General features: G+C 39.4%; 8 protein-coding genes, 1 long non-coding RNA gene and 2 pseudogenes across 16 annotated transcripts; 5 read left to right on the forward strand and 6 right to left on the reverse strand.

Annotated features, from left to right (window-relative positions):
- Positions 1-5,710: 5,710 nt before the first annotated feature.
- Positions 5,711-9,822, reverse strand: LOC104598075 (phosphate transporter PHO1 homolog 3-like). Its single transcript, XM_010259974.3, has 12 exons — positions 9,036-9,822; positions 8,576-8,912; positions 8,422-8,470; positions 8,257-8,328; positions 7,938-8,067; positions 7,674-7,794; positions 7,202-7,460; positions 6,993-7,097; positions 6,695-6,889; positions 6,325-6,603; positions 6,093-6,229; positions 5,711-5,962 (listed from the first exon to the last, which is right to left on the reverse strand). The coding sequence occupies exons 1-12, from the start codon at positions 9,619-9,621 to the stop codon at positions 5,848-5,850; spliced, it is 2,385 nt and encodes a 794-aa protein (XP_010258276.1). The 5' UTR covers positions 9,622-9,822; the 3' UTR covers positions 5,711-5,847.
- Positions 9,823-29,821: 19,999 nt separating this feature from the next.
- On the reverse strand, positions 29,822-37,869 carry LOC104598073 (phosphate transporter PHO1 homolog 3-like). Of its 2 annotated transcripts, none has more exons than XM_010259972.3 (13): positions 37,226-37,869; positions 33,854-34,199; positions 33,571-33,619; positions 33,247-33,318; positions 32,621-32,750; positions 32,354-32,474; positions 31,869-32,127; positions 31,363-31,467; positions 31,237-31,281; positions 30,702-30,851; positions 30,340-30,618; positions 30,149-30,214; positions 29,822-30,002 (listed from the first exon to the last, which is right to left on the reverse strand). In XM_010259972.3, the coding sequence occupies exons 1-13, from the start codon at positions 37,809-37,811 to the stop codon at positions 29,979-29,981; spliced, it is 2,232 nt and encodes a 743-aa protein (XP_010258274.1). In that variant the 5' UTR covers positions 37,812-37,869; the 3' UTR covers positions 29,822-29,978. The 2 variants fall into 2 exon arrangements, with proteins under 2 accessions (XP_010258274.1, XP_010258273.1); XM_010259971.3 differs by having other exon boundaries at positions 30,149-30,252.
- Positions 37,870-46,804: 8,935 nt separating this feature from the next.
- LSMT-L (Rubisco methyltransferase family protein) lies at positions 46,805-51,306 on the forward strand. 2 transcript variants are annotated; one of them, XM_010259969.3, is made up of 6 exons: positions 46,806-47,380; positions 47,564-47,592; positions 48,295-48,497; positions 49,095-49,217; positions 49,762-50,166; positions 50,982-51,306. In XM_010259969.3, the coding sequence occupies exons 1-6, from the start codon at positions 46,896-46,898 to the stop codon at positions 51,195-51,197; spliced, it is 1,461 nt and encodes a 486-aa protein (XP_010258271.1). In that variant the 5' UTR covers positions 46,806-46,895; the 3' UTR covers positions 51,198-51,306. The 2 variants fall into 2 exon arrangements, with proteins under 2 accessions (XP_010258272.1, XP_010258271.1); XM_010259970.3 differs by lacking the exon at positions 49,095-49,217 and having other exon boundaries at positions 46,805-47,380.
- A 2,596-nt stretch (positions 51,307-53,902) lies between these two features.
- On the reverse strand, positions 53,903-57,496 carry LOC104598071 (protein GAMETE EXPRESSED 1). The gene is made up of 7 exons (XM_010259968.3): positions 57,332-57,496; positions 56,085-56,647; positions 55,211-55,798; positions 54,990-55,116; positions 54,714-54,900; positions 54,470-54,626; positions 53,903-54,328 (listed from the first exon to the last, which is right to left on the reverse strand). The coding sequence occupies exons 2-7, from the start codon at positions 56,552-56,554 to the stop codon at positions 54,064-54,066; spliced, it is 1,794 nt and encodes a 597-aa protein (XP_010258270.1). The 5' UTR covers positions 56,555-56,647; positions 57,332-57,496; the 3' UTR covers positions 53,903-54,063.
- A 1,403-nt stretch (positions 57,497-58,899) lies between these two features.
- On the forward strand, positions 58,900-59,705 carry LOC104598196 (putative inorganic phosphate transporter 1-7; annotated as a pseudogene).
- A 4,053-nt stretch (positions 59,706-63,758) lies between these two features.
- LOC104598070 (NEP1-interacting protein-like 2) lies at positions 63,759-74,605 on the reverse strand. Its single transcript, XM_010259967.3, has 5 exons — positions 74,218-74,605; positions 66,628-66,806; positions 66,345-66,428; positions 64,269-64,433; positions 63,759-64,159 (listed from the first exon to the last, which is right to left on the reverse strand). The coding sequence occupies exons 1-5, from the start codon at positions 74,453-74,455 to the stop codon at positions 64,037-64,039; spliced, it is 789 nt and encodes a 262-aa protein (XP_010258269.1). The 5' UTR covers positions 74,456-74,605; the 3' UTR covers positions 63,759-64,036.
- Positions 74,606-78,537: 3,932 nt separating this feature from the next.
- Positions 78,538-84,225, forward strand: LOC104598069 (emp24/gp25L/p24 family/GOLD family protein). Its single transcript, XM_010259966.3, has 4 exons — positions 78,538-78,987; positions 79,080-79,289; positions 83,673-83,749; positions 83,905-84,225. The coding sequence occupies exons 1-4, from the start codon at positions 78,784-78,786 to the stop codon at positions 84,047-84,049; spliced, it is 636 nt and encodes a 211-aa protein (XP_010258268.1). The 5' UTR covers positions 78,538-78,783; the 3' UTR covers positions 84,050-84,225.
- A 4,896-nt stretch (positions 84,226-89,121) lies between these two features.
- On the forward strand, positions 89,122-90,955 carry LOC104598068 (pentatricopeptide repeat-containing protein At5g66520 pseudogene; annotated as a pseudogene). Its single transcript, XR_016085442.1, has one exon. The product of XR_016085442.1 is annotated as a pentatricopeptide repeat-containing protein At5g66520 pseudogene (transcript).
- A 116-nt stretch (positions 90,956-91,071) lies between these two features.
- Positions 91,072-95,337, reverse strand: LOC104598067 (uncharacterized protein At5g39570-like). Its single transcript, XM_010259964.3, has 2 exons — positions 93,638-95,337; positions 91,072-91,429 (listed from the first exon to the last, which is right to left on the reverse strand). The coding sequence occupies exons 1-2, from the start codon at positions 94,253-94,255 to the stop codon at positions 91,349-91,351; spliced, it is 699 nt and encodes a 232-aa protein (XP_010258266.1). The 5' UTR covers positions 94,256-95,337; the 3' UTR covers positions 91,072-91,348.
- LOC148792058 (uncharacterized) lies at positions 94,951-101,704 on the forward strand. Of its 2 annotated transcripts, XR_016085444.1 has the most exons (4): positions 94,951-95,090; positions 95,209-95,320; positions 97,390-97,556; positions 101,567-101,704. It is a non-coding gene; the product is annotated as an uncharacterized LOC148792058 (long non-coding RNA). The 2 variants fall into 2 exon arrangements; XR_016085443.1 differs by lacking the exon at positions 101,567-101,704 and having other exon boundaries at positions 97,390-99,069.
- Positions 99,070-114,440, reverse strand: VIK (VH1-interacting kinase). Of its 4 annotated transcripts, none has more exons than XM_010259960.3 (12): positions 113,875-114,440; positions 111,178-111,252; positions 110,233-110,349; positions 107,174-107,268; positions 106,281-106,401; positions 106,100-106,179; positions 102,823-102,882; positions 102,033-102,154; positions 101,825-101,910; positions 101,599-101,714; positions 100,321-100,457; positions 99,070-99,319 (listed from the first exon to the last, which is right to left on the reverse strand). In XM_010259960.3, exons 1-11 carry the CDS (start codon positions 114,211-114,213, stop codon positions 100,331-100,333), a joined length of 1,338 nt encoding a protein of 445 aa, XP_010258262.1. In that variant the 5' UTR covers positions 114,214-114,440; the 3' UTR covers positions 99,070-99,319; positions 100,321-100,330. The 4 variants fall into 4 exon arrangements, with proteins under 4 accessions (XP_010258262.1, XP_010258263.1, XP_010258265.1 ...); XM_010259961.3 differs by having other exon boundaries at positions 99,070-99,325; XM_010259963.3 differs by having other exon boundaries at positions 99,070-99,342.
- Positions 114,441-133,688: the final 19,248 nt, after the last annotated feature.

Consider the following 133,688-nt stretch of genomic DNA (forward strand, 5'->3'; position numbering starts at 1 on the left):
CACATCAGTCGCACACCCGCAAGCAAACGGTCAGACAGAAGTAATGAACAGAGCCATCCTCCGCGGATTGAAAGCACGACTGGACCGAACTAAAGGGTTGTGGGCGAACGAGCTACTAAGTGTTCTATGGGCTCACCGAACTACAAAAAAAACTGCCACGGGAGAGACCCCCTTTAACCTCACCTACGGCACCGAAGCGGTAATCTCGGCGGAAATGAAAATACCTACATTGTGACTAGAAGCATATGACGATCAGACAAACGGAGACGAGTTACGCACCAACCTTGACCTACTGGATGAGGTAAGAGACCTCGGTACTACAATGCCAGAGTAAAGAAGAGGAGCTTCCGTGTCGGCGACCTGGTTCTCCGTAAGATCATGGTACCCGAACTCGACGTGGGCAAACTCGGACCAAATTGGGAAGGGCCCTACAGAGTAAAAAAAGCACTCGGGGGGGGGGGGGGGGGGGGGGGGGGGGGGGGGGGGGGGGGGGGGGGGGGGGGGGGGGGGGGGGGGGGCATACGAGCTCGAAACCTTAGAGGGTAAGCAAGTACCCCGAGCATGGAACATCGTCAACTTAAGGTGATACTACCTATAGACCACCAAGCGAGGTGGATACCGAGCTAACGAAAGTTCCTCGGCACAGACAATCTAAGAAAAGTGAGCCAAAAGCAAAGCAGAGACAAGCTAATAGAGACATCGACGTCAGCATCTCAGAGTATTAAACACCAAAACAGGCCGCGCGAATGTAGTAACCCGGGCAGGAAACAAACCGGACGTATGGTCAGCTCAGAAAATACGTTCAGTTCGGGAGAAAGAACAACCAACACTTAACCAAAAGAAGTCATTCCATTTTAAATAAGGGAGTGTACATTTCAAAAAAAAAAAATTACACGCCCAGAGCTACTTCTTCATTATCGGAAGGCACTTCAACGATACCCGAAGGCCCTACCTCGCCCTCGGAATATGGCTCACCATCAGCAGCATTGGCCATCTCCTGAGTTATGCGCAAAGTGGATATAGCACTGATGTCGAGCTCGGGGTATGTATTCCGGATCATCCACCGGCTTAGTTTAAAACCCCTCCTGTACGAATCCACCATCAGATCATCAAAGCGCGGTGAAGTGATGTACTCATCGACGGCCTTCTTCTTGGCATCTTCGATACCTTGAGAAAAGATCTGTGTCCTCTCCCTAATGTCCTCCTGAAGGTACTCAACCTGATGCTACAGATCCAGCCTCAGGTCCGCCATGTGCTTCACCACTACTCCCATGGCCTCGGCGTCTCTCTGAGACCTCGCCTACTGGATCTGTGCAACGCGAGCAGCCTCCTCGGCAGCACGAGCAGCCGCCTCAGCAGCTTGCGAAGTCGTCTCGGCAGCACGAAGAGCCTCTTCGGCAGCTCGCGCCTGCCTCGAGCTCCTTTCCACCTGAGCCGCCAAGGCGTGGATAAAAGAGTTCACCTACCAAAAAGAACAAGTGATCAAAAGAACCCATAAGCCACCATGGCATGAGTGACAGCATGAGTGACATGAGTGACAGCACGACAGGCCACCTGGTGCAGAGGGAGATCAGTCCACACCGCGACCTCCTCGGGGAAAATGGCCTCTTTACTCTTCTAAAAAGTGTGGGTCGGCAACAGTACACTCCTGAAATCCCCTAGGGGCCCCGAGCCTAAGGGCCCAGCTCGCGTATGAGCAGACCCAGAGTAAGCAGGAGCACCAGAGTAGGTAGGAGCACCCGTGTAAGTAGTCTCAGCATAAGGGACCCCTGCCGCCTCTTGCATTGGAGGAGCCATCTCGGGCTCCCTGGGCAGATCCTCTGACGGGTAGTCTAGCACCTCAGGCTCCGCATCCCGGGGCAGCTCGGCGCGAGTTCGCTTGGCGACTCGCTTCCTCCTCTTCATGCCTTGGAACAAGTGCCCACCACGGGTCCTTTCTGAGTCCATCACACCTGCGAAAAAGAGTTCGGCATCAGTAAAAAACAAGAGAGACAAAGCAAAACAGAACCTCTAAGTGAGGAACCTACCCGAACTCAGGTCGGCCGCATTGAGCTTGGCCTCCGTCAGATACTGTTGACACTTTAGCCCAAGCCGTGCCCATTGCCGGAGGCCTTTCACCGTCTCTTTGTCAAGCGTAACACCGGAGTTAGGAGCGGCCATCCCCCACCTGGTCTGAAACGGCCACCCCAGTACACTTCGCACCCCGAAGTACTCCCGCTTCTACGTCGGGACCTTGTTGGGAAGTTCATGTAAAAGCTTAAAACCTGGGTGAGAAGACAGGTAATACGTCCACCTACGCCCGGGAAGGGGACCCGCTTGCTTATTAAGCATTAAGATGGAAGAGAAAATCTCCAAGTCTAAAGGAAAGCCCTCTTCGCAAAATAAGGAGATTGTCCCCACCAAATTTCGAATGGAGTTCGGGTGAAGCTGGTCGACCGTCACGCCGAAGTGGTTCAAGACTTCGACAAGGCGGGGATGGAAAGGCAGTCGCAGCCCCGCGGCGAGCTGCTCCCGGAATATCACGATCTCATCAGGACCATGTTCTCAAGGAAAGCTACCCGAAGGTATGAAATAAGCGTACTCCCCAGGCAAATTATAATAGGTAATAAGGGATTGGAGCCCCTCAGGCGTCATGGTCGAAGGGCCAAACTTGTCTAACATCCGACCCCGACGAGAGGTGGACGCCAAACTACCCGAGGCGCCTCGGCCTATGAGTTTGAACTCTTCCTCGAGCTCTAGCTCCGGCTCGCTAGAACTATCAGGGGATGCAACCCTATCAAGGGATGCAACTCGGTTCGTGGAACCTGCATCGGACCCACTTGAAGGTCCGTCTGAGCTATCCGAGCTAGACATCGAGGAGTAAGGTGGATTCTAGGAAGTTACTCACCCGGAAAAAGGCTGAAGCAGACTACGGGAACTCGAACGAGCGAAAACCTTGAACGCGAACTGAAAGTCTGGACACGAGCTGAAACTCGGACGCGAGCTCGAGAGAAGCACAGAAGTGACAGCGACTGGGGTCCCCCCACTATTTATACCCACAGTGACCAAGAAGCAACGGCTCAGATCAAAACCAATCCGACGGCCCGCAGTCACACGTCTGCAAAAACCAAGACGTGATTGACGCACGTCTTTCCAAAACTGACGAAACGTCGGCACACGTCTTTTTGAAACTGACGGAACGCCGGCGCACATCTTTTGAAACTGACAGAACCAGCGCACGTCCCCTCGCATTAAAAGCAGCAGCGGCACGTTTTTTCAAAATTTGAAAAGACCCGCTGCAACGTCTCCCAACGGCGTGCTTTTTTGAAATTTGAGATAGGCATGCGCCGCCACGTCTGTCAGCGTTTTTTAGATAGGTTGGCGCGTTTTTTGCCTCTTTGGTGCTCGAAGAAACCCAAGGAACCCTAACAACGCATCTCGCGCTATCAGTCAACCAAGATTCGAAGTACGGGACAAATCCACCTACCACCTTGCGAACTCCCCGCGCCAGGGCAGGACCCTTAGCATGAGGAGTGGGGGGCAATTGATGAAGGAAGATTTGGCCCGACCTCGTCATCACTCAACACGTGGCAAAGGCAAACAGCTCGGAACAACAACGCACCCAAGGCGCGAGCACCAAAGGGAGGAACCAGCAGTCCGAACTCCCTACTAGGAGCCCGAGCTCCCTACTAAGAACTCGAACTCCCTACTAGGAGCCCAAGCTCCCTACAAGGAGCCCGAACTCCCTACTAGGAGCCCGAGCTCCCTACAAGGAGCCCGAACTCTCCCTTAGGCCCCGAGCCTCACAAGGCAGTGACCCAAACTGGCCCGCCTCATGGCAGTTCGGGACACTCCCCTATCCGAACTCAAGACTTCATCTCGCTCACCACTCTAGCACTTCACCTCCAGGACGCTAGACTGAATAAACGCACCATACCTGACACCGAGGATGTCCGTATCCAAGGGCGACGCACTTGACTGACTTGGGATCTAATGCTTGACAGCCGCACTTCAAACGGCCACCTGCCACCGCCACCTACCACCGTCGTCACCAGCCGCAGAGACGGCTCCGACAAAGGGAGCAGTGGTGGTTCTGCCCAGCCAGAGGAGATGACATCCGAACTGGCAAGAGTTCAGAAATAATCATACCCGATCTGACAGAAGCTTAGAAGTGAGTGTGCGAGGTGGTTATAAAAGGCTCCCTACCCCCCAAGAACAAGGTATGCAAACTTTGCGTCATCTGGTTTTATCTTTCCTTTGAAGAATTCTAACTTGAACTTCGGAGCATTCATACCGGGTTCCCCCTGGAGCTTCCTCATCTTCTCCGTTTCAGGTTCCCTGTAGTTCCGTTCAGAGGCAAGGTCGTTGACAGCTAGGACCAGCCGGATTGCCCACCATCACATATAAATCAAAATGTTTTCGTTCTTTATTGTTTATTTGATGAACGGTGAAACCAAATAATGGTTTCATATACAATAAATGCCAATACCTATATGGTGCTGATGTGACGATCTTTTCCCAATTAACGCCCATGGAACCAAACATAACCAAGATATTCAATTCTGCTTACGATGACCAAAGTACATTCGTTGAATGACCCGATCATCTTCATTCAATAATGGCATAACCTTTTTTTTCTTTTTTAATCAATAATGAAATAACATTACTAACAGTTCTTTTGAGAAGAAGAATCCATCCTGCAATACTTTTTTTTTTTATTTGGTATTTTGGTGAAGGGTTCAATTACGATATGGAAAAGATATGATATCTGAAAAATATCTAACCAGTTAACTAGAATCATAAATGTGATGGCCAATTAGGTGTTATTTATCAAAATTCATGGGTGGGTTTTGATTGGTCAAAACTCTTCCGATTTCATGTCTTTCCTGCATCATAGATTTTCCTTTTAGGCTCTGTTTGGTTTGAAGGAAAAGAAAGAAAAAATTAGGAAAACCCATACAAGGTTCCTATAGGTTTCTTAAACTTTCCTTTTCTTTCAAACCAAACACAGTCTTAGTGAAACACCCGAATCCTCCACAGGGGCTGTTTGAATAGTGTAGCACTACACTAATAACTAGTGATATAATGCGAACCTTCCTGAGCCAGCATTACCCACATTTTTATGCCGCTCACACTATAGCAGGCCATGCCGGCATGGTCCACACAGGTTGGGGGTGGAGCCCAGCACAAGCCTGGGCCCGTGGCCCATAGGCCTTAGGCTGGCTGGTCTGTATTATTTCATTTTCTTTCTTTCTTTTAGTTTCATTACAAAAAATCAAAAATTCTAAAAATTCTAAAAATAATGAAAATTTGAAGGAAAAATGGCATATTCAATTATTGCAATAAAAAGTTGAAAAAAAAATTCATCTTAAAAAATTATTTTATATAAATAATCAATTCATACAATAAATGTTATAATAAAATGATTAAATGATATGTTGGGTTGGGCTGTGGATTGTGCCAGCACGAGCTACACACGCTGCAGGCTAACACAACCCATGGGCCAAAAATCCTCAGCACAGCCCGGCCCCAGGGGTTGTGTGATTGTGTCATGGGGCTTGACCTGTTTAACACCTTTATTATAACACCCTCCCCAAAGTCATTGATTGCAGAAATCGAATCCACGTCTCTGCTGAAACAAACCAACTGCTGCAATAGATTAAGAGCAGCCAGTACCTACATCCATTCAAAAACCTTTTTGTTTTTTTTGCTGCAATTGAGAAACAATGCATTTGAACTCGCTGCAATTCAATATATTAGTTGTATTTGATAATTTTTACAAAAATTTGGCAGATAGAAATTGTTGTAGTGTGAAGTAAGTACATATCGTTTCCTTATTCTGCCATTCTCATTCATGCAAATGCATGCTTACTCGTCTTTCTCTTCCTCGTCATCATCATCATTTTCATCGTAGTTGAAAGGGAGAGGTACTGACTTGAATGCACGGTATTTTCCCACATTATTCAAATGTTCATTCTCCAACCTGATCAACCAATAGTCGGATTCTCATCAGCAATTTAAAACAAACTACTAACTACTTCAACACTTCCAAAAAAATAAAAATAAAACAGGAGCATTTAGACAATTGAACAACAAGACAGCCTTCATGGTACCTGAAGAAATTCCAAATGCCACGACGAATGATCTCCAGGCTTGCGACTATTGCAATCAAAGCTTCTCTGTGTAGGAATGACACCTTAAAGTCCAACACCGTTTGCAACCATGCAAATCTCAGCAAGATATTCAGTATCTGCAATGAAACTTCTTAAGATTAATTGGGTTCTTGGAAAAATAACAGTGAAACAAACTAATTAATTCTCACCACCAAACTTCTTTCTTACTCACCATGGCTACGAAGTATACGCTTTTTTGTTTGATCAGGAGCTTGTCTCTCAACCAACGATTCTTAGATTGGCGCTGTAGAAGCCCCCAATCGACAACAAGGTCCCAGTATGTGCTAGTGATTGCTGCAATGGCCGACGTGATCCCGGCCATCACCCTCCAACCCTTTCCCTTGTCTAGACCGTAAGCTGTCCTCATAACAACGGCCACGATTGTTGAGAAGTATTTCAGCCCGTTGTATCCCTGCATTGGGTCCCTTTCTTCGTACAAACGTCGAAGACACTACAGCACACAAGAAACTATGCTGAGCTCAAACATATTAAGATGGACTACAGAGCTTGAGTACTGTATGGAAAGGAGAGTCTGAACCTACTTGAAGGAAGCGGGACCAATAAGGTATCACTGCTATAATGAAATAGAAAGTGTTGTACACTCCACTTGTTTTACAAGTGTTGATTCTGTGTTTGTAGTCTCCCCAACCATAGTAGCAGATATAGAACTCCAGGCTTCTAATGGCTTGGACCTGGCTGGTTAGCTGATCTGCCAAGAAAAAATCCGGGAGGCTAACCTGTAGAAGAATTAAAGGAGGTTAAATTAATATTCAATGGATTCATCACGGAACAATTCCCATATGATTCTGTGTCCAAATTAACTCTCTCTTGATCATGTACCTTGTACAGAGGAGCACAAAGACAATGGAATGCACATTGTAGGAGGAAGTAGCGACTTGAGCGATATATGATGTTGAAGGGGCAAAATAAGATCACAATTATGAGCTACACACAGAAAGATTCACTAGTTAATATATATATATATATACATATGCTTTTTATGAGTTAGAGATGCAGAGAAAATTCTGGGTGGGTCTAAGAAATCGTACAGTGAGTAATCCCAGAGGGAGCAGTTCAGTGAAAGCCTTGTAGTCTTTAGTTTTTGGATCCATCTCCATGTCCAGGTTTGAGAGAACACTGCCGAGTGCTAGTGCCCCAAGAACCGTGCTGACTAGGGAAACTTCACGGAAGCCCAACTCTGTTCCTGGCTTGAATCCAAATATAAATGGATAATTCACACGGTAGCGTCTCCAGAAGTAGATATTGACAGCATACATTATCATGTGCAGGACAATGAATCCAAACAAGCTGCAAGAAAGGTGGAAAAAAATTGAGATGAGATGAGATGAGAAGCTTGCCCCTTTGTGAAAAAAAGGGATGTGCCCGAATCAATGATCAGTACAGTAGATCATCTCGTGAACCAAGCGTGGTGCAGAATTACTGCCTGCAATATTTCTGCACCATGACACTGGAAACTCCCCAAAATGAGTTACTGAACATTTTGAAGTATTTCTGACTTACCTGTAAAGTGGAAACAAATTTTCCATGTACTGTGTACTCCCATCCTTGTCTAGAATCTTTCGAGCACGGATAATTAAAATAAGAGCCACCAGTAGAGCTGCTGTGCAACCAGCAAAAAAACCTAAGAAATAACCAGAAACAGAGAATTCAGAAATAACCAAAGATCAGGATGGCAAATAAATTCTTCCTCTCTCTCTCTCTCTCTCTCAATTGTAGGTTTTAACTGTATTTGGATCCTAATTGGTACAAGGCAACAAATCTTACCCATGGAAAATGTAACTCTATGCCTTTCTTTCTTTGCTTTTGGTCTTAAGAAGCGTATTCCTTTTGTACGGTTTGAGTTGGAGAAGTGCTTGATGAATGTGGCCTCAACCCTCTCCATGACCCTAGTAACCTACAGGGCCAAAGAAAAAGCAAGATTAAGTCCAGTTTGATGGAAAATTAGGTAATCAGACAATGTAAACGTCAACAAGGCCCTGTTCTTAAAACATGAAGCTGCTTGAAAAGTATATCATTAGGTAACAAATGCAAGTGCAGAAACCATTCTAATACTCAGATAGATTGCATTATACTTAAGCCTCACCTCATCGGAGCTGCCGAAATAGGACGTGTCCACCATGTTCAGGTAAGCTTTTGATGCACCACGTGAAGTAATCTGCAACAATTGGGAAATGGGAGTGAAACAGAGGTTCTTAACCAGAAGTTAACAGAAAGCAATAAAATTTTGGCAGTAGAGTGGGAATGTGACCTTGTCATATTTCTTCATTATCTTCGAGAATGCCAAGAGATTCATAAAGCTGGTTCATTCATTAAAAATGATGATCATCACTTAAATGGTTAAAAGGTAAGAGGAAAACACTTAAATGGAATTATATATCATATATCCATCTATTATTCGCTACCTGTAGCTTTTTAGAAGCCGAAGCTTCTGATAGAATTCGGCAAACGCTCGCTTCAGTTGTTGTTCAATTTTCTTCAGATTCTCTTTACTGAAACTCAAATCTGTGTTTTTGGAAACCTTGAGGAAGCCTTTTATGGTGGAGCGCGGGGTCTCGAGTGTGTTGTTTATGTTTACACGGTTAAGAACATCTAATGGAGCTGGTCTACTGGCTTTCTTTTTGTTGGGTTTCACTTCATGTACAGTATTATTGATGGTTCTGATTTCATTGTACCCACCGGAATCGTCTGAACCCTCTCTGTTGCTCAGCTCGACTTCTTGTATTGCACCCATGTGCTTTGCTGCAGATTGAACATCAGATGACAAAGTTAATCTTAAAAAACTTTTAGCAATTGATAAACGGGTCAGATTTGGGGTCATCTAGTTAGACCGACCAATGGGAATTGAAACAGGGAGGCACTTACTGCTGGCTCTAGCGCCAGATGGGGTGGAGGCCGTCACCGCCGCCGCAGAGGTAGCAATATCAGAAGCAAGACGAGCCATCTCGGCTGACCCATCGAGCATCCCCGCCGGGGGATTTTCCACCTTAATCCGGAATCCTATCAGTGCATCCATCTGTTTGTTCAGCATGTCCGCCTCCTTCATCACCTCCTCCACTCTGGACTTGTAAAACTTGTTTACCTTGTTCAGTTCGTCGTCAAGCCTTTTGAAGTAGACGAGCTCGTACTCTCCACCTTCATCGGTGGACATGAGAAAATTAGACTTATAATAGCCGTCTGATCCCTCCTGAACCGATTTCACAAGTATCACTTGATCTTCAACGTCCCTGTGGATGGGGCTCTTGAGGTTGTTGTACCTTTGCGTTAGGCCGCTGAAGGCTCTGTACATTGTCGACATACGGTTTAATCCAGGCCGGGCGCTTGCCGGAGGCCTAGTTCTTTCCTTGAAACGTTGAATATCTTTTAGTAAAGTCTTGAGATAATCGTAGTCCATGTAGGCCTCCTGCCACTCTGGGACCATTTGGGAGGCAAACTCCTTCCCGAACTTCATCTTTTTCCTGTTTCTGCTGCGAAAGAACCAATGTTTCTATGAACTATTTGACGGATGGATGGATGGAATGCAAAAGAAAAGAAATTGAAGACACTTATTCAATAGGCTAACTTCATCGACTTTCTGCTCTGCTACTCTCACAGGTGGGCGATCGAGGGTAAGAGAGGATAAACATGAACACGTAAAACTGCTATGAGAGAAGGGTATTGTTGGAGAAGGATATATAATAAAATGGGAGGCGTCGAGAAGCAGGGTTTTGAGCTGATCAGCTCTCCTTTTCATGGTTGAAAAAGTTGGGTGGCTCAACCTGAACGAAGACCTGGTCATGTATGTTGACAAAACAGCACGGAGGTTCAACTTCAAGCGGCAGATGACGTTAATGCAATGACTTCCGTATTATTGAACCAAATTAGCCTAACCGATGGAGTGATGTTTCAACTGCAACTCATTCAATTCCATCGTCTGTAGGGCGCTGAAATCAGTTCGTTCGACGATCCGGATGAAATTGGATTGGTCGAGTAAAAATGTTAAATTTAATTAGCACTTTTATTTTATGCTGCCTCTTTTTTTAAATTTAAATTAATAATAAAATATATGCACCATTTAACGATTTGGTTTATATTAATGTGGATACAGGGCATACGTGAACTAGAAATGAACACGTAACCACAAGATACTTCTGAGCTTTATAGACTATAGAGCTACTAGCAATTGCTTGCATTTTTTGACTTCTTCACGATAAAAGCTGTTTCTTCGCTCACATGGAAATTACAGATCCGGCCATCCATCTGATAGAAGATCAGCCCATTTGTACAATGACCATGGACAGATATAACGCACCTTGACCTTTTCTGTAAAAATTTATTTGTAGAAGAAATTCCTTTTATGTTTGCCATGTGGCCACTGTTTGAGAACGCAATTGGCCCAAGTTAGCCTGAACCCAACCCAAAACAAAAGCTTGGCTAACATTAGGGTGGAGGCCTTGGGTATTGTGACCCCACCCAAGCGCAATATTAACTTTTACTGTTTACACACTACAGTACCTTATCCTTGTCACTGTTTTCAAAACCGGACCGGACCGGAAAAATCGGGAATTGGTCATCTGATCGGTTCCGTTTTCTTCTAAAACCATTTATTTTATCAAAATCGTTGATTTTGGTCAGCAAACCGCTGAACTGGCCAGTTAATCGTTCGAACCGTTCGAATGGTTTTGACCGTTTTCCAATTTTTTAATTTTTTTTATTTTTTTATCAAAATGGACCAACCATTTGAATCGAACGATCGAACCATTCGAACCAATAACCGAACCCCTGAACGATTCGGTCACTGGTTCATTTTTAAAAACCATGATCCTTGTAATCTATACGGGCTTTCACATATATAATTATCAGAACGATAGAATTGAGACTAATTAGGGGATGCTTGGGATCGGTGCATTTCAGGACCCTTCTGTTTCACAAGTGGGCTCTCATTTATAAGTGATTAGTTTCATATTTTTTTGAGAAATACAAAAAAAAAAGGAATGCAAGTTGATTAATCAAAGTGATTTACATAATTGTATGACATCTCAAAAAGTAATCAATTTATTCAAATTTCATTAATATACCATGTCGTCGGGGTGATGAGGATTATTTAGGCGATTCAGAAACCAAAAATTTGGTGTTTCAACAAACCTCCTGTCCTAAATCACAAAATTAATTATTACTAAAACGTTATTTTAAAATACAAAACTACCAAATATTGTTTTTTTCCCGATTCCATTTATTTGCTGATATAATATAACACACGTAATACATCACATCAGCAAAAACGAAATGATCATGAAATGCACCGGTCCCAAACATCCCCTTAATAAAAAGGGATCCTTTTTTCTTTTCTTAGTAGGCCCGGGCCTATTCCTAAGGTAAGTTATCAGAAGTATCTTGTTTCATTGAGCCCATCCTTACGGATTTAGTCGTTTCTCGAGGGGATGAACCTGCATGGTCGCCAACGTCGGTCCTTGTCAGCAAGGTCAATTGCACCTCTAAATAGTAAAAGGGACAAAATTGTACTGCAATAATCAAAGCTCAAAAGCATTCCAGCACACGACAAAATGAATTCGAATTGAATGGTCAAAGCATGACAATTTACTTAGTGCTGCCGCGTGAGGAAATGGTAGCAATATAGACTATTCGACCTTCTATTGGTCAGGTCAGTGGAGTTCACTCTCTGGCCTCAGCAGCCTCTGGCCTCAGCAGCCTCTGGCCTCAGCAGCCTTTGTTTGAACGCAACCATTATACCGCTTTGTCGTTGGCCCGGCAAAAGCCATCACACACCGTCTGTGCGGGCCCGGCTGTTAATTTACAATATGGACAAAGCAATAAATCATTCATTTCAACCATTAGTCTTATCATTGTTTAATACATAGAAAAGGTCACTTACTAAAACACTTATAGATTTACTAAAATTTATCTATTTTACTAAAATACTACTTATAATTTACTATAGATTTAATCAATTCTTCCATTAGATACTGCAAAATGATAGTATTGTCCTTAATGTTTATTTAAATAAATTTTATCAAAAGAAAATAAAAATAAAAAATATCATTTTTGCTCTTAATAATACACAGGCAATCATTATTGGCTATATTTGGTCAAATTTGTTTTCTGTACAAAAAAGTAATAAAGGTATTTTTGGAATAAACAATCATAACTCTAATGGCAAAACAAACACTCCTTAATGAAATGTTGATTAAGTAAATAAGTTGTAAAATATATGAGATATTTTATTAAAATGAAAACTATAAGATAGGTTTAAGTAAATATGTAAAACTCTAAGGTGTGTTCTACTAAATGACCCTAATAGAAACACATAAGAGTAGGAGTATCAATGGACCGGTTTTGGGTTGGATCCGTCCAAATCAAAATCCATTTGGATGGATTGGACGGACCAATAAGACATATTGAATTTGGACGGACTGGACAGACCAATATGATATAATGGATTGGACTTGGTCCGTCCATAATGAATTTATATTGGATTGAGCCAATATCTAGTCCATTGATAGAAAATAAGAACATAGGTGTCAATGGACCATGTTTGAGCTAAAACCAATCTAAATTAATAGGAATTTGAACAAATTGGACAGTCTCTGGACTAGTCCAAAATGGTCCAAAATATTCATTGGACTGGATTAGACCAGGTCCATTCGTAATGGACTCACATTGGATTGGATCGGATTGAACCAAATCCAGTCCAATTGATACCCCTACAGAAGAGTATACAACTATTTTATATTTTCAAATTTATAAATAATTAATAATTATTCATATTTTATATACTACTTCTAATAATTTTTTTATAATACAAAAATAACAATAATTAATTTCAATTAGGTTTATTCATTAAATTGATGAAACCGACCAACCCGATCAACTTGACCTAACCATATTGGATCAGTTTTGCTTTGTCCATTCTTAAATCGGACAAAATCGGATGACTTGACCATTGATATATATTAATATTTTATATTTTAAATATAAAAAAGTGGGAAATTTCCCATACTTCTTAGTCTAAAATGTTTTATATCATAAATTTATTTTTTAACAATTGTGCTATAACTTTTAAAATTTAAATTTAACTTTCAAGTTTAAATCTTTTGAACCAACTGACCAAACCAAAAAATCAACCCAAACTGATACAACTTGAGTGGATCTGTTTTCACAAATGGTCAATCGATTTCAACTGATCAGGTCAATTTGGTTGGCAAAACAACCTACAGCCGAACCAAACCAATTCATGAACACTCATAATTTCAGATAAATTAATAGTATCATCTTTGATAAATAACAACATTTTCATCTCCAATCATTGTTGAAAATTTATAGCGAAAATACACAATTGTTGAAAAATATATTAATAATGAAAAAAATACAATAAGTACTAAAAATATATTAAATTAGTCAATAAATAGTATAAACTCAAATAATAGTATAATCTATAAAAAATATTAATCAATAATCTATATAAAAAATACAATAAATACAATAAGTACAATAAACAAAATTTAAAAATTTCAATAATAATAATTTAATCTCCAATAGTTATTGAAAGTTTTTTGATAAATAACAAAACAAAAATAAATTCATACATAATTATACTGAAAATACATTTATCACAAAAAACAATAAATATTAATATTAGAATATATAATCATCTAATAAATAAATATTAAGAGTTTAAAATTATTAATAAATAATAATTTTTGTGAAAGTTATTTTCTCGAATTATTAATTGATATAAGTGAAATTAGTTACTTAAAATATTATGTAAAAATATTAAATTATTATTAAAGTTATTTAATTATTAATTTTGTAAAATATTAAATTATTATTAAAGTTATTTAATTATTAATTTTGTAAAATATTAAATTATTATTATTTTCAATATTATGTTATAATTGTATTTCTATTTTTCATATTGTCTTTAATTTATTACATAAATTCTTTATTTTAACTAATTTAAAATCTAGTTATGTTAAATATTTTTTATTTAAAATATTTAGTTACTTAACTACTAAAATAATATGTAAAGTATTTAAATTTTAAAATATTAATTATTTATAAATTCAATAATCCATAAAATTATAATTTATACTATTATTACATAATTTTATTATTAATTTTGTAAGATATTGAATTCTTGTTAATTTCAATATTATGCTATAATTATTTTTCTACTTTTAAGAATTTTTTTTTTTAATTTATTACATAATTTCGTTATTTTAACTATTTAAAATCTAGTTATGTTAAATATTTAGTTATTTAAATATTTAAATAATATGTAAAATATTTAAAATTTGTTGTTATTTACTGAATTTAATAATGCATTAAATTATAATTTCTAATATTAATACGTAATTTCATTTTTTATTTTATAAGATATTAAATTATTATTAATTTCAATACTATGTTATAATTATTTTTCTACTTTGATGATTTTTTTTGAATTTATTACATATTTCGCTATTTTAACTATTTAAAATCTGGTTATATTAAATATTTATTTAATATGTAAAATATTTAAAGTTTTTTGTTATTTGAATTTTATTTATTTAAAGCTATTACATATTACTAAATATTTTGTTATATAGTTATTTATATATTTATAATATTTGTTTATTTATTGAAATATTTAAATAAGATTTTATTTTTTAATGTTAAGTTTTTATTATTTGAATAAAATTTAAATTGATAATCCGGAAAAACAGAATTTAAATTGTTAGTATATAATTTTGTGATATATTTTGTAAAAATATATTTTTTTTTGTGTTTTTAATAACTCTTTTAAAGTTATTATATGATTTTATTAGAATATTTAAATAATTCTTAAATTTTTTAATCCAAACTTTCTTTAGATAGATATAGATAAAAAGTTGAGGAGAGGATAAATAGGAATTAGAGATAATTTTGGAGAAAGTGGGGGAGTTAGTTTAGGAAAAATTTTAGGGGGAGATTATTTAGGTTATTGGGAAAGTGCATCTCATTGGTTGTTTCGAAAATGACATTGAATAAAAAAATTAAAAAAAAAAGAAAAAAAGAGAAAATTTCTTGACCGCTTTGTTTTAATATATTATATATATATATATATATATATATATATATATATATATTATCTTAATCCCATCAATGTTTCAATATGAATTCGGTGGATAAAATTCAAATCTAATCTATTTGAAAGTTTTGATTGACTCCCCATATAGCATTTCCTCTCCTATTAAGCAAAATTCTGCTTACATAGTATCCAACCATACATTGGGAATTTCTCTACATTTATGTTAAATTTATGGGGAAATGTTTTCAATATACAGCAAGATTCCCATGCTTTCAAGTTCAAATCAGCCCCTCACAATGTCACACACCACATCCCCACCATGTATGGGGAACATCTACCGATGATAATACCAGAAATGATGATGTAATCATTGGGAGATGTTCCCAATACAAGGTGGGGATGTGGTGTGGGATGTTGTGGGGGGATGGTTCGGTCTCCATGCTTTTCCATTGTGTGTAAAGTTTTCGCTTTGTAGAGAATCCCATCACCCCTACATCAACTCCATAGCACATTACAGTGGCACATTGGAAACTAGAAGTGTCAATTGGACCAATTTGGTCCAACCCGATCCAGTCCAATGTGAGTCCATTTATAAATGGACTAGACCCAATCCAATCCAAACCGAATAAAATATCAAAAATTATATAAAAGCACTTTTACAAAAATACTTTGATAAAAATATTTTCATAAAATTTATTGAAAGTACTTTAGAAAAGTGTTTTTGTAAAAGCACTTTTCAAAAAGTACTTCCATAGACATTTATAAAAGTACTTTTGTAGAAGTGCTTTTGTAAAAGTACTTTCATAAAAAGTGCTTTTGTAAAAGTAGTTTTATAAAAGTACTTTTGTAGAAGTGTTTTTATAAAAGTACTTTCGTAGAAGTGTTTTTATAAAAGTACTTCAGAAAAGTTTTTTTTTTTTTTGAAAAGTACTTCATAGACTTATAAAAGTATTTTTGTAGAAGTACTTTTGTAAAAGTACTTCCATAGAAGTGTTTTTATAAAAGTGTTTTCATAAAAGTACTTTTGTAAAAGTGCTTTCGTAAAGTTCTTTCATAAAAGTGATTTTCTAAAAGTGCTTCCATAAAAGTGCTTTCACAAAAGTGTTTTTATAAAAGTACTTCTATAAAAGTGCCTTCATAAAAGCACTTCTATAAAGTTTTTTTGTAAAAGTGCTTTCGTGTAAAAGTACTTTTGTAAAAGTGCTCTTATTAAAGTGATTTTATAAAACTACTTCTATAAAAGTTCTTTTGTAAAAGTGCTTTCATAAAAGTACTTTTCATAAAAGTACTTTTCATAAAAGTACTTTTCATAAAAGTACTTTTCATAAAAGTACTTTTATAAAAGTGCTTTTATAAAAATGTTTTCGTAAAAGTGCTTTCATAAAAGTACTTGCATAGAAGTGATTTTATGTTGTTTTCAGTTTTGATTGATTTCAAATTGGACAAAGGTTTGGCCTCATGATTGGATTATTGGAAATTTGGTTTAGGTCTAATTCAAACCAATAAGAATATGGAACCATTTTATTTTGGATTGACCCAATCCAATAATTATAATGGACCATCCAAATCTGATTTAATAAGGTTTGGATCGGATTAGATCCAAACCAAAACCAATTGATTGACACCCCTACCGGAAATATGTCCTATGTTGTCATTCATGGGAGATGTTCCCAATATGTAACTGCAACATGCGATGAGTTCGTGTGGGGAGAATCTGCATTCTCTATTTGCAGCCATATCAGCATAGATTCCACCATTTCAAATCAAGATCCGCAAGGATGATAAGCAACAAGATTCCCTACAGGCAAAACACTATACACACTCTGAAAACATGGAAATCCAACCACACATTGAGAACATCTCTCCCTATGAAGTTAGCAAACATGTACGAGAGATATTTCTAATGTGTAGCTAAATGTTATGTGTAGAGAGTTTTTACTCCCAAGAGATCAGACTCAAACAACAGGAGTTCGGATATACTCATCACACTATATCCTAGCCACACATTAAGAACATCGCCAATACTCGTAATTATCATTTATGAGGAAATGTTCCTAATACACGATGGGATGTAACTGTGAATTCAGTGTGAGGAGCATATCCTAATTCAAAAAATATACTTTAGACAGAATTCGAAATGTAAACAGATGCAAATATAAGGGGTTAATGAGATATTATATCTTTTTTTTGGAAGAAAGACGGTTCAGCCGAGGGGTCAGGATTTACTGGCACAGAATACTTTTGAAATAGGTATTAGCTCGAAATTGATGCCAATTTACGAGCAGACGATGGTGCATAGAATGTGAATTATTATCATTTTAAATGTTTGTAGATCTGCAGTAGAAATCAAAAATCTGAATTGGACTTATCCGTATTTCTCCTTAATTTTTTTTAGCCAGGCAAATTATTTGCATTTAATGGGTGTGTTAGGGGCGGTGTAACCGATAATGACACCCACTTATTCAATTATCCAACATCTCACATAGCATCCATGTGATGTGACTATGTGAGGCGTTATTATCAGTACATCTAATCTAATTAATTCCTTTTTTAATTCCAACCTCGCCATTTTTAATCTGGACTGCTTTTAGCCTCGCCATTTTTTAATTCCTTTAACAGAAAGCGGAAACAAGTCACATCTATCTAATTAATTAAAATGAGAAAGAAGTGATAATGGGCTTGACTATGACTGTAACGAACAGGAATTCAAATCTGCGCCCCACCTGCTCTCGCCCCACAAATGCCCCATACGCCCGTAGTGCGCCATCTGTTCCTTCACACGGCTTCCTCTTGTAGCGCGTGCGGGGTTAACGGGACGTCCGTTAGCCCCTCCCGTTACCCCTCAAAAACTCTCCTTCTCTAGCACCGGCTATCTACAACGACAACCGGCGGTATTCTCCAACTCACCTTTTTTACATATTTCTTATTTTTTCTTCTGATATTTTCGTTGTAGATCGCCGGTGCCGGAGAAGGAGAAGAGAACTCTGGCGACAAGTGGGACCCAGCAATCAAATCTCTCTGTTTTCTCTTTTTTATGCGTTAAATGCCACCAGCACAGCACACACACAGGCCAGAGCTGCGCCGTCGTCGTCGTAGAAGTTTGGTTCTCTCTCTCTCTCTGGGAAACTTGAAACGCTGAGACTCTTGACTTTTCAATATTATCCTCTGCAGAATCGAACACCAAATGAAGCTCTTTCTACTCTTCTTTCTCATTCTGCAGCTCCACGCCCTTAATCTTACCTTTTCTCTATCTCCCGACGGTTTCTCCCTTCTCGCTTTAGTCTGTCGTTAATCAAACGTCGCATGCCTCCGCCTTTTCCAACTGGAACGAACAGGACACTGACCCATGCAACTGGTCCGGAATTTCTTGTATCAACGTTACTGGATTCTCCGGTCCTCGTGTCGTCGGAATCTCCCTCTCCGGACTGAATCTCCAAGGGTACATTCCGTCTGAGCTCGGTACTCTCGTCTTTCTTCGACGTCTCAACCTCCACGGAAACAGGTTTTACGGTTCTATACCCCTTCAGCTCTTCAACGCTACGTCCCTCCGCAGCATCTTTCTTTACGGTAATAACCTCTCTGGTCCGCTTCCCCCTTCGACTTGCAATCTTCCTCGGCTTCAGAACCTCGATCTTTCTCAAAATTCGCTTTCAGGATCCATTCCCAGAGACCTGAGTAAATGCCGTCAGTTGCAGCGGCTTGTTCTGGCCAGGAACAAGTTTTCTGGAGAGATTCCTGATGGAATTTGGCCCAAGCCGGAGAACTTGGTTAAGCTCGATCCGTCATTGAACGAATTCAATGGAACTATCCCGGCGGAGACAACTTAGTAAGGGAGCCTCACTAGTAGTCGGGAGTTCGGGGCCTTGAGAACCTTGCCATAAAGGCATCTCGGCACCTAATTCAGTTCGGGGCCAAAGAATCGAGTTTCCGGTTTGGGATCAAATAACCGGAGCACCACGTAATCTAACTCCATAAACTTTCCCAACGGATTCCGAATCTCCTGGAATCACGACAACTAATAACAGAGCTCATCCTCACTCCGCCCGAATCGAAAGAAAGTGATAAACCTTATCAACTGGTGCATTGTTTTCCTCTGGAAAACGGAATGGATCTTACGGATCTTATCTATGCAGCTCGGAGATCCCGGAGCCTTTTCGTAAGATTCACGACTACTCAACTATATAATGGCATCAATCCTCAAGGCAAAAGTATGCGCGATTCTTTGCTCACTAGCACTCTAGCATTCAAACATTTAGCTCGCATCCATAATATAGTACTGACTTAAGCATCGGAGCGACCTCACCGGGCTAGCCACCCCAGGTTCTCTAATCATTTATCTTGCAGTTTGGTTTAGCTCACCACACGACTAGTGTCCAAATCATCTTCCAGCTAGGAGTATCCAGATCATGCTCCATCAATTGGCACCGTCTATGGGAACCGGTCAAAATGTCATCCCAATCTCAGTTGCAGTTCTAGCTTCCGATTTATCTCAATGGATCCTTCCAACAACACCGGGAAAAGCATCGAGATGAATGTCACCGAGGGGCAAGATCAGTAATCAACCTTCCCCCAAGGTCCTACGATATGCATCGGCCAATTTACAATTCCCCTTACAGCTTCAGGGGTCTTGTCACTGTCCGTACCATAGGGCACTACACAAGTGAGCGTCCCGCTTCCCTCGGTGGGCGTAACTTTCTCTAAGAAATCCGTGGTCCCCCTTGGAATCGAGCACTCCCAATTTCATGACCTCGTTCAGTGCATCCGGACGATACAAATCCAGATGCAGCAAGTCCAACAGTTTCAACAATATCAATAGTACTACCTGTACCAGCAATATTAGCAACAGTTCCCACCACTGCAGTCGAACCAACAGCTAATTCCACCCCAGCACCCAGGGTTGCGCCAGGGCTAGAACCAGAATCGGCCTGGAATTAGCCAGAATGTCCACCGATCCCCCCATCGGGGTGAGGGGACCTCGTAGGTGCCGGTTCTTCCCAGGGGTCAGGCTTCACCTCGTGGAAGGAGAGATGATCATCACATTCTTCTAGTCTCACAAGGAAATTTTAGAAATAGGCCTGAGGATAGTCAGCTCGACAGGGCCAATCCGCCGCAACACTCCCAGCAAGAAAACAACGGATCATGAGGAGATAACAACCAGCCCGGAGCTCGACGTGCGAACTCGAGGCAGGACCCCTCGGTGCCTTGTGATAGTCAGTGTGAACTCCATGACCAGGAGAACTCGGCAAGAAGGAACTAGGATCCACCTCGCGACAATGTCCGTAATGATGCCGAGATACTAGATCAGATCGAGGTCAGCAACACCAACGTTGAGCCGGGGAAGAAGCAGCAACGGCGACGCCGTGAGACACGTTGCTCCTCGACCAAAAACAATCTACCAACGAAGCCAAGCCAACAAGCAGAGTGAACTAAAGAAAAGGAAGAAGTGAGCTCGACGGCGACAAAGACTACGCCTCCCTTGCTTTACCGATCATCTGCTCTGTCTCCCGAGCTCCTAGCAACCCGATGTCTAAAGACTTCAAGGTACCCCCATTAGATAAGTATGACGGGTCATTTGACTCCAATGATCACGTGGATTTCTTTCAGTCTCAGATGCACCTAGCTGGGGCTAACAAATCTTGCATGTGTGTGGCCTTCTCCATCACGTTCAAGGGAGTAGTTCGAACCTGGTATCGAAACCTCGCGTCGGGCTCCATCAAAATCTAGGCACAATTTGTCGATCTGTTCATTGCGCATTTCATTACTAGCAAGAAATGTCCGAAGTCGCAAGAAAGCCTTCTAAACGTGGTTCAGAGGGAAAGAGAACCAATCAGAAGCTACATAAAACGCTTCAACGATACTTGCCTCCAGATACTAGACCTCGATCCAGCGGTGCGGCTCACTGTGGCAAAGAAAAGAATCACCCATAAAGAGTTCAAGTGGCACGTAGTAGCCAACAAACCAAAAGATATCACCGAATTCCTATGGTAGACCAGTTCGTCGGGATCGAGGAGGAGATTAACTAGAAGACTGACAATCCATCGACGGAAAAGGGGAAGAAAGAGAATGAAGGGACGAGCAACGGTGGGCAGAAAAGAAAGAAGAGCAAGTCCCCGAGTAGGGGAAGAAGCAAGTCAAGAAGTCGATCCCCTTCGCGTGGGCACAAGTCAGGTCGGTGTTCCAGGACCCACCCCGTGGAGAGAACAAACTATACACCTTTGAATGCTAAGTGAGGAGAGATCTTAATGGCTATTAAGGATGCCTCCGTCAAATGGCCTCCTAGGCTGAGGGGAGACCCGACAACAAGAAACCCAAATTTCTATTGCCATTTCCACCGAGATCATGGACACAGTACGGAAAATTGTAGGAATCTCCGCGATGAGATCGAGGAACTTATCCATCATGGGTACCTGAAGAATTACATTCTGCAAGAAGAGAGGGGGCAGGCAGACCGACAGACAGACCAACAGGGGGACCAGAGGAGGAATGCCCCCAAGACTAGCAGGCAGAATGAGCAGCCACCTCGACACCTACCAGAGGAGAGGCCAGTTCGCGGAGTGATCAATATGATCGCAGGTGGGTCCATCATTGCGGGATGTACATCAGCAGCTGGGAGGACCTCAGTTCGCAAATTGGAGAACGAAAGCGTAAACCCGCCAAAGCAACCTCGGCTCGAAGAACCGATCTACTTTACAGAGGATGACGCGCGCGGGATCCAATACCCGCATGATGATGCTTTAGTAGTGAAGCTAAGGATCAATGACTTCGACGTGAAACGCATCTTAGCATACTCATGCAGTTCAAAAGACATACTCTTTAAGGAGACCTTCGGTAAATTATAGTTACAACAGAGCGACCTGAAACTGGAAGATACACCCTTGATAGGGTTTTGCGGCGAGGCAGGCATGTGGTCGAGTCACAGTACCCGTGGAGGCAGGCATGTGGCCGAACATCGTACGATTTGAGCACACATTCTTGGTGGTTACGACTCCCTCCCCCTATAATGCGATAGTAGGTCGGCCTATCATGCACGCTTTGCATGCGATAGTGTCCACTTACTACCTAGCGATGAAGTTCCCAACTGACTACAGAGTGGAGGTCGTGTGAGGTGACCAGCTCAGATCCCGCAAGTGTTACATGGCCGCTTTGAAAGGAAAGACAAAGCTAGTAGAGGACGTCGAACTTAAGCAACCAACGGAGTATACCAACGAGCGAGCTGCCCTGAAAGAAGAAACAATCCACATACCAGTCTCTATCGCCGAACTGGCCAGAACTCTTCAGATCGGTGCCTCGATCAATGAACCACATACCAGTCCATTACCCGAGATGGGTGGCCAACCCAGTTCTGGTGAAGAAGGCCAATGGCAAGTGGCGCATGTGCGTCGACTACACCGACCTGAACAGAGTCTGCCTAAAAGACTGCTTTCCGCTACCCAAGATTGACCGCTTAGTGGACGCGACCTCAGGGCACGAGTTGCTGAGTTTTCTGGACGCCTATTCCAGTTACAACCAGATTAGGATGGATCCTGTTGACGAAGACAAGACCGCTTTCATAACTGAGCTCGGGCTATATTGTTACAAGGTCATGCCCTTTGGATTGAAAAATGCTAGGTAAACATTCCAACGCCTTGTAAACAAAGTTTTTTCAGCCGTTGATCAGCAATAAAGTAGAATGTTACGTTGATGACATGGTCGTGAAGACCCGGTTTTCGAACTCTTTGTTGAATGATTTAAATGATGTTTTTTAAATTTTAAGAAAATATAATATGAAATTGAATCCGAATAAATGCGTCTTCGGAGTCACTTCAGGTAAATTCCTAGGCTATATAGTCAGTCGATGTGGCATCGAGACCAACCTAGAAAAAATAAAGGCAATCCTAGATATGAACCCTGGAAAATAAAGAAGTCCAGAGGCTAATTGGCCGAATAGCTGCCCTAAGCCGCTTCATGTCTAAATCGGTAGACCGATGCATACCCTTCTTTAAAGCTATAAAAAAGAGCAAGAACTTCGAATGGACTGAAGAGTGTCAGCTTGCCTTTGACGAGCTGAAAAGATACCTAAGTACCGCACTAGTTTTAACTCGACCTGAAGAAGGGGACATGTTAAAACTATACCTCTCTGTGAGCGACTAAGTAGTTAGTTCGGTACTGATCAAAGAAGTAGATCTGGTCCAACGACCCATCTACTGTGTTAGTAAAGCTTTGCAGGATGCAGAGACTAGGTATCCGGAGATCAAAAAACTAGCATACGCGCTGCTCATAGCAGCCCAAAAACTACGCCCATATTTCCAGGCCCACACTATCGTTGTTCTCACCAACAGACCCCTAAGGCAGATTTTTCTTAAGCCTGAGGTTTCTGGAAGATTAACGAAGTGGTCCATTGAGCTGAGCGAATACGATATCTAGTTGGAGCCACGACCAGCAATCAAAGCCCAGGTCTTGGCAGACTTCGTAGTAGAGTGCACGTTCGGCGCAACGACCCCCGAATTGACCGAGCTTACTCCACGTTGACAGCTCATCCAACCAGCGGGGAAGCAGTGCAGGACTGATACTGTATGACCGAGCTTTCTGGTTCGGATCCGAGGCGTCGAACAACGAGGCAAAGTATGAAGCGCTGATTGCCGGGCTGAACCTAGTAAGGGAAATGAAAGCAAAGCACCTCATCGTATGCAGCGATTCACAACTAGTGGTCAACCAAGTCACTAGCGATCACAAAGCCCGCGACCCAACTATGGTAGCTTACTTGGCCAAAGTTAGAGAGATCCTTTATAACTTCATCTCCTGCTCTATCAGGCAAATTCTGAGGCCCGAGAACACTGAGGTTGATCCCTTATCACGTCTAGCAAGCACGAGTGACAATACTATGTGAACTGTGTACATAGAGGACTTACCTCGGCTCAACATTCCCGCTTGCGAATTATCTGCTCCATGGGACCCTACCTGCAGAATGCAATGCGGCTCGGATGGTAGAGCATCAGTCATCCAAGTACGTCCTCATAGATAGACGATTGTACAGGAGATCCTTCATGCACCCCTACCTGCACTGCCTACGACCCTCAAAAGCTGAGCTCGTACTTCACGACACCCATGAAGGCTTGTGCGGTGGACACTTGGGGGGCAGAGCCCTCGCATAGAAAGTGTTAAGGCAGGGCTATTATTGGCCCACAATGAAGGCGGATGCACTTGAGCTCGTCAAGAAGTGCGATAGATGTCAGAGGCATGCCAATATCCACCACCGACCTGCTGCTGATTTGAAATACCTTACCGGCCCGTGGCCCTTCGTGCAGTGGGGAACCGACATTCTCGGTCCTTTCCCGCCAACAACAGGGCAGAGGAGGTTCTTGGTTGTAGCAGTAGATTATTTTACAAAGTGGGTGGAAGCAGAACCCCTGGTAACCATCACATCTCGTAACATACAGAATTTCTTCTAGAGAATCATAGTATGCCGCTTCAGACTACCCCGAGTGCTGATATCCGACAATGGGAAGCAGTTCGAAGATATTAAGTTTCAAAACTGGTGTGCCGAGATGGGGATTCAGCAAAACTTCACCTCGGTGGCACACTCTCAAGCGAACGGATAAGCAGAAGTAACTAACAAGGCGTACTCACCGAAAGACGAAAGAGGAAGCGAACTACCCCGGATACAAGACTTGAGCTGAAGAATGGATGCGTGACCTCAACTCTCGAATGTACTTTGAAGGATGAAGGAAAGGGAACCTGAGTCCCCCTATTTATAGCCACCATATCTGGGAACTGATGGTTCAGATCGATGTGATCCTACGACTCTCGTGAAAACCGGCAGCACTCCCCTCGAGGAAAGATTTTGGTTGAGCGCAGTTTTTGGTGTCCGCGGAGTTTACAAACCGCATCGAGTCCACACGTCCTCGACACGCGACTTGGTTTTTTCCACTGAGCCACATGAGTTACATCAGTCCGACCATAAGAGGTGAACCAAGAAGAAATCGGGCCAACCTCCTTGCGCTGACCGTGAACTCCCCGCATCAGGGTTACGACCCCTGGCACAGGGAGTGGGGGGCAATTGATGAGGGGTGATTTGGCCTGACCTAGCGACCAAGGTACACGTGGACACGATCAACCACTAGGGTCACAACTCAGCAAGGGAGCCTCGCCAGTAGCTCGGGAGTTTGGGGCCTTGAGCACCTCGCTATAAAGGCACCTCGTCACCTAATTTAGTTCGGGGCCAAAGATCCGAGTTTCCAGTTCGGGATCAAAGAGCCGGAGCACCACGTAATCAACTCCAGAAACTTTCCCAACGGATTCCGAATCTCCTGGGATCACGACAACTAATAACAGAGTTCATCCTCACTCCGCTCGAATCGAAGGGAAGTGATAAACCTTATCAACTGGCGCATTGTTCTCCTTCGGAAACGGAACAGATCTTACGGATCTTATCTATGCAGCCCAGAGATCCCAGAGCCTTTTTGAAAGATTCACGACTACTCAACTATATAAGGGCATCAATCCTCAGGGCGAAGGTACACACTATTCTTTGCTCACTAGCACTCTAGCATTCAAACATTCAACTCGCATCCATAATATAGTACTGATTTAAGCATCGGAGTGACCTCGCCGGGCCAGCCACCCCGGGTTCTCTGATCTTTTATCTTGCAGCTTAGTCTAGCTCACCACGCGACTAGTGTCCTGATCATCTTCCAGCTAGGAGTATCCGGATCGCACTCCATCATTGGTGACTTAAAATCGCTCTCTAGAACTCTAAACCTGTCCTTCAATAATTTCTCCGACGAGATCCCGGCATCACTTGGGAGATTGCCGATGATGGTGAGCTTCAATCTGAGGCATAACAACCTTACCGGAAAAATCCCTCATATTGGAATTTTTGCAAATCAAGGCCCGACCGCATTCCTCGACAATCCCTCCTTGTGTGGATTTCCTCTCCGAAAACCTTGCAGCGGGAATCCCCAAAAGAACACCTCAGTGAACCAGAATCAAACAGCGGTATATGCTGCCAATCCAAAAAAAAGGATTGAAAGCAAGTTGGGGGGGGGGGGGGGGACAGATGGCACACTACGGGCGTGTGGGACATTTGTGGGGCGAGAGCGGATGGGGCGCAGATTTGAACTCAATGAACAGGGGAAGATATTTTTATTTTTCCTTCTTTATCGATACAGATCATACATTTTTGAGACCTAATTTTAATGGACTGGAACCCAACTTGCTTTTAAGTAGTGACATCCCTTTTCATGTTTTCTAATAGACTACCCACCACAGGTCCACAATAATTCCAATCAAAAGGTTTTCTTAGATAGGCCAATTGGTTATAAGTAAATTATGAAACCTTTTCTAAAGTTTTGGATCATTGCTAAAATTTTGTAGTTTTGTAATTGCAATCGTTTTTCTTAAATTTTTTGATACAGTTTCAAGTAGATCCTTTTTGTTAGAATTTTATAAAAAGAGGAATAAAAATGTCTAAAATATCTATGTAATAACTATTGAGGCTAGTTTTTATTTAAAAAATAATAAACTTTATGAAAACATAGAGAGAGAAAATTTAAAGTTGCAACTTTAGCTTTGAGCCATTGATTTAAAGGTAAATTTAGAAAATAAATCAATTTCAGAAAAGAGATTGGAAGGGTTTGAAGTAAAAATTCATGTGTAGAGAAAACTTGAAAAATAAACATTTTGGTCAAATAATTATATGAATATTTTGAGCATTTTCATTTAGAGGATTCTACCAAAAGGAATCTATTTGCAACTATGCCAAAAAGTTCAAGGGAGATTTCAGCAATTCACCCATTAGTTATTAGACTTGATATTCAACCATGAGGTATATATATCCTATAGAATGTCGTATTTCATTAGACCTTTGAGGATAAGCAATAGAATAGTGATGAGGGTAGATTTGACCCTCCACTAACATCATGACACATTGCATTTCGGAACAGCTAGATGACATCCCGACACCACATAGGCGATGACTTGCCTTAGCCAAAATGATGGAGTCCCATTTGGTGACCTACCTCCGCCGACTTGGCAACCTACCTCCATCGCCGACCTGGCGACCTGCCTCCATCGTTGACCTAACGACCTGCCTCAACCGTCAACCTGGCGAATTGCCTCCGCCGACTTGTTGACTTGCCTCTACCGTCAACCTGGCGACCTACCTCCATTGACCCAGTGGAAACCTAGCTAACGATCTCGTCCACAACTCAGGGTGGCTAGCAACACCTCGTCTAGGGCCGACCTGTGGTACCTCGTTAGTATCGACCAAAGTGAGCTCGACGAGAGGAGCGACCTCCCTTGAGGGCTTGCTGACCTGATTGAGGTTTAGGTGGCGACCTACGAGACATGCTCGCCAACCAATTTTGCATGCATCACGCCACTCTCGGGTCTCTCGGAAGTTGGTTCCCACATCGAATGTTTCAGAGGAAATCGAATAAGGCACACAGACTAGCCTACGTGCATGACTACCTCCGGGGACTTTGGACTAGTTAGGCACGTCACCCGGAGATCTAGGACGCGATGCATGAAGCCCACGCCAAACAACGCCTATATATAGGCCTCACCTCCAACCTCACAAGGTACATGCGCAATTTAGCTCTCACAGCTCTCTTATTTCTTTCGCTTTTAGCTCTCTCAAAAAATCTCGGATTCGTTGACTTAAGCATCGGAGTGCCCACCCTGGGTAAAGAAACCCGGGCACTCTGACACTGTTTCCTTGCAGGTCGCCCTAGTAAACTATACAACTTGTCATTGTTCAGTTAGGCGTCAGAGCCACTTTCCAGTTAAGAACTGTTCAGCTAAGAGTCCGAGCCACCTTCTAACTAGGAACTATTCAGCTAAGTGTCAGAGCCACCTTCCGGCTAGAAACTCTTCAGCCAGGCATCCGACTTACCTGCCAGTAGGGAGCTGCTGAAACACGCATCAAATTGTATGGAAATTGAGTGAGAGAGTGCTGTGACATAGCTTCCATTTCTATTTACATTTGAGCATTTTTACAGAATTAAGTTGTTTTACGGTATTGTTACCTCAAGCTACACCTGGGACTGTAAATGTTGCACTTGTGGCTTTGTTATGACCACTCTTATTTTCACAAAACAATGATGAACCCAGATACAGTAATGACAAAGTGAAACATTACAAAGCTGTAAGTACAACATTTACAGCCAAGGAAACACTTTTACAATATTACTACTAGTACTGTAAAACATGTTTCCGTATCATAGAATATGGGAATTAGGGAGGCACAGTATTGTAAACTTGCATAATGGATGAATGCCTTTGCTAATAAACATTTACAACCAACCTGCAGTTTGCTTAGCTGCTCTGCCAAGAATAAATCTGGGAGGATAACCAGTCAATGGAGATGCAGCGAAAATTCTGGCGGATAGTCTAAGAATCATACAGGTGACTAATCCCATAAGAAGAAATTTAGTCAAAGCCATATATGGTTTTCAGTTTTGTGGTCCATCTCCATTGTCCAGGTTTGAAAAGAATAGACATAGTAGAATACTCCTCAAAATATCTCTCTTGTCATTTACGGTGAGATGTTCCCAAATCCCAAATGCACAGTGTGTGGCAAGAGTTTATGGGTAGGAGATCCAGAGTTGAGACACATCCAGCCCACATGAATTTCTTTTTTTCCATCTCAAAATTGGATTACAAAGCCCAAAAATGAGAGGTAAAATTGAAAAGACTTCGAAGCCCAAAAAACCCACCCAGGCCAAAGTAAATCTGTCAAAGCCCACACACGTTCAAGGCCATTCCGATTTGTGTCGGGTTTAATTTAGGGTGGGCTTGGGTTGGTATATAATATATGATGGACGGATGAGATGCGACGCGGGAAGCTTGGGATACATTCTTTTTTCAGATAATTATATTAATTTAATATAAGCAAAAAATTGTTTTTAAATTTTTACTAGGTCGTGAAAGAAAAGGGAAATTAAAGAAAAAATATGAAAACTAGTTTAACAATGCCATGAGCCCATGACCCATTGCAATTTCAAAATAATCCATCACACTGAGGACTGCCATGAGCCCATGAGCCATTGACCCCTCCAGGTTCCACCATTGCACCTTACTTTCTCTGTGTATTATTTTATTATTCTTTTTTGCCACGTGGCTATTGTGACAAAAGTAAACAGAACCGTTTTAATTTGGGATATAAGTCTATAACATATTATCATCAACCAGCATGCCCTTTCTGTCCTTGGTATTGGTAGCTAGCCCCATTTCTATGGATAAGACTATTTGTCTATTTGATGGAAACATCTCAGAAGTCTCTTTAAGTTTAAGTTTGTTCCATTCAACCAGAGAGCCCACATGGTCGCCAACGTTGATTTCCAATTCCAATTTGACACCTTTCGAGAAATGAAAAAGCAAACTAGTCTAGTAGGAAATTAATATATAATATCATGAGCGGTCAAAATCGTTCCAGCAGAAAAAGCAAAATGAACCGGTCAAAATTTGGGTTTTTATTTGCTCTTCCGTTCCGCGTTTGAGAATGAATAGGCATTCGTTGGGGTTTGAACGTCCAGTTCAGAGAAAAGTATTATATTATAGTCTATAGACATGAGCCCCCCCAATGACCAAACTATGCTAAGAGCCTATAATATTTAAATACAAAACCTTTGTCAGGGTTTTCTTCTTTTTTAAAGAAAATATTTACATATTCTGCAAAATATCCAGACACAGAATCTGGAATACCGAATGCCTTTCAATATTGTAATTAATGGTCATAGCTGAAAGGAAGTGGCACTGACTTGAATGCACGAAATTTCCCAACATTATTTAGGTGCTCGTTTTCCAATCTGTGTCAATTAATCATCCAACTTTCATTAGTGAAATGTGGGCTTATGAAAAGCAGAAAAGGAAATACTGAAATGTGTTGCTCGGATCTTATTGATATATGATGTTACCTCTGCCAACCAGTTTGTAGAAATGAGATGTAACATACCTGAAGAAATTCCATATCCCACGGCGAAGGATCTCCAAGCAAGCAACAATGGCTGTAACAGCAGTTCTGTGTAGGAAGAACACTTCATAAAAACCCAACACTGACTGCATCCATTAATTAAGAAGAGAAAAATGTCAAAAGAAATAGTCATGGAAATCTTGGTACTGCTGCTTTGACAAATCTTTGATTACCATGGCTACAAAATAGACAGCTTTATGAGGTACAAGGAGCTTGTCCCTCAGCCAACGATTTCTTGAATTCCTTTGCAGAAGGCCCCAATCAATCACAATGTCCCAGTATGTAGTGGCAATTGTAGCAATGGCTGAACTGGCTGCAGCCATGATCTTTAGAGTCGATCCCTTGTTCAAATCATAAGCTATTCTCATGGCAACTGCAATGATCGTTGACAAGCTTTTCAATGCATTATATCCATGCATTGCATCTTTCTCCTCAACCCAGCGTCGAAGGCACTAAAAAGGTACAACTTTATTAGCCGAAGCATAATATACAGAGTTACAGACATTTTATGAGAATGTAAGACAGAGGGAGCTACCTGAAGGAAGCGAATCCAGAAGGGGATTACTGCTACAATGAAAGAGAAGGTGTTGAAAATATCGCTGCGATTGCACTTGTTCATTCTCTTTGTGAAGTCTCCCCAACCATAGTAACAGATGTAGAATTGCAAGCTTCTGAGGGCCTGAACCTGAAATGACATAACCATGAATGCTTGTTAGCTATCACAAAGTACTGAATATGTACAATTATATACTGCTACTTCATACATGTGCCAAACAAAAACCAATACTACTGAAAAATGTTTTTAAACCAACAAAAGAATAGAGATAATAAATTAAGGCATTCTCTAGATAACTGCAGACAAAAAGAACTACTGTGGGAATCACACGTGTTTCTAATGGAGATATGTGTCCATGCTCCGGATGCATTTACATATAAATGCAGTCCAGGTTTATACTTCAAACATCTTGGAGTGGCAGAGTATCCATGGTTTTAAAACATTCTAGGAAGCTCTGTTCTAATTCTAATTACTGTATGTCTGAGTTTCAGGAATCAAGATGTTGATGTTGAACCTGGCTAGTAAACTGATCTGCCAAGAAAAAATCTGGGAGTGTAACCTGCAAAAGAAATGAAAATTAAAATTAAAATCTCAGTATTGATTTCTCTATCCAGGTCCATCAATTCCTTTTTCTTGTTACCTTGTAGAGAGGAGCGCAAATGCAATGTAATGCACATCGGAGAAGAAAGATGCGACTTGAACGATATATTATGTTGAAAGGACAAAACATTATAAGAATCACAACCTGCAAAAAATAAATACCAGTAGTGATTGTTAGGCAAATGCAATCCCATCTCATCTAACTAGAAAAGACACTAGGCTTCAGAGTTTCCATATAATTACCACTAAATACAACCCTGATTATGTCCTTCATGCATCTTCTTCTGTATATTAGTTCATGAAGCACATATTCAGGAAAGATTTGTTTCAACAGGTATGGAAAAAAACTATGCAAGTAGTTCATATTAGCAGACAATTTTAAGAGTCATCTTGTTTTATTTCCCTTATAAATATGTGGGCATATGACATGGCAGGTAGATCTAGTAAGAAAAATACAATTGTTGACACTAAGGACTACAAATTGTCACAGGCTTAATCCATATATCAACAGGAGAGTGAGAAGCTTAGCTTCCATAAGAAACATACAGCGACTAGGCCCAAGGGAACTAATTCAGTTAATGCCTTGAAGCTCTGTGTTTTTGGGTCCATTTCCATGTCTAAGTTGGAGATGACACCGGCTAATGAAAGTACGGCAAGGCCCGCACTGAGAAAGAAGACCTCTCTGTAGCCTAACTCTGTTCCTTGCTTAAAGCCAAATATAAATGGATAATTGACACGATAACGCCTCCAAAAGAATATATTAGCAGAGTACATAATCATATGTAGAACAATGAATCCGAACAAACTGCAACAAAATAAGATTATTTATTAAATTGAGAAATGAATTAGCTGGAAACACTAGAAAGGGTAAGAAGATACAATGAAAGAGACTTTATTCTACCTTCCGATAATGAAGCAATTAAGCTTAAATTGCTTTTTAATCCATAAGTTAAATTTAAGTTTGAAGCAGTAGAAAAATGGTAGAATTTTGCTACAGTGAAATGAATTTTATGTAAACTCTTTAGACCTACCTGTAAAGTGGAAACATGTTTTCCATGTATTGACCGCGCCCGGGACTCTTAAAGATATTTCTTGCATGTATGAGCACGGTTATAGCCACTATGAGAGCCACTGAGCAACCAGAAAAGAAGCCTGCAAAACAATAAACAGATCAACAAATTTATTTTTATTAGACCATTGAGATGGAAATGAAATATCAACTGATCATCTTTGCTTAGATGCATACATCATATTTTACTATCTTATAAAAAGAGGTTACTCGTTCTATTTGGTCTTACCCAAGGAAAATGTTATTCTATGCCTTTCTCTCTTTGCTTGTGGCCTTAAAATTTTCATTCCTTTTCTACGATTTCCATTTGAAAAATGCTTGATGAAGGTAGTTTCCACCCTCTCCATGACCCTGCTGATCTGCAAAAGTATATGGTAGGAAAGTTAATGAAAATACAGAATATCATCAAAGCAATGAAATTCAGATATGTACATCATTTGGTTCATTGTATTAACTGATATAGAGGGTCTTTGGAGGAGATGTGTTTCAAATCAGGAATGCACCTCCCTGATCCTGCATCATTTCTTTCAAAAATATATTTGATCGAAACAAGCTGATTGCAGAAATGTTTCACTTTACAATGTGCCACATCATAATGGTGATTCAAGGATTATCTTTCTTCCTGAAATTCTAGGCAACTCATTGCAGAAATGTTTCTGCCTGAATTAACATCACCTCCAGAATGTATTCCCATTCTGCATGAAAATGGTGATAATGTGAAACCCATTAATCCCAAACACCACCATAAACATACCTTATTGGTAAGCTGAAATGCATTTATTTAAATAGTATCTAAAACAAGATTAACTGTGCATGTTATGCTCCCAAAATTCATAAGGAGTGCATAAGCCTAACCTCATCAGAGCTTCCAATGTAAGAATCATCTACCATCTTTAAGTAAGTCTTCGATGCATTCCTTGAAGTAATCTGCAATATGACAATAATCAGTAGAAAACAATGAAAATCTCTCATTCCTGATAACTATTACTAACCACATCTGTGAAAGTCAAACACAAGTTCATCTAAGCCTGCCCATGTATAAGTAATTAAATTGACTATATATTTTATGAACTGAGATCAATGAATGTAAATCTGAACAAGCATAAGATGAAACAGCCAGTCTCCTGGAATAAGTTAAGTAAATTGAAAAGAACAGTAGTTAGTTTTCAAGAATCTGACCTTGTCATACTTCTTCGTGATCTTGGAGAATGCCAAGAGATTAAGAAAGCTGAAATATCAATGAGTGAAGAGGTCATGCACACGCAAAAGAAAGAAATTAGCCTATTCCAGTTCATAGATATAAAAAAAAAACTTCTGAAGGCATGTATCTTCTTGGATCAAAAGAACCCTTGATAATTGATATCATAGTCTTGATCATTACAATCAGAGCATGACATTTGTTTACGGTTTTTTGTTATCATTCCTTGGGAGGAAATATAATAAGCAAAGAAAATACTGTTACCTGTAGCTTTTTAGAAGTCGAAGCTTTTGGTAGAATTCACTAAACGCTGCTTTCATTTGTTCTTCTACATTCCTCAGCTCCTTCCTGCTAAATGTCAAGTCAGTCTTGGAATCCATGAGGAAGCCTTTCAAAGTCGACCGCGGAGTTTCAGGCATGATATTGATCTTCACATTCTTCAAGACCTCTACAGGGGGTGCTTTATAGTTATAAGTTATATTCTTCTTTCCTCCACCGATGTTCTTGTGGTTGTTCTCTTGTGCTTCTTCAGTGGCTCTAACGTGCAGATTTTCCAGACGCTGTTCACCCTTCAATTCAATTTCTTGTATAACAGCCATGGGGGCTGGACCTTCACAAAGCAAAGAAAAAAATCCCAAGGGTACGTATATGGGTCATCACCACTTTCAGTAATTAACATGGTAGAGATGATGAAGAGGCCAATTCAAATCATCCATCAGAAATGCAGCCCTGTGGATCGGTTGGGTGTTGGGTCGCAAGTCGCAAAGTCTTAAAGCTTTCATTTACCACATGAAATCCCAGTGTCCTCAAGACAATCTGGAGACCCCTCAAACGCCGGTGTTTGGTGTAAAACACTGGCGTGTTCACGTTTCATTGGGCGGCATGCGACCACTGTCCCAATGAAATACAAACACACCAATATTTAAGAGAAAAAAAATTATATCAGTTCATGTATTTTGTTCTTTCATCTGATGTGTTGAATTTTATTGTGTCGTATGCAACCACAGTCGCAGCAGGTTTGTTCTTTATGAAGAAACGGTTTGATTCACATGGATTTTAATTGTTAAATCCATGTCATTGGAAAGCATAAAACTTTTTAAAAACAAGGAGACATGGCCCTATGGCCCCTATCATTTACTGTGAATTCGACCTCTCTAAGAGTACTTGGAATGATAATTCATTAAGCGCTCGTGACCTTTGTAACTTTGTTGGCAAGCCAATCAGTGGCTTGGTTGCCTTTTCTCCAAATCTCAGTTTGGAAGGAGTATAAATGCAAAACCTTGTATTTTGTATTATTTTGTATGAATTTATACTGTGCATTTTCTCCAAATCTATTATGACTACTATATAACCTCTCTCCTCTTTTAATTTTTGGGTAATAGTATATAAGGGCAACTTTTGTGGTTTAATATCAATAAAAGTAATATATTTAAAAAAATTTAAAAAATAGGTTAACTTTTTAAAAATAATATCAACAAAGGGCAAAAACACTATTCATCTTCTTCTTGCCATTTGTTCACCAGAGCCACCGTCCGCCACCGTCTGCCACCGCACGCCGCCGCCTCCGCCCACCCCTACCTCTGCCTCCAACAATGTTGCTAGAGGTGGACGGAGGCGGCGCTGGTGGTTTCTCTGTCCAACGCCGCCACCTCCGCCTCTGCACCGGACGGCGGCTCGGCGGCTCTAATGAACAAATGGCAAGAAGAAGAAAATGAACAGTGTTTTTGCCTTTTATTGATATTATTTTTAAAAAGTTAACCTATTTTTGAAATTTTTTTAAATATATTACTTTTATTGATATTAAACCTCAAAAGTTGCTCTTATATGCTAGAAACCCTTAATTTTTTGCACTCCTCTACCTCTTCAAGGGTTTTGCATCTATACCCATGTAATTGGTGGCTTTGGTCATGCTTGGTTAGATGTAATCACCCCACCACTTTTCCTATGACATGGCTTTAGCTCTGTGCAAAAACCATGAAATCAAAGCCTCCAATGTATGTATTGACATGGCAATGGCGATGGGGTTGCAGACCACCCCCCCCCCCCCCCCCCACCACAAGTTTTTTGTTAAAATCATTAGATTGTGTTTGGTTTGAAGGAAAAAGTAGGGAAACCTATACAAAGTTTCCCTTTCCTCTCCATATAGTTAGTGGGTGGAGGTAGTAGCAAATATGTAATAAAGTGGGTCCTTGGCCCTCCAAAACAAGCAAGAAATTCCCATTAAAATGTTAAGAAGTGCTCTCTAACTCTCTAACTAATTCAGATCTCTTGCCCACAAGAATCCTACCCGCCTAGCGCTACAGCTGTACATTGGAAACATCTCCCCATGAATGGTAACATGCAAACATGGGAGATGCTCTCAATGTACAGCTGTAATGAGGCATGGGTAGACGTGAATAGGGTTCTTGTGAGTAGGAGATCTGAACTCCTCTCTAATACCCCTTCACTTAATTCCCAAAATTAAAAAAAAAAAATTGTTTATTTTCTTTAAGAAAAAGCTACAATAGATTCAAACCCTCCCACCCTATTTTTCTCTAAACCCTACTTCCTATACTTCCAATCTCATTTTCTTGTTTTTGCCAAAAAGACAGACCAAGGTTAAAATAATCTCATGAGTATCCTCCCTCACTCATTTGCTCCCTATCTATCTATCTACTTGTATTGTTTATGTTACAAATCTCTATAATATAATGTACTTAATAAAATTCTTGGCTTTTGGCCATGATTCATAGTTTTAGGCTTTTGGCCCTGAAATAATGTTGTAGTAAAAGTTAACTCTCACTTCCCACCAAAGGCAAATGCTACTTGATCAATCAATCACTACTGTCCGTTGTACCCAATATTTTGAGTCTTGACCCCATGTTTCTGGACCTATGCACGAAGCCCACTATAAAAAATAAGAAAAATATCTTCTTTATGGCCCATCAGGCCAACTACTGATGATGTCTTGAGTGGACCATAGCATTACCATGGTCTAGGGCCCAACAACTTGACCCGTGTGACTGTGTCCCACGTTCTATACCCACTGGATACCACCATGGTGAAATGAAGTCCATGGGCCATATTGGTTGGACCACAAATGAACTCTAATAATAACACGTTGTTAGCCGTGAATTATGCAGAAGGTGGAAGAAAATCGAGAGAAAACTCTTCCAAATTCTTGGCTTTGGAAGCAGTGCAAAAATATCAGATGGTTGGAAGTTGGAAGTCTATCTACTTCATTTCATTTTGATTCCTTCTCTAGGCCGCCCGCGATTCTCCTGTTAACACCACCCACTGCGCTCTGCCCGGCTGCCCCACCTAGAGGCTAGAACGCCGGCGGACGTTCATCAGTTGGAGGATCTCTGGATAGAGTTATGTATTCTCCGAGCTCCTGCTGTGTTCACTTGTCACTAGTTCCCCGGTCACGGATGGTCACCCCAGTTCAAGTCCTTTCATACTCTTACGCATGCACCAAAAAGACGCAGACGCCCTTGGCGTGTATTGTACGTCTATGATCGATCATTGGTCATTGATGGTTAGTCATCGTATCGTACATATGTAATCCCTACTGTACGCTTATACTGCCAAATTAATCTGGAAAATTTCAAAAAAGAAATCAAATTAAGAAGAGGAAAGAATGGAAGAAACACGTACGAGTAGCTCTGGAATTCATCCGAGCAGAAGCCCTTCTCTCCGCCGAAGACGTATCCCAGTTCAATATCGAATCAACAGATTCATCATCAAAGGAAAGACCTGGATTCTCCATCATGATCCGGAGGGCAATCAAAGTATCCATTTGTTCATTCAATCCCTCGACCTCCTTCATCACCTCCTCCACTTTGACCTTGTAAAACTTAATCACCTTGTTGAACTGCTCATCAAGTCTCCTGAAGAAGACGAGCTCGAAGTCACCTCCTTCGTCCGACGCCATGAGGAATAAGGTCTCGTAGCGCTCATCTGACCCCTCCCCATGCACTGCATTCACCAGTATCACTTGATCATCCTGATCATCGCCGGAAGCGCCAGACTTGTAATGGCGAGTTAACCCACTGAATGCCCTGTACAAGGACCCTCTTCGCTTCAGAGCACCCTTCTCTTTCTCCCCCGTATGCGTAGTCTCCCGTCGTTGCTGTCTGAAACGGAGAATATCCTTCAGTATGGTCTTGAGATAATTATAATCCATGTAAGCTTCCTGCCATTCCAGCACCATCTGCGATACAAACTCCCTTCCAAACTTCATCCTTTTTCCTATTTCTCCTCCCCACCCCACTTACTCAGAACACATATATAGATGGTAAATTTCTTAAACTATCCTTATTTTGAAAATTGACCAATGCTACCTTACTGTTTTTAACAATTGATTAATGTTTCGCAATCATTAATGTCTGTCAATATAAATATGAAAAAGACTGTTTTACCCTCCATGATAGATTCCAAGTATCATCATATTCTCTCTCCCCGTCTTTTTCTTATTTGTCTGTAAGCTTGATCGAGTTGAGACTGTTGATTTTCACTATACTGGGATTCAGATTGACCATAAGTTCCCCTTTCTTATCGATCTACCCTTATTGTTACTATTTTAGTTTTGGCATCCAAGATCTTTAATCATCACTCGGGAGAACTTGATCGATGGTTTTACCAATTAAATGTTTTCTTTTTTCATTTAGTCAATTGCAGAGATGGTGTTTTAGGAATGGAGGTGAGAAGGGTATTTTCTGGATTTTCAATAAATATATTAGTCACATGATATCACATGTAATGAAAATTTGAGGAATATTAACAATAAGTATAGAATTAGTCAATTGTTAAAAACAGTAAAAATAACGTTACTCAATTTTCAAACAATAAAGATACACTTAGTCAGTTAATTAAATCATAAAGATAGTTTAAAAAATTTACCGAGATGAGCCTTGGATTAATAATTATATATGAAGGTCTCCACTCCAATCTCCAATCTCCCACTTCTCATTTCAGTAGATTATTTGTACATCAGACATACATTAATATAATATAATAAAGGGGTTTTTATAGTTGAATCCAACATTGATATAAATTGGTTGCTTGGAGCCTTGAACCAACATTGATTTGTTTACCCAATGGCCAATCTCAACGAAAGAATAAAAAAAAAAGGAAAAGAGAAAAATAGACAAAGGAAAGAGGCGTACAGCACAGCACAGGGACAGCTGTGTCCTGTGTGTACGATTTCAAATTTCAAGTGAGTAGGAAATTGGAATGGTATAATCCAGGTATGGAATTGACACCTGATCCTGATGGGACGCCGCTTATTGAATCAAAAAATTTTTTTTTTCCGTTAATTATGGCTGGGAGTTACATCATTGCTTTGCCTTAAGAGTTTAGATGGCCCATCCATTGAAATCAAGCTGCTCACCATCTAATAATATCAACAAAAAAAAAAAAAGATACAGGTTAAAAGTCACTCACAAAGTCACCAGTCACTCTTCAGTGCATTCCACAACAATTAAAGCGGAACTTTAATTTGCTCATCCAGTAATCACTTGACACGGTCTCTCTTTAAAAGGAGAAACAGTCAAAAGAAAATAGGGCCCGGCTTTTGATATCACCTCATCAAGTCAAGCCTTATTATTAGAACCAGTATGAAGATAATACCCACTTCCACTTTCTTTTGATGGGTGAAGAAATAATACAATACACTACTCTACGATCAGCTGAAACCGGATTATTATTATAAATAATAATTCCTCCAATTTTTTTTTTTTTATTGGGTGAAAAAAAAAACAAAGAAGAAAAAAGTCAGATCAGCTGGTATGATACTCAACTCCCCATATTTTTAACCAATCAAAAGTGACTTGTTGATATATTAGTTAGTTCGCTTTAACATTGATGTGGAATCAATTTCTACGATCATCGATTTAGAGAGAAAAAACGGTTATTATTGGTAATGCATGGCACCAAATATTAAAAAAAAAAAAAAAGCTCACCATGTTTTTTCCCTTACATTACCGAGTTTTCAGTATTTGTCGGTTCATCCAACGTATAACCATAGCCTTGAGCTAAAGTTAAGGATAATTAATCATAACAGACGTTCAGGCCATGACCCATGAGATGAGGCCAACTGGCCAATGAACTGCCCAGCCCAAACTATAAGCCTAAGCAAGAGCCGGGTTGGATTGAGCTAGACATACGAAGGTTCAGTGGGTCCCAGACTAACCATGTTGGATATGTAGAGTTGTTTTCCGACATAAAAGTTAAACTGCTGTAACCTAATATTTGGGAGAAAGTCAAATGCAAGACAGCTAGATATAGGTGTTTTTTTTGGGATATTGTAACGAATTCTCTGTTTCAATGAGGTTATATTTTGATTTATAAGAGAAACAAAAAGGTTGAGGAAAATTTTATAATAAATTTCTCATAAACTTTTTCTCCACTCTCTCTAGAGGTGGCAATTTTCCCCGTCCCCGATGGGGTTGGATATCAGGGACACTTTGGCGGGGTTGGGGTTGGGGTCGGGGATGGGGCGGTCCCTGAATCCCTGATCGGGTTCGGGGACGGGAATGGAGAATGCAATCCCTGCCCTGACCCGCCCCCAATTAATATTATAATTATAAATTATATATTATATTATATAGTTTTAATAATTATTAATTTATTCGTAAAACAGTAAAACATAAACATTCGAAGAAAACCCTTCGACTAAAATTTTAAAAATCGACCAATCTTTGACAGAGAGAAGAGACAAGAGAGGCGACTGAACTAGTAAACCCTAACTTTGTCTTTATCGCCGATTAGCCGATCGTCGACCGCCATCACTGACTGTCACCACTGCCCACTTGCCCGTCGGACATCGAACAGAGGAGAGGAAGAGATACTCAAGTCTCGAGTCTCGACAGAGGCCAGAGAACTAAGAGAAGAGATACTCAAAGAACAAAGATCTTCCTTCAACCTTTGTCATTGTCGCCAACCACCATCACTGTCACCCTTCGGACTCTCTCTCATCGTTGACGTAAACTCTCGCAACAGTCCTCTCTCTTGGGGGGTGATTTGGGGGTTGGAGTCGGGAATGGGGAATGTAATCCCCGCCCCGTTGCCATTCCTAACTCTCTCTTGTTTTCTATAAAATAAACACAACCAAGGGATTTTCATGCAAAACTAAAATGGGAAGGATACAAGGGAGGTTTGTAAAAAAGTGGGACCAACGGAGATGGCATGACTAATTTTGTCTTTTACTCTTTTCATGGGTGCTACAAAGAGTTGCACGAAAGTATCCTCAAAAAAGTAGAAGATAGTAGGAAGGGGTAGATGGGCCCACCGCCCACCTTTACCAATGAACAATGAATCCTGAAACTTCGACGATGTTACACATAATATTGCATTTCTCTCTCTCTCTTTTTTTTTTTTTGTTTAGGATGTGTTTGATTGTAATGCAAATTTTATTTGTATTAGTACAAATTTATGGGAATGTAAATGAAAAAAAAGGAAGTAAATTTTAGTTTAATTTTACTTTAGATTTTACTTCATTCTATTTTAAGTCTTATTTTTACTGCAACCAAATAAAATAAGATAAAATTTAAAACAAATATAAATCAAAACTTGCACCCAAATCAGTTGCACTATCATAGTTTTGCATCAATGCAAATGAATTTGCACTGTAACTAAACACAACCTTAAGCTCAGTTTGGAAAAAGTACAAATACAAATATATACAGTACAATTATTTACAAAATAATACAAGATGAAAAGTTTTGCGCTATACATATTTGTATTTGTACTCCTTCCAAACTGAGCCATACTTTGTATTTTGTGGTTTTTTATATGTATTTATACAGTATATATTTGTATTTTCCAAACTGAGGCTTAGGTTTTGTTTGAAAGGAATACAATGTAACGTTTTTACCAATTAATAACGTTATTGTGGTGCATCGTGTAACGTGAAAATGTTACATTAATTGTGGTGCATCGTGTACGTTACATTAATTGTGATGCATCGTGTACGTTACATTAATTGTGGTGCATCGTGTAATGTGAAAACGTTATATAATTGTGGTGCAAATGATAGCAGTAATGCGAAATTAAGTTTCGGTTTCTTTTTCTAAAACTGTTTTGATGGTAGACAACTATATAAGCCCATTATTTTTGTCCTCTCACTACTCTCTTTTGCTCACACATCATCTAAAATTGAGAGAAAAAGTGAGAGAAAAGTTATCTTGCTGAGTTGGGGCATCAAGGTGATCGGATGTGGCTTCAGCTTTGAGACAAAAATTATCTTGCCAAGCAACAAAGACAATGGCTGGAGGTAAGTCAAATTTTGTTTTGCATATTTATAAACATGTCTTGGGTTTATTGTATTTACTTATATATAAATGCAAATGTATAGAGTGCAAAACCTTATATTTTGTATTATCTTGTATGTATTTACACTTTACATATTTGCATTTATACATTTTCCAAACTGAGCCTTATTCTCAATTCTCCATGTTCCCCTAATTACGTAGGGTGGCAATTCATGTTGTGATGTTTGTATTCGTGTATTCGTGTCTTATTTGAAATAGGTTATTTAGACATATGGATTGATTTAAATATGATATGATTAATCAATCATGTTAAATTTTTAAAAATGAATACGACATGTTTATCATACGAGTAACATTACATGACACACATAAATTGAATTAATATGATTAACATGTTTAATTCTATACCAAATGACACATATAACCCAAATTAACACGAAACCAATATGATTAATCTTTTTAAATTAAATAATAAATAAACTTAAATAGTAAAATAATCATTCAATCATCAATTACCTAAACAAATTCATAAAACCATTCAATGTCATTCTTGTCTATCATATAGTATTCATACAAACATACATGCATGATCTAATACTTGAAATTTTGAGTATAAATATACCATTTTTAAGTTAATTATGATGAATCCAAACCCACTAATTTTATGTCATATTCAAGTTGTATTCACATATTGTAATCAAATATTTTGCTTTGATTGAAAAGTTGAGATTACACTATCAAAGTCTATGTCCAAAGCCCCAAACAAGACTCCATGACGTTGGATTGAGGCAAAACACATCTTAGCTAGGAAGCAGATCCTAAGATCATTAATCTATGCATCTCTCTCCCTATTCTATGTTCTCTTGCTTGAGCATTCACGAGGCAAATCCTTTACCTCAATTAAATCACAGCTTTATGATCAACAATATATATCAAACAAGACAAATTTCAATACAAGAGACCTTGGGAGAAAACATAGAGACTAAAATGTTTTCAGTCCATTGTTGAGCCAGCCGATCGATGGGACTACTTAATCCATTTGGACCTAGTACAAGTCAGACAACAAACCTCATATTCTTGTTTTTTTTTTTTTTTTTTTTTTTACTTCTATCCATTTCTATTATTGATAATAACCTTGTGTTTCATCATACTTATTGAACTTCAAACAAAAATTATATACTTATTTTTGTTTAATATGATTGATATATAACATTAAAAATGTATTATTTGTAATGTCACAATATGACTTGTTTGACCTATGTTGTTAAACCGTTAATCTACCTAATAGTAAATCCAGGAGTGGGGGCAAGCATATCATAACAACCTAGTCATAACATTGGAGTTAAAATATTTTCACTCAAGGGGCGTTCTTTTATTGGATTTTGAGAGGGAGAAGTTGGTCAATGGGATTTTGATTCTCATTAACCAAAAAAACTCATGTTATTTTTTCATATTTATGTGGGGACTAGGAGAAGTTTATTTTCCTGGGTACCACTTATCCAAAGCGATACCCATTTCCTGGGTGGATAAATAACTTTCTCATCTATGAGGAAAACTACTAACACTTGAATGGGACAAAAATGCCCATTTTAATAATGAACTTTCATGGCTAAAATGGTCATTGCCTTATTTACTTGGGAAATAAAAGAGCATAGGTAAATGAACATAAACAGGTAAGTGTTTCTCATGAACTTACCCAGGTAAGTCTTTCTTGGAAAACACTTACCTAGGTAAATGCATTTACTTGGATAAGTAACTTATCGAAAAGCGAACGAGGCCTAAAGAAAAACTAAGGGTTATGAACATGGGTAAATGAACTTACTAGTGTAAGTATTTCCCAGGAAAGACTTATCCGAGTAAGTGCATTTACCCATGTTCTTTTATTTCCCATGTAAATAAGGCAATGACCATTTTAGCCATAAAAAAACCATTATTAAAAGGGGCATTTTTGTCTCATTCAAGTGTTAGCAACTTTACCCTCAAGTGGGAAAGTTATTAATCCACCTAGGAGATGGGTATCACTAAGTAAGTGATGCCCAGATAAGTGATACCCAAGAAAATAAATTTTCCTTTGTCCCAACATAAATATGATGAAAGAACATGCATTTTTTGGTCAATGAGAATTAAAATCTCATTAACCAACTTTCTCCCATTTCAAAATCCAAAAAAGAACACCCCAAGTAAAAGATCTCACTTGGGAAAAATACATCAACAAACTCAAAGTATGTTCCATCCTTCAGGTTTAATTTGGAAATATTGCAAATACAAATATGTGTAGTGCAAATACAAGGTTTAGCAATACAAATTAATACAGAATACAAGGTTTTGCACTGTACATATTTATATTTGTACTCTTCCCAAACTAAGCCTTAAAAATGAATAAAGATAGAAGGAATAACTCTACTTGGTTCATCTCGCCAATTTTCTCCTTCCCAATCCATTAACCTATTTCAATCATATCCTAAACTTGAAAAGAGAATAGATAGTTAGGATGACCTATTTAATTCATAGGGGTAATGCTTGCCATATTAGAAAAAAAAAGAGGGTATAAGAGTCATGTAACTTCTCATTATTTCATTTTTAATTTCAGATTTTAAGTAAGTTTTTATATGGGCCCTGAGACGTGGGTGTCATACAAGTCATTCTTTTGTATATGACCAGCGGCAATTGTAAAACAAAAATAAATAAATTTTTTTTTAACCACATAAAACATTTTCAAATGTCAGTGGGGACAATTGTCCATACTAACTTCTACATAGATCCACTAGAGAAAAAAATAATTTAATTTTGAGATATTTTTTTCAAAGGTTTAAGCATGATATCGAGAGGACATGGTATCAAAAAATCCTGAAACCAATCAACCAATATCATTAAAGTGGTAACCAATCATGTAATTATTTTATCAAAAAACCCCTTCCCATATCATGTATTTCCATCATCACAGATATTTTCCTTTTTTAAACATTGGTAGACACATTACTTTTTAAGAGTATGGACATGTGGTATAGGACCTATAGGTGGAATGACGAAAACTTTAACTTGCTTCCTCCCGTATGGTATTCGTCTATATCGCATTATCTTTGAGTTCACTTTGGTTGTTTGGAAAAAATAGTTTGGGATGTTTTGGGAGGCTTTACACATGACACCTTAGTATATGTTTGGCATTGATGCTGCAAATACAGCACCATGCTGCTGGATGTGTGGGTTGGAAACATCATTTTCTTAGAAAATGGTGCATTTTTTTTGTTTGGAAACGTTGCTGTCAAGTATGACGTTTTATGGAGCAACAACAACATTTTCTGTTTGGTACCAATGCTCCATATCTATTTTCAGCACTGGTACCCATTATAGGAAGTCCACATCATGTTCTCATTGGCAACAATGAGCTCCAATCTAAGAAAGCATCAAATTTGACATTGCTCCAAACGACGCCTTCTTGATTTCCAAGGAGTGCCTAAAAAAACGGTTCCAAACATACTGACATTTCCTAGAGCACTGTTTTTTCCAACATTACACTGATGTGTTACCATTTTCTGAAGCAACAACATCGATGCCAAACAGATACTTAGTTAATTCAGATCCTCATTTGTCTTTTCAACTAAAAAGGTATTGAGTGTAAATACTATTTTACCCACACTCATTATGAGATGCTATTCGCTGCAGGCTTCCAAAATAGCCAAAATATTTTAGGAAAATGTCATCCCACATGCCATCAAATTCCACTATCACCATATCCCATGATTTTTTTTTGGGGTCAGGAAGAGTAAATCCTTTAGTCATGCTAATAAAGACCAGAAATCTTAATTTTATACCACTACAACCGTGCTCAAATCACTTGTTTGTTAATTGTGTCCTCATAGTTAATACTTACATGATATATTTTTGGGAATTTATTTAAGAAAAGGAAGGAAAAAGAAGGATAAGAAACCTATAACGTATAGATTTCCTTTAATTTTCCCTGTCCTTTCTTTCAAGCAAAACCCACCTTAAATTACTTATTATGTTTCTTAGGCTTTAAACTAGAGACAATATTTGGCTAATCTGAAACTAAAATATCTCCATTGAATGGATGACTTACATGGTCACGTCAACCTTCCACTTGGTACAGAAGCACACCCCTATCACCGGTACTTAATTTTTGGGTAAATTATTGAAATCTTTCCTGAAGTTTGTGATCAATGTTGAAAATTTCACTAAAGTTTGATAATTTCAATTATCTCGCCTGAACTTTCTGATATAATTGTAAGTAAATCCTCTCTATCGGAATCTTCTGAAAAGAGACACAAAATGTCTAAAATGTTCATACAATTACTACTGAGGCTGGTTTTTACAGAAAAAAAGCAATATAAATTTCATAAACAACAAATAAAAATAGAGAATTTAAAGTTGTAGTTTTCCCTTTGAATGATTGATATGAATGACAAATTTAGAAAATAAATCAATTTCAAAAAAGGGATTGAAAGGGTTTAAGCTAATGATTCATATGAAGAGAACATTTGAAAAATAAATATTTTGTCAAAAGTAATTGTATGAATATTTTAGACATTTTTGTCTCTTTTTAGAATATTCTAAATTTCTAACTAAGGGAATCTACATACAACTACATCAAAAAATTCAGCAAAAATGATTGCAATTATCAAACATCAGAAAGAGTTTCAACATCCAAAAACTTTAAGGAGGTTTTAACAAATTTACCCAATATTTTAAAAGGTAAGAGCTCTTCAACTATACATTTCTGCATCCAATTACACCAAAATCAACCAGCATATAGATGTACAGCGTAGCTGGAAGCTATTACTCGCAAAACCAACTAACACCATCCTCCCAAGTAAAAGTTTCAAAAATAAATTCCATCTATATCCGTTTCCGTTTAGAAGGATAGATTATTCGGAAAGGTGACATCACTGACGTGGCTTTAATCCGGCGTCAAAAGGAGGATTTCTTCGTTAAAAGGAGCCAAAGCGAACTCCTAAGTCCTATCCACGAACAATACAAACCAAAGAAACAACCATCTATCAGGAAGGAGAGACAAACCAAAGAAACCGCGGGGGAAAATGGCCTCCCTCTTCTCCCTCTCTTCTTCCTCTTCTTCTTTCCTCTGCTCTAACAAATCCATAAAGCTGTTCTCTCCCCCAACCAGGACACCTACCTTCTGTTCAAGGTCTTTCTCTGTAAAATCTCTTAGTTCGCCGGAAACTACCACACTTTCACCGACTGTCCAAAGCTTTTGGAGATGGGTTTGTGACAAGGGAGTTATACCAACCAAATCTCCACCTGTAAAGCCCGCGGTTGTGCCGGAAGGTCTGGGACTGGTAGCCCAAAGGGATTTTTCACGGAACGAGGTGGTTCTGGAAATACCCAGTAGGCTTTGGATAAATGCCGACACCGTGGCGGCTTCAGAGATCGGGAAGGTCTGCGGTGGGCTGAAGCCGTGGGCATCCATAGCTCTGTTTCTTATTAGAGAGAAGTCGAGAGAGGATTCGCCGTGGCGTTCTTACCTCGATATCCTTCCAAAAATCACGAACTCCACTATATTTTGGTGTGTGTAGTTTTCTTTGCCTGTTTGATTTGTGCAGTTCAATTCCCTCCGAAAACTATTTGACAGGTGTAGAAGAAAACATTTTGTCAAAAGTATTCTTATCTTGGTTTATATTGGTAACGTTTTATCGTTTAACAATTAGCTATTCTGCTGTTAATATGGTGTTTGATGTTTCCAGAACAGGTCAGAAGAGGAGCTTTCTGAGCTTCAAGGTTAGTAGTTAGTTAGTACAGTCTCTCACTTAAATCTACTATTCTAGTAATATGGTTAGATACTCGAAACCTCAAGAAGGCTACTAGAATTATAGACCTTTAGAAATTTCCTGTATTGGGTTGACATAATATGACCTTGTTGCAAAAGGGTTTCATTAACGTACAGGCAAATAAAAAGGAAACAAAGAAAAGAAATGTGCAGTTAAAAAAAGAGATATTAACGAGTTTGTGATTCAGACCACCTGGTTGAGTTGTTGTAGGCTCGTCTGATTTGAATAATTGGAATTGTATGGGGAATGCAGACAGTTCGTATTAAGCATCTATCTTTCCACTGGGAGTTCATGGATTATTAAATTCGTTCCTATAAAGTATAAACCACATGCTTGGGATCGCCTACTAGTTCATTATTGAAACTGTCTCAGTCAATTAATTAATGTGTTCATGGGAATATGATATTACAAATTCCTTAATTGGGAATATCAGTGTCGAGCTAAACAGAGTAACTTCTAGGTGTTAGTAAAGGGTTTCAGCATATAGCTCAATCGGTTGCCATTTTTGCACCATGGCCATGAAGTTGCAGACAGAACCTCAGATTATCCATCAGTTGTAGTCGGGCAGCTTGCATACCACCGGCGCTCCAATATGTCTTGTTAAACTTTCACCACTCATTTTTTTATATAGATTGAATTGAGTTTTATGCAGGAACCCAACTGTTGAGCACAACCTTGGGTGTGAAAGAATATGTTCAGAGTGAATTTCTCAAAGTTGAAGAAGAAGTAATACTCCCAAACAAACATCTTTTCCCTTCTATTACACCAGATGATTTCTTGTGGGCATTTGGGATACTCAGGTCAAGGGCATTTTCACGTGGACAAAATCTTGTTCTAGTTCCTCCTGCAGATTTGGTAAGAACTTTGTACCTTCCCAAATGTCTGACAAGAAAATGTTATGCTAACCCCATAGTACAAACTAAGATATATCCAGGATGAATTGAATCCCTTAACCATAATATGCCTCAGAACAGTAGGCTTTTTTTCCTCATCAATAGGTCAAAAAATCCAAGCATTTAGAGTAGACCTCGAAAGTGCAAAATATTGATTTTTCTAAGATCTGGTGGTAGTTAATGGTTCTTCTGTAATTTCAACAGTAAAAATATGGTAGCTAGAATCATAGACAGATTTATGGATTTAATATAACACAGTACCCATGGTTATCAAAATGAACAACACAGGATCAATTGGTAAACCAGAAGTTCCTTTTGTTTTTAATTTGAGTTTCAAGTAATAATAGGCAAAAGCTAAAACAAGTCGTCATCCTCTTAAGATGCAACTGCAATGAATGCCTAGTATCTTTTGAGGATGGAAATATTTCAGTAGTAAATTACTTTGCTATGATGCTAGCAACTATATGAGAACACATTGTCTGCTACTTCATAGTTCAGTTGTTGTTGCAACCTCTTACCTTCTCTTGGAGTTTCACCACCGTTCTGCTTTATTGATTAGATCAACCACAGTCCCAGCATAACTACAGAAGACTATGCTTGGGAGATAAAAGGAGCTGGCCTCTTCTCGAGGGACCTCTTGTTTTCTTTGCGGACCCCAGTTTTTGTCAAGGCTGGAGAGCAGGTAGGCTTTCTGAGAGACAATGTTAAACCAACATAGCAAAAAAAAAAAACAATGTTATATCCTTGGAGAATTAAAAGGGGGGGGGGGGTGTTCACCAACATTGACACTTTTCCTGGATCTGTTTTCTAGGAAATCTGGTCCCACAAAGTGATTTGGTTTTGATTTATTTCTCAAAATGAAAATTTTCATCAAGCCATTGTTGGTTATTGCAAATAAAACTGAAAATGGGCCCCACAAAGAGTGAAAATATTTTCAAACTTTAAAGGCTTCAAAATGTAGCTTTCAAAATCATGGAATATCCTAGGTATTTGCAACAGGTCAATTTCAAAACATGAAAACAAAATGATGAACCAGGAGGGTTTTTCATGATTATCAATAAAAAGAAGAGAGTTTTTCATGTTTTTGCAGTGATTTCAACTTTTGAAATTGTTGAAATCAGAATCACTAGTGTTGGAAAACACCTTCTTAATTAATGAACAACTTGCCAATTCAAGTGGATCTTGTAAAACAGTTTTAGATGACAACCCTCAGGATTTCCTGGCAGGTCCTGATCCAATATGATCTTGGTAAGAGCAATGCCGAGTTCGCATTAGATTATGGATTTATTGAACCAAAGCCAGAACGCAACACATATACTTTGACACTGGAAATCTCTGAATCAGACCCATTTTTTGGGGACAAGCTGGACATTGCAGAGTCCAATGGTCAAGGTGAAACTGCTTACTTTGACATTTGTCTGGGATGCCCTCTTCCACCAGCAATGCTTCAATATCTACGGCTGGTAGCTCTTGGAGGAACCGATGCATTTCTTTTGGAGTCAGTTTTTAGAAACACAGTTTGGGGTCACCTTGAATTGCCAGTCAGCCGTGCCAATGAGGAGCTCATATGTCGAGTAGTCAGAGATGCCTGCAGGACTGCACTATCTTCTTATAGCACCACCATTGAAGAGGTATGTGATTGCTACTAACATCTTAATAATGAAAGTACATAAACAATCATAGTGTTCCCTATCCATTACAACACCCATAATTTGATAGGTGGTCCTACATCTTATAGTTCGAAATTCAGCCACTCCTTGACATTCACCAGTTGATCTATGGCATTCTTTTGAAAATTATTACAATGTTTTGGTTGAAGCATATGGATAGTTAGAATCTACATGACCTAGGTAGGATTGACAGCTTTCTTTTTTCACATCATTAGTACATGATGCATCAAATCATCAACCCTCTAAAAAGGAAAAGAGCTTGCAGTTTTGTAGTCAAATTCGAGTATCTGACTGGTTTGACTAGTATCCACAATTTTTCCAATTTCAATAATTTCTTCCTCAGGAACCAAACGCATCCGTAGGTGATGAGTGATGACTACAGCACGGACATGTATTGTTTCTTGTTGTCAGTTCCAAGATCAAAACAAAACCAGCTGGTGTGTTTTTGAATTTCTGTTTTAAAGAAACATGCATTGTTTTTTGAAACAAAATCAACCTATTTTTATCTTTTCAAACTAAAACAGAGTTCATGAACATGTTTTCTTTTTATTTGTTTATTCTTTTGTTGATGTGGCAATTTCAAAAACGTTCATGTTATGTTGTAGGACATCCCTTAAGTTGGTGGATGTAACTCCGACTGAACTGAGATCTAATCCTGCCTTTCACCCTCCCCAACCCCATTCCCAAGTTTGCCCAGTAAAAAGAAGAAAAGAAAATATTAGAATTTATCTTTCTAGCATAAGTGCATAGTCTAACTTGAGTAACGGGATTTGCAGGATGAAAAGATTAGGGAAGGGAGAAACCTGAAACCAAGACTGGAAATAGCAGTTGGTATAAGAGCTGGAGAAAAGAAAGTGTTGGAGCAGATTGATGGGATTTTCAAGAAAAGGGAGTTGGAGCTGGATGGTTTGGAATACTATCAAGAAAGGAGACTAAGAGACCTTGGTTTGGTCGGGGAGCAAGGAGAAATCATTTTCTGGGAATCCAAGTAGAGCAACTGTAGTTTATTGCCTGTGAAACTTGGCAAAATTTATTTCTCCTGCTTCTTGTAAAGGCCTTGGCTTCATGGAATAGAAGACGTTGGCACTGGTGCAGGATTCATTTTGTATGCCATCTTTATTGCTACTTGTTATAACATCCAAAGCCTTTAACCTTTAAGGCTGATCTGGCATTCCTTAAGGACGCCTAAGACTGGTTAGATTACCTGTTCATGATACACACAACCCACCAGCTACCGGTGGTGTCTAGAATGTAGAACAGCCACTTATAAGCACAAGTGCACAACTACATATATCTCTGCTGGAGAGAGAGAAACTGTTGTTGACCCAGATGGTTGGACCATTCAGCCTGAGAACTGCCCAAGCAATCGGTTCCATTTCACCCTTAAGTTGGAACAGACTGTCCATTTGAACCGGATGGTCGAACCGTCAACCCAGAAACCAGTGACCAAAATAGTTCTGTTTCCGGGTTGGTTTTTAAAACCTTGATGTTCACTATGCCAAATAAATTGACAATTGCTTTGAACCAATGAATAGCATATATAACAAAAGAATAAAGGCTGAAGGGAAATAATCTTCGTCCTTTGGATACAAACCAAACATGAAATAGTACCAATCCGTGGAAGCCTTCACAAGTCTTGCCTGTTCCCAGCAGCATCAGCTTGAGCTTTGAGGTGACTTCTATGCTGCCGAAGTGCTGAGACCTTACCTATTATGTGCATATGCCAAGGATATCCAGACCAAGCATGTTAGCTCTAAGGTATTCTCAAGGTATCAGTGCCTTGGCAACACTAGTGGTGCAACTTGAGTTGAACCAGAAAGATAAAAATAGGGAGATCTGACGGCCTCTAACAAAATCACTGTTATACAATTGGTCTTATTTTTAGTTTGCAAACTTTAGGCGTGCCACAACAAATGATAGAACACTAACAATATCACATGCGTGAATAACCATATATATGGCCAACAGTAGAGGGAAATCTGACGGCCTCTAATGCTGAGAAAAGCATTCCCCCAAAAAAAACAAAAGCTTAAACAGAGGGAACAGCAAACCTCATCCTCTTGAGTTCTTCTGCTTCTTCCTCAGAGCAGCCATGAGTACAACCTGAGAAAGCCAACATGCCTCTCATATCTCTGATGCAATGCCACAAAAGATCCCTTCCCTCGAAGAATATGAACCAATTTGTGCCCCGAGGGGGCATTCTGTAGTCTTAGCTTGATAATCCTACAAGGGGGCATTCTTTTGAATCACTTCATAGTTCAAAGTGAGGATTTGAGACACAGTCAAAGTACAGTCACCTTCAGAATGTATAGAACATTTTCTCTTTCCTGCCAATTATTGCTTGGTCAGAGATTCTTCAAATACCAGTTTCAAGGCATTACCTAGGTGCCCATCTAGGTAACAAGATACATTGTGGGGTGGGCACCTACCCTGAACACCAATCAGTAAGAGAGCTTCTATTCTTAATTCATAGGCGTGTTGTTCGGTATATGAAACTAGGAATTAACCTAGAATTAAGGTCTTTTTTCCAAATTCCATCACCATGGTAAAAGTTTAATGAAAATAATACGAAAGCAGAAGGGAAAACCAGTGCAAGTACTCAGGACATGATTCATAATTAATAAAAAGCACAAAAAGAAACAAATAATTGAAATTTTATGTAATTATGTGTGACTTATCACAATAAATTTTTTGAAGTGAATTTCCTATAAGTAGACTTCTTAGTTCCTACCAATAGAACTAGGAAAAACATTTAAAAGTTTAAATTAGTACACACACTTTCATTAAAAGCACCAACTAGCAAGCAAGGCATATCAAACATGTTCATCCAGTTATGAAAATTTAACCAGAATTTGTTCCTATTAGTATATGCAAGTTCTCCAATTACCTAATTAAAGATCAAAACCTGGTTTGAACTTTGAAATCAAAATTTAAAATCCTTTTTTCTAAATTCTAAATTTCTAATCATCATTCAAATTACATCCATTTCTTTTGGAGCAAGTCCCTTAGTAACCAATTAACTGGAGCAGATTAACCATAGAAAATTATGATTTAAGAAATAAGAACTTAACCTTGGTTTCTGATCACTTGATTAGTCGACTGTTTGTTACAAACTTCAAAGCTCAAACCAAACTCTGTTTTGTGTTGTAACCTGAAAAGAAAATTAAAAAAAGAAAAATGAATATTGAAAATGGAATGATGGGAAACTCAAAACAAAACTCTGTTTTCAGTTTCTATTTCAAATAGAAACTCAAACCTTGGAGTTACCTATGTGGTAGACAACCAAGAACCACAGGAAAATTACAAAAATAATAAAAAAAAATAGAAGGAAAAATCACCTTGATCGCCATTTCAATGGAGGTTGAGCTGTTGAGGAGAGCACTAGAGTGGTTCTTTTGCAGTGCTCACTTCTCAGTGCGGACCAGGAAGAAGAAAAGAGGGAAAACCCCAATATTTTTATGCCCACCCTAAATCCCTAATGCTTTTTCATCTTTTTACATATTTACCCCCATTAGAAATTGGATTATTCAAGGCTACCGCCTCGATAATTTTATGCTTCGAGGTGAGAAGCGTATGCTATCACCCTGCAATATCTTGAAGAGGCTATTGAGGCCAAGTGATTTTTGATCGCCTTGCCTTAAGGTGTATGCTTCTCACCTCGCCTCGGACGCTTTTTAAAACCATGCCACATAGTATAGCATTCAACAATCCATGATTCCAGTGAAATTCCTCATTGTTCTTCTGTTTTTTATTAACAACATAAAGGAAGTAATACATCAAGAATAATTAATGTTTTTCATTATTTAATAGCTAAAAAATACTCAAAAGCTTAATCTTCTTCCAAAGAGAGAGAAATAACTAAATGCCCCTTCGATGGCGAGGCCGGAGATCATACTTTCTTGTAATTGAAGTGGTCATAACTGAATTCTCTCCAACTTCTTCTGGAAATGTATAATCAGGGTCTTCACAATTATCAACATCTTCTGGTAATTCTGTATCAATCCATGAAGATAAGTTCACATCACTCTCTATGTCCTCCAAGGAAAATAATTTGTTTCTTTCAATGTTGTTAATCTTTTCCATGAGTTTCAAAAGCATTTGATGATTTAACACTTCATAGTCCCTGCAAATTTAAACGCTTTCTCCATCAAATAGATTCAACTGGTTACATGGGATAAATAAATACACACCCGAGCCAGTACATAGGACAGTGGACAGATCAGTCTCTGTCCTACTATAGGAGAAGGTATACACAAAAGTTTACCTATAAGTGAAAATGGAGTACAGTATCTGAAGTGAAGCAACCAATAGGAACAAAGATCTAGTCATTAATATTTTAGATGCAATCCAGGTTTGCTGATCAAGGTCATCAGCCCCAAGCCTGACTACTGCAAGTTCAACCAAGAATGTGATACACAGTCCTGTAGGATAAAACCAGTCATTCAATATCAGTGTCAATGAGTTTTATGAATAATTGTACTTTGAAAAATATAGGTAAGAAATCATACCTAGATAAAGCCTTGGCCTCACACAATAAGTTTGCTTTGCACTGGTGAGCATGTAAAAGATAAAGATAGCAAAGGAGTAAAAGAAGAAAGTTTTAATTGAACGTGATTCAAGTAAGATAGCATTGTGCAGCATGAAGAGCTTGTCCAGAGCCATAAACATGCTTTCTTGTTTCAATTCAAAAGCTTCCTGTAGATAAAGAGAGTTACCATTACAAATAGCTCAAAATGACCAATAAATTTTATCAAAGAACCATGTTAATCTGAGAGAACACAAACCTGAGCTGCCAATATTGATCTTGAATTTTCAACCAGATGATCATGGACCTGTTGGAGTTGTTCTTGGTGCTGGAGAAGTTCTTCTTGTTGCTTTTGACCAAAGTCAGCTAGTTTCTGCAGTGTAGCCCTGCAAATTTCAAAGTGGATAGCTAATTAAGATAAATTCCATATATTTTTGTTGATTTTATATGCAGAAACAAGGAGTTGGGTCTATTTATTACCTGCTTTCTTCTAGTGCTTGAGATTGAAATTTGGCAAGGAAATCTAGGCCTTCAAGAGCTACTGACTGTCCATCAAGAAGTTGCTTTTGCTTATCCAATGATAAACCTGTAATATTCCCGATATCATCGGCTTTGTCTTGAAGATTCTTCATCTTCAAGGACATTGAATCCCCAACTTTATTTATCTCCCTCTCTATCTCCACAGTCTCACTTCTTAGCTTCTCCACTTCTTTACCCAAACTCTGGTAAGATTCATGAAGCATTGCCATCCCTCCCTCCAATATATCCTTCATTTTTTCCTGTCCTTCTTGCAATTCCGATTGGGAAGCTGCAATTCCTTTTGATTGCTCAAAAATTGCTATTGAATTATCAAGTACAGCATCAATCTGACCTTCAACATCCTTTGACTTCTGCACTATTTGTTGGGTCTTTGTATCTATTGAAGTTAATGAATCATGGATTTGGTTTGAATTCTGTAATAGTTGCTCTGATCTATCTTCTATGATTTCTAGTTTGTCTTCTGCTAATTCAGCAGACTTCTTTAAATCATTAACCAGCCTCTTAGTTTCTTGCTTGAACGCATCAGCCCTTGAACAACAGAATCAAAATTCAATAAGTGGTTAGAAGATGTGATTGCATAGAAACGCAAAGTAGAAAATTCACCCCTGAGAAAAGCCCAAGACCAAGCATGATTTTTCAAGAAATAAACTCTTAGGTGGCCACATAATGTGCAAAGTTGCTGACACTGTACTCAAGGCTTGTTTACAGCCTAAAACTTATTGACCTTTGTGCCCAGCTGTCCAATTGTTTGGCCAGATTTATTGCACCCCATATGGATAAACATGATAAAAAGAGTATGGTAGAGATGACTTACTGTAACTGATGGCAGATAGAATTGGTTTCAAGGAAGAATTCAAGGTAAATTTTATGTGCAAACTCATCCAAATTCTTGAGGCATTTCACCATGGGAGTACCAGTATCACAAGAGGGGAAAGATGTTCTTCCAGAATCCTTTTGGAAGCAATCACTGAGATGCCAAGCAAGTCTAGATTGCTTCTCTTTATCAGCAATAATTTCTGAACACCCAGCAAAGAGATTCCGATAAGCATTTTGCCAACACGAATTAGAACTGATCAACTTGCTTCTTGCATTTTCAATCAACTTAATTCCCTTTCTATCATTTAGAGTCGCCATGGAGAATTCAGAGGCTAGCACTGTCTTTGAAGGGTAATTATTCTGATGGGCTGTTGTTGTGGAAGAAGAGAACCAACCCCATGACTGGCAGTGTGGTAAAAGAGATACCAGTACTAAAAGAAACAGAAAACGAGAAATGTGATGAATCATTTTGAGTGTTGTTTCTCTCTCTTTCTCACTTTGTAGTTTTGAATCTCCCACCAAAAATCTTTCTTGAAAGCCCACCAAAAATCAAATCAAAACCTGCATTATCCATTCAAGAAATTAGTATATGTGATAGTAGTGAAATGTTCAAGTCAGAAAACTATCATCATGCGAATATCAACAGAAACCAAAGTCGGGATATAAACTAGTTAAAGAAATAAGTGAAGAAACAGGGGAAATGGGTGATTCTTGGCCCGACTCATGAACCCATTTGTGTATGTCTAATTTCTGGGTGTGGCTTGGCAAAAACATAAGCACATAACTCAATTCGAACGGGCTCGGAGTTGGAAGTTTTCTCGTTGATTGGAGAGAACAACCAATCCGGACCAGAACCAATGTTTTTGCTGGTACTGTTTCATCCATTAGGACGACTCAGAAAATGAAAAGCCATGGATTGAGACGTTCACTATTATGATGTGCAATGGATTAAGATGGTCTCAAACTGTTAAACATTCATCAATCAAGGGTATTCAAGATTCAAGTACAATCCATAGTAACCTGCATTGTAAATTAGGAATTTCTTTTCTGGGTTCACTGGTTAAAGTTCCAGCAATTAATGGCTAACCATGTATTGTGAATTGAGGATTTGTCAAAACAGTCTATGATTTTTTGGCATTAACCGTTAACGAGATGAAATTAGAAAACTTGTTGGTCGTTGCAGAAACTTTGATTGAGAGAGAGAGAGAGAGAGAGAGAGGGAGAGGGAGAGGGGAGAGTACTTACGAGTTGCAAGCTCTCTCCAGAACAAGAGTAATACTCCTTCAATCAAAGCAGTAGTTTGAGAGAACCGACGCACACCTAAACGGGGAGAGAAAGAGGAACGTAGAGAGTGATAGATTAACAGGAAAATCTTGGGAACCAAGAAACGAGAAGTTCGAACCATAGTTACCTGGAAAAGATAGATTTAGTAACCCTCCCAAAGGTAGCTCTACGTAGGGGTGCTCACGGTTCGGTTAGGCTTTTTTTAACCGAACCGGTACTACCGGTTTTTGGTAATCAAAATCGAACTGAAGCCAGTCAATTAATCGGTTGACCGGTTCAGTTGTTTGGTTGTTGATTTTTTGATTTTTTACAATATTTACAAAAAAATATATAAATATATAATAAAAAATTATAAATATACATAAATATTATATTGTAAATAATAAATAATATATCATATATTATAAATATATATTTATATATAATACATATTTATTAATTTATAATATATATAATATACATAAATATATAGAAATATATGTATACCGGTCAGTTCGGTTAATCACTGATTTTCTGTATTGGTTAACTGAAACCGAATCGGTACCTTTGGTTTTTTAAAAACACCAAACTGAAATCGTTTTTTCGGTTTTTTCTTTTGTTCACCCCTAGCCCTAGGGCTGTAATCAGATCGGATGTACTTCTTTTGAGTTTGATCTGAAATCTGATCGAATTTGAATCCATTGGATTATCGGATTTCATCTGCATCCGAGCAGGAGGACTGAAATGTGGTTTGTCTCGGAATGGCAACGAGGTGGGGCGGGGACGAGTAGCCTCTCCCCATCCCCGTCCTATGAAAACTCCATTCATGTCCTCATCCTTATCCCTACTAACGAAACAAAGTTATCCCATCCCTATCTCTACAGGGATTTTTTTCATGTATTGAAGTTGTTGAGGTAAAATCGCCTCTACTGTGGTGAAATTTCTTTGTTATTTCTCATCATTCTTTTTTTTTCTTCCCTCTTTTGATGCTCAATTGGAAGAATTTCTACTGAATTTGAAGCAATATTTTGTTTAGTCTTAAAGGGTTTTTTGTTGTCCAAGCTCGTTGTCTAGGTAGACTTTAGGTCTTAATCACTTTTAAATTTGTCACTAGTAATGTTAATTTTCTTTTTGGTTTAAATGGTACAGTTTTCTCGCGTTTTACAAATGTGGTGCAGTCCCTAATTTTCTTCTAGAATAATTGTAGTTATCTTAGTTGTCGGTAAAAAAAGAACAAATAAAATAAAAAGATATAACTGATAAAGAAAAAATTTGGGTCTTATTATCAATTAAAATAATATTTTTTAACATAATTTCTAGAATAGGATAACTTTAAAAAAATATCAAAAAAGAGTAGAAACACTATTCATCTCCTTACTCCTTAAACCACCGAACAAATATCTCCACCTCTGGTCTCTTTTTCTTTCTTGAGTTCGCATCCTGTGAACCCGTGGGCATTTTGAACTAGAAGAACAAATTAGAAACAACTCTTATTCTTAGTGTTATTCTTCGCTTCAGGGCTTTCTTTTGGAAGTGCTCCAGAAGGCATAATGGTGACCCTCTCTTTTTTCCGCTTCTAGCATGGGTTTGGCATCGGTGATGACTATCCACTTTCTGCCACGATTATTTTTAAGCATGCCAATAAGAAGACTCATGGTGCCTTCATTGCTACCATCTTCACCATGTAAGGATTTGGGATCTTAACTGGTGGGATGGTTTCAATTTGTAATCAAGGCCAAGTACTCCTTTCCAGCTTACGAAATTGACGTCGGTACCTCAATTATCTCACAAGCTAATTACATAAGGTGCCTTGTTCTAATGTTTGGTGCATTGCCTATTGCTCTGACTAACTACTGGCGTATGAAAATGCCCAAGACTGCTCGATACATAGCCCTTGTCACCAAGAATGCGAAGTAGGATGCATCCGACATATCCGAGGTCTTGTAGGTTGAGATTGTAGCCGAACAAAAGGTCGAACACATTACAAAGGACAGCAGCAACTCACTTTGGCCTATTCTCCAAGGAGTTTCTTCGTCGATGTCACCATGGCCTTCATCTGCTCGAAACCACCAACACATCCTTCTTGCTAGACATCGCGTTTTACAGCCAGAATTTGTTCCAAAAAGGACATTTTCAGCGCAATTGGGGTGGATCCCCTTGCAAAGATGATAAACGCCATTGAAGAGGACCTTAGAATTGCAAGGGCATAAGCTCTTATCACTCCATGCAGTATTGTTCTAAGATACAGGTTCACAGTTGCCTTCATCGATTGAATGAGAAGGCTTGCAATTCAGTTGATGGATTTCTTATGGTGTTTAACCCATTGAAATCCTATTTGCATACCAAAACAAGGGTTAGGGCTTGGGGAGTACTTCCAAAAAAAGCCCTAAAGTGAAGAACAAAAAAAGTAGATATCTATGACCAATATTTATTAATCTTGCGAGAGATTTGTTTGGTAGTTTGGAGGAGAAAAAAGATAAATAGTAGTTTTGCCCTTATTTGATATATTTTTAAAAAAATTAACCTATTTTGAAATTATATTAAAAGAACTATTTTATTACTATTAGGGTTCAAAAATTGCCCTTATCAGTTAAATACCGATTGCATGCGCTATTGAGTTCTATTTTGAACCTTTGATTTCTTCTATTTGTGTGCTCCCCCAATTCTGGTTCCTATTAAAATGGCTTGGAAAATTTTCATTCAATGAAAATAACCGAATTGTATGCTCTCCCAATTAACACTGTTTAATCCTCCATCTCTTCCACAGTTCCACGTCTGATATGTCCCTCGAATCCTCCATCGGTTTTTCTTCGACCATGGAAATACCTTTGTTGGTTACTACATCGATGAAGCCAAGTTGAAGGGGAGTTAAAGCACAACCTATTGTCTCTCTCTCCATGAACACAACAAGCCAGCCTAGATATTTCCAGCACTGGACTGTCCAAAGAATAGCCGATTGGAGTACAATGATCACGGCATAGTTTCATTGTCTCCCTCTCCGTGAACTCAACAAGCCAAATAAAAGAAGTTGCAAAAGACAGAGAGGAAAGAGAGAGGGGAGAGAGAGACAGAGACATAGACAGAGAGAGAGAAGGCCGAGAACTGATGTATAAATTTGGAGCAAACCATAGTTGTTGTAGCGACAATTTCGTCTTCTGCGATGATGCCGACAGAGTGGAAACACTACATTTTTCAGCTACCTGAGCGTAAATAGGCGAAAACCCTAATCATATAGGGGATAATATCATTTTCTAATTGTCGTTGGTGATTTCAATCGTCAAATAAGTCAATCTCTGGCATCGATTTCCCAAGCAAATCCATCGACAGAAAACACTGCAACTTCGAAACATTTACTCTCTTTTTCAGGCCGTAAAGGGTATTTATGTCATTGTACTTATCGATTAACGGTTTTGGACCAACTTGACAGTTATTTGAAAATTTAGATACTGCAGTGACACCATTTAAAATTCGGGTATTAACTTGAAACTAAAGTTCAAGGTACTATTATCCCTTCAAGTAAAGAGGAAACACTTTGAACGTCTTTGAACGGTGCCCTTATGATTGAAACCATGAGATGAGCTTGGCGAATTGAGGAATAGTATCCAAACAAAAAAACTCGGCTGGTTCAAACTTCAAACCATTAAGAGATCACCGCTGCTACACTTTAAGGTGACCATATTGCCATCTCTATTGCGAGAAAAACAGAGGATCAAGTCAATGGAGAATGGCTGCAGCAGTACCATTGAGGTTTACTACATTGGGGGCATCGCAACAGTCTCTTTACAGATACAAACAACCACCAGATCCAGATTTCCAGTGATAGCCTCCCAACAGTCTCTTGAAGATAGATAGAAGCTTTGTTCCTCTGTTCCTGCAAAACCATGGCATGCTGAAGTTGACGCTTATGATGGTGATGCCAAGCAGAACCTGCTTCTTGTCTCCACCATAGTCCGTAGAGAGATAATGCTGCTATTGCTTTTGCTTTCATCTCCATTTTCGTTCGTCTTCCACTCTCACTCAAAGCTGCTTAAGTGCTCAGAGTTAGGGTTAGGGAATTACAAAGAATAGACTATAGAAAGGGTTCGAACCTGTTCCAAGTAATACTTTTCATTTGATCAGCTCACTGGAGGCATACAGTTAAACAGTTTTCCGAAGAAACTTCTTCGGTAGCCTTTTTACAGTGTGCACTTCATCCCTTAATCAATTTAGAAATGTTACAAAATAATACAAAATTTTGCGCTATACATATTAGTATTTATACTCCTTCCAAACTGAGCCAATTAAATACCTAACGTCAAAAATGTCCCTGAAATCACTGCAGGAGAAAAAAAAAGTTAAGAAAAAGATTGCCATAAGTTGGATCTCTTGTCTCCCCAGCAGAAGAACACCCAACCCAAGAATTTCAAGACCAAAGAAATACCTGGGATCAGCACAAAAAAACGAGTAACTGTGACCATGTCACATATCTGAAAAGAATTAACTAGTGGAATCAGGGATGCATTGTAGAATGTGCAGAAGCTAAAGGAAGACAAGGCAAAATGATACTTCAAGACGAAGAAAATTGACGAATACAAACTGCAGCATCATTTGATTCAAGCCTCCATTGCAATGTACTTTTAGATAACCATTAAGCCAGTTACAAAAGTGTTACTAAACTAAGAAGTAAGAACCATGAAATTTCATCAACAAGCAATCAAACTAATAAATTCCCACTTTTACAATAAACCCACTTATTATAATTAGCATTTAAGCATCACTACATCTTTAGTGGTTCTTATGCTTTTTTTGCTCCATTGATTGATTTTGTCACAAGTTGGATGCATAAAGAGAAGAAGAGAGAGCTTTACACACCATCCAATCTGTAGTTTAATTAGCTTCCCTTAAAATATATATAAAAAAAAAAGCCACCCCACATTCCAATTACTCAACAAGCTTCCAATAAATCTCCACAAAACCTCAATCTGCTTCTTTAAACATGAGATGAGCTTCTCATGCAGCTCAGACTTCAGCAACATCAATTGTGGTCGAACTAATAGAATAAGCTTTGACATCAATGGCTTCCCTAAAATGATTTTCGGCAATGCAAGCAATCAAGCAATTACCATGGGGTTAGTGACAATTACCCCTGAACTTTCATTTGCCACAAAGACCCTAATTGACCCAAAAATGCCTCCATCGTTGCACCTCCAATGCTTCTCTCTTGGACCATTAGTCAAAGGATCATATGTGGAATACTGAATACCCAATTCAATTATGTTTGATCCATATGAATCAAACACCTTTATTGCATTCATTGTAATCAACAAATTAGGATCAGGGACTATGATGTATGAGATAAACACAACTTTTCCTTTCTATTTAAGCTAGGTGAATGTTTTAGATAGCCCAACCATTGAAGCCACAACGGTAGAAGCCATAGATGATCGAAACTTCACTGAAACAATGAATTTCTAGGTGGAGATGAGGAGGAAATGGCCACTCTAATTTTAAAAAATTGGCCGAATCATAAATCATTTAACTAAATAAGAAAATGGTAGTTTGGAGATTTAAAAGAAAAAACTTTGAATAGCCAAATGAGAATCTTTTAAGGAGTTAACTAACAGAGTCCTAGCGGGGTGTTTGTCTCAAAGACTCAAAGTGAAAATTCAAGGATCTTTGTTGCAAATGAAAATTTAGGGGGTAATTATCACTGACCCTATAGTACAAGGGAGTCTATGTAATGTACCCTTTTTCTATATGTTAGTACTTCAAATAATGATACATGTCTAATGAGCTTTTGCATGATCTAAACAGTCCGAAACTAGTTTGGCAGATACATGTTTTCTGCACTAGAATAAAATGCGAAAGATATGAAAAGCTTCATTTGGAACTTCCCAAAATCAGTCCGAAATGGACTTCTCATGTCTTTTCAGCGCTCCGGCTTTTGGCGGCTAAATCTTTCACGAATCAAATGAAAATAGACCAAAAATCAGTCTGCCCAACTTGTAAACAGCCAAAAGACAGCGCAAAAAAACACGCCAAATGGGCCCATTATGAACAAAATCTAATCCATGGCACGGACTACCAACATTTTTTCAATATTGAAGATGGCAACACTGCATCCACGTACCAAAGAATCACCTTTGTTTAAGATTGGAAGTTTAAAACCCCCATTAAATACTGATTGCAGGTTAATTAATACTAGGTATTGAAATCAATAAGCAGGAGTCACCTAGCCACATCATGTTGTACAATAGGACTTTTTTTTCTGCATAAATAGTTTCTTTGTTGGCTCTATGTTTCTTAAATTCAGTTGTCTATTACATTAGATCATCATCTAACATAATTAATTGACTGGACAGTCCATGTTGACAACAAAGAAAGAGCAAAAGAAAGAAATTAGAAAAGTAGTTATTCTAACATAGGATAGTAGATTAATAAATCAAATATATTGTAAGAAAATGAGGATACAGAATAAAATGGGTACACAGTTCCCCCAGCGCCAATATTGAAATTCTCCAAGAGTGGGAAGAAATATCTTCTCTGTCAGTTAAGTGACAGAGTTCTACATCCATCTATATTACAGGAGAACATATATACACATTCATCTAAAAAGATCATTGAGCAGCAACTAATAAGGCTACAAGGACCCAAATGATCAAGCACCTGTTTGCCGGTTTCATGTACACAATACCAGAACCTACAATACTATACATCTTGCCTGCACACTGGGCACGACCCATGCCCAATAAGCCACTTGTCAACACACGTCAAGTGAAATGTGTGGTGGCACAATGGCAAGCTTCTCACTGTTTCCCCTACTTCTATATCCTGCAAGTAGGATTACAAGTTAGAGAGAAAACAAAAAGTAACAACAGTAACAAGTATATCTTCGTGAAACCTAACATCTTACACATGAACCGTCTTTATTCGTATGTACCTGCAAACAGATTGTGCAGCACAAATTATCGCCACACTCTGCCTTGTTCTCAACCGTGATTATGTGGTATGGAAGTTTCTTCAATGACTCCATGGACAGACCTCGGAATGCAACTTCACCATAGATATCGTATATCTCATCATAACTTATATTGGCCATGCTCACCTGTTAAATTCAATATTATTTACCCAAATACCAATACCTAAGAGTTGAACTTCAATTGGCCATTAAGGCTTTGAAGGTAGAGATATACACAATGTTAAAACATAAATTTGGTATATACGCACAAGAAAAAAAAAAAACTTCCAAAGCAATGCAAATGAGAAGAGAATCTACTACGATAAGGAAGCTACTATCATGTGGGAGAAGGGGTGTTGGGAAAAACAAAAGTAAGGGGAAAAACTTAGTCAGATACCACTATATGCCTGTTCCTGATAACCAGAAAATACAAGTTATAAGAAAAAGGAAGACATGTAAAATATACAGGATGGATTGTATAAAGTGAAATTGAACCATAGAGTATACACAACAAAAAAGCTACAACTTCTGCCATATGGTATGAAATATAAAACCTCCAACTACAAAACCAACCTTACCAGGCATATCAAGCATCCTATGGAAAAGGAATCATAAGCAAACTCTAGTCCAACTTCCATGAACTATAGAACGTAACTCTCAGAATGCTGCAGATTTACATAATTTATTACAAGGGGAAAATACTTAGAAAACGTATTACTGATAGGATGACCCCCAACAAAACATCAATTGGATATTATTCCCAAGTAACCATTTAAAATAGTTTCTTTTTGTTTGTTTTTTTTTTCTTTTATTGACATCCCCCTACTCATAACCCCCCAACCCTGGTGACAGTGGGATTTGATCCCAAGTATTTGCTACAACCAGCTAGAGACCTTACCAACTGACCTTATTTGGAAAATAATTTCTTTTTGTTGATTAAAAAACCCAACTAGTGGTTAGAATTTCAATTAATAAAGAAGTAAATAAATTCATTTTCTTTTACATTAAAAGTGCATTCCTGAAGTTGAAGATAAAGGGGAAACAGAAGAACTTCTACTGTACTTCATTCATATTTTATACATGAAAAGTTCTAAGTATACAAAGAAGACATCCAAGTATACCATATTTTTAAAAACTGTGTTTTCACTAAACAAGTTTGGTTGGCGAATAACTCTAACATTGAGGGGCCTAGAGATAATGATGGTTTGATAATGGACTGGTGGTCCAAATGTGTAGAAGGGATGCTGAGGACTATTACAGAAAGGAAAAATGAACAGTTATTCTCTGGTTTCTTTGGAATAATAGGAATGAGAATGTGTTAAATAATAATCCCCCCCCCTGCTATTCTTGATAGGGCATTAAATACTTTTTTGGAAATTTATGAAAGCTTAAAATGTAACTCTGGTTACAATTACCAAATTGTGGAGGCCTATTATTTGGAAAAATCAATTAAGGTCAACTTTGATGCTTCCTGTAAAAGTGATGGGTTATGTTTGGTGGCTTGCATTGTGAGAAATCATCTTGGTGAGGTTCTTGATGTTAAAGCCTATAGCATTGGAGCCACCACTACCAATCTGGCAGAAGCGTGGGCTGCCTGGGAGGCCCACAACCTGGTGCTGAATTTTAAAAGGATTTTCCTATAACTATTGAGGGAGACTTGAAGCTTGTCATCTCTTGCTTACAGAAGAACGTTGACCCCCCCCCCCCCGGTGCAGATTGAAGAGCATCATTGAGGGTTGTCTGAAGCTAAGCGAGCTGATGGAACAAGGAGTGGTGTATCGTCATATGTATTATGAATCCAATCAAGCAGATGACTGGTTAGCACGTGAAGCTCAAGATGATTGTTCATGGAGTTCTTTCTTTGGATTTTCTTAATCTTCCTTGGTCTCTAGCTTTTTTTCTGTGATTTTTGGTGACAGTCTATCCCTGTATTGTGAAGCCCCCCTTCTGGTTTTACACACACATACAAAAAAGAAAAATCATCCCAGTGAAATCATATTAGATGGTGGCCCTTCAGCAGGAATATACAAGTAGTTGAAGAAAATATGGTAAAATAACCTGCCAACGGTGGGCTGTAAACATTGTTGGAGCGAACTGTTCTTGTACAAACCTCCCATGGAGGAGCTCCTCTATGAAATCTGCCTGCAAAGCAACAAGATAAAAGGTCAGTAATGAGGTCCAATGCCTTGAAGGCCAAAAGTGACCAAAAGAACATTTCCAGAACAAATGACAATGTAAACAAAAAATGATGACGAGGATATAGAATAAATATATATCATAAGTATTACCAAAACAAATGATGATGTCAACAAAAATTCTTTGTTGAATTTAATTAACTGACCATCGATGATGAACTACGGGAACCAGATCTTTCTGAACACCAATAAGCACGGGATGCTTCCAAAACCTCGACAGATAAAATAGCCCCAGCAACAGCTCCAAGGCCAGCCCCACGAAGGACACCACTCTCAGAAGCCCGACCTGCTAATGCACCAGTAACTGCTCCTGTGAAAGCTCCAGCTGTACATGAAACATATAAATATGTAAGATCAGAGAAAAGAGTCACTGCTATTAAACTAAACGCTTGAGCCCCAAAATCCCCGAACAATCAGCCATTTCTAGGTGCTCACAGTAACAGGGAACCCATCAAAGAGTTGCATGCACAAGGGGCTACACAGTTCATGAACTGCACTGACATCCAAAAATGTTCCTCCTCAGGATACGAGCAGGACAAAAGCACAGCCATAAAAACTGACCATGAACACTAGAGAGCAACAAAATCACTAAAAATCAGTCTAGCAAAATCATTCTCCAATATAACAAATCTTTTACCATCTCTTTACCCCCATCCCTTGCTAGGGCCCCAATAAAAATTAAAAATCTGACTGACTGGCTTCACAATTACAACTTTAAATAATAAAATAGAGCATCAACATCAATGAATATTTACCTATCAGTTAAAAAAGTAATCCACTTGTTGAGTCAAGAAATGGCCAAGCTAATAATCAGCTCCCTACTATGTTTGGTAATTCCAGATAAAAAGGAATTGCTTTTCCTACAATCCTACTCTATGATGTTGATCTAGGGCGCAAGATGCCTCTTTTAGTACTTGGGAGAATAACCATCTAATGTTCATGGTCATCAGCAGTATGACAACCTAAATAGAATCAGAAAAAGTAACAATACATTCTACATTTTGTAGTAAGATATTAAATCTCGTGTTTCCAAGCTATATTTTACAATCCCAGACACAGTGAAACCAATCACTTGTTATGCCATGATGGAAATTTCCAACAAACATGGAAATAGAGGGAAAAAATAAATAAAAATAAGAGAAATAGATGAGATAAAATAAGGGGGATAGAAAACAAACAAACAAGTAACAATTGGGGAAAAAATGGCTTCACTTAAAATTTCCTAAAACATTCAAAACCTCAAGATTACTGAACATCTACATTTTCCATAACCTTTAATCACTTGAATACCCCTCCCCCATTCTTATCTTCTCCTTTGATGAAACTAAATGTGCATTTTTTTCATATTTTTGTTTCAGTTTCTTGTTACCCATAGACAAGAAAATATGTAGTTTCAATTCAATTACCCATTAATCCTACCAAAAGAGCTACCAAGATGCTTCTCCAACTAGGAATCAATGAATGGCGTGGCAGTTAAACAGGTGCACCCAGAAATCGTCATTGTTGGGCAATATCAACTTGGTTAACAGATAAATAAAGTAAAACAAGAAAAATTGCCATAAATATATGATTGGAAGCAACACGTCCAATGTAAGGTTGCCTAGAATTATTAGGTCCAAGCATTAGAGAAGATTCAGAAAATACTATCAATTGGCTAGGAGAAAAATGGTGGTTCTTGTAGACTATCTCGTTAGCTGTCTGAAGCCAGGGATATTCTGAACTAAACCTGTACTTGATTCCCAGGGAACAAAACACAATTGCAAATGGTCTAGCTAAATCTGGTGCTCATCTGGATTATTTATATAGTGATAAATAATCACTATATAAATAATAATAATAATAATAATAATAATGGTCTCCTGCAGGTGGGATTCGATCCCAAGTCTCTGCTATGACCAACAGGAGACCTTACCAACCAGCTGGTTGGCACCTTGCGAAAATAAAAGAATTATTAGGTCCATGTCAAAAGCCCTTGTAATAGATATGGGAGCTCAACCCTGAAATTCTACTTTTCTTTGTTGATCTTTGGGAGAGAAAAAAATGTTGTAACACTGGTAGACTTAAAAAATAATAATAATAATAACCATCATTATACATCACTTCCCAATTGATTTACTAAAGCTAAATGTTGAAGCTTTGCAGAACCCAAGAAGAATATTTCCTTCTGCATGGGCATGAAGTGATTAAAGATGTTGTATCTAAGTTTGTATTTTGAGTTACACATGCTTAAAAACTCGGGTAGGTATTAACATTCTCTCAAAATATAAAAGTACTTCTAAAGAAACCATCAACAATATATATACATACACACATACATATATATATAGAAATCCCTGCTGAAATATTGAGAACTTTTCAAAATCATAATAAGTTTGAAACTAATTAGATCATGAAATGGGTCAGGAACTTTATACAATCCAAAATCACAACCAAAATTATGTGCTTAGAATAAAAGTAAAAAAGGAGAAAAGAACATGCAATATAAACAACACCAATAGAGCAAATATAATGTACAAGATGGTGATATGAACTACATCAATGGGTGCAAAGATGACTGCCTGCCCATGCTTCTGCCTGATGCAACACTTACACTTCCACCAAAAGCACAGCAAGGTTGAGATCCCCATGGGTGTATTCAGGCCCCATGATATCCTTGAGCCCCTAGTGCCAATGACACATGTCACAGACCTAAGTCCCTGCTAGCCTCTCACAAAACCAAGATAAGGATTCATCAACATCAATCCCTTTTTCAAGCTCATTGATTCCAAAGAATTTGCAACAAGTTGTAAATTGTAAAAGGGTTGTTGGAAAAGTTACTGTTGCATGTAGCCATCTTTTCTTTTTCTTTTTGATTAGTTGTTGAATGTAACCATCCTTTCTAATAGGAAAAGCTAAAATGTCTTTAACAGGCTTCACCAAATTCCCATTCAATCACCAAATGCTGTAATGCTTGTAGATATACAACAAGTAACTATAAATGCATCCCTTTCATGTGGTAGAAACTTGAAGATGAAAGTGTCAATGAACAAGGTTAGGTTAAATGTTGGGAATCCGGAAGGGGTATTGAGTTGAAGCAGTGTTTGGAACAATAAAGATAATAGTTGTCATGACACATGTAAAGATTAGTTAGGATATACCAGTAGAGATCCATCCACTGATTAAAACATTTTTTTATCAATAGCATCCACTGATGAAAACTTTGTCAAAGTCTACCACCAAATTGCACATCAAATCTCTTATGACTGTAATGTATGAAGATAAACATAAAAGGATGATATTCAGAGTTTCTTCCCTTTTAAGTTGTGTCCAAAAGCTTTACATCCATTTTTTTTTTGGAAACGGTAACTTTCATTAAAATCAGCAGTTAAAGTGTTAAACACATACACTGTCAACCACTCAGAGCATGAGTGTTGACCCCAAACATTTTTAAAAACTTATGACACAGCCCAAAAAAGGTTTCCCTGAGGGTCCCCTGCTTTGCCAGAGTATCAACCACAGAATTGGCTGACCTCCTTACCCACTTGAAGAATACTCCAGTTTCCCTTGCTAAGCAAAGTATTTCCCTCATTTGTTGTGTAAAAGTCCATCACCCAAGATTTTTGTCTGCAGCCATCCTGTTAACAGTTTAGAATCTCCCTCCACCTCAAAGTTTTGAAATCCCCATTGCTTGGCCAGCCTCAAACCTTGTAGTAGGTCCATAATTTCAGCCCTCAGAGAATCTCCCACACCTATGGGCCCAGAGTAAAGTGCTATCAGCCCCACCTCAAAGTTTTGCATCCATTGTCTCTTTCCTTGTTTTTCTTGTTTTTATTTAAATAAGTTCTTCATTATTCGTCAAAAGGATACAATAGTCAGTACTCAGTAGCCCTTGCTCATCTCAAAACCATCATTTCAGCCTTCAATTTTTCATCTTCTTGAAACTTACATTCGAAAGTAATGATGCTTTGTTTCATAAAAAAAAAAAAAAAAAACGAATGTAATGATGCTTTGCATCGCCATACATAGACATTGTTTTGCTGATCATATAGACATACAAACTAGTTAAGCCCTTGACCAAATTTTAAGAAAAGAAAGTCAAGTTCATACTTTTCTGTTGGTCTATATGGGCCACCATTTGGTTGTAACAATGGGCCAACAATTAGGTTTTCAAAAATCTACACGATCCTAATAGGCCTAAAATGTTAACAGTAAATGTAAATTGAATAAGTCATTGAATTGAACACCACTAGCTTGGTCACCTCCAAACCAGCAATTTATCTAGCCAAACTTCGATCTGAGCAGTGTGGGCAATCCTGGATTATCAGGCAATGGAAAGTGCATTTAAGGACAGCAATGGTGTGATTTTAGCTTTATGCATGGAGGACTATGGGTCAAGGTATCTCAATAAAGGCCAAGTTGTTTGTCCTTAACCCAGTGTTTTAAACGCGCAAGGCGCAAAAAAAAAAAAAGGCGCAAGGGCCAATTTGTACCTGAGGCGCAAGGTGCAAAGTGAGGCATGTGCATTTTTAAGCAGGGCACAAAATTACAAAAAAAAAAGTCAGAAAATTCATAAAAGATGCCAAAATTTTTTAAAAAAATTGAAAAATATTAAACATAATGTTAATAAAAATATAAACTTAAATTTTATAATAAATGTTTTAAAAAACCTATTATCTAAAATTAAAATACATAAGCATAACATGTAAAGCATATTCAAATGAAAATTTAAAAATAAAAGCAAACATATAAAGCATTTTCAAGCATGTGAAACCCACAATCTCTTTTTTTCCTTAACTGCATTGCTTCAAGTAGCTTGTGATGTAAAACATATTGCATTCTTGATTCTATGAGTCACCTTTGTACCATGCCCTTCGAGGCAAGCCCGAACAAGTCTATGTTAGGGTCTGAAATTCTTATTTCTCGCATAAAAAATAATGATTGTATAACTTTCATTGCCTTTTAAGAAGATATTTTATTGCAATGAATGAATAAACAACATTAGCAAATAGGGGGTTCCCGGAGCTTCGGCAAGCGAGCAAAGTGTACTTCCTCTTTGATTTGGGACCCAGTGGTGGAAAGGCTGGAAAGAAAACTAGCTTCTTAGAAATCCAAATATTTAACTTTGGAAGGCAAGATCACTCTCCTCAAAGGCTCTCTTAAACCTGCCCTCCTACTTTCATTCTCTCTTTCCTATTCCATCAAAGATAGCCAATAAGCTGGAAAAGATCCAAAGAGATTTTTTATGGAAGGGTTGGGATGAGGAGAAAAGAATACACCTGGTCAATTGGAACCAAATTTGTTCTCCCAAAGGAAAGGGGGTATGAGGATTAAAAAATTGAAGATATTGAATGAAGCACTCCTTGGTAAATGGATCTAGAGGTTCAGAACAGAGAGGGAGAGTTGGTGGAGGAAGTTGATAGCAGCTAAATATGGTACAAACAGAGGTGATTGGACAACCAGACCTAGTAGTAACTCCCTAGGGTGCTCTCTGTGGAAGATCATGGAGTTGTACCCTCTGCTGAATAGGGATCTGGTTCAGAAGGTGGGAAATGGTCAGCACATAAATTTCTGGAAGGATATTTGGTGTGCAGAAAGGCCTTTGGCACAGTTGTTTCCTCAGCTATTTGGCTTGGCTGATAACCAAGATGCACTGGTGGCTGAGTGTTATGAAGTTTCAAACAATTCCATAATCCGGAGTCCCTCATTTAGAAGAAACTTTCAGGATTGGGAATTTAATCAAGTAAAGGAGCTATTTGAGCTACTATCAAATCAGAACATAAACCTATTGGAAGATGACAGATGGAGTTGGACCTTTGCCAAAGTTTTGGAAGGTGATGACAGACCTGGTTTTCCAGTTGCTAGTATTTGGAATGCGACTACTCCTACCAAAGTAAATGCCCTTGTTTGGGCTGCTGCTCTGGATAGGTACCTCACCAAGAAAAGCCTGCTGAGGAGAGGAATGCAGCTTCAAGACCTGAGCTGTATGTTATGTGGTCAACAGGAAGAGGATAACAATCGCTTGTTCCTCCACTGTTCTGTTTCAATGTCTTTATGGAATCACTATCTTTCCATGATAGGGGTCATGCCAAAATATGTGCTGGATGTCTGGATCTGATGTGGTGCTGGGACTGTTTAAGGCTTTCCAAATTGGCCAATTTGGAGATCAATTCCTGCAGCAGTTATTAGTACCATATGGGAAGAGAGAAACAACAGAGTATTCTAGAACAAGGCCAAAAGAACAGACAGCCTCATCTCTAATTCTTTTGGAAAAGTGGTGTCTTGGACTGCTTCTGTTAATGGTCTCCAAACTAGGGAGTTTGGAGCCCAGCTGAATTCGAGAAATCTCTTTGAACTGTAATGTATTTCGGGTTCTTGGGCCAGCCTTCTTTCCAGGGGTCTGTTTGTATCCTTCTCTATATTCTTAATAAAATTGGAGCTTTTCAAAGAAAATTCCCATTATTTTCCATTACACTTCATTTTTTCTTCAGTTTTCATTTTTTTTTATTGTCATGTTATTTTCAAGGTCAATCTTGCTTCCTTTATCACTTTCTTTTTTTTTTAATTTGCATTTTAGAATGTCAATGACTCCAATAATTTGAACATTGATGTAACTTTACATGTTTCTTTTTTTTGTCTTATAACTTATTACTCCAATGTTTTTTTCACTCTAAATATTGGAGACATCAGTGACTTGGAGCTTTTTTAGTTAATTTTCACCAATTTAATGGGCTAAAAAGAAACATGTATATGGATTAACTCACTGTTAAATTAGAAATTGAACTTGAGCATATTATCCATCAGTGGCAATGCACCAGTGGTAAAATTATCTGTAATACTTATGTATATGATGGCCATACCACCATTGGTTGGTGATGGGTAGAAAATCAATTTTTTAATTTCCTTAAGTTTATTTTCACATTTTTACCATTAAATCAGGAAAATATTAAAATTTATTATATGACTCGCAAAGTCACAATTGATTTCAATTTAATGCCACCCCACCACCACCAGGAAAAAAATCAATACTATAGTTCTCAGAACTTTGTCCATAATTAGTTTTATTCAGGCATCACTATTTGCACCATTCCAAATACAAGGACATTTCAATTTTACAAGAGCCAGCATAACCAAGCCAGTTCAGCTTCACAAAAATCATCCTGATAAGTTAATTTTCACCATATTAATCCTTCCTGAGATAACTGCCTACCATCTTTACTCTGTAAACGCAGCAAAAAATCAAGCACTCGCAAATCTTGCAATACTACTGCCTGGTTCATATTAGCTAACCTCTCATTTATGAAAACATCCATCCTGATAACTTACATTAGTAACTGTGCTACAAATTGCCTCACAACAGGAACATATTACAATTTTTTTTTGATAAATTACAGGAACATATTACATTCTTCTTTGGACAATGTGCCGTTTCAAAGGTTACCCATACAATAAATTTGATCCTCAAGGTGAATTAGCATTCGATACAAAAAATAAGTTTGTGGATGATTCTAAAATAACACTTTGTTGAGGAAAAAGGAAACACAAAATAAAATGATAATAATGAAACTAGGAACAAGAAACAAACGCCCATTCAGTGATCTTCCACCACTCCTAATCATGAAAATGAAACAATGTCACGACACATGTGAATTTCAAACAAAAAGAAGCAGAAAAAAAAAATGTAAACAGAATTCGAACTTTACTGTACATGGAATTCTTCAGCCAAATTAAACTGTCAGTGCAAAAGATAATAAAATTACCTAGAGCGAAAAGCCCTGTAAGAGCTCCGGAGATGGCACCGACGATCAACCTGGGAATAAAATAATGAATTCTATTATCTCCGCCGTCAATGCCCCCTTCATCACCGCCCGACATCGCTGGAAAATAGGAAAGAGGCGGCGACGCTCGTCTTGCGTCGGGCCGAGAACTGCCACAGGAAGCACAAACGCCAGAACCGTTCCGGAATCCACTACAGGTGCAGTAAGGAACGACTTCCATTGGTAGAATCAGACACCTCAACCCTTAATTTTGGGGACTGACGGATGATAAGCACTAATTCCTTCACGTCGATGGCCACAGACAAAGAACATTAGAACATGGATTGGTCTGCCCTATATTTTAGGCCAATGCGTCAGCAACCATTACAAGCAGACCTACCTGCAACCGGAAGTTAGGGTTTCTCGAATGGAGGGAAGGTACGAGGGGAAAATAAATGAAAAAGAGGCATCCATCTAACAGCTTTGCACCAAAAACAATATAAATTGACTAGAATGCCCATTTATCCATTAATAATTAATATGTTTCTTTCTCTTTTGCTAGTTCCAATTATTTATAAAGGGCGTGAAGCATGATTAAAAGAAACTTTTTTATTAGGCAATTTAAGTGACAAAAATACCTTTTTAACTTTTATCTCAAATGTAAACTTACCCCCAAAAGAAGACTTATTCACCGATTCAACCAATACGGGAGATGCTCCTAATGCACGGTGGATGTGCATGTGAGGCGCCCATTTGTGAGAAGCAGATCTCGGGAAGTTGAAAGAAAATTTTTTGAATTTATGAAAAATTTAAAAAAATAATATGATTATAATCGTGATCTGAATCTGACGTGGCAAAAACAATTTCGATGTCGCAGCTAACATTATCCAAATATCCATTCTTCTATTTATATCCATCCTGTTAGGATGCCAGCCATATAATAATGATTGATATCTATCCCATTCATTTTCAACCGTCCAAAATTTGCAAAATTTAGCCGGTCGTTGCAGCTTCTGCAGTTCCAATACTGTAGGTCTGGACTCTGGAGTTACACTTGTCCCCCCACCCCAACTTATAGAGCCTTGATGTTCAACCCAGCTTGGTCCGGTTCATGGAGACAGTGTGATTTGAGAAAATGGTTTGAAATTTGAGAAATGTGTGGTTTGTGAAGACATCCTTTCAGCAATATTATGTTGATGTGGTATAAGCCATACAGCAGCAACCAACAATGGTCCCAACATTAATTAAATCAATACAGCACCGTTTTTCAAAAAAAACCTATAAGAAATTGAAAGATATCAAGCAAGCAAGGTGATCTCTATCTAGAGATGACAATTTTTTTCATTCTTGACTGGTATTCGATTTCCTCAACTCGATGGCTTTGGAGATGGAAATTGGAGATTTTTTTGGTGAGGCAAGGGACGGTGATGGGAATTAATAGGGATCCCCAATCGGGGTTAGGGTCGGGGTTGGGGATAGGGAATGAGATCCCCCGCCCCAACCCTGATTATATATGATATTATTTATATTATATATCAAACTATATTTAAAATATTATTTATATTTTAATATTTTTATTAAATTTAAATTTAAAAAAATACTATTAACTAAAAAATTTTGGGGATTTGGATCCCCATATGGAACTCATCTCCGTTGAGGGATCACGGATGGATGACAACTTTTATCTTCAACAGGGGTCAGAGTCAAGAATGGGGATTTATTCCAAAATCGGGGCTGAGGACTGAGAATATAATCCCCTTCACCAAACCTGCTCCATTTCCATTCCTATCCCTGTTTGATATGTTTGTAAAACAGAAATAGATAGTAGAAACTGAGAAAAGCTATAGCATGCATGAAAAGTAACAAAGAAGACTAAAAAGCAGGGTGATGAAGTTAATAATATTGATGATAATGAATTCCCTCCTGAACGATAGAAGCTAGCTGATGAACTGCTGGAGTTGTATATGCATGAAAAGATCTTGGGTGATGATGAATCATTTGAGAGATATCAGATTTGCTCCTCACAAAATTTGCATTGAGAATATGTAACATACTTGATGTTATCATAGGCACACGTTCTGTGAGGAACAAATCCAAATTCTAGTTAATGTCTTCACTAAGAAGATGAACAAGGTGTGGGACATGAACAACATGATGGATATCCTATCAATAGGAAAAAGGCTTCTTGCCAATCACTTTTCAAGTGAAAAAAGAAAAGACTATGATGAGGTATGGGCCGGACAATGGCGCATGATTTGTTAATGGTAAGCACCTGGTTCTTATTTTAATTTCTTTCTTTCATTGCTTCATAACACCTGGTACTTGTATATGAAGCGTGGGATCGTTGCTTAAATCATCTATCGGCTACCATTAACGAATTGACCATTTGGGTTACTGAACACTGGATTAATACCACCTTACACGTATTCTTAAACAAGTTGGTAATGTTGTCTGTTGAAAGAAGGAAATAATATATGGCTGTATTCCTTAAAATCGATTTCGTTGCTTATGGGAGTGTTTCCTTTGGCGCAAAAGGATTCTGATAGTTGGCCTCTATGATATAATAATTCTTAGCCTTGGCATTGAGTGCATTCACAGCCCAAACCAGATATAGGGCCCTGGACCTATGTGCATGGCACGATACGGCATAGTGGGCGTGTGCACATATATCAGTCCAACCCGGCTCGGTCTAATGCATTCGTATAATGATCCAGATGCATTTTCTCCACATGCATCAAATACATGGGAAGATAAATCCAAGAGAAATGCTCTATGTTAGATTTAAACCGTTAAAAAAATAGAGTTGACAAAAACCAGATAGTATTAATTTGAATCACATAAAGACCAGATCAAAACAAAGTATCAACATCGGTAAACTACCAAAATGAGAATAAGAATTACCTAACAAAGGTTTTGAAATTAAAGAATGGATGGAAGTGAAGCGTAGGAAGAAGATGGGAACCAAACCAAGCACCCGTCCCGTCAGTGGAGCAACACTAGCAATAAGCTAGAGGGGATCTTCAAGGACCAGTTTTGCCTCGAAATGGCTGGTCTGCTGCGAAAGCGAAACTTGTCAGGCATGGCATGAGAGAGCGACATCAATCGAAACTAGACTTGGCAATTGGGTTGGATGGGTCCGGTTCGAATTGGGTGAAGACCCTTTGGGTTGATTTTGGGTCGGGTTGAATTTCGGATTGGGTTATCATATGTTAGACCCTAATCTTAAATATTCAGGTTAGGGTTGATTTATGGGTCAATTCGGGTCATCTCAAAAAATATCTGATATTTAAAAAATAAAGAAAAACTACATAAAAATGTCAAAATTAAAAGAATTAACCTTAAAATTCCAAATATAAAATAAAAAAAATTAAACATTTAACAATTTAAAGAATAAACAACAAAGAGTAAAGACTAAATACAAAAAATTAAAGAGTGAAAACTTCTAACAATGCATAAATAATCCCAATTAGACTTGACAATTGAGTCAACGGGTTGACCCATGACCCAATTCCACCCAATTTTTCTGGGTCGGGTCTAGTCATTCTCACATTCAAATAGTTAAATATGAAAGCCTAACCCTATTTTTTTAGGTTGAATTGGTTCGGATTCACGGATTGGATCAACTTTTTACCGGGTCTAATTGAAATCCAATGCTGATGCACCCACCTCCAGGCTCCAGCTGGGTTTGCCACTCTCGAGTCTCGAACCAATCAAACTCTCAGCAGTCAGGAGTCAGGACTCCGCTTAACTTGTTGCTAAAAGCAAATTAGATCTACCTGTGCATCACCAAATCGTGAGAAGATCGATTTCATGAACTTTAACTTACGAGCTTAATTATGGAGCTGGACGCCTGGACCTCAAGAAGGCCTCGTTACAAGAAAAGGATGCGATGCTTGGTGTTGGTGATGAGCTTAGCAAACATATGTCATATAATATGCCATTTGGGTTGTACGGGACCAGCCCACGCCTACATAAGTCCAAGCCCAAGCCTACATATGCCTGGGCCTGGGCCGGGCCTATAGTTCCTATGTGTAAAATACAAAATATATAGCATTTTATATTATGTCATATAATATGCATATGAATTCATTTTATACTTATAAATTAAAATATTATTTAATATGTATTTTGGGTATCATGCTATAATATTTATATATAAAATATAACAAAATAATATATATTGGACCCTGACGTGACGGCTTGAGGATGGGTAGCACAGCCCAATTTGGTCTCCAGCCCATCGGGTTTCACCAAATTTATGGAATACATAACTGATAACCCCATGCAATATTGCATGGGTTTACTTAACGATATAACTGACGTAGCCTTAAACAACGTTCGTCTGGTCTTCGTCTCTCTTTCTTCTCGCCCTCAGCGACGCGAAAAAACAGATCTTGTACATGCAGAGTTGCAAAGCTAAGGCCTTTTTCCTTTCTATTTAGATATGTGCAGAGCTAAGGCCTTTAAACTGTATTATCAAGTCTTCTCTTTAATATATCTTATCGTCATTCAAGCGATCGAGCGTCTCCATTTTGTATTATAATTTGTTAATCCGGGATATCTACGACGATGGGCAGGGCTGGATTGTTTCTGCTTCCTATTCTAGGGTTTCTCTTCCCTGCTGTTCAATCGCTTCGTTTCGATCTACAATCCGGTCACAGTAAGTGCATCGCAGAAGATATCAAGAGCAACACCATGTCGGTCGGGCAGTATAACATCATTAATCCAAACGAGGGGCACCCCTTGCCCGATTCACACAAGGTTACCGTTCGAGTAAGAAGATTTCGAATTCAGATTTTCGATTTTCTTATGCAATTAGGGATATTTATTTTGGGTTGAAGTGAATATGGTGATGGGTTTCTCAGGTTACTTCCACTTACAACAACAATTATCATTTTGGGGAGAATGTGGAATCTGGACAGTTTGCTTTTACTGCGGCCGAGGCCGGTGACCACATGACATGTTTTTGGGCTCCTGAGCACAAGCCCCCGATTACAATGACGGTTGATTTCGAGTGGAAGATCGGAATTGCTGCCAAGGATTGGCCTGACGTAGCTAACAAAGAGCAGCTCAATGTAAGAAATATCTGCTCTGTTTATATCATTTTCTTTTCCACTTCTTTCACGTTTTTCCTGTTAAACGAGTTCGTTGTTTTGCTTCATTTAATTTGTTCAACGAATACCGAATCTCTGAAAATTTTGTACCTTCGACGAAAGTGAATGTGGCTGGGTGTGTTGCTAAAAAATTGAATCGCTGATTAAATTCTAAGATGCTAGCACGTAGGCAACCAATTGAATCCCCCTCTTGGCCTGAAGGGGAAAAAAATATATTGATAAACAATAACGAAAGGGAGATAGGGAGTCTTATTTCCTGGAGCATATATTCCTCCATGTCGAATTAATTAGGAATGTCTGGTAAGGGATTTGGATGTTGTTGAAGTTTTCAATGTAAAATTTAGCTCTAAATAACCGTAGTATATTTCACTCTGATATAATCAGACTAATATGTAGTTAATTGGTAAAGAGTTGGTGATGTGAATTTCCGGCCACGCCCAACAATTTAGGTTTCAGAGCTGAGACTTCCTATGCGCATACAGGGTGGCTTGGTCCGTGTTGAAGTGCAGAGGGGATTGCCTAGGGGAAGGAACAAGGTGGCTCTCAAATTGAAACTACTGGGGAACCCTACTATTCTATTCTAGGTATTCTTTTCAGCTGAGGACTAATAATGTCCTCTATTACTGAACTCTTCTTTATTCATGGAGTATTGGATACAGGATAGGCAGAAAGGGCCTCATGTGGTGGCACCTTTTCAGTTTTCACCTAATAGAGAGTAATCATCAGAATGTCCACTTTATGGCCGTGCCCTAATAAAGGACTCGTATCTTCCCTTTAGAACAAAACGTTGGTTAAAAGAGTGATTTTAGCTTACTTTTGAAAGGATTTTCTGAAAAGGTATTCCTTTTCGAAAAGTTGTGTGGTGCCCGAGTTCACACCTCCGCCCCACAGCACATCCCTGCCGTGTATTGTGAATATCTCCGGATGATAGTACTAGTTACGATGATGTCATCATCGAGAGATGTTCCCAATATGCGGCGGGAATGTGCTGTGGGGCGTTGTGGGGCGGAGATGTGGTGGGATACCCATTTTTTTAAGAGTTCATATCTGCTCCTCACACCAACCTCACAGCAGCTATCAACATCTCCCATACTTGTATGTTTTTGTTCATAAGAGATGTTCCAAATACAAGGTGGGTTGTGACTGTGAAATCAGTGTGAGGAGCAGATCCCAATTCCTTTTTTAACTGAACCCAAATTTCCTCACAACACTTCCAGCCGTGTTACATCTTCCCATTAATGAAAGCATACAAGTGCGGAGAATCGGAGCTGTTCCCAATGCACAGCTGCAATTATTGTGAGGACACTGTGAGTACAAGTTTTGTGAAGATGAAATCTGATCTCTTTTCAAATTTCAACTTTCCTTTCTTGATTCTGCCATGCAGTCAATCACCAGGCCTGTCTCCTCCACCTATAGACCACGTCCCATTATCATTGGATGGGCACAGCTGCAATTATTGTGAGGACACTGTGAGTACAAGTTTTGTGAAGATGAAATCTGATCTCTTTTCAAATTTCAACTTTCCTTTCTTGATTCTGCCATGCAGTCAATCACCAGGCCTGTCTCCTCCACCTATAGACCACGTCCCATTATCATTGGATGGGCACTGTAGTGCTGGTTTAAGAGACTTGGTTTGACCTAATAGTTCTCTTAATTTGGAGCAGTGTTACATGGACTCTCCTAAATGGATGACGTGTCTATGTTGGACACATATTGGACTCTGACACTCCATGAATTCTTTATGAACACTTTTATGTGACATTTTTTTCTTTTCTCCTTGCTTATTCAACATAGATGGACAACTCTGATATATGTACAACGAATGCCATTTTTCCTATAAAATGTTGTTAAGTAACAAAAATACTCTTTTCAGACCTTTTCTACAAGTTTAATGCTAAAAATAACAAAATAATGGATTATTTTAATAGATTATACTTTTTCTATAGACACTTTTGTGAATCCTTGTTTCTTTGTCTTGCCAAGTTGGATTCCTGGATATGTGTTGAATTCTGGTTCCCATGTCCATGTAGAACTGCTTTGAAGACTTCCCAGCTCCTCTTGCAGTGACATGAAAATCAGACTGAGTCTGACTTGGCAATAGAAGAGACACGGACTCTGGTACATCCAAAATCAATATTTACTATTAGAAAAAGTTTCCATATCTTTTTTTTTTATCGGTAACAATCAAATTTTATTAATATGAATAGAATACATATACAAGTTTGCAAAAGGAGAAAAGTAGAGCACTACATATAGTAAAAAGTTCCCATTCTTGTAAATTCTATCTCCATAAACCAATAGATGATTGCTTGAGTTTGTCTCTGTTAACTAGAAACATTCTGTCAAAACAAATGGAACCTATTATAATAAACAAGAAGTATACCATACAAAGAAGTCTCCTCAAGTGTCCGAATCTGATGGTTGTTTAATGCAGAATTTGTATCCATTTTAGAAGAGTCCATACAACACTGGTCCAAGTGCCATATCTGCCCTCTCATACATGTGGGTTGAGCTTAAAAAATGTGCAACAGGAATCAAGTATTTTTTGTGGAACTTTGCAATTAAAATGGTATGTTTATGATGATGCATTTGTCCTTGTTGATCTTACCTAGCTTCTATTGTTATTTTCTAATTTTATTTCTTAGTGCATCAGATTGTGGTAAACCAACTCTGCATCCCTTATCCTGTTTTAAATTACAGATGAATTGTGCAATTTGGTCATTTTAATATATATGTGTTCATTATGTTTGCGTCAAGTACAAGTTAGTTTTAGGTTTTGTTAAGGAATTTTGTCCTATTGAATCTAGTTGCAAATTTGTCAAAGCATAGCCCAAACGATTGTCTTGAGTTCAAAAGGAGTATTTGCTCCATTCTTCCACGTCGTTGAGTTGTTCAGATGAGATGAAGAAATCCTAGATAAGCTTTTGTGCACATGAACATGTAGCATTTAGAGTTTAAGGCCTAGGAAGCAGATCCCAATTGGTATTAGATATAACCTGCCAATGGATTAGTCACTGGATACTGTTCAACATTTTTTTTGGCACAAAATAATGTTCTCAGACTTTAACCTGTGTTTTCACAGTTGTCAGCCTGAGATTTTATGATTGTACAAAGAAAGCAATGGTGTTGAATTACTAGTACCTGTCATATAGGATTTCTCCACTGTGGTGCCCGGATTTGTTTAATATTACATTGACCTATAAGCATATTGGAAGAATGAGGGGCTAATATCAAAATGTATTGTTATATGGGGAGTTATCCCAAACATCATCATGATACTGTTTAAGGAGGTTAGAAGATGTTCTTCGAAACAGTAGAAAAGGTTTGTTTGGGGGATATGAAGAGGAGAAGGTCTAGCACCTTTTTCTTGTTTTGTATTTGGATTGAACATAACCATCCTAAACATGTAACTATTGTATTCTCTTCAAATAAAAAAAAAAATACAGGAATTCTTTTAGATGGCACAAATTGATCTGTACCATTCAAATAGAAGGGGCTAGGGTTGGAGGGAATAGGGGTACATGGATATTGCCCAACATAGCAAAGGCAGTTTGCATGTTTTTTCTTAATAGATTCATTCAGCCTTGGGCACAGAAAAACAATTGCATTGCATTCATGGATGGGCTTGCCAAATCTGGGTTCCAATGGTATGATATTTAGTGGAATTAATCTCTGAATCCCATGCAATCTGCTCTTCTACCTCTCATTTTAGTCTTCATTTTTGTATTTCCAATGGGCATCTCTGTCATCCACCTGGAGGGGGGAAATGCAATAGGACAGATAGGTTTGCCTAGAAGGTCACCTACAGTTTCTGTATAGATGACCTCTTCTATTTCAACAATGTGGGGGAATGATATGGTAGATATAAATTGGCCATCAGATAGGGGATCTTCTAGATTGGCCATGAGTTAACTTCTCTATCCATGTTAACTCCATAACAACCATCTATGTGAACTGAGTACCTTCTCATGGACTTGGAGATCAGCAAATAACATGGTTGGTGCACTACATAGAAAAGGGATGAACAGAAAGATTTGACATTTTTTTCTTTTCTCTTTTCCAGATCATGTTGACTTCTTTCATCTTTGATCTGATTTGGACGTTATGTTGATTTGGGTAATGATTTCTACCACATTCTCAGAATTGATGATTTGGTTAATTTATTGTTTAATTACCTAGATTGTCCTTGAATGTTGGGAATGTTCCCCTTGTTAATTTCAATGGTGTATCCTCTTTACTCTTTTTAGAAGTGTTCTGTATTGGCATATTTGGAGAAATCTTGTCAATTACCAACATTAATAGCCTTCAAGGTTGGAATCCAATTACTGTTGTTTTCTTGTTTAGGTGATGGAAGTAGAGCTGACGAAGTTGGAAGACACTGTTGAATCCATTCATGAGGAGATGTTTTATCTCCGTGAGAGGTAAGAAATATGGAATTTTTCTCTTTTCTCTTTTTTCTGTAGATAGACAATTGTTCTTGATTTCTTTCACACGAGTAATGTTTTATTCCATATGCTATTCTATTTCTACTATATGCTTGTTCATTTGTTTATTTTTTTTTCTTCTGGCCTTCCAGGGAGGAGGAAATACAAGAGCTGAACGGAAAAGCAAACTCCAAAATGGATTGGTTGACTATTTTTTCACTCATGGTGTGCTTATTAGTGGCAGGCTTGCAAATCTGGCATTTGAAGTCCTTCTTTGGGAGGAAAAAGCTCCTTTAGATCTGTTATAAATGGTTTTTACAATTTTCCCTATTTTTCCAATGGTGATATATCTTTTTGATCAATTGAATAGGCCAGAAAAAAGCAGACATTTATAATTTGAAAATATGTACTATGTTCGATTCACAACCCAGCTTCATTTTCTACAATCTTGATCCTAATTGGGAAGGTGCATGCTGAATATTGACCATGTTTAACTAGACAATTTGGAATTTGACGATACTAGACCGTGGTTGAGATGGTTGAGTGGGAAAGCTAAAAAGGACGGATCAGAAATGAACTTATTGGAAGGAATCAAGGAACTTGGCAGTTCCAATTATCATCTAAGACAAACTGTCCCAACATGATTTCTCTCCGCACATCTCACCATAAGACTGAGACCCACCATGTATGAGATGTGCGGACACTGGTCATGTTGGAAGTTGGTGCAATTCGGAAACAAATCATGTTAAGAGAAGCTTTAAAGAAAATAACCAAAGTCAAAATAAACAAGAACAACTATTCACTGAATATTTAAGAGATAATCAACCAAAAATTGTCATAGTTTTGCCCTATCTACTCTTTATATAGAGTTACACCCATATGGCTCCTACAAGAAAGTTTCCTAATATCTATTAGACCACTCCTTAATAGAATCCTACTTTAATTTCTAAAAAAGAATGTCCTAATTAAACAAAAATTTAGAAACCACAATGAGACGTTAACTTGATAATTATGAATTAAAATAGAAGTTGTGTTGACACTAACTTAGTAAATATGAACTAAGATAGAAATTTTGTGCTGATACTATCTTCGTAATAAGTTGGGTCGGTGGCATCATCTTTGCTTCTTACGTGTCTTGTAGTGGTCCCAACTTGCATAGAACTTATTAGCCTCCTTTTATACTGCATCATCCTTCCTCTATACATATTAAGATGGGTCTTTAAAAACCAATTTTGTAAATATTTACTCAATTGGTTTGAATCTCATATTGCATTAGAAGTTTTTTTGTTCCTATAGAGGAAATTTGGACTCATCATCTAAGCCTTGTCCTAACTGGGTTGGTTTAGGAGTAGCTCCAATCAAGGTTTTAACATAGGCGGGTCAGCTTGAACCCAACCTCAAAAAAATTGGATAGGACAATGTTAGGGAAATGCATTTGGCAACCCAACCCAATTTGAACCCAACATGTCTTTATATTTGTGTTTTAGTTCTTTTTTTATTTGAATCCAAATTTCCTCACAAAATGGTCCTCACACCCATCATACAACACTTGTAGTCAAAGTTTTAAAAATCGACCTGGAACTAGAACTATTATGGCCACCGGTTTCCAAGTTGATAGTTCGACCATCTAGTTCAAATGGACAGCCAATTCTAACTTAAAAAAATAAAAGAAATAATTAAAATAAAAAAAATGGCCAAAACCCATTGAACAGGTCGATGATTTGACTACCTAGATCAATGGATCACTTACCAATTCAATAGTTTTTGGCTAAGGATCAGGTTTAGGGTAAAACAGAACCGATTTCCTAGATGGTTCCAAGGCCGAATGGTCCAACTATCTGGTCAGCAACGGTTCAAAAATACTACTTATAGTTATGCATTGAGAACATCTCCCCATAAATGAAAACATACAAGTACATGAGATATTCCTAATGTGCAGCTGCAACATGCTGTGAGAAAGAAAACTGAACTCTTTTTAATCAGAACATGAAACAAAGATGAGTAATCGGAGCATGGTGTAATAGGATTTGCTAAGTTTCAACTTAAGAGCCCAGTTTTAAATCTTCTTAATTGTAGCTTAGATCAATGTTTTTCAACTTGTGATTGAATTGAATAGTTTGATTTATTGACCCGTTAGCCCATCAAAATAGTATGCTTGAACTCAAACCACTTTGTCAAAAAACCATTGACTTGGTCAACAACTAGATGTCCTTATTGTCAAAGTGTTAAACCACTAACCTATTTGACTAGATCAACATGTTATTGGTAAGACATTAATTCTCTCTTTTTTTTCTATTTATTTTTTGGTATTTTTATCCATTTTATTTATTAAATAATATTTATCATTTTTTACACATTTTTGTTTAATATGATGAATATTTAATATTAAAGACATGCTCATTTTTTACAAGTTTTACAATATATATTACTTTTATTATTCAATTTATGGCATCACAAGTTTAATTTGTTTGATTGGGAGGGAAATGTGGTTCCAACTGATGTTTAGAATGTTGGAAAATCAATAAATAGTATGTCAAAAAATGAGTATGGTAGGCATGTGTATGATGAGTGGAAAAACTAGAAAAGATAGAACCAAAAACAGAATAATTCAAAAGAACCTAGGAATAGGTCTAATAGATGATAAAATGAGAGAAAACAAACTAAGATGGTTTGGTCGCATGCATAGAAGACCACCAAACAACACCCATTAGAAGAATTGGTGTACTGAAAATTTAAGGGGGTAGAAGGGCTAGGGGTACTGGGGTAGAAGTGGTTAGAAATGATTTAAGTTCCCATAATTTGACAATATGGCATTAAACAGAATAGAATGACGAAACATAGTTGGGATAAGGCTTGGATGATGGCGATGATGATAATTAATATATAGTATTAAAGATGCATAAAATTTTTATACTATTTTTTATTTTTCTAAATTTTATTTTTATCTATTTAAACTTTTATTATTTGATTATGGCATTATGAGTTGACCTATTTGATCCAAATGGTTGAATTTCATAGTGGAAAAAGGGCATTATTTTCGCGTAGATTTTAAAATATAGTTTTTTATACTATTAAAATTATTAAGTATGGATTTAACTAATGAAATTTAATGATGCCAAATAAAAACACTTTAATAAAAGAGAATGTGAATTAATACCTTAAAATGAAAAATAATATTCAAATTACATTATTTGCCTTCACAATAAAAAGGAACCAAATTCAATAAGAGGAGTACTTTAATTAAGGAAAGACTTGAAAAACCTAAGACCCCATTCCCAATTTTTGTAATAGTATAAATATAGGATATAAATTTGTAAATATCATGTATGTATGCCACGGTTGGGGTGTTATGAGTAGGTATATATGGGGGATGCACTCACTAGAAAATATATATTCATATTATATACATAAAGCGATAAGACCACGTATCACCTTCCTCCACTTCAAAATTTGCTCCAGAATCTCTATTACTATATTTTTGAATTTTTTATTTTTTAATTCCTCTTACTTAGAGAATCATGGTGATTTATCCAGAGGGAGAATAACGGAGAATCCCTCTTACAGGGCTCGCATTTTGACTCCTTTCACGTTTCAAGTTTCAATTCCTTTGTAAAGTGCAATCACTCTCCTAATTCACCATAACTACTTCTAAAACGTCTGTCAAAAGAACTCATATTTAATGTAAACTCCATTAAATCTTTGTAGAGAACAATAGTCTTGAAGTCGGATTTTTCGGTTTCCAAAAGGTTGGTTTCATGAGAGAAAATTTGGTCCCATTAAAACACAATTTTTGGGGGAAAAAAAGCCATTGTAGAGCAAAGAGAGAATTTCAAAAGTACTTTGGCATTTGAAGAGAAATCAACGCACACAATTTTGAGATTTAGCTTTTAGAAGCCTTCATAGTTTGTTTCAAGCTAGAGGCTTTCAGATGTTTCATCTTTGGTCTATATTGTTTGTTTTAGATGTCTTTTGTAGCCAATCTTAACAACATTTTTTTTTCTTTTGTTGCAAAATTGCTTTAGTATATGTTTGGCATCGGTTCTGCAGTTGCAGTACCGTATTCTTAGTGCTACTGATGTATGGTTAGGAGCGTCATTTTCTCAGAAAGCAGTGCCTTTTTTTGTTTGGAATCGTTGTTGCCAGGTAGGATGTTTCCTGAAGCAACAACAACCTTTTTTGTTTAGTACCAATGCTTTAGGAAATGTTTTCTGCACTTCTATCTATTATTCACTGCCACATAAATGCCCTGTTAGCATCACCAAGCTGCAACTACAGGAAACGCCAAATTTAGCGTTGCTCCAAGCCATGTCTTCCCGATTTTTAAGACGTAGCTTGGAGCACCGTTTTCTATGGAAAAATAGTTTTAAACAAAAGGTTGTTTCTTGGAGCACCGTTTTTTCCTACATGACGCTAATGTGGCACTGTTTTCTGGAACAACAACAATGGTCCGTTTTGTTACATAGTGGAGGTTGAATCTGTCCTCAACCCAGCTACGAAAAAAGACCTATTAACTAACCTGTTATGTTTAAATTCAATAATTGAATTATTTAAAACATTTATTGAAATTTAAAGATATAAATAGGGTATGATATTCAATGATGTATGTATATAAATCCAAATATATAGAACTATAGAATGAATTAAATGAAATTATTAAAATTTATAAATAAATTATTTTTACAAATGAAATGATTCAAATTAAAAAAAATACTTTTTCAGTAAATCTAATAAAATTTATAAAATAAATTTATGGATAAATTTATAAGTAATAAAATATTATAGAAATAATAGTATTAACAATTAATACCAATTTATCTAACAATGTAAAAATAAAATATTAATTTTATTTTTTAAAACCCATTTAAGTTCCAATTAAAGTATAAAAATTAACACAACAAAACTTAATATAAATTTTTTAGTTTATACTTTATTTATAATAGTTTAAATCCATTCAAATTCCGTGTAACCCAATAAATAATGTTTGAGTTGAATTTTGACCAATTTAATTTAATTTGTGCTCTTTTTAATTTTAGTTTCACTTAAACAAAGTTTATATATATAATTTTTTATTTAAAGACAACAAATTTCTAATTATTTTTCATGGGGCCACACAAATGGAGCACCTGCCCCGCTATCCATTGCCATTATGCCATGGCCGCTAAGAGGCCGTTATCGTGCCTCTGACATCAAGGACTTGAACTTTGATGGTATTAGTGAAAATTCAATGTTTCTTTGGGCAATTTGGTCACTTTAATTGCTAATGTTAACGGATTCTAACGGAGGGGTCTATTTGCAACGTTGTCAGAAACTTCATGGAGGTTTCAGGAATATGCCCTAAAAATAAAGAATAACTACGATGGCTCATCAAAGCAATTTCAAAGACCCAAAGTGCATCAGAATTCAGGCCTGGAAAATTTGGCTGCCGACATATGTTTTTGGCTGAGGTGAATCCGCCCATTTTATCAAATTCTAGAGCTTTACAACAGTCTCTGTTTTCTCTGCTTCAGAACTGCAAAAGCAGTAATGAACTCACTCAAATTCATGCACAGATAGTAGTAAATGGCTTTTCCCAGAAGAACTATATCCTTGCCAAGCTATTATCTTTCTGTGTCACCTCTGGGAACCTCATCCATGCCCAGAAAGCTTTTGAACAGGTTAGGAAACCGAGTACCATTGTATGGAACCAGATGATCAGAGGCTATGCTTGCAGCATAGCGCCGCACGAGTCTGTAAAGCTCTACAATAAGATGGAATCGACGGAAACCAAACCTGATACTTTCACCTACTTGTTCCTTCTCAATGCCTGTGCGAGACCTTCGTTCTTGAGGGTAGGGGAGCAGCTACATGGGAGACTTCTGTCAAATGGGTTATTCGCTAACATTTTCGTGCAGACAAATTTACTCAATATGTACGCCATAGCCGGAGGGGACGCTAGTGTTCTCAAGGCCCGTCGGGTGTTTAATGAGATGTCAGAGAGGAACGTTGTGACTTGGAATTCAATGCTAGCAGGGTACTTTAGATATGGAGACATCGATGCTGCAAGGCGAATATTTGATGATATGCCGGAGAGAAATACAGTCTCGTGGACGACCATGATCGCCGGCTGTGCTCAGTCTGGGAGATGCAACCAAGCCCTGGCATTATTCCGGGAGATGCAGAGGGCCCATGTGGAAGTCGACCAAGTGACAATGGTAGCAACATTATCAGCTTGTGCTGAACTGGGAGACTTGAAAACAGGGAGGTGGATTCACTCGTACAGTGACAAGGCTTTCCCTTTCAGAAGCCAACAGCGACTGGTATCTCTAAATAATGCGCTTATACACATGTATGCAAGTTGCGGAGTTGTTGAAGAAGCTTACAGAGTGTTCAAAGAGATACAACATAGAACTACCGTATCTTGGACAACTATGATCACAGGTTTTGCAAAGCAAGGGTGCGGAGAAGCAGCTCTTGGTATCTTTCGATGGATGCAAAGCGTGGCAGCAGAAGAAGGAATTAAGCCCGATGAGATAACATTTATTGGGGTGCTTTGTGCCTGCAGCCATACAGGGCGTGTTGACGAGGGCCGCTATTATTTTCAGTGCATGACTACAGACTTTGGCATTGAGCCATGGATCGAGCACTATGGTTGCATGGTTGATCTGCTAAGTCGTGCAGGTCTATTGGATGAAGCACAGAAGCTGATTGAAACCATGCCCATGGAGCCAAATGGTGCTGTATGGGGTGCTCTTCTTGGTGGGTGCAGGATTCACAAGGACGTAGAGCTGGCTTCCCATGTTGCTCGACAGTTGATGACAGAGCTTGAACCAGATGGAGCTGCAGGCTATTACGTACTTTTGTCGAATGTTTATGCGACTGGTAAGAGGTGGCGTGATGTTGCTACCGTGAGGCAGCAGATGGCTGAGATGGGTGTGAGAAAGCCTCCAGGTCGTAGTTGGATCCAAGTTGATGGAATCATCCATGACTTTGTGGCAGGAGATTCTACCCACAAGGATGCAGTCGCTATATATGAGATGGTTGATGAGATCACAAGGCGGGCCAGATTGGAAGGCTATGCCCCAAAACCATCAGATACAGAGGTGCTGGTAACCGTAGAATTAGAGGAAAGGGAAGAACTCGTCTAGCATTTGCTTTGATTAGCATCCCAAATTGTGAAAAAAAATCTCTGACCATGTTTATATTGCCATCGCCAGGTTTATTTCATAGGTGGATTTTTTATAGTGATTTTAACTTATTTTATGGATAGAAATTGCTTTCATCATTTTTAAGCTCCTGCAAGGATCACTGATTAATGAATGAATAATCTGAAGCAAGATTCATAAGATTGTCAAATGAAAACAGGCTCCATTCTATTAGCGATGCAAGAATGCATGGCAAGCACAAAATCTGAAATTCTTAAAACAAACCCAGAAAAAGATCTGGGTTGTATTATTCACAAATCTTAACGCATGTAGGTTTGTAACATATTTCACCAGTTATTTTTGAATGCTCAACGGCCGAGTCCACCAAACCGCAGACTCCCAACTCTTTATTTAGTAGGCTTGTATAGAGTGGACATATTCAGCGGGAAGTGGACACAAGTTGGTAAACATCAGCTCATTCATCATCGTATTGCTTGAGGTGATGGTGCCTGTGATGGTGACGCTTATTTTCCTCACCATCAGAGTTGTTGTCTCCCTGCCACATGATATTAGAATAGAATAAATATCAGCTATACAGATGAATTGAGCTTGAAAATAATCATGGGTCACACAGGCACAGAACCAGATAAGGTCCATTTATTCTTTCAAAACACAATGTGATTGATCTCTAATGCTAAAATGGGGGGAAAACAATGGCCAAAGTGGGCACTGGGCAGTGGCACTCAATGATTTTTGTAGTGGCAGGATTGACTGCAGTTGAAGCAACCCTTGATGGCTTATCTGTTTGGCATTCCAAGATAGACCCCATACAGATACAGTAGCTTGCTAATGGTAATGCAGTTATGCTCAAGAATCATACTAACAAATATAAAAGGAGCCTTTCCATCAATAATTCTTAATTCACTCATCAGAGAATGTAACAAGGGTCGAACACTGAAACTGAACCACAAGCATGGTTCAAAGTTCAAACAGCGATGCTCACCTTTTTTTTTATATTTTTCCAGTTTAGTATTTCAAAAATAAATGCATTAGCAGGAATTCTGATGTTTAACCTATAGAAATCCCTAAATCCTAGTATTTAGCGTATCTATAACCCTGAAAACCAATACATATCATACGATGCCTATCCTATCCATCCTTTACACCAAGGCCATAGGTAAAGACCAAACATAAATTCACTTGAAGGTTGAAAAATAATCAAATCACTTTATGGTTAGACTTGGGGTCCGTTTGGTTCGTAATCGAAATCAGAATCGGAACCAAAGTCCTCCGGAATCAGAATCAGAATGGTCCATTCCTATAGTCTGTTTGGTTCAGACAGGAATGGGAATATGAATTAAAATCAGCAGGAATTAGATTTCATTCCCAAGGGAGGGGCAGGGAATGACCATTCCCTCAAACGGGGAATGCCATTCCAGTAGGAATGGAAATGAGATTCCGATTCCGCCCAACCAAACAGTTGGAATAGGAATAGCCCATTCCGATTCCCATTCCAGACCCCTATTCCTGCAAACCAAACGGACCCTTGATTGGTTGCAAAGAATGGGAGAAAAGAAAAGAAAAAAATAGAGATTCGTTATCAGTGATTAGAAATCTTTATTAAAACAATCAAAACAGTGAAAGATACACAGCAGAAAAGGACAACAAGATACGATAAAGTGTGGTCCTAAGAGGTGGTGAGGGACCAGGTTAGTTTGCTTCCTCTCGTCTCCAATTTTAATCTTTGCTTTCTCTACCTTTTAAGAGACAAAATACGAAGAGATCAAACATAAAACTTGCCTTCCTATTTTCTCTCAACATTCTTTCCATTTTCCTTGTCAACTAAACCAAGGAAAAATCACTTTCATTCAGATACTTCATAACCAAATAAAGAGTTATGGTATGACAAACATACAAGCACTTTGTAAATGACTGAAACTACCATGTAAGATGTAACCAAGCTAGGGGAGAGCTGGAATGCTTTTGGTTTTTTATGGGGGAGAACTGAAACGGTATGAACTCTTAAATAAATCCATCATTTGATCCATAATCCAATTAAAACAATATATGGTATCAATACTGTCCTTCAATAGGACCAATCCAAACTGAGTCTGCTATCAGTTTGCAATTTTCCAAATGATCTTTAAAAGGTAATGCCTCCTCGCTAGGGTAACATCTTAAGCAGTGGATAAGCATTTGAGACTGGGACAGAGAAGTTTTCCTCTGATAAGCAACCTGTTTGCTGTCCTTTCATATTGTAAATACAGTATTATTAATACAAGCAGAAGATAACCAATATTGACCAATCCTGAAAACAGGCTCCAAAGACAACATCAACTAGCTTTTCTAAGGAACCTACCACCCAAGCTTGAATACTTGCTATCTAAGAAATAAAATGCCCCCAATGCCAACAAAGAAACACCAACTTTGGTTGGTTTATCCTGCATAAGAAATCTTCATCCCTGAAAGCTCACAATCCGCTTACAGCTACAACCATGACTAAAAGAGAAACATTGTATGGCTGCATAGATAGATCATCATCACTAGAGAATCAAATGGGTATCCCTATATCTACAGAAACTTCATATCATAAAACCATGAATAGGATTAACCAGTAATATGAGGCTGAGCATGTTTTGATTACCAAAAGAACAAAGGAAAAAAAAACAAAGCAATTTGAATTTAGTTTGGCTTCACAAGACCATATGTATGATTTGAAAAAAAAAAAAAAAAGTGAAAAAACTGAGGGAACAGATCCGCTTACATATTGAGGGCCACCATACTCTTCCCCTCCATAACTCGACTCCTGGTACCTTCGGCGCTCCTCTTCCTCCTCGCTCCTCCCATAACTGGGCCTCCGGTACTCCTCTTCCTCCTCACGCCCATAACTGGGACTCCGGTACTCTTCTTCCTCCTCTTGACGCCCATAACTGGGCCTTCGACGCCGATTCTCTTCTTCGTCCTCGTCATTGGGCCTCTCATTCCTCCCGCCATACCCGTATTCCTCATTTCGTTTATACCCGCTCTCGTATCCGTACTCTCCCACTTCTTGGCTCTCCCCATATCCGTATTCATTGCCGCCGGCGTCTTCCTCAGGACGCCTGCCGGGCTGAGGCCGGGGCCTTGGCCTGTTGGGGCGGTTGTAGCTGCTGTATTCAGCCTGAAGAGCCTCGTCACCGTAAGCGGATGCTTCAGAGTAAGAGTACTGGGGCCTCTCGCAATCGATATCGGACGATGAGGACGAGATCGGGTAGCAGATCTCATCGGAAGGCTCGAGAGATTGGCCGTAAGTGACGACAATGTCGTACCCTCCACCGTAGGGTGTTGGATCATACTCGTCGAAGTCGTCCACAGCGTCCTCACCTCCCGAGTAGAATGCCATGACTCTTCTAATTTTCTTTCCCTGCTTCTCTTTTGATCCGGCGAAGGGAAGAATGGAAGTCTCGTCGGATTTTTATGTTGCAATCTCTGTGGAAGAAGCTCAGGAGTCTGGAACTGTCAAGAACGTCGAAACTACTTCGTTCCAAGGCGGTATAACAATAATTGATCTGGAATCTGGAGCCTGAACTATTCGATCAGATGAAACGAGTAGCTCTCTATTAGATGCAGAAGATTGGGTTTACTGGGTCTTAATCGTATGCATGTGTGCAACGTGTTCTGCTTTGGGTGAAGATGAAATCACGTAAAACGTCGTGAAGTCAGAACGAGTTTGAATAATGAATCTGCTCCTTTGGACACCTGTCACAGACTGAATGCTAATACACAGCAAGATGAACGCAAACAAGTGCCGCAGATCCCGACTCAGTCAAAACAACGTTTCTGTGGACGCGCAATGACGAAGATTTCAAGTGTTTTACCCAGTAAGGAAGAGGTGCAGGGGAGATAGAACAAAGGGATTGCTGCAAACGGGTACCTTTTTCTGCGTACTTCCTCAGCAATGGATCCACAAACCCAAGTATTGATCACTGAGGAAGAGAGAAAAAATAGAGAACAATGGCAGCTGGAGTACTGAAGGCAAGCAAAGGACGGTCTAGGAAGCGATCGACGCGGTGCCGCTGGGAAACACAATCCCGATGGTGATACGCGCCGGAGGTGTAGAAGCAGCCGGTGTATGTACCCAAGATGTAGAACCTAATCAGTAATCACCCTCGCTGCGTAGCGCCCGGAATACACGGTTCTCACCTGGGACAACACCGCCACCAAAATTGATCGCCGAAGTATATTTCCTCATCTCTTAGACCCCATTGTTTTTCATCCCCGCGTTTTTTTTTTCCATGTCTACATTTGCAGACCCAGTTAATCAAAGAAATCTTGTAATCTGATTTTGAACTACAGGGGTCTCTGGTGATTGGAATGGGAACATTTGAATATGGGTGTACCATCGTGGCATCGTTGTATCGTGGAAGGAGAGGATTCCATGGCTGATCAGAATATAATTTGCTTCTGAGTAAGCTTCTGAACCACAAATTTCCATTTCTTTTTGTTTTTTGGAGGTTATGTTCTACATCTTCCTTGAGAGTTGGATAGATATCTTTGTAAATCTACATAATCATCAATATGTCTTTTTCTTTTATCTTAAGATGGGAATACTACAACCGGAATTTTGTTGTTCATACTCAAAAAGCTAAAAATTTCTGTCTCAGATTGGATACAGTTGTCCATGCTTCTCAACAGTGTATGATATAAACTTATAACATCATTTGAATAAAGTGTTTCAGTTTTGTTGCTGCCAAATATGAGGCCGAGGGCAACAAGGGGAATTCGCTAGTGCCCGAGGCTGACATGTCCGATCTCTAAACAAGAAAAGAGAACACGTAAGAGGCCCCGAGTGTTATCTCAGGGGCGGAGATTCCAATGGTCAAATTAGCTGAGTGCTTAAGAGGGATTGGACCAAACAAGAGACGAGGGCTCAAGGCTTAGTCCTTAATAACCAATGATGATTCTCTTGGGAGTTTGAATATGTTACCTTGAGAGGAGTGCCCCCTTTTATAACTAACCTAGCCTTAGGAGTGGTTGGAAGCAGTTGGTGATGTGCGGCCAGAATTTGATCTAGCCGATGCCACGTGGCATGATCTGAGGCCCGCCAAGTATCCCTACATCAAGCTTATAAATCTCGAGGTTTATAACTAGATATTTGCTTAATAGCTTGGTATTTTTTCTAAGACTACAGATGTGCTATTAGAACATAATGGATAATCCTTCATCGTAACCGATCAGATGTATACCCTATTCATTTACTTCCTAATTCTTGTAGACTAGATGATTAATGGAATCTAATGATGTGCGATCTGGTGCTCCCTGCTGGCAGACAATTCGAACGTCAAACTGAGTAGGTCGTTTGGTCAAGCTAGAAGAAAGTGACTATCAGAGTGTTTGCATAGCTTGACCCAAGGTGGGCACTCTGATGCTTAAGTTAGTGAGCTAATAGTTGTTTGCAAGAAAGCAAGAGAGTTAGAAAATTGCGAGAACTAAATCGTGCGTACCTTGTGAGATTGGAGATGAGGCCTTTATATAGGCGAACTATCGTGAGCCTCACGAAACGCATCCAGGATCTCCGGTCCATTTGGTTCAGAGGTGGACCCCACGTAAGCGGGTAACGCTTATCCGATCCCGCCCGAAGTGAATGGGGTGATAACCGGCTCTTCCGATGTGGCGTCGTGATCCCAGGGAATTCGGAGGCAATAATCCACTCAAAAGGGGAGGTCGCTCGACACGTCAGGCAAGTCGCTAACTAGAGTTTGGTCAAATTGTGGAAGTAGGTCGCCTCTTATACTGACCTGAGATCTTGCCTGGTTGTTCACAGTTCGGCCTATCGAAGTAGTGCCGAGGTCATCGGGGTGGTTGCGAAGTGTCCAAAGTGCTCCTAGGGGTCTGCTTACGTGGTGCCGAGATGTCACTCTACTGTTTTGTAATGCCACGTGTCGTGGTATCATTGGATGACCAAATTATCCCTCATCAGAATCAATTCAGATTTAATACGCTAATAGACTCTTAGCATCACCATTGAAACTTGGCCCTTATAGATATATGAAGGATCTCTTGCAACGGTAATAAGTATTTTACTAATTAGATAGAAATTTTTTTTGGGATCAACGTTTGTCTTAGAAGCTTTTTGTGTCCATATGTGGCAACTCTAGAGCCATATATGTCTATTTGTGTCTTAATCATCATCTTTCCTGGCTTTCAGAATCAAGTCAGCATGATTTTTCCCTTTTCTTACAAAGTTCTGTTGTTCAAACTTCAAACGACAAAACCTTTGCATTTTTCTTTATGCCATCTTAGTTTTTACACCGACTTTCTAGAGATGTAGAGTTGTTTAGCTCATTGAAAAGCAAAATAGAATGTGATGTTCTTGTAGTTTCACTTTCTGATCTGAATTTAGAAGCCCTATGGAGTTTATTATTCTTCTCTACCATCTAGCAACGTCATTCCCAAATGCAAATGCTTTTGTGTTTTCCTTCCATAACTAGTCTTAGGTACATAATTAAATTAATTAATGCAGATGTGTCATTACAGGCAATGGAGGGACTTCTTATTTGTATCTTGGATGAGCATGGGGCTCATTTGGCAGGGTGATCTTTGCATACACATGGATAGATGCATGTGTTAAACCTGTGGGCAGGGACAGTTGGATCACCAGAGAGTGAGAGAAGACCAAGAGATGCTTGCTTTTATGAATACAGGTAGTGTTTGTTCTCTTGCTCATCTGATTAGATAATTCCGACTGTTCACAGTAAGCATACCCAGACATTTAGGTAAGAATACAGCCTAGAACTCTGCAAGTCAAATGAATTTGGTTGATTATTTCTGCTGTAGAGATTAGTTGAGTTGATTATTTAGCTTGGTCAATCTCCTTTAACCCAGCAATTTCCTTACTTGGGCTGTGGGTTTCTTAAAGTTTGTTGAATGATTAGATCCATTTTCAATTCAAATGAATTTCGATAGACCACAGACATTGCAGTAATTTGTGGGTGGGCTGAAGTAGCACTTTTATCCTGACGGTTCAAAATGTGCTCACGAGTATCTGATCTCTCACATACTCGTGGGCACAAATAAAAATACTGCATTGTCAACAATTGACCTACAGATGGTTGAGGATTGAGACTATTATGTTTTCATTGTTTGTGTGTGACAACATTGGCTGCAACCCCTGCTTAGTTATTTGTACCTGCTATTGGCACATAAGATATTTTTTCCTCTCCTTAGAAAAACTGTCAGAAATTGCCAAGCCATCGCCAGTTATTGAAACTAAGCAGGTTTGTACACTTCTAGAGGATTTTTTGTGGTTTATTTTTCCTAATAATCAGAACTCAGGGAATTGATGGATAAGCAGGATAGTTCCTTGTGCATTTATTGACCCAGATTCTGAAAGGCCTAGACTGGCCTAGAGAATGGGCCTGAAGATATTATTGTGCAAGAAGACGAACGAGTAATAACATAATACCCAACTTTCCCGGATGCCAAATGGGTGGGAATGTGATCCCCTGCGGTGATCTCTTTCATTCTTGGACCAGGCACATCAACTACAGAACAAGCTGAAAACCTGGAATCTGGAGAACCCCAAAGCCTTATGGTTTGAGTCAAGGCTCAATACTCGGCATTACGACTATGGCATACTTGCCATAGACGCTTGCCTTTCCTTTTGGCCAAGGCCGAGGTGTATTCAAGAATGTCATTTTGAAGAGTAGGAAAAGCATATACTTAGGGGTGTCAATTGGACTGGGTTTCGTCTAATCCGGTCCAGTCCAATGTGAGTCCATTACAAATGGACCTGGTCCAATCCAGTCCAATGAATATTTTGGACCGGTCCAGAGACTGTCCAATCTGTTCAAATTCCTATTAATTTATATTAGTTTCAACTCAAACCTGGTCCATTGACACCTATGTTCTTACCTTCTATTAATGGACCAGATATTGGCTCAATCCAATATAAATTCATTATGGATGGACCAAGTCCAGTCCAATGTCATATTGGTCCATCCAGTCCATCCAAATTCAATATGCCTTATTGGTCCATCCTATCCATCCAAATGGATTTTATTAGGATGGGGTCCAACCCAAAACCGGTCCATTGACACCCCTACATATACTTGCCCAAACACAGATACGTACTCATCAGTCAAGTGACCCAGCCAGAAGGACCAGATTCCAGTCTTTTTTAAGAATAAAAAATCTACATGTACGGAAAAAAAGAAATTATCTTAAAACGATCCTAGAAATATATTTTAGTACAGAATTTCAGTCTTATACAGCATAAAAGTTCCAGTATTTACAAAAGACAATCTGAGACTTAGAATGCTTTCAGAGGACAACTAGAAACAAACCATGAATAATGCCTATTTAGGCTTTATAACTTCTTGTACAAAAATTAACAGTATACAGTAATGAAAGAGTAGCCCTTGTCAAACGAATATCTAAATGTGCTGGCACAGAAATCCTCCTCAACCTGCACCTTGAACAGCAAAAAGCCTAATGGAATAGAAGTTTGAGGAATCAAAGGATAATTAGGCATCAACCATGGGGGAAATTCTCGCTGCCCGGTATTGTCAGCTTATGCTACGCTGATTACAAACAATTTAAGTGTTACATACTGGTATGTATATTTGATGTCCAGGAACGTTAATGGATAAGCTGGGGGATTTTGTTAATTTAAATCTTAAAATAATCAAAAATTAAAAATTCCATCTTTACAATAGAGGAAGAGGAGCTTGGTAGTGTTGGTCGGACTCTTTGGGTTGTGGTTTTACTGGAAGCTTAGAATCTGTAGGGGAGACTAAAAGTTTTCCTACCATGGATGAAGCTTGAGTGGAGTGGATGAAGTTTATGTGAAAAATCAATAGGTAATTACAGTTTGCAGCCAGATTTTGTTATGGTGGATGTGGTGGTGGCAGTGCAGGCAGGAAAAGATTGAAAAGAATGGTGGAGGTTTCATTAGATACAGAGAGAGTCTGGTAGAAAACTTTGATGGCACTGCCGGTGGAGAGAGTGGAGATAGCCAGAGCCCAGAATGAAAGACAAGATGATGTCACGTGTAGACAGCTTCATGAAGCAGCAATGCTCCTTGAACCTCCTCACTATATCCTTCTTGTCAAGCTTGTGGCCGTGCATCCCATGGCTATGGCCAGTTCTTGGACATTAGTGGTGCCTTCATAAACACACGCCATACCTGATTTGTCCAGTTCTTTCAGGGCTATTGTTAAGAGCTGTTAATGCCGCCATCAAAGCTAGAGATATTTGGAAACTTTACATTTCAGTGTGGTTAGCATATGCTGACTTACACCGGGCAGCCAAAGTTTCCCCTCAACAATGAAATCACGGGATCCATTCACAAAGGGCTTATTTTACCCTTTTGCAAATCTTCACCATCTACCTGGATAACTAAACAAAGGAGTGAAGAGTTGATGGTGGAACCTGGGAACACCAGAATATATCAGACCAACGTCTTACCTTTCAGCTATTATGCATTAAAGATGCTCCAATGATGTTCTCCCGGTAGGTTATCTTTAATCTTTTCAAGCCTTTTGAGTATCTCCAAGAAAGAAGGTCTTTGATTCATGTCAGCAGCCCAACACTTCTCTATCAGCCTAAAATTCCCATAAAAATCGAAATCAGTGCCCCCTTGCCCATGTTTGACAGGGAGGATAATAAATATAACTATAACAGTAACAGTGTGCTATAATGACAAAACTGTTGCCATGGGCCCTGGGTTCTCATATACGGTATAACATATTAGGCATTGCAGACGTTTCTTTCTGTGTCATGCCCGTACATCAGCCCAGATAGCGCAATGTCTGGCTTTCCTCTTCGATGGCCAAATAGACATAAAGTCATGTTTCAGATATCTTAACTACCCATTAGGGGTGTTCACAGGTCGGGTTGGGTCAGTTTTGAGTCATTTTCTTCAATGGATTCGATCTAGTCGGTTTACTTATTAACTAAACCGAAACCAACTGACCTTGAAGCAAAATTGACCCAAACATGAAGGGTCAATTTATTGGTTTAGTCAGTTTTTATATATATTTTAAACTAAAACATCTATTTCTAAATATCTATTTATATTTAAGTTTATTTCTTTTTAGTTTTTATGCAAAATCAAAATTTATATTTAAATCGATTAATTTTTTATGCAAAACTGTTTTTTTTTGTCAATATAAATTTAAATTTATACAAAACTGAATTAAATATTGTACCATTGTAATTATATTTGTATTGGTTTTACATTTTTAGTTTTTATCATAAATAACCAATTTTATTTCAAAGTTCAAACAAAACACAAATAAAATATATCAACCTTTAACATATAGAGTAGGGACTAATTAATAATTACTTGAACATATAGGATCGGTTTGGTTTCAATTTTCATGTATGAAAACCAAAACCGAACCGAGTTATCGGCTTATTTTCTCATACAAACCGAAACCGACCGGTGGCTTTGAAAAATTGACCAACTCGGGTTGGATCAGGCCAATTTGGTCAGTTTGACATTTAATGTGAACACCCCTACTACCCAATGGAAAAGCTTGGGACCAATAAAAAGGAAGTATGAGTGTCTGCAGAAATGCCGGATCAATAGATAATGTTAAAAGCATTTGATTTTTGTGAATTCTGATTTATTTCCTATCTAGAAGGTGGACTAACTATTACAGAATGCTTCTGATTTATTTCCTATCTAATACAAAATGACCATTCTCAGATCTTACAGAGACAGTATTCTAGAAATCTTACTCTTTCAGTTCAGGGATAAAGCCCTTGGAACGAAAGATGGGCCTTTGACCTTCTGCCACATATTTCGCAGCTTCGTAAGGTTCATAATTTGCCAATGGAGGGTCTCCTTCTAGCATCTACATGAAAGGTCATGAAAATCATGTGAGAAAGCCCAAATTGTGAACATCTACATCTTATTTGCAAGGTGTAACCATCAATAGAGAGGAAATTGCAGAGAAGATATTACCTCATACAATATCATTGCAAAGGAGAAAACATCAACCTTCTTGTCATATCTCCGATGCTTGAAGACTTCAGGAGCCATATACCGGTCTTTAAAGAAAAAGAAAGAAAAACAAATGTTGGTAGAGTGATGATGACGACAATCGCACTAGTAGTAATACAAATTCAAGTATTACAAAAACCTCTTTTTTGTAAGAATGATGTATACTCACAGCTTCCAGTCTCTCCAGTCATCTTGTACACATCATGAGAATTCTGAACCTTAATGAGCTTGCTTAAACCAAAGTCTCCAACCTTCAAATGGTCTGCATTTGAATTGACCAAAAGAACATTCCTGGAGGTTTAATTGAAAACAAGATGTGAACATCACGATTCTCATGAAGGATAAATTATGAATGAAAGGGGGAAAAGAGTATATCAAGAAGTAGGTCAAAGTGATTTGCTTAAGTTGCTTCTATTCACTCATAGCAGAAAAAAAGTTGTTTCTATTCACTAAAAAACCTCCACTATGCATGGATCAGTTTAAATGCCCAAAAAAGAGAATAAAAGACTATTAAGAAATAAAAGACGCTTGAAAATAAACACCACAACCCAAAACCTAGGCATCAAGGGCATAATGCAACTAACGGTTAAAAGGAGAAATATGGGAAATTGGACAAGTATCAGCAAGTTTCAACACCACCTGGAATGAACCGATTCCATTGAAGTTTTCCACAGCATTTGAGAGTGCAAGGCCATCTAAACGAGGCCATTTCTAATTGAGAAAATGGATATGAGCTCATTTCGGGATTTACTCCCCCCACCCCACTCTCTGCCAAATTGGAAATTACTCTATTTTAGAAGAAACCATGGATTCAAATGCTAACGAAAACTACAATGAAGTAGTCGATTTCAAGTACCATCTGGAAATGCTGTAAACAATCTCTAAACATGGATTAATTAAGTCTTCCGAACAGGTAACAGGCTTGATTAGAATTTCCAGTAAAGACAAATCAACCTCACCTTGGCTTTAGGTCACGGTGAATGATAACATTTGGCTCATTATGGAGATATGCCATGCCTCTGGCAAATAAGATAAAAATAATTCAGATTAGTATTGAAATTTTATCAACAAAGTTTTCCTCAAAGAAGAAAAAGAACATAATTGCATATTTGAGAATATCGTCTCCTAACATTATAGACCAGGCTCTTTTAAATTCATGAAATCTTTAGTGAAATTTTCCAAATGTATCAGACCATGACCATCTTATCAAAGTACAGACATTTTCCATGCCTATTTCATCAAGACATCAAGTCTGAAGTTCTTCCTTCTGATTATCAACAGTAAATTCAAAAATGAGAGATGTCACGGTTGTAATGTTGCAGTCAACACTATTGCTCAATTCAATCTGAATAACCAATTGATATTCTCAGTTAATATTGGTCCAACTTATAGCTGATTCATTCTGGATGTTGAGGTCAAAATATTGCCCTTATGGGTGTGGTGTTTGGAGGGGAATTTATAAAGCTTACCCTCACTTTGTTAAAGGGGTCAAGCACAAGGCAGGGGTGGGCAATAGGGTGAAGTTTTGGCAAGACAATTGGTGCACAGATTTTCCTCTTATGGAATTTTTTCCAGATCTATTTTCATTAGCTTTAGATAAAGAGGTTTCAGTGGCAGCCTCCCAAGTTACCCAGGGTGATTCTGTGCTATGGGTTCCTTCTTTTAGAAGGAATTTTAATGATTGGAAGTTGTATCAAATATCTAACCTGCTCTCCCTGTTGCAAAAGGTTTCAGTGGCAGCCTCCCAACCCAGGGTGATTCAGTGCTATGGGTTCCTTCTTTTAGAAGGAATTTTAATGATTGGAAGTTGTATCAAATATCTAACCTGCTCTCCTTGTTGCAAAACTCAAGATAAATCCACAACTTCCAGATCAACGGATATGGCTTTGGTCTAAAATTGGTTCTTTTTCAGTTAAATGACTTAAATCTTTTTTACAATGGCCTGAGGTCAGAACCACCGGCAGTTTTTCTAGTAAAGCCATATGGAGTGGGATTACTCCATTGAAAATCATGTTTTTCTCCTGGTTGGCTGCAGAAGAGAGATGTCTCACAAAAGTATTGTTGGATAGGAAAGGTCTGAATTTGCCTAACTCCCTACGTAATCCATGCACCCAAGTGATAGAGACTTCTAATCATTTCTTTATGTATTGCTGTTGAAATCATTTTTTTTATTCAAATAATTTGTAATAAGTGGGCTAGCTAGTCTACTAGCCAAATCATTAAAATTATAAAAAAGTATCCCATATGGGAGTTCCCCCTCTTAAGTGGGGAGTTCTCTATCTTTAAGTGGGAGGAACAGGTGTCCTTCACCTAGGAGGAGGGGGTAGTTGCATAACCACCCCACTCCCTATTTAAGTTCCTTAAGGGGAAGCTAGAAACACAGACACACGGAGAGACTCTTCGGAGAAAATTTTCACAAGAGATTCTTAAGAAAAGCAAAGATAAGGATAGAAGAATAGAGAGGTGCTCAAGGGAAGACAAGGAAGGAAAAGTCTCACTAACACAGGTAGAGAAAAGGAAAGTCCTCTCTATGAATACTTCCTATTTATGTCTTCTATGTATCCTTCTTTCTCTCTCTTTTGTTATTACTTTTGAGAAAGGAAAAAGAGGGAAATAAACCATCTACAACCAGGTGCCTCTACTTGGTTGATTATGGTCCCTCTTTCAAGAAAAAGTTAGGGATTAAACCATCTATAGTCTAAATCTCAAAGGCTGATTATGGTTCCCTTCAAATGAAAATGAAGAGTAGGGGGGAATAAACCATCTACAACCAGGTGCCTCTACTTGGTTGATTATGGTCTCTCTTTCAAGACAAAGTTAGGGAGTAAACCATCTACAGCCTAAATCTCAAAGGCTGATCATGGTTCCCTTCAAATGAAAATGAAGAGCAAAGGGATGAAAATCGTCTACAATCAAATATTCAATTTGATTGACTACAGTTCCCTTTTTGTATGCAAAATTCCAAGGAGTAAGGCTGTCTACAATCAGAATTTCATCGGATTGACTACAACTTATTATGAAGAAAGGAGTGAGAAGGAAATTTTCTTTGTATTAAAGAAAAGAGAAATGTATTGCTGTATAGTTTCTCAATTGTATTTCCTTTTTCTTTCTTCTCATTCTTGTACACTTGATGTAAAAGAAAAGCAAATGAAAAGTTCTTTTTTAAGTATCCTATTGTTCTTCTCATTCTATGTGTTCCCCTTGATGTAATTAAGGGGAACAATCCATATGTTTCCCTGAATGGGCATTACCCAAAATAATAAAAACTCAATCACTTGATTGAGTGAATTATGTTGCATGAGAATTTATTAAAATTTTCACACCAACAATTGCTAGTTTTTTGCTAAAATCTGGTCTCACTTTCTCAAGGCCATTTCTCTCCAAGCTTGCTTCCTTGCTTCAGTCAAGTCCCTTTTTGAAAGTTGGAAAGTTGGAGGAATGACAAAAAAAAGGACAGATTCTTTGGTCAGCTATTCCTCGGACTGTTATTTGGGAAAATTGGAAATAAAAAAACATAGGAGGATCTTTGATCAAAAGCAAAACCAAGAAAAACAAAGGACGATTTTTTATTTTTTTTGGGAGGCCTTAATGGTGTTCATAGGAACAGGGCCTTTTGTACAGTGAAAACATACTCGTATCCTTCTTTTTGAACATATCAATACAATTTTACCTTACCTTTTCAAAAAGAAAAAGAAAAAGAAAGCAAAAGAGGCAAAAATCTTTAAGAGCCAATGCCTAATCCATAAAGAGGATGCTAGCAATTGCATAAAGGTGAAGATATTTGTTTTTTCCATTAGAGATATAATGTTCCTCTCTTTACAAATAGGAACAGGGCCTTTTTGTACAGTGAAAACATATTCGTATCCTTCTTTTTGAACATATCAATACAATTTTACCTTGCCTTTTCAAAAAGAAAAAGAAAAAGAAAGCAAAAGAGGCAAAAAATCTTTAAGAGCCAATGCCTAATCCATAAAGAGGCTGCTAGCAATTGCATAAAGGTGAAGATATTTGTTTTTTCCATTAGAGATAATGTTCCACTCTTTCCAAATACACCAACAAATTCCACTTGGAACCATATCATTCAACCATGATTCATCTTTATCTCAAATAATTGTTGCCCCACATTATCCCTCTCTTATCAGCTATGACATGCATGTAATGACCAAAAATATATGACACTAGGAATATGCAGAAAGTTTCTTTTAGATTAAGGAAGAAAATATCAGAATTTACTACCTGGCAATATCTAAAGCAAAACTTATGGCTGTTGATGGAGAAAGTGGGCCTTTTTCTTTGAGGTACTGATGGAGATCACCCTGATGCAGCAACGGCATCAAACAAACAAATTGCTAAAGTTTTGGAAGTATCCTCTAGGGAGACATTTAACTGGAATACAAAATGGAATTATTAATTTTACCCCTCGTAGATACTCAGTGATTAACATCAGAGGCTTCCTTTCAGTAACAGCTCCAAGAAATTGAACAACATTGGGATGGCGCAGCTTCACCAGCAGATTGACCTCATGCCTAAAATCCTGGCTGAATAATGAAAACACAGGAAAAATAAGGAATTCTCACTAGAAAAGAAAACTAAAAAACTGCTATATTATAAATATTATTATATCTGGCAACAGTTTCTCCTTGTGGAGGCCTTCCATTGAACATAGAATTTGAAATGTGGGAGCTCTCTTCAAGTTCAATAGAATATCATTCTTTCCTGGAAAAGAAGCATCATGCCCTTCAGTATTGGTTAAATGCAGACTGTAATTCAGTATGTAGATACTGACCCCATTTGCAACTAGGGGACTAAATGGTTCATTAACATAATAAGCCTGCATAAAAAATTATCAACAAGCCAAATTATTTTTACAAAAGATTGATTCAATAGTTTGTGTGGTTTCTTTCCTGAAATTCATATATTTATTGATAACAGAAATTTTCTTTTTTCATGTCTTTTTTTTTTTTGAGGGGGGGGGGGGTTAAGATAATGAAATTTTTAATGTTGTAAGACCCTCTTAGAAGACCAGAAACTGCTGCAGACTAATGCACATCATATGGATGTATGAGAAAGAAACCCCCATCCATGCCCCAACATGAGCTTGGATCTGCTACCCAGAAGACACTATAGCCGTACATTGGAAACATCTCCCCATAAATGACAACTGAGATGTTCCCAATGTGTGGGTGTAGTGTCTTGTGGGTAATAGATCTGGACTCCCCCAACAAACATGTCAAATTTGCATTGGTGGATAAAGAAATGAACTACTGTTTTACTGATTGTAGGGAACTACTGCATCAAATAGTATCTTACATCACTAATCGATCATCTGAAAGAGATGGAAGAATGCGTTTCACAGCAACTGGTGTTCCACGCCAACAGGCCTTTAAAATCTCACCAAAAGACCCCTACAAGAAGCAGCTACAGTAAGCAAAACAAATCCTGCATAGTGTTTTGAAACACACCACATAGCCAGTGCATCCCAGGTCTGAACTAGCAAATTACAGTTTAAGGCACATATGGAATTATGTTAATTTATAGTCGAGTTTAAGGCGTAAAACTCTCAGGCTGACAAGCATATGATAAAACAAATTTGAGGTTGAGAGTGGCAAGTTTGTGCAAAAAATGCCTAAGTTTGGTCCATATCTGGTCTGCCCCTCCCAATTTCCAGGACAGCTGGGACGAATATTGTATAATGACCCTTTATCATAACTGGAAACAAGTATACATCCAACAAGGAAATGAGGAGCTTTAATTTCTAAAAGAAACTGCTATGTAATTATGTTTCCAACTCCAGAAATCTTTTTCCTTTAAACAGCAATATAAAGTATATAGCAACAATATATTTAGCATGGGTTCTACTATGATACCAGAAAAACGTGTAACCAACCAACCAGTACCATAAAAGTGGTAACCAATCAAGTGGTATTTGTCAAAATTCATGGGGAGTTTTGATTGGTCAAAGCACTTCCAGTATCATGTCTTTCCAGCAGCATGGTTTTTTTCCATTTAGCATAGAGAAATCAATACCCATTTTCTTTAGTTCAATGGGTAGAATTCTTGGCAAATGGAGAACTTGTTGTATATAAGCATGAATTATCAATGGAATACTTGTATGTATTGTCAACAAGAAAATGTGGGAACCAACATCTAATGATCATGCATGAGATCCTTTACATTCGAAGAAGTCATAAAGTTACATATGACAAAATAATAAAGTGATAAATAATCCAGTCTTTCTTATTTTTGGCTACTAGAAAGAACATCCCAAGTGGTTTACAAATAGTTGCTTGACCAACTTAATATAAATGGAAAATAAAAAATGTACTTGTAATAACTAGCTCAACAATATAAAGTTTTGCAGAAATGTGCAGCCAAGTTTCTTCTTAAATCTCAATGCCTTATTTCTGCTTTTTCTTCTATGATTTTTCTACTTGTTAAGAGGGAAAGATGACAATTTAATAAATATTTTAGAATAAATTATATGATTGATTTTACTTGCAGGTTGATGGAGGGAGATTTGACCCGACCCCTTGGCCATGCGACACGTGGAAGCAACCGAGAGTGACCTGGCAGAAGCGCCAGCTCGGCACAGCAGTGGGCCCACAACCCGTGCTCCGAGGAAAGGAGTCCCGAGCTCCCCCAAAGGAAGAACCTACAACCCGAGCTCTCCGAGCTAAAGAGTCCCGAGCTCTCCCTTCGAGGTCATGAGCCTTACAAGGAGCACAAAAGGCAGAAAATCCGAACCGCCCACCCAGGGGCAGTTCGGGCCATACTTCTATCCGAACACAAGACTTCACCTCGCACACCACTTCGGCTCCAAGTCGCCTGACTGAACAACCGTACCTGACGCCCAGGAAGCCCGTACACGGAGGCGGCACACCTAACTGATTAGGGGTCCGACACACGACAGCCGCCCTCCAACGGCCACCTGCCACCACCATCTCAGACGTGGCAGAGACGGCCTTGACAAGGAACAGTGGAGGTTATGACACCCGAACTGGCAACTGGCAACTAGCAGTGGAGGTTATGACACCCGATCTGGCAGAGGAAATGACACCCGATCTGACAGAGGAAATGACACCCAATCTGGCAAAGGAAATGACACCCGATCTGGCGGAGGTAATGATACCCGAACTGGCAGAGGTATGGAAGTAAGTGTACAGGGTGATTATAAAAGGCCCCCATCTCTCAAAGAAGGAGGTATGTGATTCTTGCGCTTTCTGGTCTTAAAGTTCCTCATTCCCTTGCCTTCTCAAGAGCACTAACTTGAGCTTTGGAGTGTTCCAACCGGGTTCCTCCCCGGAAGTCTCCATTTTCTTCCTTGTTTTAGGCACCTCCAATCTCGTCAGAGGCAAGGTAACCGGCAGCTAGGACCGACCGGATTGCGCATCATCACAGGTCACCAAAATTCCATGCCTGCCATGGACCCTCCAACGGCATATGATTAGCATTCAATTGATTTTTTTTTGGTACAAAGCATTCAATTGGTGGACCAAAGAAAAGCCTGTCTAGGATAGACCAGATCATTTGGGCATCCTCAATTGACAAGATTGAAGAAAACTCATATGAGTCACCAACGCCACAGACTGGATGGTGATCCCAATTTCCTGCCTCCCATAAAAGGAATTCCTAAAAAGAACGAAAGCTATGAAGTGGCAGTTACACATACACACGCAACCTCTAATTGGGATTAAAAAGTCATTTTGTGGAAGTCTGCTAATCACAAACCCATGGATCCCTAATCAGATCTTTACGCATAGAACAATTATTATATATAGATGAAACATTTTGTATGATTTCATTAATCATATAGAAAACACAACCACTGTACATGGAGGAGTATTCTTCCTGCATATACTAACATATTGCTGTTATAAAATATTATATTGAATATCTAAGGGTTACTTTTCAAATTTGAAACTCAAGCAAAACTATATGTTCCCTACATGTAATACTAGATGCAAAGAGCAAAAGAAAATTTGAAAAGGAAATATGCAAATTACTCTCTTTAAATTCCAACCAAGTCACTAAGTCTGTAATGTATTACAGGCAGGCGAGATGTATCATTTATCCAAAGAGAACTTACAATATTTAAAGACATCAAAATAATGAAACAACTTTTTAGTAGAACCTACCAGGTAATGCATAGGCACCTATTGCTTTCAACTTGCCCTCAATCATGTACGAGACTATAAATCCTTCTTATCAAATGTTATTCCTACCAGAGGCTACAGTTTTTTATCAGTAACATTATTGATGTTACTGAAAAATTGTTTCATCAAAATGCAACTACCAGATATGGTCAATATAATCATGCCCCTCTCAATCTACTTGACAGACCAATTTTCAAGGGGAAAATGAAGGCAAACCTTTCCAATAATACATGAGTTCGAGAAGTCCAGCTCAGATGGATCAATTTCCCAATCACACTTGTTTGGCAGAGGAGGTGGAACTGGTTTTGGTTCAAAATGGCTTCCATTTTGACCCTGCAGCAGAAACCCTCACATTATGGGCTTGAAAATAATCAATTATATGATAAAAATAATTCACAACTTACTGTCAATACCTTCCTTAAGGAATTTAATAGGCATTTCATTAGCATCAACCATCAAGTGTACTATATAACAAAGACTAGCAAGAACTAAGAACCAACACATCTACCTAAGAAATTTTTTTTACAAACAACAGTGCTGCAGAACAATGGTATACTAACATAGAATGGATTTCTACTCAGGTGTAACTAGAAATTAGGATGGATATCAAGTTAGATAAAATACGATTCTCTTAAACTCAGTATATAACATCGAGTAATCATCTAACCCTTGTTTGTACAGGATTTATCCAAATAGTAATTTCCATAACGACCTTGGAGTTTAATTGTTTCCATGAACAGTTCTCGGAGCTATATAAAGAAAAATATTCTTTTTCTTTTACTTTTTCACAATGGTGATCACTTCATTTGTCTGAATTAAAAGGAAATGCAATGGTTTTTCTGTTTAATGAGAATGGATGCAAAATATAAGTAAATAGTCAAAACTAATCCAAAAAATATAAAAAAAAAAAAAGATAACGGCATATATTTACTAAATAGCATAGCAGGTAAAAAGAGTGAGAATATCATCAATGAAGTTGAGTCATGATGTAAACAACAAAGACCTTTCAATCAAAATCAGATATAAATAGAAATCAAAGACACATTGAAGATTTATTCTTGCAATGTAATAATAATGGATGCTGGAATAGCTTTTCAAAGTATAACAACTATAAAATTGAGCAAGAAGGAAAGAATGAAACAACCAATGTGTGAAACTTACATAAGATGATCCACCATATGATTTCAATAGCTCAATCATGTTATGTTTCTTGGCTCCTTCTGCATCTGCCAAGGGCTGTGATCAGGGAACACAGTTTAGATAATAAATACATGGAAGCAATTCACAATGATGAAGCAAGAAAATGTTAAAATGACTGTATATTACCTTATTTAAAGTAAAATAAAATGTGTAAACATACAACAATTTTTTTTTTGTTTGGTTATATAAATAAAAAGCAACTACAAGACAACATGTAAAAAAATGTTATAAATTAGTGGCAAATTTATTGTACTACAAAAAAAGAGTTCCGATTGCTGGCAGATTAGATGCGGTATGGGGTATGTTACCTGCTGGCCATTTGGGATGAAAGAAATGCAAACAAGGCAAGCGAGAATTGTCGAAAAAGAAAAAAAAAAGGGCTAGCTAGGAGGAATTGGTGACTATAAAAAGATAAAGGAACGCTATACTCATGGCTGGCCATGCATAGTTTGTTCAAAGGAAAGCCTTATCTTATAGTTTTTTGACACAAATCAACTGTTTTACAATTAGATGTCTTCTATATGCATAAACACTTTTTGGTATATTTCTCAGTGTATAGTCCCTTGTTGTACATAGGTGCTATTTTTGTTGAGTTTTTTCAATATAAATCAATACTTTGAAGGCAGGTAAGGGTACAAAATTAGTGGATGTTACACTTAATATGAATATATCTTGCAAACAAGGTGGTTATTGTCAACGGTATAGAAAACAGATAAGTTTGGAGCAATGTTTTAAAAGGCAGAGGTGTAAGCCGAAAGGCATAAGGCTTAAGCCTCATAACATCTCATTGTTTCAATAAAAACCATTGCCTAAAATCTGGAGTATGGAATTATACATAGGAGTATAGGACTTCACATTTGTATAAGAAGTTTATATGGTTGAATCATGTTCATATAAACAAGGACTTGCAAAGTACTAATTTTTTTTTCAAATCTTTCATTCCTTTCAGCCCAAATGCCCCACAACAACACCAAGGGAATCATGTTACATACTATTCTTCCTCTTCTGCTCAGGCCTTTTAGGTGTCAACTCATACAAAGGGCTTCCACCAATGCTGGAAAGCATACCTGTAATCTAAAAGTTCCCAAAAACCGCAATTCAAAGCTTAGTGGCAAAGCTACAATGAAAAAATAAATGGTTGGCAGTTCCTGTTTCTCAGAGCAAAGCCTCCAAATGCCACTGTCTATTGCCATTCCCCATTTCCCCTTTTAATAATATTGTCAGCAGCAAAAAGACACATACTATTGGCATAAGCCATCTTAAGGTGTGAAACATTTGACTTATACATTTAGGTGTGAACCTCAAGATTGAGTCAGAGGGATTGTTTTTCTTTTCTTTTCTTTTTTTTTAGTGATAGCCACAGGGTATTGTGCCTCACCTTGAGGCGAGCCTCAAGACATGATCTCCATATGCCTCTCAAAAGATTGTTTTGGAGCCTTTCACCAAGGAGTTCATCATATCTTGTTTTTCTTTCTCCCTAACAACAACATCTGTACTCTATTTCTTTTATGATAAGGATCTTGACCATCACAAGTAAGATTAGCTTCTTTCTTTGGGCAGCTTTTCCCAACAAAATCTGGATGATGGACCACAAAATTCACAGTGTTGTATGGGTACCAATATGGGATTCGGAATCCAGTGGATGTCCTAGAGCCTGACTCAGCAAGATGAGGAAACATGGACTTGCAGACGTCTATGAAAAAGTATATACCATTATAATTTTTTGAATTCTAACATTGTATACCAACAAATAAATGTTGCCTTTGTTACTAAGTGACATTTGATACAAAAAATGGATTCATCTTGTAGATTAGCCATTCATTATGTCAAATAAGCTAGGAGATAAAAAGGAAATGTTATGTAGAAGTGCCCTCCAGAATCCATGGAGTGTCAGACACGGACATGTATACAGCACAACACATCGTCCATTTAGGAGAGTCCATCCAACACTGGCCATTCATAGAGGCATGAGATTACCAATAAGTCTTTGCCTAAGAAAATGAAGAATGTGTCAATCACATTGTATTATTATCTGCATACGGAACTGCCAAGTGCCAAGTTGAGGACTCCCAAAACTCGCAAATCCAACCACTTTAAGAACAGTTAGAAGCCAATTCACATTTTCAAGGTGACATGGTACGCGAGAGGGTAGGCGATAATTTGGTGCCTAGAGGCCACTGCTGAGATGTTGGTAAACAGTTTGCCCAAAAGAAAGTGATTAAACCAATTTACACATAGGGGCAAGGATAGAGTGTTAATCATGGCCAAATAACTTAACACATCAGAATTATGTCTATTGAAGTTCCTGCAGTTCATTGCAACACAGTGCTTCATCAGCAAAATAAGGTGGCAACCTGTATATATTAATGTCAAATGTGAATCACAAGAAGGTTGAAGACTAAGAGTCTATAACACGGAGCGTCAGAACACACCAATAGATCAAATTAGGCAGGAAGCAGTTTTTATGAAGCCAATTTGTCAGGATTTAAGTCAATTCTAGCTCATTTGTCAGAAATTGAGAAGAAAAGCATCAATTACTAACCCTTAACAACGAAGAGGCCTCTAAGTTCTGATTAAACGATCAAATAAGCAAAATGTTCATTCACATCAGACAAGAGCACAGACACGTAGAGAAAGAGTGAATAGTTAATTAGTTACTGTGTTTTTCCAACGATCCAGGGCGTTGACATCGGCTCCGTACTCAATAAGGCATTTGGCGATGTCGATCCAACCATGAAGAGAAGCTACATGTAAGGGAGTCCTGTTATCATAGTCCCGTGCATTAACGAGAGACCTATCTTCCTCCAAAAGCTTCCGAACAGCAGCGGCGTCGTTCTGATGAGCGTGCCAGAGGATCAACGACGTTCTGCTCACCCGAGCCTTCTCTTTCTGCTTCTCCGCCACCACCGCCGGATCCCCATGCGTCGTCGTGGTCGAGGACGCCGATGAGGAGGAGCCGCCCCCTGAATCCCCCGAATTCCCTACCTTTTCACTCATCGAAGCCGGAATAAATAACGGAAGATCGTCGGATCGGATTAGTGAACTACGAATAGTTGCTGGTTTTGCTTCCCAAACCTTCCCGTTCTCTCTCTGAGTCTGTTCTTCTGGTTCTTTCGGTATCCGCTCACAAAGATGTAAAGACTTTGCACTTGATTTGACGGCTCGTGGGGGACTCGCAGACAGGGTTAAAGAAGCACAAGAAATGAAATGGGGAGGAACTGCCGTCCATTCTTATTCCCTCTTTCTTTTCCTTCTTTTCTACATTTCTACTGTCCGTATATACGATACTGCATCGTATATACGATACTTATGGTTTAGTTATTTGACTAACTGTGCTTGTACTGTTTGAAAATTGATTAATGCTACCTTGCTTTTTCTTACAATTGACTAATACCTTTTTTATCATTAGCGTCTATTAACAGAAAGACAAAAAAAGATTATTTTACCTTTTATTATTTTTTTTTAAAATAAAACAAAGAAAAGAAAAAAAACGCTGATTTATCAAACCCTGATGGAGTTCCTAGAATTAGAAAAAATAGCCTTAACCGTCTTAGAAACAAATCTGAAAATAATCTTTTAACTGTTCTAGCAGAACTTAACGGGAAAATCTCAGATACAGTTAAGGGGCTCCATGCTCCTTCTTCCTCTTCTTATTTTACCTTTTATTCTCTCCAGTTTCGCCACCACCGCTACATCTGAAATGATCGGTGATCCGCTGCATCCATTGTCCCCAGCATCAGAAAGGTCAAACTATTTGAGGGAGCTCGTGTTTCGGTCTACCAAAGCAAATAATACGCGCTCGAACTAGTGACGGTAGAGGTTTAATCTGATAGCCTAAGTTAAACGTGCAAGCGAATTTCACAATTCATGGGGTTGATGCTATACTCTTCTGGGTCAAGTGCCGTACATTGATGCTCATTTGACGGGTGTTGCCTCCTCTCTATACTCGAAGGTTGATGATGATCCGTTTCTTGATGATGCAGTTAAGGTTTTGAGAAGCAGAGATTACAGTGCAGTAGCAACGTTAATGGCTATGCAACAGAAAGATCTGACGAATTTAACGGGTGTCACCGTCTTTACACCCAGTGACGAGACTTTTCACCCTCACTATCGGTTTCTGTTATGATTTCTGTTGTGGTACCTCAGCTTCTCCAGAGTCTACCTTATGGATCAAAGATCAAGACTCTGGTTCCAAGAAAGGAGATTGTAGTTCGCTCCTTTAACAGTATTAAGGTAAACGGTGCAGATATTTACAACAACAGTTCGGTAGTGATCATCGGTATATCACATCCAATACCAACGAGAAATGATTTCTTTACTATCGCTTTTCCCAATATGAACTTGTAATCCGACCAATTTGTAGGCGGCTGGTCAGATTTTAGCATTTCTCCAATATCGGCTAATCTTCCTTATTTCCCAGAAATCGGTGCGGCACTGACGACGGTGGACCCTCCATTTTTCTCAGACACCGAATTTCAAAATTCTACCATCTATGGAGGAGAAATCACACTAGTTCTCAGACACTGGTTCACCGAATCCGACAAAATTTGTTGTGCCAGCCATAGTCGTTATGTTGTTTAACGTTACACCACCTGTTTTGCCAGCCACAACCTTTTGTGAAATTTTAATCAGAATGCTGAAACTGATTTATATAGCCTTTGTTGAAATTTTAATCAGAACGTTACACCACTTGTTTAACGTTACACCATGAATTGTGAAATTTTAATCAGAATGTTGAACTACTGTAAGTTCTCCATAAACGTTGATTTCTATAGCTCCATGGGAATCGGGACAAGGGAGGGGTAATATTGGGTTTTAAAATAATTTTAAATACTTTGTGTTCTTATCTATATATGGGTTTTGACGGAATAATAATGGATATTAACCGGGAAGTATTAATCAATTGTTAAAAATAGTAGGGGTGGCGTCAGCCAATTTTCAAATAGTAAGGTTACACTTAATCAATTAACTAAATCATAAGGGTAATTTAAGAAATTTACACTAATAAAAATGAGAACATTTTTGGATGCAGGTAAATTGCTCTATTGTTTTTTTTAAGTTGGCAGGTAAATTGTTGAAACCTCCTTAAAGTTTTTGACAATTCTTGAAACATATCATGAAGTTTGTTAATAATAGTCAACTCTCTCCGGGAATCGTGAGATTTCATTCTCACTCTGTCACAACCCCATCCATTAAAAAGGGCTAACATCATAGCATCTACACCCCTTTAGTTAAAGGGAAATTGTCTAAAACTCACCATGTGACTAACTTGACATTAAACAGACTAACGGGTATTAATATATTATCATTTTAACCTTTATAGAAAAATATGAAATATATACAAAATAAATTAACGGGTGTTAATATATAACCATTTTAATATTTAGACATGAAAAAAGGAAAAAGTTCAAAAAATATTTTCAAATATAAAATACATAAAAACATAGAAATTACAAAAAATATAAAAAATTATAAAATTGCAAACAAAATAAAAAATTATTTTCAAATTATAGAAACTATAGAAATTGAAAAAAAAAATCAGAAAATAAAAATTGTAGAAAAATACAAAAAATTATAGAAAAACAAAAAAAATTGTAAATAAATAACAAAATACAGGAAAATTTATAGATTGTAGAAAATAAAAAAAATGTAAAAAATAGAATTTATAAAAACATTGAAAATTATAACAAAACACTAAAAATGCAAGAAAAAAGGAAATTTGAAAACTAAAAAATACCATTTTTTCTCTAATTCACCATTCAAGGGTAATTTGGTCATGAAAATTATTATTTATACTGACATGGACACCTCTGTTAAGAAGCATTAACGGTGCACTAACGGAAGATGAGTTTTGGAAAATAAAAACTTACTGGCATGGTAAGTTTTAGACATTTTGAAAAGTTGTGGTGAGTAAGAGAATTATTGAAAACTCATTGTGTATTCAACCTTAGAATGAAGTTTATACAGAACCATAGCTAATGGGAAGTAGATAGAATGAGTTTACCAGTGTTGGATGACCAATGATGTGGAGGTAAGGTCACCGAAAATTGGTAGTAATGTCGGAAAATGGCAAGTCATTTATAGGAAGGTCGCTGGAAACACAAGTCAAATCATTTTTTCCTTACAAATCATGCTAGATCATTTTTGGGTAAATTACAAAGACCCCCTTATACTATGGGGTTTGTGACAAAGACCCCCCTGTACTATGCCCGTGAGACAAAGACCCCCTTCTGTTAATTTTTTGTTGAAATCCGTCGTTGCAATATTTTTTAATCCCCATACTACCATTGTAATAACTATTCAGACAATTGAGAGAAAAAACACTGTTCATCTTCCCCGACCTCAAGATACATGAATAGCAATGACGGTAATCCCTTCTACCTCAGATTCCTTCACATTTCTCTCTCTCCCCCCGATCTATCTTCTTCCCCTTTCCCTTTCTAAAGTTCACCACGGAAGGAAATAAAATGTGTCATTTGGGTGTACATATGTCAAGTGAAAAGTTTCAAAATGATGTTTTAGACAGAAACTGATATGGAGAATTAAAGAGCTTGCATGTTAGAAGCATAGGGAAGAAAAAAAATTACACCGCACTCTCGTGTTGATAAGGAAGAATAAAAAAAATTGCAGAAAACGTTAAATGGCATTGGAGTATTACGAGCTCAAATCGGTAAATATTAGATATGTTGATCAATGTCAACCACTATTACAACTGGATCAGTTGAACTCATACTTTGAGTTCCCTCACTGTTCTACTATTTCTGCATTCCGTGCTCAGTTGGATAGCCGTAGTTCGGATGGCATGACCACTATCTTCATCTAGAGTGTATGTCCAGTCTCGAGTCTATTAAACATCTAAGCTGTATAATCTAACAATCCCAAATTGAAAAAGACGAATCTCGTTCGAGTTAAGAAACTTGGTGTTAGGCTTCGGATAAGGTTCCGGGCAAAGATATCTACACAAATTGACGAAATCAAAACCTTAATCAACGAAACATTTCATGAAGCACAACAAAAATCGAAATTACAGAGAAGACAACCGAAAGTGCGAGAGAGAAGGATAGGAGGCAATTAGATTTGACTAACATGATTGAACGAAGACCAAGGGTCTGTAAGAAGGAAAAGTCCGCTGCATCTGGGAATCCAGAAAGGAAGACGCCATTGTCGACCATGGAAAAGTTGAGAGGAGGGACGAAAATCTCTTCCACATCTTTGTCGACGTCTCCTTCGCTGATTGGAAATCACATCTTAATCTCCGGTGCCAATTCCCGTTCATCCTCCTCAATCGCTCCGCCCATGTGTCTTTTCTTATCTTCTCCTCTTTAATAACTTTGGCGCCAATAAGATAGAGAGAGAGGGATGATGCAGAGCAGACATGTGAAGGAATCAGCGAATCCTTTTTCCATCCATGTTAAAGAAATTTGAGGTAGAAGGGATACCACCGCTGTTGTTAGTCTATCATGAGTCGGGGAAGATGAACGATGTTTTTCTCTCAATTGTCCGAATAATTATTATAAGGATTAAAAAATATTGTAATGGCGGATTTCAATAGAAAGCTAACCTAAGGGGGTTTTTATCTCATGGTCATAGTACGGAGGGTCTTTGTCAAAGACACCATAGTACAGGGGGAGTCCTTGTAATTGACCCCTTTTGTAATTGAGAAACTGGCTATCCTTTGGCACGGAGGCTGTTCCAGTGTTTTCTTTTTGCAAGATAGCGTGATCGAGACGTGGATCAATACTTAAGGCTAGATTGGATATTTCTCTGAACTAAACCAAACCTGAAACGAAGATAAGGATATTTCTGACTCAGACTGAGAAGTATGAAAAAACACACTGCTTTAAGACCAGTATGATTTCGTTTTCCCAGTTGATGTGCTTATTTTTTTAAACGCACACTAATATCAGAGAGAAAGACAGATTGAGAATAAAGCAGACGCCATGAGAAATGGTAGTAGCGAAAGTGAGAGGGAGGGAAATGGGTTTCAACGGGTTTTGGAATGGAGAGAGTACACGGCAGCTAGAGGACGCGATCAATGACAGTAGAGAGAGAGGGAGATGGAGAGAAAAGTGTCTCAGTGGGTTTTCGGTTGGAGAGAGAACACAACAGACGCCACTCTTCTTAGTCTCTTTCATCGGCATCGGCCAGTTCAGTTTGTTTTGTTTTTATAATGCAATGCATTTGGCCATTTGGGTGTGGTGTAAGGGCATTTTACGTCTGGTCTAAGGAGGGGCGCTGGGAATAATCCAGGTGTTCAGAACAACTTGTGATTCGTTTGCAATGTGCGTTGGTCTGGTGCAGGATGTTTCCGTTTCACGCACATCATTATTCAACTATTCAAGGAAGATTTCCATTCACAGCCCTACAGTCCACCGGGAGGTGCAGATGAAGCCATTGTGGGTATTGTACATCTCCTCTTCAACTTGCCTCTGGGATGTTCTTGACGGATCAGATTTCTCAGAAAAGGTGTGCCCTTATAGCTTTCCCCGAAATTATTGGTTCATATGAGACTTCCCACTCGGAGTCCAGATCTACTTGAACGAGTAAAAACCTTGAACGCAAATTGAAAGCCTGGACGCGAGCTGAAACTTGGACGTGAGCTCAAGAGGCAAAGCACAGAAATGACAAAGCGACTAGGGTCCCCCACTATTTATACCCACAGTGACCGAGAAGCAACAGCGCAGATCAAAGCCAATCCGACGGCTCGTAGTCGCGCTGACCGCATGTCCCCTAAGACCGAGACGTGATTGGCGCACATCTTTCTGAAACTGACAGAGTGTCGGCGCACGTCCTTCTGAAACTAACAGAATGCCAGCGCACGTCTCCTCACATTAAAGGCGGCAGCGGCACGTTTTCAAATTTTGAAAAGACGCCTGCTGTCATGTCTCCCAGCGGCGAAATTCGAAGTATGGGACAAATCCATCTGCCACCTTGCGAACTCCCCGCGCCAAGGCAAGACCCTTAGCACGAGGAGTGGAAGGCAATTGATGAAGGAAGATTTGGCCCGACCTCGTAATCACTCAACACGTGGCAAAGGCAAACAGCTCGGCACAACAGCGCGCCCAGGGCGCGAGCACCAAAGGGAGGAAACCAGCAATCCGAACTCCCTACAAGGAGCCCGAACTCCCCACCAGCAGTCCGAACTCCCTACAAGGAGCCCGAACTCCCTACGAGGAGCCCGAACTCCCTATTAGGAGCCCGAACTACCTACGAGGAGCCCGAACTCCCTACTAGGAGCCCGAACTCCCTACGAGGAGCCCGAACTCTCCCTTAGGACCCGAGCCACACAAGGCAATGACCCGAACTGGCCCGCCTCATGGCAGTTTGGGACACTCCCCTATCCGAACTCAAGACCACCTCGCTCACCACTCCAGCACTTCACCTCCGAGACGTTGAACTGAACAAACATACCATACCTAACACAGAGGAGGTCCATATCCAAGGGCGGCGCACCTGACTGACTTGGGATCTGACGCTTGACAGCCGCACTTCAACGGCCACCTGCCACTGTCATCGCCAGTCGTAGAGACGGCTCCGACAAAGGGAGTAGTGGCGGTTCTGTCCAGCAGAGGGGATGACACCCGAACTGGTAGGAGCCCAGAGGTAATCATACCCGACCTGACAGAAGCTTAGGAGTGAGTGCACGAGGTGGTTATAAAAGGCTCCCTACCCCCCAAGAACAAGGTATGTGAACTTTGCGCCATATGGTTTTATCTTGCCTTTGAAAGAATTCTAACTTGAGCTTCAGAGCATTCATACCAGGTTCCCCCCGGAGCTTCCTCATCTTCTCTGTTTCAGGCTCCCTGTAGCTCCGTTCAGAGGCAAGGTCGTTGACAGCTAGGATCATCCGGATTGCGCACCATCAATTGGCGTTGTCTGTGGGAATTCACTTCTAAAAGCCTCCCTCTAAACTCTCATAACCTCTTTTCTCCAAAAACCCTAACACTCATGGCTTCTTCCAGCAACGCCGGACGTGGCACGGAGACAAACACCACCGGGGAACAACTTCAAGTCCCCGTGGTGTGCGTCGGATAGTTCACCATCCCCCTTTCGGTGGATGGGATCCCCAGCTTGAATGCGCCATAAGCAGTGGTGCCCGTAAACCTTCCTGCCATGAGCATCCCCTTTCCTCTCCCTATCGAAACAACCTTTACTGAACCAACTGCTGTCCCCCAGGCAACCAGCCAGAACCAGTTGGACGACTTGATGCAATGCATGCGGGCAATGCAAGCCCAAATGCAACAATTCCAGCAACATCAGCTCCAGCAGCACCAAGTACTGCACAATATCTCCTAGTATCACTATCAACAGCAGTTCCCCCAACTGCCTCTGAACCAACCACTACTTCCACCTCGGCACCCTGCTCCGAAGCCGGTTAAGGCCTCCCCTCAGGGTGGACGCCCCCACCAGGGAAAAGCCTCCCGGCCCCAGAACCCCCCTAACAGCCAAGCCTCATCCCCAGGCCGAAGAGAGAGAAAAATCAGCCCCGCCTCGCAGCTCGCAGGCGGGTCAGGAACCTCGCCCGCAAGGTCAGCACCTCGGCACTCCAGGCCCGAGTTCCCACTCACAGAGAACCGATTCAGCGCCTTGGCAGCAGACTACCAGCATTTCGGGCCCATCGAGCTCGACAACACAAAAGCCAGCAGCGCCAGTACCAGGCCCACTCAACAACAAAGGCGTCGGCAAAGTCGCCGAACTGCCACCCGTGTCCTGCCCGAGAAAGTTTGTGTAGGTCTTCATCGCACACTTTGTCACCAGCAAGCGGTGCCCCAGAACATAGGAAAGCATCTTCGGAGTAGTCCAGAGAGAAGGAGAATCCATCCGGGGCTACATCAAGCAGTTCAATGAAGCATGCTTGTAGATACCGCGATTAGACCCCGCGGTGCAGCTCGCGGCGGCCAAGAGAGGAGTAACACACAAAGAGTTCAAATGGCACATGGTAGCTAACCAGCCCGCAACCGTGACCAAATTTCTCAAGCTTGCGAATAAGTTCATGAGAACAGAGGAAGAAATCAACCAACGGACGGAAAAGCGGGAACGAGAAAAGAAAGAGGGAAGGTGAGCCCTCCAACCCTGTCGACAGAAAAAACCCGGCCCGGGAGCCGAAGCCGAACCAGTCGTTCCGAACTCCCTTAGAAGTTCGGATGGATTACACGTCGTTAAACACGAGGCGGACTGAAATCTTAATGACGATCAAGGACGCCCCATACGTAAAGTGGCCACCTCGCCTAAAGGGGAATCCGAACGAGAGAAAATAAAAATTTGTACTGTAGTTTCCATAGAGACCACGGTCATAGTACCGAACAGTGTAATAATCTCCGGGACGAGATAGAGGGACTCATCCGTCGCGGATACTTGAGGAATTTTGTACAGCATGATAATAATAATAACAATAAGGCAGGTTGGCAAGGGGAGCACGGAAAGGATGCCCCCGAATCTAGCAGCAGATCGGCCGAACCGTTGCAACGACTGCCTCCGGAAGAGAGGTCAGTTCGGGGAACCATCCATGTAATAATGGGAGGTTTGGTGGTAGCAGGGTGTACTTCGGCAGCGGCCCGGACGTCAGTTCGCGAAGTAGCCCAAGAGGAACAGAACCCCCCAAAGAGACTAAAGACTGAAGAGCCGATCTTCTTCACGGAAGACGATGCGCGAGGGGTCCACTACTCCTACGATGACGCGCTTGTCATAAAACTGAGGATCAGCGACTTCGAGGTCAGGCGCGTACTCGTGGATTCGGGCAGCTCGGTGGACATCCTCTTCAAGTCAGCATTTGACCAGCTACAGTTGCAGAAGAGCGAGCTAAAGCCCGCAAACACTCCTCTGGTGGGTTTCAGCGGAGAGGAAGTTAGGCCCCTCAGAAAAATAACAGTACTTGTGGAAGTCGACACATGGCCTTGTGCAGTCATACTCAACCATGATTTCCTGGTGGTCGCGACCCCTTCCCCATACAATGCCATAATAGGGCAGCCAATTACGCATATCCTGCGGGCAGTGGTCTCCACATACTATTTGGCAATGAAGTTCCCTACAGACTTCGGTGTGGGGGTAGCGCGGGGCGACCAGCTTGAGTCCCACAAGTGTTATGTTGCCGCCCTGAAGGGAAAAACCAAGGCGGCCAACGACCTTGAACTGGAGCGGCCTACGGAGCAAGACGAGGAGCGAGCTTCGCCCACAGAGGAAACGGTCGCAGTCCCGACTTCGGCTACAGACCCAACTCGCACACTACAGATCGGTGCTTCCGTCAAAGAACCACTACGAACCGAACTGGTGAGTTTTTTACTTCAAAATTTAGATATTTTTGCCTGGTCCGCGGCCGACATGCCCGGTATTGACCCCAACCTTATAACTCACAAACTTAATACTGACCCTGTAGTCAGACCCGTTAGACAGAAGAAACGCAACTTAGCCCCAGAGCGCTGGAGGGCGGTCGACGAGGAGGTCAAAAAGCTCATCGCAGCAGATTTCATAAGGGAAGTTCATTACCCGAGCTGGGTAGCCAACCCAGTGCTGGTGAAAAAGGCAAACGGCAAGTGACGCATGTGCGTCGACTACACCGACCTGAACCGAGCTTGCCCGAAAGATTGATTCCCCCTCCCCAGAATTGACTGCCTAGTGGACGCGACCTCGGGACATGAGTTGCTAAGCTTCCGGGACGCCTACTCGGGCTACAACCAAATTAGGATGGACCAGTCCGATGAGGAAAAAAACAGCTTCATAACCGAGTTCGGCCTGTACTGCTACAAGGTCATGCCCTTCGGATTAAAAAATGCCGGGGCAACCTTCCAAAGACTTGTAAATAGGCTGTTTCGCCCCTTGATTGACACGAAAATAGAATGTTATGTAGACGACATGGTCGTCAAGACGCAGTTTTCACAGGAATTAATACAAGATTTAGATTCTGTCTTCCAAATCCTGCGTCAATTTAGCATGAAACTGAACCCTAACAAATGTGTCTTCAGTGTCACCTCGGGCAAGTTCCTACGGTACATTGTCAACCGGCGCGGTATTGAGGCCAACCCGGACAAGATAATGGCCATCCTAGATATGAGACCACCCCGGAAAGTAAAAGAAGTTCAGAGGCTAAACGGCCGCATAGCCGCTCTGAGCCGCTTCATGTCCAAATCAGCAGACCGCTGCCTGCCTTTCTTCAAAGCAATCAAAGGCAAAGGGTTCGAGTGGACCCGATACTGCCAGCTCACGTTCGACGAGCTAAAAAGCTACCTCGCTAGTGTGCCAACCTTAGCCCGGCCCGAGGAGGGCGAGGTCTTAGAACTGTACCTCTCGGCAAGCGACGAGGTGGTCAGTTCGGTACTAATAAAAGAAGTAGATCGGGTCCAACGACCCATCTATTATGTTAGTAAAATTTTGCAGGGAGTAGAGACAAGGTACCCGTAGATAGAAAAGCTAGCATATGCATTGGTGATAGCAGCCCGGAAACTCCGCCCATACTTCCAGTCTCACACTGTCATCGTCTTGACTGACAAACCTCTAAGGAAAGTTTTACTCAAGCCCGAGGTTTCCGGTCGACTGACGAAATGGGCCATCGAACTCAGTGAGTACGACCTCCAATACAAGCCATGAACTGCTATTAAGGCCCAAGCCTTAGCAGATTTTATCACTGAGTGCACGTTTAGCCTCAAAGCCCTTGGGCTGGTCGAGCCCGAGATCCCCAGTTCGGGCGAGCCCGGAGCTCCCAAGCCAATAGAGTCTAAACCCCGTGAAGTAGCAGCTAGTGTGGCATCTCTCCTGGTAGGCCAAACGCGAACTGGGATGAGGAGCCCTGGATCCTTCACGTAGATGGCTCCTCGAACCAGCAGGGCAACGAGGCTGGAATAGTTCTACACGGCCCGAGCGGAACGAAATTGGAATGCGCACTACGTTTTAAGTTCGCGGCATCCAACAACGAGGTGGAGTACGAGGCATTGATAGTCGGGCTGAACCTAGCGCGCAAGGTAAGAGCAAAGCACGTAGTTATCTGCAGTGATTCTCAGCTCGTGGTCAACCAGGTTACGGGCGAATACAAAGCACGCTAGCTCACTATGATTGCATATTTGGCAAAAGTAAAGGAGGCTCTGCTCAACTTCCAATCACACTTCATCAGGCAAATCCTGAGGTCAGAGAACACTGAGGCCGACGCCCTGTCCCGGTTAGCCAGCACGAGTCACAACACCATGAGAACCGTGTACATAGAGGACTTACCTCGGCCCAGCATTCTCGATGGGGCGGAGGAGGTCGTTCCCGTTCTTGAAGCAGAGCCGAGCTAGATCGACCCACTCGCGAGCTTCTTGCTAGATGGAACCCTCCCTGCGGACCGCAATGCAGCCAAGAGGGTGCAACGCCAGGCAGCCAAATACGTCATAATAGATGAACGGTTGTACTGACGATCCTACACGCTCCCCTACCTGCGTCGCTTGCGACCTACCGAAGCCTAGCTCGTACTCCGTGACACTCATGAAGGTTTTTGCGGCGGACACCTAGGGGGCAGAGCCCTCGCCCAAAAGGCACTTCGACAAGGATACTACTAGCCAATGATGAAGGCAGAAGCTGTTGAGCTCGTCAGAAAATGCGACAAGTGTCAAAAGCATGCCAATATCCACCATCAGCCTGCTGCCGACCTCAAGTACATCACCAGTCCATGGCCCTTTGCACAATGGGGCATCGACCTCCTGGGGCCATTCCCGCCAGCATCAGGTGGGAGAAAGTTCCTAGTGGTGGCAGTAGATTACTTCACAAAGTGGATAGAAGTTGAACCTCTGGCAACAGTCATAGCCCGAAACATACAGAACTTCTTTTGGAAGAACATAGTATGTCGCTTCGAGCTACCTCGGGTACTGATCTCCGACAACGGCAAACAGTTCGAGGATATCAAGTTCCAAGAATGGTGCCAAGATATGGGAATTTGTCAGAACTTCACATCGGTCGCACACCCGCAAGCAAACGGTCAGACATAAGTAATGAATAGAGCCATCCTCTGCGGACTGAAAGCATGACTAGACCGAGCTAAAGGGTTGTGGGCGGACGAGCTACCAAGTGTTCTATGGGCTCACCGAACTACGGAAAAAACTGCCACAGGAGAGACCCCCTTTAACCTCACCTACGGCACCGAAGCGGTAATCCCGGCGGAAATCAAAATACCTACACTGCGACTAGAAGCATATGACGATCAGACAAACGGAGATGAGTTACACACCAACCTCGACCTACTGGATGAGGTAAGAGACCTCGCGTACATCCAAATAGTGGCCTACCAGCAAAAAGTAGCTCGGTACTACAACGTCAGAGTAAAGAAGAGGAGCTTCCGCGTCGGGGACCTGGTTCTCCGTAAGATCATGGTACCCGAACCCGGCGTGGGCAAACTCAGACCAAATTGGGAAGGACCCTACAGAGTAAAGAAAACACTCGGGGGAGCATACGAGCTCGAAACCTTAGAGGGTAAGCAAGTACCCCAAGCATGAAATATCGTCAACTTAAGGCGATACTACCTATAGACCACCAAGCGAAGTGGATAAAATCGCCACCAAAGCCTAAGGGCTAGGATGCCGAGCTAACGAAGGAACCTCGGCACAGGCAAGCAAAGAAAAGTCAGTCAAAGGCGAAACGGAGACAACGAATTAATACGAACATCGGCATCTCAGAGACAGTTAACACCAAAACAGGCCGCGCGAGTGCGGTAACCTGGGCAGGAAACAGACCGGACGTATGGTCAGTTCGGCAAATACGTTTAGTTCGGGAGAAAGAACAACCAACACTTAACCAAAAGAAAAGTCATTCCATTTCAAAATAAGGGAGTACATTTCAAAAAAAAAATTTTACAGGCCCGGAGCTACTTCTTCATTATCGAAAGGCACTTCAACGATACCCGAAGGCCCTGCCTCGCCCTCAGAATCTGGCTCACCCTCAGCAGCATTTGCCATCTCTTGAGTTATGCGCAAAGTGGATATGGCACTAATATCGAGCTCGGGGTACATATTCCGGATCATCCACCGACTTAGCTTGAAACCCCTTCGGTACGAATCCACCATTAGGTCGTCAAAGCTCGGCGAGGCGATGTACTCATCGACAGCCTTTTTCTTGGCATCTTCAATACCTTGAGAAAAGATCTGCGTCCTCTCCCTAATGTCCTCCTAAAGGTATTCAACCTGATGCTGCAAATCCAGCCTCAGGTCCGCCATGTGCTTCACTACGACTCCCATGGCCTCGGCATCTCTCTGAGACCTCGCCTGCCTGGTCTCTGTAGCACGAGTAACCGCCTCAGCAGCTCGGGAAGTCACCTCGGCAGCACAAAGAGCCTCTTCAGCAGCTCGCGCCTGCCTTGAGCTCCTTTCCACCTGGGCCACCAAGGCGTGGATAGAAGAGTTCACCTACCAAAAAGAAAGAACGAGTGATCAAAAGAACGACAACAAGAAGGATAAAAGCAAAAGAGCTCGATAAAAAGTCTGACTTACCACCATGGCATGAGTAACAGTACGGCAGGCCACCTGGTGCAGAGGGAGATCAGTCCACGCCGCGACCTCCTCGGGGAAAATGGCCTCCTTACTCTTCTGAAGAGCGTAGGTCGGCGACAACACACTTCTGAATTCCCCTGGGGCCCCCGAGCCTGAGGGCCCAGCTCGCATATGAGCAGACCCAGAGTAAGCAGGAGCACCAGAGTAGGTGGGAGCCCCCGTGTAAGTAGTCTCAGCATACGGGCCCCCTGCCGCTTCTTGGATTGGAGGAGCCATCTCGGGCTTCCTGGGCGGATCCCCTGACGGGTAGTCCGGTACCACGGGCTCCACATCCCGGGGCAACTCGGCGCGAGTTCGCTTGGCGACTCGCTTCCTCCTCTTCATGTCTTGAAACAAGTGCCCACCACGAGTCCTTCTTGAGTCCATCACACCTGCAAAAAAGAGTTCAGCATTAGAAAAAAGCCAAACAGAGCAAAATAGAACCTCCAAGTAAGGAACCTAACCAAACTCAGGCCGGCCGCAATGAGCTTGGCCTCCGTTAGATACTGTTGGCACTTTAGCCCAAGCCGTGCCCATTGCTGGAGGCCCTTCACCGTCTCTTTGTCAAGCGTAACTTCGGAGTCAAGGGCGGCCACCCCCCACCCGGTCTGAAACGGCCACCCCAGCACACTTTGCACCCCGAAGTAGTCCCGCTTCCACACCGGGACCTTGTTGGGAAGTTCATGTAAAAGCTTAAAACCCGGGCGAGGAGACAGGTAATACGCCCGCCTATGCCCAGGGAGGAGACCCGCTTGCTTCTTAAGCATTAAGATGGAAGAGAAAGATCTTCAAGTCTAAAGGAAAACCCTGTTCGCAAAATAGGGAGATTGTCCCAACCAAATTACAAATGGAGTTCGGGTGAAGCTGGCCGACCGTAATGCGGAAGTGATTCAAGACCTCGACAAGGAGGGGATGGAAAGGCAATCGCAGCCCCGCAGCGAGCTGCTCCCGGAATATCACGATCTCATCAGGATCGTGTTCCCAAGGAAAGCTACCCGAAGGTATGAAATAAGCGTACTCCCCAGGCAAATTGTAATAGGTAATAAGGGATTGGAGCCCCTCAGGCGTCATGGTCGAGGGGCCAAACTTGTCTAACGTCCGACCTCGACGAGAGGTGGATGCCAAACTACCCCAAGCGACTCGACCTACGGGTTTGAACTCTTCCTCGAGCTCTACCTCCGGCTCGCTAGGACTATCAGGGGATGCAACTCGGTTCGTAGAACCTGCATCTGACCCACTTGAAGAACCGTCTGAGCTATCCGAGCTAGACATCGAGGAGAAAAGGTGGATTCCAGGAAGGTACTCACCCGGAAAAAAGCTTGAACAAGACTACGAGAACTTGAACGAGCAAAAACCTTGAACGCAAACTGAAAGCCTGGACGCGAGCTCAAGAGGCAAAGCACAGAAGTGACAAAGCGACTGGGGTCCCCCACTATTTATACCCACAGTGACCGAGAAGCAATAGCACAGATCAAAGCCAATCTGACGGCCCGCAGTCACGCTGACCGCATGTCCCCTAAGATCGAGACGTGATTGGCGCACGTCTTTCTAAAACTGACAGAGCGCCGGCGCACGTCCTTTTGAAACTGACAGAACGCCAGCGCACGTCTCCTCACATTAAAGATGGTAGCGGCACGTTTTCAAATTTTGAAAGGACGCCTGCTGTCACGTCTCCCAGCGGCGCGCTTTTTTGATTTTTGAAATAAAGCGTGCGTTGTCACGTCTGGCAGCATTTGTAGGCAGGTTGGCGCGTTTTCCGTCTTTTGGGCGCTCGAAGAAACTAAGAACCCTGACAATGCACCTCGCGCTATCAGTCAACCGAGATTCGAAGTACGGGACAAATCCACCTGCCACCTTGCGAACACCCCGCGCCAAGGCAAGACCCTTAGCACGAGGAGTGGGGGGCAATTGATGAAGGAAGATTTGGCCCGACCTCGTAATCACTCAACACGTGGCAAAGGCAAACAACTCGGCACAACAGCGCGCCCAGGGCACGAGCACCAAAGGGAGGAAACCAGCAGTCCGAACTCCCTACAAGGAGCCCGAACTCCCCACCAGCAGTCCAAACTCCCTACAAGGAGCCCGAACTCCCCACCAGTAGTCCGAACTCCCTACAAGGAGCCCGAACTCCCTACGAGGAGCCCGAACTCCCTACTAGGAGCCCGAACTCCCTACGAGGAGCCCAAACTCTCCCTTAGGCCCCGAGCCACACAAGGCAATGACCCAAACTGGCCCGCCTCATGGTAGTTCGGGACACTCCCCTATCCGAACTCAAGACCACCTCGCTCACCACTCCAGCACTTCGCCTTCGGGACGCCGAATTGAACAAACGTACCATACCTGACACCGAGGAGGTCCGTATCCAAGGGTGGCGCACCTGACTGACTTGGGATCTGACGCTTGACAGCCGCACTTCAACGGCCACCTGCCACCGTCATCGCCAGTCGCAGAGACGACTCCGACAAAGGGAGCAGTGGTGGTTCTGTCCAGCAGAGGGGATGACACCCAAACTGGTAGGAGCCCAGAGGTAATCATACCCGACCTGACAGAAGCTTAAGAGTGAGTGCACGAGGTGGTTATAAAAGGCTCCCTACCCCCTAAGAACAAGGTATGTGAACTTTGCGACATCTGGTTTTATCTTGCCTTTGAAAGAATTCTAACTTGAGCTTCGGAGCATTCATACCGGTTTCCCCCCGGAGCTTCCTCATCTTCTCTGTTTCAGGCTCCTTGTAGCTCCGTTCAGAGGCAATGTCGTTGACAGTTAGGACCAGCCGAATTGCGCACCATCAGGTGGCATGTAATTCTTTTAAATTTTTTTATGTTTTTCAATATTATTTATAACTTTCCAGAAGCTATGGAATTTTTAATGTTATTTATAATAAAATAAGTGTTTTTAATATTTTCAAAATAATATTATTTTCATTTTCAAAATGATATTATGTAATTAATTGATTAAATCTTTTAAAAATTACCTCAAGCAAAATTATTTAATTTAACATAATTCAATCTTATATGCATGTGCCCCTTTGCTAGTCTTTCATTTAAAATTCCTCCGAGTCGACTTTAAACATAGAACAAGTGTGAAAAAAAAATGACCATATATGATTGCCTAGAGTGCTCATATAGTGGCTCAACTTGAGAATTATCTTTTAAACCTACCTGTTCATGGAATGCGATGGGGTTGGAGAGGCAACTTTTGGTATAGGTGCAACTTTGATGAGCCCAACCCTAGTCTGAATGATCCAATATGCAATTTTATACGAGTCGAGCTTAGATTTTTTATTATTAGTTTGGGCTTGGGCTTAAAATTTGGGTTTGGCGCCAGCCTAGAGGCCCTAGACTTTAGGTTATTCAAATTTAGTCGGACCCCGATCCAATTATGTACATGCTTTTTTTGGTAAATCATACACATGCATATATGCATACATATACATATACATTTATATCAAATTTTAGTGTAGGATGGTTGACCAATATGGGCTAGGCTTGAATTAGACAGTTTGAACTTGACCTCAGGATCAAGCTAGACTTGGGCCTAGGTTGAACTTAAATTAGGGCTGAAAACAGTATCTAATTATCAAAATTAGAACTTCATCCTATTTAATATATACATATATATATGCTCACATATACTTAAAATTTATACTAAATCTATAGGTAAAGTTGGTTTGGATGTTTTATTTTCACTAAATTGTCATAAGTTCAAGTTTCTTACAAATAATTTTAAATTCATTTAGTTCATAAAATATAGGGAAAATCTATGATACCGGAAAGACATGGTACTGGAAGAGCTTTGACCAATCAAAGAACCCCTCGTGAATTTTGATGAATACCATCTTATTGGTCACCTTTTTATGATACTGGTTGTTTGGCTACAAGTTTTTTTAATATCATAATTGAACCCTAAAATACAATATTAAAATTATTTTAGTTCACTTTATTAATAATATACAATATTTTGATCATTTTAAGTTTAATTTATTTATACTATTTAGTATCCTATTATAATCAGAACTCAATTTGAATCCATTAGATATCCGATGGATATGATCCCCATTCGAATTCAAATATAAACGAATTAAAATCGAGTCTCCTTATATCTGATTCGGTTCGATTAGCACACCTGACTTGCACCCTAAATTTTTGGAAGTTGAGCTTCTTACGTTACTAGAGCAGTCGTTTAGAAAACGAAGTGATGTTAGGGTTATTTAAAATAATAATTTACCGTGAAGCCAAGAAATCACATTGGCTGTTTGGGGAAAAAAACAGCCTGGGCTGTTTTGGGAGCCTCTACACATGATAGTTTAACTAATTCAGATCATTGTTTGTCTTTTCAACTAAAATAATATTGAGTATAAATACTATTTTACCTACATTCATTATGAGATGTCATTCACAGCTAGGGATGAGCAAAAAAAAAATCGAAAAAATCCAACCGATCGAAACTGAACCGAAAAATTGGTTAATCAAACTGATCAATTCAGTTTTAATTAACCAATATAAAAACCGACAATTAATCAAACTGGCCGATATACATATATTTCTATATATTATATATATTTATGTATATTATATATTATATATTTTATATATATTATAAATTAATAAATATGTATTATATATAAATATGTATTTATAATATATGATATATTATTTATTATTTAAAATATAATAGTATATATATATTTATAATTTTTTATTATATTTATAATTATAAAAATTTAAAAACTGAAAAATCGACGAACCGAACTGATGAACTGATTAATCGATTGGTTTTGATTCAGTTTCGATTATCGGTTTTCAAAAAACCTATATTACCACTTCGGTTAAAAAAAGCCCCACGTGATCACCCTGTAAATCACAGCACGCTCCTAATAAAATCCAATCTATTTTTCACAAACAGCCAAAGTTTTTACTAATTGAAAGGATAAGAATTCAAGATCTTTGGAGGTTGCTCTCTACCTCTACGGCTCTACCCCCTGTAAATTGTTAGAGCTGCTCTTCTTGTGTACCCTCCTCCTGTTACGTGCATGGGTGATGGGACCGAGATCGACGTGCGAAACCACATGCAATGGACCTACCACTCAACCTATTAATTAACCGACGTGCACTGTTAGCAAGGGGGTCGTTGAAGTTGGGAATGGGGTGAGTCATTTGTCAGTTGTGGTTTGTTATGGCTGAGGTTCAATTCTGCGATGGCCCCCGTGACCCGATGCCCAAGAACATACACGCGTTTGAAAGAAAAATCAAAACATCACATCAACTGATTTCTCCCTTCAAACACAATGGCGTATTCGAATTTTGGGGTCGCTCCAATGCAGGGACGACGGCCGCAGCGGACGTGAACTCAACTCATTATTCATTAACAATCGTGTCAGTAGCAAGCTGTTTGGTTGTAGCGGGTTTCGATTTTCGTTGAAGTTCCTTGGCTCTTCCCTGAGGTTCCTTCGCTCTTCCACCCATAGGGTCCAAGGCGAAGACGAAGCAGAGCGGGAAGAAGAAAAAACAGGCTGAACAGTACATACAAAGATTGTAAATTATTAGAAAACTAGAGGATTGCGAATTTATTGTAGGGAATTTCCGAGATTGGAAGATTTATGTAAGGATATCAATGGTATTCAAAAATCTGATTTTCAATTTGATATTTAACATAATCGAATTGAAATCGGATAATTTAAATATTTAATCGGTCGAATTCAGATATTCTATTCTTACTGAATAGTTAATCGGATTTGAATTCGGATATGATCTGATTCGATTCAATAAATATCCGAATTCGATCGATTATTTAATTCTTATATATAATATATAAAATATTTTATATAATATATATAATAATTAAGTTATATAAATAATTTATATATTTATATTTTTTATATCAATAATAAATTAATTTTATATATTTATTAATTATCTAAAATAATTAATTAATCGAATTCAAATCAAATTAAATATTTAAATATTTAATCAGATTCAAATTCAAACATT

The sequence above is a fragment of the Nelumbo nucifera genome, chromosome 4, assembly GCF_055504915.1.
Source record: "Nelumbo nucifera cultivar China Antique chromosome 4, China Antique-T2T, whole genome shotgun sequence".
Classification (NCBI taxonomy): Eukaryota; Viridiplantae; Streptophyta; class Magnoliopsida; order Proteales; family Nelumbonaceae; genus Nelumbo; species Nelumbo nucifera.

Excerpts from the sequence above, each read along its gene's own strand:
- LOC104598069 (XM_010259966.3), top strand. The coding sequence starts at position 78,784 with ATGGGCAGGGCTGGATTGTTTCTGCTTCCTATTCTAGGGTTTCTCTTC. Across the intron at positions 78,988-79,079 it reads CACACAAGGTTACCGTTCGA|GTTACTTCCACTTACAACAA; the intron begins GTAAGAAGATTT and ends TGGGTTTCTCAG. Across the intron at positions 83,750-83,904 it reads ATGTTTTATCTCCGTGAGAG|GGAGGAGGAAATACAAGAGC; the intron begins GTAAGAAATATG and ends CTGGCCTTCCAG.
- LOC104598067 (XM_010259964.3), bottom strand. The coding sequence starts at position 94,255 with ATGGCATTCTACTCGGGAGGTGAGGACGCTGTGGACGACTTCGACGAG. Across the intron at positions 91,430-93,637 it reads AGTATGGTGGCCCTCAATAT|GGAGACAACAACTCTGATGG; the intron begins GTAAGCGGATCT and ends ATCATGTGGCAG.
- VIK (XM_010259960.3), bottom strand. The coding sequence starts at position 114,213 with ATGAGTGAAAAGGTAGGGAATTCGGGGGATTCAGGGGGCGGCTCCTCC. Across the intron at positions 102,155-102,822 it reads CACCGTGACCTAAAGCCAAG|GAATGTTCTTTTGGTCAATT; the intron begins GTGAGGTTGATT and ends TTAAACCTCCAG. Across the intron at positions 100,458-101,598 it reads TTTATCCCTGAACTGAAAGA|GCTGATAGAGAAGTGTTGGG; the intron begins GTAAGATTTCTA and ends TGGGAATTTTAG.
- LOC104598071 (XM_010259968.3), bottom strand. The coding sequence starts at position 56,554 with ATGATTCATCACATTTCTCGTTTTCTGTTTCTTTTAGTACTGGTATCT. Across the intron at positions 55,117-55,210 it reads CAAGCACTAGAAGAAAGCAG|GGCTACACTGCAGAAACTAG; the intron begins GTAATAAATAGA and ends TGAAATTTGCAG. Across the intron at positions 54,901-54,989 it reads GATCAATATTGGCAGCTCAG|GAAGCTTTTGAATTGAAACA; the intron begins GTTTGTGTTCTC and ends CTTTATCTACAG.
- LSMT-L (XM_010259969.3), top strand. The coding sequence starts at position 46,896 with ATGGCCTCCCTCTTCTCCCTCTCTTCTTCCTCTTCTTCTTTCCTCTGC. Across the intron at positions 49,218-49,761 it reads TTGTCAAGGCTGGAGAGCAG|GTCCTGATCCAATATGATCT; the intron begins GTAGGCTTTCTG and ends ATTTCCTGGCAG. Across the intron at positions 50,167-50,981 it reads ATAGCACCACCATTGAAGAG|GATGAAAAGATTAGGGAAGG; the intron begins GTATGTGATTGC and ends CGGGATTTGCAG.
- LOC104598075 (XM_010259974.3), bottom strand. The coding sequence starts at position 9,621 with ATGAAGTTCGGGAAGGAGTTTGCCTCCCAAATGGTCCCAGAGTGGCAG. Across the intron at positions 6,604-6,694 it reads ATTGGTCCCGCTTCCTTCAA|TGTCTTCGACGTTTGTACGA; the intron begins GTAGGTTCAGAC and ends TGTGTGCTGTAG. Across the intron at positions 6,230-6,324 it reads GCGTATACTTCGTAGCCATG|ATACTGAATATCTTGCTGAG; the intron begins GTGAGTAAGAAA and ends GTTTCATTGCAG.
- LOC104598070 (XM_010259967.3), bottom strand. The coding sequence starts at position 74,455 with ATGGAAGTCGTTCCTTACTGCACCTGTAGTGGATTCCGGAACGGTTCT. Across the intron at positions 66,429-66,627 it reads CCCGTAGTTCATCATCGATG|GCAGATTTCATAGAGGAGCT; the intron begins GTCAGTTAATTA and ends GTTGCTTTGCAG. Across the intron at positions 64,434-66,344 it reads TTACAGCCCACCGTTGGCAG|GTGAGCATGGCCAATATAAG; the intron begins GTTATTTTACCA and ends TGAATTTAACAG.
- LOC104598073 (XM_010259971.3), bottom strand. The coding sequence starts at position 37,811 with ATGAAGTTTGGAAGGGAGTTTGTATCGCAGATGGTGCTGGAATGGCAG. Across the intron at positions 32,475-32,620 it reads TAGAATAACATTTTCCTTGG|GCTTCTTTTCTGGTTGCTCA; the intron begins GTAAGACCAAAT and ends ATTGTTTTGCAG. Across the intron at positions 32,128-32,353 it reads AACATGTTTCCACTTTACAG|TTTGTTCGGATTCATTGTTC; the intron begins GTAGGTCTAAAG and ends ATTTTGTTGCAG.